Raw genomic sequence first — 144,179 nt, 5'->3', positions numbered from 1 at the left:
GCTCCAGTACTAGCACAAAGAAAAAGAAAGTGCTCCCCTATGACCCAGCAATTCCACTACTTGGCATCTACCCAATGGTCCAGAAACAAGGACATACCAAATCCACTAGAACAATGATGTTCATTGCAGCAGTATTTACCAGAGCAAAGATACAGAAACAACCCAGATGCCCCTCAGTAAATGATTGGATCAACAAGATGTGGTATTTATACACAATGGAATTCTATGCTTCCATCAGAAAAAATGACATTGCCCCATTTGTCAGGAAATGGAAAGGCTTGGAAAAAATCATAGTAAGTGAAGTAAGCCAGACCCAAAAGACTATTGGCTCAATGGTTTCCCTCATTCATAATAATTAGTACAAACCTTGGACTCTCCTAACAGAGGATTATAATAGCTCAAAACCTAGATACATAAGGCCATACAGGATGAGGCTAAATAAAAGGGCCTCCGGGATATGGAAACAAGAGCTGTATAATGTGTGATTGTTGTTCTTAATGTACTATGTTATTTCTCATCTCTTTTATTGTCCCTTAGTTATTCTCATATTGTTATAGTATCTTACCTTGTAATCTTGGGGATATATACATTTATTTGTTTACTTGAAATAGGAAAGGAAAGGGGAGAAAACAAGAGGAGGGGAGGAGGTGGGGGAAAGGAAATGGGAACAAAATTATGAGAAGAGGTATCAATTTTTGTGAAGTAATGTCCCTTCTATCTGGTGAATATAACTGTAACCCTTCTATTAATTACAATAAAAATACTTTTACAAAAAAAGAAAGAAAAGAAAAGGTTATAAATTCACAATCTAATGCTTTTAATTATTAATGATCAATTTGGCAAGGATTATATTTCTCTATTCAATTTATTATTTTTTTATTACTTTAATATAAATGTGTAATATAATGGTATTTTGCTGTGATATATGCACAAATGCTCACAGCTGAACAAATTGATGCCATCTACTTTATTCTATTCCTCCTCTTATTCCTGCTCTTCTTTTCAAGTAGTGTTTGGCAAGTTCCATTATATGTCTGTAATATCACTCCTACGTACCTCTTTTCTCTCTTGTCTTCACACTTGACATTTTCCTGACAAGAGGTGTCCATGGTCCCCTCAGCCTCAGTCACAATCACCTGTACTAACCAAGCAACCTGATGGAGTTAACTTGTACAGATTCTCCCAGTACCACATCCATCAAGCATATGACTTAATTTGATTACAAACTCCTTTCTACTAATCTGTATCCCTCTTTGATCTGGGCCAATCTCCAGTCAAATGTAGGCTGAAATTACTAAGCTATAATGTTGTAATGACATCTTGTCATTTAAGATTAGGCAAGGGTCAAAGCTGGCTGAGAAGAGAACAAAAGGAAAAGAATGCCGTTGAAGGCTGTTTCGAAACTTTCAGGCCATTGATTTTTATTTGGAAATACCATTTATCCTAATTTTTTTTATAGAAGTGAATGCATTGTCCCAAGAAACATGCACAGTTGTGGTTAAAATTGGCTTGGAGAATCCAATTATTTCTGTATTTATAGTACTAGCCGTTGTATAATAACACTACTGCAAACGATTACAAGTCATATGCCTGGATGGTGTTCAATATCTGTATACCTAAGAACATATCATGAGAGTCCTATGATGGAAATAACTGCTCATGTACTCCCTTAACTTCTGCATGTAATAAAGAAGTGTTTCTTTTTTTCATTCTTTTTGGTGTAATTGTGCTTACTGCTTTGTGCTAAACAAAAGGAGAACCTATTTTGTTGGTTGCATTTCTAAAATTGAGCGTAATATCCTATGTTCACTCGGACCCAAGTCCTTCAGCACTCCAATAGAACATGGCAGTGACCACTTCTCAGTTAACTCATCTAAGAACAAGTGGCTGCAGTAGTGCTACAGACACTACAGAACCGAAATGCTGGACAAATTATCCTCAGGATAATGACAAAGTAGATCTTGTAGATGAAGCAGGATATTGCAATATAATACTCAAGAAAATATTCAGATTTTATTCCAGAATTAAAGAAACCATTTCTCTGAGTTCCTTGAGATGCATTACCTAAATGCATATAAATGCAGGTAGAATTCCAAAAAGAAAGAAAAAATAGGAAATTGGTGCAAAATCTGATATGATAGTATATATCTGTGACAAGCACAATTGAAAGATAGTAACAGTCACAGCAAAGCCACGCTTGGCTTTCCTTAGCAAATAGAGTGCTCTTATCAGACATATTTATACTTTTTTTATCTGCCCTGTGGATTGAACAGGGTCTGAGTACTGTCCCTGGGCCTCTTTGTACTTAAGGTGAGCACTCTTACCACTTCAGCCACAAAGCCACATCTAGGTTTTTCTAAATACTTCATTGGAGATAAGAGTCTCATAGACTTTCTTCCCTGGCTGACTCTGAAACACCATCTTCAGACCTTACCTTCCTGAGTAGCTAGGATTATAAGCATGAGCTACTTGTGCAAGCTACTTTTATTCATTTTATAGGTCTTAACACTCTCTCCTCTTTCTTCATCTATTTGTGTCATTCCTTTCAATATAGTAATTTGACACTTTAAAATAAAGCATCAACGTATTCATGAACAAATATTAAATCAACATTAATATCAGAGGCTGAGAGTTGGTTATTGCCAAAGGAAATTCTGGTCCATCTATCCCAACTATCAGCTTAAGTCTTTGTAAGGTTTATAAACATAGTTTCATAAAGACCTTATGACAGTGAAACACTTCATATGTTAGTTTTAGGGACTTGGTTTTGCCCCTTAGGGTTTAAAATATATAATATTATGATCTGTTTTCAATGTTTTGGATTTTTCTTAAACATGACTATTTAAAATCAAATAAAATGTTGTATTTCTTCCAGGATTTATTTCCTTATCATGAAAGTCTGCCCTATTAAATTCACTCCCATATAGGTAATGTGGATTTCTAAGAACTATTAAATGGGCAAGAAGGCTTTGTGCCTAATAATAGTTCTTTCTTAGAAACAGGAAGCAAAACTTGCCAAGATTAAACAAGTCCAAACACCAAAGGTTCGAGGTCAGGTGGAAAGAGAAACCACAGATCATGACTGGATCTAAACTTGGCAGGTTAAGCCTTTCCATGTACTATTGTATAAAGGAGGTCAACATGCACAGACCAACAAAGGAAGATAATGAGACAAGTTTAAACGGGCAGAACATTCAGGAAAGGATTAAAGGATGTGTTTTAGTGAGCATGGGTCTGTAGCCAGAATCTTCTTTCCTGTTCCTGCCACACTTAGTGTAAGTTAACATTTTCAAAGAAGTCATACCCATTCTTCTGAGGAATGAGTAGAATGCACACAGAAGTTTACTAAGATCAGATCAGAATGAATGACCAACACTGAGAAATGAGAGAAAAAGGCGTCGTTTAAATAGGAAAAAAGTCAATATTGGAAATTGTTAATTTTACAGGATTGGTTTGACTAGGCCAAAATTCTTTTGCCTGCATATCAGAAATGTAAGAAAAGCAGTGTATTTATTATTTTGGTTTTTTTTACCTTTTTGTTATTTTTCATTTGTTGTAGTTACTAAAATTATAGTATTCCCAGGTGCCCATGGCTGGTCCCTGCCATCCTTCCACTTCAGGAAGCGGGGATCTGAGGATCTCAGTGGGAAGCCAGAGCAGGCAGGAAAGTCCACAGGACTCTTATCTCCAATTATCCACCACAAAGCCAGAAGTGTTGGGGATGGGAGGGAAAAACTGGAAGAGAAGGAAGCAAGAGGTGACATTGTCTGAAAAGAAATGTACACTACCTGACTTCCATAACTGTAACCCCGCTACACATCACCTTTATAACAATAATAAAATAGAAAAAAAAAAACAAGGCCAGAAGTTCAGCTGTGTGGCTCAAGTGGTAGAGTGTCAGGTTGAGCAACAACAACAACAAAGCTAATTGACAATGTCAAGGCCCTGAGTTCAAGCTCCACTATAAATAGACAGACAGACAGACAGACAGACACAGACACACACACACACACACACACACACACACACACACACACATGTGCATGTGCATGCAACAGTGGACATGTATATTAGTATCTTTATTTTATGAATTTGCTCCTACAAAGGAAATCACTTAGCTGGAAACTGATTTCCCATTGTGAATGGGTTTCCTTGAACCATAGTGTCTCATTTATTGTCACTTTGATATGTTTCTTTGAAAAGCCTCAAAACTCAAAAACATAGACCATGGTATTGTTTTGGGAGAAAATCTGAGTAGAAATATTTACAACCTAAATACAATGGGTTATTACAAAAGAAAACATTATAAAACCATCACACAGCTCAAGAAATACAACAATTGCAAAAACACACAAACTCGCACAAATTCACAAGATACTGAGTTGTTCATGGAGATAAGCTCAATGTTTCAAGAAAATGAAAAGAAATTTTCTCTTTAAAAACTAATATCCAAAGAAACTAGCATCTCGAACCTCATTTGAATTGTTCTGGTAAGTTAAAAACCCATCATAAGCTAATATTTACATTTAGCCAGAGTAAAACATTTCAAGATAGTAGTCAGAGATAATAAATATGGTCAGATTTGGAAAGTAAGTGTGTGGTAAGTTAGCCTGATCTAGCATTTACTTTCTAAAATAAAGAAATAACATTTTCCTTACAATTTACTTTATGATTTTTCTTCAAGTGTTTTTTCTATCTGATGCTTTTTCTCCATTGGAAGCCATTCCTGGCAGCTCATATGTGATAGGTCACACATCATACAAGATTTTCCACAAATGCCTTACAAGATAGTTCCATTTTTAAAAGAGCCTTCTATCTACCATGACCTCTCTACCAAAATTTTGCATGGAGAACTTGTTAAATATCTGCTAAGGACAACATTATAGCGAGGTAAATTGTCAGGTAAGTAAACTTGACATCTGTCTATATTTACCAAGAATGAATGACTAAATGAAGTCCAACATGTGTGTTTTTATTTACAGACTCTGAAGTGCCCATAGTTTGGAACAACTTCTCTCCCTGGCAGGGAGTATATTAGAAGCTCTAATACTGGAGCAAAATTTATTGTTAATGAAATAATTTTTTTTCTTCTTTGCCTAGCCCTTTTGCTGTCTGGCTTGGGTTTGGGCTTTGTTAGTTTGGCCTCAATAGGAGTCCTGGAGCAAGCCTAGTTCTCACACCGTCTCTCTCTTTACTGATGTGTTTTGTTCAACCCAGTGGCTCATCAGACCTCCTACCTTTTGGTTTTTATGATTCCTTGGCCAACTTCTGTATTCACCTCCTCTCATGAACATTCAGACTTGCCTCATTTTTCCCATGGCTGGTCGCTGCCTTGTCTCATGAAACCATCTGCTCTAGGCAGCAAGTAGACAATTCACTGGTCATCTTTTAATCTTTTAATTGCCTGTTCGTTTGTTTGGCTCTCCAACTATACCATTTCTGATTCTAGAATGGTTCTAGTTCTTCATCCTCAGCAGAAGATACTGAGACACCACTTGAAATGAAAAGCTAGACATGATGCAGTTTTTTTTTCATGATGCAGTTTTATTGGACGGAAATGTTTAATCTAGATTAAGATAATTAAGGTGATATGGCATTCTACTAAGGCTCCATTGCTATCTATAATTATAGTCTTAGACTAGGGCTATGACATGCTTTGTTCTTAGAGGGTTTTCGACATGCAAAAACAAAGAAAATGAGTGAAAGTGAAACGATGTCTATGGTTGTTTCAGCTCCCAGATTTTCCAGCGTTGCTTAATATCCAGACTCTTGACCATGACATCTTCCAAAATGATAGGGCTTAACTTTTCATGGGGAAAAAGGAAATTCTGATCATTCTCCCTATCACTGAAAATTTCCATTTTCAGACAAAAATTATTTTTAGGCAAACGAATCCTATTAACCTTACCCCATGATCACCAAAAGGCTTAGCAGATTAATGCTGCAATTACAAAACCAATTTAAGAGATGAAACGCCACCTAGTGGACACATTCCTAGGCTGTGTCTCCCCACTCAGAGCAAGAGAGAGCTTTGTTCTCTATGGCTATTACCCTAGGTTCTCCTTTCTGCACTTGACAATCACATCTTAATCTCGTAATTGTTTTTGCTTTTTTACAAAACACACAGAAAAGAAATTTCTTTTGGTGAATGGTAGCATGTTTATTTGCCCTCTTTGCTTTAATTGTTTTCTTTATTTAATTACATATTTGCTTCATATTTACAAGGTAGTAAGCATTTTAAAGGGACAGGGGCAGTGATAAGGTTCAGCAATGTCAGACTACTGAGTCTTGTGAGTCTCTTATCAATGTGGTTTGAAAACAGTCCTTGAACATTCAGAGACGCGTTGGCTAGACAGACAGAAAAGGGATAGTAGAGTTCACGAGTCTCCCAAGCAGAAAATACAGTAGAGCACAATCTTTTATCCAGTTTCTCACCAAAGGGTTAGCATTTTTCCTTTTTCTTTCTTTGTTTTAAAAAGAAATCATTTAGAGACTAATGAAGGGGGTGGGCTTGGTAGAGTAATTTCCATATGACTTTGAATCTTTGCCTATATAATATTTTCACTTAATTTAAGGAAATATAAATATGCTCTGCTTAAAATGGATGAAAAGACAGGATTATTATATTAAGTTTGGCTTTCCCACGTCAGAGAAGAATATCCAGAAATGACACCCACTGAAGAGGAAAGAAGCTTAGAGAAAAGTGGTCCTGGCTAATTAATGAAACATCAAGAGGATCACTGTAACCTCAACCCCAGTTGGGCTGCCTCTGAGGTACTTCATTTAATTTTCACAGTAGAACCTCGTTCTTTAAAGTGGAGGTGAGTATTCCTTCCACCATCTCCATGTCAGCTAGCAATTACTAATGTAATAGTATTGTCAAACTTCTGTATTTTTCCACTGTTTCACAAATATATTTCCCCTCATCCCAATAGTTTCTTTTTCTGCCACAAAGTGTTTCCAAACAGGTTAGGATATCATGATATTTTCATTTCTTTTCTACAATGACTAACTTTTCTGAAGTTTCATTTTGTTCCATGTCTCTTAGCTTTTTTACTAGCTCAAAATATGAGAATATTTGGAAGCTAAACATATTTAATTTATCAGTTGTGGTAACTATTCAAATTAGAATTGTCTACATCCATCTTTTTCTCCCTTCCCCTCTCTTTTTCTCTTATTCCCTCTCTCCCTCCCTATATTCTTCCTTCTTTCCCTCCCTCCCTCCCTCCCTTCCTTCCTCCCTTCCTTCTTTCCTTCCTTCCTGTTCTAAAAAATCATTCAAAGCAGTTATAGCTGTTTGAATACAATCTCTAGGACTTTTCACAGGCAATTCAGTGCAACCTCATTCCTAACTAAACCACCCAAAGGACTTCTCAAAGTTTGTCTATTGTCTCACTGTTTTCAAACATGCTTTTCTTACTTGCATTTTCTAGAATAGAATCTGTAGGTCAAGCCAAAACACCAAATAAGAAAAACTCAGACAGAAAAAGTGAAGAAACTGAAATCCTAGGGTTGACATTTGTCATATTCTCCCTAGCCATAACCCCCAAGGTTCCTGGAACAAGTATGTTTATAGAGATTGGAGAGAGGAGGCATAGATACACAGGTGAAAACTGAATAAAGAAATATATATTCAAGTCAGGCAGCTACAAGTCAAAGAACTCCTATAACTCTTGCGACATCTTCATTTCAGGACACGTGTCCATTAATGAGAGAAAATAAATTTTCTCTTGTTTTAAGCCACAACATTTGTAATAATGTGTTATGACAACTATAGAACAAATATAGAACAATGCCTCAGTCGTTATTGCTGTAACAAACTGGGTGATTTGTAAACGATAGGAACTTATTTTTCATAGTTGTACAGGCTGGGAAGTCTTTGTACATTGTTTTTTCCTCTAGAGAGACTCAACACCTCATGCTACAGAAGGACAGAATGGAATGGTTGTTTCCCTCAACTTTTTAAAAAGATCACAAATCTCATTCATGAGTCAGAGCCCAAATGTCCCAAATGGACTAAGAGCTGTCTAGTTTTGTACCTTCACCTTGCAGGCAAAGGTCCAAAGTAATTTTTTTTTGAAAAATACATGCACATTGTAGTTCATTGTAACCGATCGAATGACACCTTTTCTCTAGGTCCTATTTTCCTTTCCACAAATCTTGTTTAACCTTTACTGAAGTCGAGGTTAGAAATGCAACCATGTAGGACTAATGAAAGTCAGTAGTTTCTAGGTAACAAGAAGCATCATGATGATATTTGGGTCATCTGCAGCCTTGAATCCAAAGACTGTCTTTTCAGGCAAACCTACTTGAAATTTTTATTGTTTTGCTTATATGTAACACAGCTGAAAAAACATGATGACAAATCTTTAAAATATTCAAACCAATCTTTTTGAGCTCTTTGATCTACTATACTATTTCTTCAACATTTTGGAATCTTTCAAGTTGTACGTGGGTTTGATGACCAAAGCCAAAGTCAGACATTGTTGACATTTGAGCTTAGATATGCATAATTAAAATCATTTGTATTCTACGCATAACATGCTGACTCTTTTTTAAATATCATTATTTACTCTTATGTAATAATCTTAGGGGGGAAATTTGAGACATAAGTCTAAACTAATTAGATTGCTTCTTACAAAATGCCAGGTGCAAAATAAGCACTCATTAAATATTCAATGAATTTATTCAGCTAAAAGTTTGAGTTTAGGTAGCCCCACACTTTAGATTTGCACTGTTAAATATCAACTAAAATTTAAAGTACATGTAGAAAGTCTGAGACAGACATAAAAGAAAGTCCATCTTATTTGTGCAGAAAAGACATCCATAAATCCCTAAAGCTCTTGGGAGAGTGAAGCTAGCTTGAAATTGGAGAGAAGGTAGGGATTTGGGTTTACTCTCTAGTGAATCCCATCCTATATTAAGTCATTGCTCAGTTGCCACCGGTTGCTGTCATGTAGAAATTAAGTCTAATGTTGCTACTCATCTTATAATTTAAAGAAAAGTTGGAAACATAAGCTAGGTATAGTGGTGCAAACCTGAAAACCAAGATATACAGGAGGCAGAGGAAGATGCTCAAAAGAGTTTGAGTTCAGCCTATTTCAAAACTAAAAGCAAAAGGCCGATGGCAACTGGAGTGTCAGAGTGCTTGTCTAGCATGTGCAGCGTCCTGGGATCAAACCTTAGTACTTAGTGACTCACAAACTAATGAATAAATAAAAGCCACAAATATATATGAACAGTTGCCATTTCGAGAAGTGGTAACAGATGGAAATCCAGAAGGAAGGAAGAAAGGGAGAGAGGGAGGGAGGGAGGGAGGAAGGGAGGGAGGGAGGAAAGAAGGAAGGAAGGACGGAAGGATGGAAGGAAGGACAGAAGGATGGAAGGAAGGAAGGAAGTGCTTTGTGAATCCAAAATCAAACACACCTTCTGGGAAAATTGGCCTACTTAGGGCCCAGAGGTCTGGGTGTTTACTTCCTTTCATCTTCCCCTTTCATTACCTTTCTTGGATTCCTCTCTCATTCATCTTCTTATCTCTACTCAGGACAACAAATATCCTAATATAATCACGTGATTATACAACAAATGATTGGTATATACTAAATATCATATTCTATTTACTATTTATTGAATTAATCAATAAACCTCTGGGAGAAATGAGAAGTGTATGCACCTTTCCTATTCTGTTACCAGGATATTATTTTTCTGTCATTATATCTTTCATTTGGTAGAGAGCCAGTTTTTGGTGCAGTTCTTTAACATATCCAGTCAGTTCTTTAACATATCCAGTCTTTCTATAATGGGGGTACTTAAACTATGAACTACATCTCTAACCAAGAGATCTATATAAATGGGGGTATTTAAACTATTATCCACATCTCTAACCAAGAGATGACTGCTAAATCCCAGCTCAACACTTTTTCTATGGAACATGTTCGTGTACTGTTATGGATTCTATCATGGGCTTATCCTGAATAGTAATTCACTTGTGCTTATACGAGTTATAAACTTTAGGATAAAACCCATTTGCTTAATTTAATTAATTTAAACTTGATAATAAACCATCTTCATTAGGAAAAGATTGGGGAATTCCATCTTGTGTATGTAAAGGAGATACTTTTTTCATCTATACATACATACATACATACATACATAACACATACATAACACATACATACATACATCTGCCAATCCATCCATCCATCCATCCATCCATCCATCCATCCATCCACCCATCCACTCATCACTATAACTTGACTAAGAGAGTTAAGAAATTGCTAATTACCTAGTGTTATTTCAACCTAGACTACCAGATAAACTAATGAAATCCTTTGATTCATGTATCTTTATGTTCTGTGAATTTACTTTTATGTTCAAGTTATTTCTGCATCCAAAGATATTTTGGTATAAAAATTGGTTTTTCAATAATGTATGATAAAAAATTTATCCCATATATTCTTAAAACTTCAGGCCTTTACCAGTTGAGTTGTATTTTTTCTTTCTCAGCTTTTACTATTACTGCTCTTTGCTTGCTTTAAGACCTTTGGCATTGAGAAAGTTAATGTTAGAAGCTCTAGGAACCGAGTGCATTTATTTTTAGGCCCTCTATACTCAAGGAGGGGATTTCACTTCCACAGTTCCACTCCCAGTCTGAATCTGCATCAGAGGGATTTTTTACAAATGAGCACCTTGTAGTTCTGGCCTCTTCTTTGCCTCAGGACACCCACTGCCTGCGAAGGGCTGGCTAAGACATTGCTCAAGTTTCTGGGAACCCTCTCACTTCCCTGAAGATATGCTGCCTTCCACCCCCATTCTCTCAGATGTGTGGCCTGCCAATTATTTCACCAAAGGCTAAAGTCATTTCTCTTCTGAATCAGCTTTCATTTGAAGCAGTGTGGAGATGGAAGGATAATCCTGGAGGGGATGGATAATGAAATGTACATTAATGAGAATATTCATAGCCACAAACACTTAGCTATCTCCTCTGACTTCAGAGAAAATGATAGCCAATGCTTCAGAGAAAGCTGTCTCAAAGGATGGGCCTTCTTTTGAGTTTCTGGAGGGCTAGAGTTTCTTTACTGAGTCCTTGAACCCAGGAAACGCACACTTAACTACTGAGGCACCCTGTTCACATCAGAAAAGATGCACAGTACAGTGTGGTATCTGTTAATCGGCCACCAGCATGTGTAAGGCAAGCAGGTTCTTGAAGGGAAAAAATAAAACTATTTAATGAGAGTTGTTTGATGAACTACATCAGAGGTAAAGGAGAATAAAGTGCAAATTCCTTACAATTATCTCTCACAGTTCAGCTGGTGTGTAACTGGGTTTCTAACAAGCTACTTATCCTGAATTTATTTCATTTATTAAATTCTTAATTTAGTGGGTTCACCAAATTGAACTCCTATTCATTTGTTTTATGGTCAATCTATTCTTAATAGAAACCCAATATTCGAGTGCAACAGTTTTACTTGAAAAAACAGAGTAATTATTTGGTGTCTGTTGTAATATGGTACATACAAACCATGATATATGGTTGTTATTCCCATTCATGATCACATTTATTTACTTGATGAGATCTTCACACCATAAAAGTGATTGAGGTAGAAGAAAAGGGCAGGATCTAATCTTCTGCCAGAAACAACTTAAAATAACTATATAGCATGGTTCAGAAAGAATAAAACAATAGTTGTCAAACTAAGCATCTACTGTAAGTGAGTGTCTGGTTTTCCAAGCATTATCTATTGTAATTATTTTCACTATTAAATTACTTTGGAACCCTTGTTGAATACCAATTGACCATGAATTTGTGGGCCTATTTCTAGACTCTCAATTATGCTCCATGGATCTGTGTGTCTTTCTTCATGCTCTCAATTGACTACTGCAGCTTAACATTCAGTTTTGAAGCCAGAAAGGAAAAGATTCAGCTATTCTGCTCTTAGATATTTACATATTTATGTCCATAGTATCTTTATATGTAATAGACAAAAATGTGAAAATAACCCAAATATGAATCAATGAAAAATCATGTTATGCCATACTCCATACAATGGAATAATACTCAGTAGTAAAACTGTTGCTGGTAACCATGAATAAGTCTGAAAGAAAATGAGAGAGACAAAGAGTTGTCTTTTAAAACTTCATGTGATCTGTTCACTGTAGTCTGCTGGATGGATGCAGCAATAGCTTCTTCCAAGCAGCAACAGCAGGAAAGACTGCCATGTATGTTTGTGGATGGGGTAGAATTGGATAGGGAAGGGAGGAAAACCAAGATGGGGGGTGGGGGGAGGGTAATGGGGACCAAGACATGTGAAAGGGTATCAATGTATGTGAATTAATGCACCTTCTATCTGGCAAATATCATGTAACCCTTTTATTAATTACAATAAAAATATTAAAAAAACTTCTAGTAATAGAACAATTACCTGGAAAATTGAAAAGCTGGAGGGCTTGAATTCAATCCCCAGTGCTGCTGGAAGGAAGGAAGGAAGGAAGGAAGGAAGGAAGGAAGGAAGGAAGGAAGGAAGGAAGGAAGGAAGGGGAGGAGGGAGGGAGGGAAGGAGAGTAGGAGGAAGAGAGGAAGGGAGGGAGGGAGAATGGAAGATTTATTGATTTTTGAGGACTAAATTATTCTTTTCTTTAAAAAGCTGAATAGATAAAGGTAGGAAGCAAAGGAAGATGTTTATAGGATAAAGAAATAGGACAGATCAAGGCAGTTCAAAAGAATCAAAATATTTTCAGACAGGAATCACTGGAAAATGACCTTTTAAGACAATCGGTTAAAGAAAGAATCATAAATATGTAGGCTGGAATTTTTTGAAAAGTAAAACATGCTCATCCACAGTTCTTTGGGCTAATATAATTTACAGGAATATTTAGCCACACAATTCATTGTGCTTCATGATCATGAGATAACAAAAATAGATGTATTTGAGAACTCTGAAAGCTTAGATTTCTGAGCTGTATATCAGAAAAATAAAACTAATGTGTGCTAAAACTTACACAATAACAAGACCACCTGAGAACTATTTTCATGAATGAGTGGTGCTTTTGAAACATGTTTTTTTTTATAAACTTTACACTTGGGGGAAATGTTATAAAATTAGTTTTCTATATCTCCTTACCCTTTAAGAAAATGTACATCTTCAAATACAAGGTATTTAAGATTTATCTTCCCCTCAGAGTTCCATTCTTACCAAATCATTGCTTTACTTTTGTTAGGAAATTGTCTATGGGGTCTAGCAGCATGTAACACATTTCTCACTTACCTTCTTAAGAAATCCCAAGTTCTACATCAATAGATGATTGAATCAATTTACTAAATCATTGAATTAATTTCAGAGAGAGTACCAAAGACAGCTTTTTTGTTTTTACAGACTAGAGTTTCCTGAAGATTTGGGAACTTTAGTTCATGTTTATTATGGCTACCTCAGGGACTGATAGGAGTCTGAGAACATGGTAATGTTCTTATAAAAAGTCCTTCTTAACTTATTTCAAGAACATTTCTATCTTTGAGGACGAACACCAAGGCTGAAACTACTTGTGCTACTTAAAAGCGCAATGGAGGGGGTGGGGAAAAGAATGAGGGTGGGAAGAGGAGGAAGAGGAGGAGGAGGAGGAGGAGGAGGAGGAGGAGGAGGAGGAGGAGGAGGAGGAGGAGGAGGAGGAGGAGGGAATAAAATGGAACAGCAATTGACTTTTCCCTAAGTTCTCACATAACACCAAATGGTGTAAGAAGTCAAATTATCACAATGAAAATAAAATATCCTCATACCAGTGTTTATTAGAATGTCCAGAGTGATAGGGATTTACAGAGCATTAGCCAAGGCTGAGGCCGCTTAAATATGATAAGTAATTTGGCCACACATCTCCTGCTCCCTTCCCTTTTCTAAAGAAGGGGGAGCAAACCAATCTGCACTATTTCAGTTAGAAAAAAAATAAGGGGCACCCTGTGGAAAAAGTACAAACCCCATAAGGCCACAGAAATATAGCCGGCCTTTTCCTGAAAAACACTTTGAACTAGGGGACATCTCAGATCTGATATCAACAATATATATCACATTAATTCCGTGCTTTTCTGTTTCGGCAATATAGATTAGTTGTTGTAATCTTATTCCTGCTCTTCATGCACCCAACCCCTTTTTCTTCTCCAAAAATAATGAAAATGCTTGACTATTTATGGACATACATTGTATGATACATAAAATAGCAGTGGCTATTTGAGGACATTTCTCCTTTGAACTTTAGGTTTCCCTCCATGAAGCTATAGTAATGTTATATACTTTTCCACAGGAATTATGCTCTGTCAATATTAGGTGGTAAACAACTAATTTTATTATTGTTTTTATTACTATCATAACCATGCTTGGAGAATCCATGGAGTTGGAGTTTATGAGATTTATAGTATACTTAGGGCAAATGCAAGTCAGTCTTTTAAATATTTTGGTCTTGAAAGAGATTATGTGATGATTTGGTAAGATCAAATAAAAGCTAGAAACCAATGGTGGTCATTTGTATTTGGTTTAATAAATAAACACACGACAAGACAAAGGGGATTATGTCTAAAAAAAAAAAAAGAAAGAATATATAAATTAAAAAACTAATTGCAGTTTCTGTATTCAATTTAAAATTTACTCCTGGCTACAAACTTTTTGAATGCAATGTACCCAGAAATGGATGTTATAATTGATCACAAATCATTATTTAAATATGGTTATAGCAGTCAAGAGTCAATATGAGAGTAATTGAAAGTGCCTCTGCTAATTTCACCATATATAGTTATGTTTTCCAATAGCATTCCACATATTATGCATGAGAAGAAAAATTGAATCAGTAAAGATTGCTTCCCTCTAAGATTATTACAATTCCTGTGGACCATACTTGAACAAAGGAAAAGAATTTGACTTCCATGCAATAAGCAATTTTTGTGAATTAGGTTCTGAACCCAAACTATGTTTAAGAATGTGTCATAGGTCTGTGGAGACAAGAATCCAACTCACAATCTCTATTATTAGGCATATGTGTTTTAGGAAAGCTAGGCAACAAATTCATGGCATTGTTATGCTTCCTCTAAATACAAAAATGTGCCACTTCTTAAGGCTTCCAGGTTGATATGATGGAATTCATGGGTAAAATCTATATACAGTGCACTTGCTTACTCAAGCAATAAATTATTTCAGGCCTAACTTAACTCTGTCTACTAGTTGAAGTGCAATTTCAGCATAGAAAATAAAATTGAACCATTTAAATGATTACCTCCCCACACAGCAAATACTTTCTGTAAGCTAAATTTGAATTCTGTACTTGATCTTTTTTTTTTAAGTCTTCAGGTATGTCTGTAAAAATATTAAGCCTTGCCTCTATGCATGTATTTCCAACCTCAAACCACACATGTTTTTCAAAATGTCAAGTAATTATGGGTACAAAGGGATCTTGAGAACTGTAATATTTGCAGGCACATGAAAGTAGAATATGGGCTATGGGTACTTACTTTCATTTTTAATAGATGAAAGTGAGAGACATATACATGGTTTTTTCCATATATTTTTTAAAGAATTTATTAATGATTTTTACATCATATTTTAAATGAAAAGTTTAACAAACAAGTGTTCAGGAAGTGAATCTATTTACAATCACTGGGACTTAGTATTTAGAACTTAATCAAAATGAGGCTAAGGGTTTGTATGTCAAAGAAACATATTAATTTAAGAAATAAAACATTATGTCTATAGAGTCATAGGTTTTTATGTCTATATAGTAAGGTTTATATTTCCATTACTATGTCCATAGCTTTGGGTATGCAGTTATGGAGTCCTTGCTCTTGTACTCTTTGGATTTAATAGCTCTATATTAAGGATACCATGCGCCTTTTGTTCCTTAGGTCTTGACTTGTCTCACTCAACATGATTCGCTCTAGATTCATATATTTTTATTGTAATTAATAGAAGGGTTACATTATATTTGCCAGATAGAAGGTGCATTAATTCACAAACATTGATACCCTTTCACATGTCTTGGTACCCACTTCCCTCCCCCCGCACACCCCCCACCCGTCTTGGTTTTCCCCCCTTCCCTATCAAATTTCAAATATCCAAATACAAATAAATTCAATATATCAGATAACAAAGTGAGATGCTATAACAATGTAAGATAACCAAAGGACAGCAAAAGAGATGAGAGATAACATAGTACATTAAGGACAACAATCACTCATTATATGGCTTTTGTTTCTATATCCTAGAGGTCCTTTCATTTAGCGTCATACTGCATGGCCTTATATATCTAGGTTTTGCTCTATTGCAAATCTCTGCTAGGAGAGCCCAAGGTTTCTACTGATTATGACAAATGAGGGAAACCATTGAGCCTATGTTCCTTTGAGTCTGGCTTACTTCACTTAATATGATTTTTTCTAAGTCTTTCCATTTCCTAACTAATGGGGCGATGTCATTCTTTCTGACAGCAGCATAGAATTCCATTGTGTACAAATACCACATCTTGTTGATCCACTCATCAACTGAGGGACATCTGGGTTGGTTCCATATCTTTGCTACATAGGGTTTTATAACTGCTCTCCACATAGATTTTTACTTTGACTCTCTCTGAGATTGCTCAAAAACAATCAATATAAGAATCACCTCTAGTTTTATTTTTGTTTACACTTTTTCATGTCCAATAATAACCATCCTAACAATGTAGTTCCATCTTTTCTTCCTAAGAATATCTGAGCCTTATATTTCACTTTACAATGGAAGCTGCTCATTTTCTTTCTTTCTTTTTCTTTTTTTTTGTTGTAATGTCTAGAGACATTACAGCTACATTCACCAGATAGCAAGTGCATTACTTCTCACACATTGATACCCCTTCTCATGTTTTTGTCCTCATTTCCTTCCCCTACCTCCTCCCAATCATCTTGTTTTTCCCCTTTTCCTTTCCTATTTCAAATAAACAAATCCCTTAGAATTTACCATCTTTGTAGGATGTTGGAATCCAGGTTTTATGAGCATGTAGCCTCATATCTTGGACATGAGAAATGGGGCTATGTTTTGAGATGCCATGTCCACACATTCCCTATACAACATGGAAACTTTTTCAAAAAATGTAAAGTAATATTACTATATGAACCAGTAATTCCACTTAGGGGTATATACCCTTGAAAAATAACATTGTGTAAGAGATCATTGTAATCCCACTACAACATTAGTCTCAATAACCAAGATTTAGAAACAACCTAAGCATTCATTGATGGAATGGATATACATATACATATGCATTTACATATACATATACATATACATAGTGTGTGTGCGTGTGTGTGTGTGTGTGTGTGTGAGAGAGAGAGAGAGGGGGGGGGAGGGGAGCGAGAGACAGATTGGGACCAAGGGAGAGAGGGAAAGAGAGCAGAAGGAAGAGAGAGAGACAGCATTACAAAGGTAAAAAATCATGTCCCTTTGACATGGAAGATAAACCTAGCAGACATAAATGATTGAAAAAGATCAGATAACAGAAGACAAACATGGCATGTTCTCACTTACATGTGGAATCTAAAGAAGCTGAACTCATCAAAGTAGAGTTGAAGGAGTCAGCAAGCCAGAAAAACAAGGATCTGTTGGCCAGGGTTGGAGGAGTCTCAGTTATCTGATGAACTTGCTGGGATTGGAGTCCTAATCTACAGCATGGTGACTATAGTTTATAATAAAAAAATAAAACCCTAACTATATGGATAAGTTAACTACCATGAGCATAGAAATCATAGGACATACTAAAACGTGACATAAGTTGTGAATATACATAGTTTTATATTTAGCCATGAATGTAAAATACTTTTAATCCATCAATTATAGTTTAATAGAGATGAAAAAGAGAGGGGTAGGGAGTTGAGGGTTGAAGCTTAGAAAAGAGAAAAGAGTAAGGTATAGGGGTAACTTTGACCTGACAGAGCCATCGCCCTCCCAGCTATGTCCTTAGAGCCACAGGTCTGGAAGGGAAAACCTTATGTGATTAACACTTCGGCCTGTGTAAAAAATAAGGCATTTATTACTTAAAAGTGCATAGATGCTTATGAAATCTAAGATTAATGAAGCACAATGAGAAGGGTGAATTCGTTGCATTGATTTGGTCAGAGATAAGATAGACAGTAAATAATTTTCAAGCTTTTGTTTCTAATCTCACTGAAGAGAATTTGTCAGATTCTGGTTCAAACAACCCAAACTTGTACCCACCTTTGTTCAGTTGATTTTCTTTCTTCCGTACCTCTCATTGTTTTCCCTTTCTGTCTTCAAGTTAGTTCTATTCTCTCTCAGATCCTTCCATTTTTCCATATATATTTTTAGTCAGTCTTTTAATTTTATCATTGTTGCTGGTGGTGGTGGTAGGTGGTAGTGGTAGTACCTGGGTTTGAACTCTGGGTCTCATTCTTGCTGACTTCTTAAACTATGCCCCTTGCTGGCTGTGCTTTAGTCATTTTTTCAGGTTAACTCTTCTGTTTTGCTTAAGTTATCCAGGACTCTGATCGTCCACCTGTGCTAGCTAGGTACTAAGGTGCCACTGCCATGCCCTGATTCTTCTTTGAGATAAGATCTTTCTCACATTTTTCCAATAGTGTCTTTGAATCACTATCACCCTATCTCTGCCTCCCAAGTAGCTGGAATTACAGGCATGAGCCACTGTGCCTGGCGTACAACTTGTCTCAATACAGCATCTCTGGGTATTTTAGGAAACAGTTCCTAATTATAATTAAGTTCCTGGCATAGTCCCCAGTTCATGCATTCTTGAAACCTGCTTTCCTACTTCTTCTTTTCCTTCCAAAATGTAATTATCTTCAGCACAGTGTACATTTTATTTCTATTTTATTTACAGTTTAACATGCCAGTCTGTATTTACAGCTAGTAGAAAAATGTTCATTTCAGTCTCAGAATGCAGACTCCAAGACATAAAAATCACAGGAGATATACTGGTTTGAAATATATGGAAAGAGGACAGAATTGGCAATATTATTCCTTAGGATCTCCTTAGGAATATACAGTCTTTATCATCTCTTGGGTTGCTAGGAACTTTGTTTCCTGAACTCTAAGGGGAAAGGTCTTAGCCTTCCTCACTTCTTTTAAAAAGAAACACTTACACATGGGTCTCTTTGCTTCCTTAAATTTTTTCTCTCATTGCTAATCTACTTCCTAAGTGTCTCCACAATACACTGTTCTCTTTGGATTCAAAAGAAATGGGAAGGGCAGAGGGGAAGAAAGCACAAAAGAAAATAAATGCACACATTTAACAAAGTGTGCGTATGTGTGCATGTATCTGTCTGTCTGTCTGTCTGTCTATCTATCTATCTCATCACTTAGCTCAATACCTATCCACTTTCCATACCTCTCTCGCTATCTATATTGTGTAGGAAGGAGCAAAAATAGGTAAAAGGCACTTTTCTAATTTTCAACAACCTAAAGGGAGGTAGAGGGGGAGAAAGTATGATTGTATCTACTAAGTCTCATGGAATGATGATGTGTGTAATGTGAATATATCCATAAAGGTCTTCATCTGGAGACTTGGCTGCTCCTCTGGCTTCCACTTCGCTGATAATTCCTAGGGTGAGAATTCCGGGAGCTGTGACTAGGGGTCAAATTAAGTCTTATGGAGGGAGTAGAGGCAGAGGCTTGGGCTGGAGATTTTCCTGATTATGCTGTTTGGTGAGTGGGAGTGATGGCAGGAGAGATAATCCTTGTGTTGGGGAAAGATGACCCTAGCTGAGACAAAGCAACTGATAGAAGGGTTTACATTCTCTCCCCATCACCTAGCACCACATTTTAACAAAACCAAGGTAGAAAACTCATAAGTGCTGGTCCTGCACTCCTATGTAGACTTGGAAGTGATGAAACATTGGGATTGATGGAAAATGTAACTCATACCTGGTCATAGTCCCTCAGTCATATAATTTCTAGGCATGAGAACTTCCAATGGTAGCCTCTCTATCTTCGAGCCTAGAGCTTTACCTAATTCCTTGATGTGTTTGTCTCTGTGTGTGTGTATCTGTCCATATATGAATTACCTAGATCTGTTCCTATGTGCCCGTCTACCTATTTATACTGTGTAGGAAAGAACAAAGGTGTGTAAAAACCAATTTGCTAATTTTTAATCACCAAAAGGGGAGGTGGAGGAAGGGAGAGAGGAAGGAGGTGAGGGAAGGAGCACAACTGTATCCATTGAACACATATAAACCATCATCCCATCTGCTTACACATCTGGACAAAGTGGAAGAGGATCAGCACCTTCAGGAAAGCCTTCAACCAACACATGTGTAAGTGCTTCATCTTTCTTGTCCTTCAAGTGCTGTTCCTGTGGGTTTATAGTCTGTGTGTTATTCCCCATAGGGAATGAATGAGGTTTTATCACCTGCTTGAAATGTCTGTTGGCGTCTTTCCTCCCTTCCCAGTGGCCTCATAACATACATCCCTATGAATATTTGGTGACCACCCCAAACTACTTGCATTCCAAGAACGTGCTGCCGTGGGAAAGCGCATGGTGGCAGGCCACTTTAAATGGTGTGGGAAGGAAGTGGCAGCCATAGGCAGTTGCTGCCAGAGAGAAAAGAAAACACCATTTCCCTACCTGGCATATTGTAAATACATTTATTCAGTTATTTGAAATAGGAAAGGGAAGGGAGAAAAATGAAATGATTGGGAGGGGGTGGGAGAGGGAAATGGAGACAAAAACATGAGAAAGTGTATCAATGTGTGAGAAGCAATGTACCTACTATCTGGCAAATGTAACAGTAACCCTTCTATATGTAACAATAAAAAAAGAACTGTAGAAATAGGCAGGAGAAAGGACCATTGCATCTTTTCAACTATGTTTCGTTTTTTACATTGGATATTCTATTTTAAATCACATTGTTTTAGCTTCAAGTTGTTCTTTTCTTTTGTTTTTAAATTTCTACAATTTAACCTACTGGTCTAGTAGTTGAGACACTCAGAGTGACTGATTTCCTTGACTTTTTTTTTAACTAGGGTGATATTTAATGCCTTCATTCTTCCATTCACTTTTTCCTTTCTTCCTTCCTTCCTTTCTTCCTTCCTTCCTTCCTTTCTTCCTTCCTTTCTTCTTTCCCCCTCACACTCTCTCTCTTTTTCTTTTTTTATAGTTTGATGATTTGATGTATCAACTCTGGAAGACTTTCAGAAACTAAAAAGCCCAAGTATGTGTTATTTAAGTAATTGTTAGTAATATAAAGAAACCAATTTCTTTCTATACAAATATCAATAAGGCCTTGGATACAATGCCAGTAGAATATGGTCATAGAGAATATTTTTCCAGTGCAGGACACACGTTTGTTGAGTTATCATTCTTTCTTTATCCATTTGTACTCACTGGTGTATTTTTCTAGAACGGTTTCTGATTAAGCCAGCTAAGGTACACAGGAAAAAAACACATTTTGCTTTAAACTCATTGGATGTCATGAAGAAAAACTATAACCTTGATCATATTTAATGCATTAATATTTTCTCAAGAGAGTATAAACTCATAGAGAGCGAGAAGCAATTCTTGCCATTCTGAGGAATTCCTGGACACTATATATATGTATATATATATATATATGTGTGTGTGTGTGTGTGTAACAATGCACATAAATTGAGCTTTTATTTAAAAAATAAAAGCTATATTAAAATCAGTCTGTGATATATTTACTGAGTCTTATGTTCTTCTTATACTCTTCTAATCACTTCCATCATTATAATAGATATTTGAGTTATATTGATTTGCTGGATTGAATTATGATTGCACATATTTGGGGCAAATATCCTCAAGACCCTTGGTATTCAACTAGCATTACATTTTTTCAACTGACAGAATACAAATAGGAAGCCTGAGTGTTACTTCCTAATCATTTTAATTCCCAATCTGGTTTTGTTAGTATTCTCACTCTGTAGTAATGTCATTATTTACTGTCTTATGTCTTTCCTCTCCCAAGTACTGAGGAACTAATGGTGTCTTTATGTACTAGCAGTGCAGAAGATTTCTTCTAGTTCCTTGTCTATGGTATCATTGTACTCTAAGTAAATAAATGGAAATAGGCAGCAACTCTATAAGTTTTGCCTCTCCAGAAAACTTCTGTGTTGGTCCCTGCCTTACCTTCTGTATTCTAAGATTCCCACTGAATCCTTGTGTTCAGAAACTTGACGCTTCAATTTTTGGTTCAGTCAGATAATTGCTTTGTGGAGAAAAAAAGTACCATATTTTTCATACTGTAGAGATTAGATTGCTTTCTTTATGCCTTGGTCGTTTCCTCTGGAAAAAAAAAATAGGATTTTGGATGCTCTGCCCTAGGCAGTCTCCCTGGTTGAGTGCAGATGTGCTAAGCCACTTGGCTGTGGTGTTGACCGACTCAGTGTCTCTCTTCTCCCTAATGAAGTCATCTCCTTTCTGGGCAGCCCAGCCTCTCCTCTGACTCCATGTTGAAACTTGGCTTTAGCCTGCATAGTTCCATCATGATGCAGATGATCTTCTATCCAACCATCTACAAGAAAGAAAACTATTCTATTGAAAAGAATATTTGACTGTAACATTTTGGTTTAGGGATTAGACAGAGACAGACACAGTTTTTGATTTCTGGGAAAACTAAATTTTATGGTTTTCTAGGTATATTTTGTTTGTGTTTAATTTTATTTGTGTTTATTTTATCTCACGTTAAAATGCAATGAGATTTTCATCATCATTTGGCCTTTTGTAGGATTCCTTTTTAGTTTTTAAAGGAGACAACGAACACTTTGTATTATTACTGCATTTTCTAGCAATCCCAAATCTTTGGTGATGGATAGAAATAATAGCTGTTCCTAATAAGTAGTGTTTTATTATTTATAATTTATGACACTCTCTCACAGGTTTTGGCTTTTTTCCCTAGGATCTGTGAAAGCCAGTAATAGTACAGTTATAACTAGTAGCATTCTTTCACAATTCAGAAAGCATACTCCACTTGCTTGTGCCTAGCATCACTCAGATCAGGGAACTGAAACATGAACTCTTAGTTTCCTGAATTTGAATAGGACTGGAATCTTGTCATCCCTAGCCCAGCAACAGATACGGCCATGTCTAATACCATTTCACCTTATCAACAAAAAAAGAAGACTGAAATCCAATCCTAAAGGCCACTGGAAGGAGGTTTAGATGAAGATAATGACACTCCCTGGAGACCCACCTGCCATCTACACCTTTCTTCTCCTAATTCATTGGCTGACTGCCCTTGACCTCAGCCAAGTTCTTAAAGACAAGATCAAGGAGAGCAAGCAAGGTGTGTTGCTTCTGGCTTATGATTTCTTGTAGACACCAGTACCATGACTGAAGAGCTTGCTTTATCTTTACCTAGAAGCTTAGAGTTTACATACACAACATTCCCTGTACAAGCACATGTCAAGAAGGACTCCCACAAAAAGTTTTTAATTACTGTTTGATTTAGTCCTAAGTGTAATGTAGTATCTATAAGAAGTATTGTTACAGCAAGAAAAACTGCAAAAGTATTTAGTACTCAAAAAATTTACTAGCATTTTCAGATATTGCAGAATCAAAAATAGCTGCGTTCTTATACTTTCTGAAAAGATAAGCCCTAAGAATACTTAAGTATATAGAGCTACGCACTCTATTCTGGATATACATTGCATTTTTTCATTATAATAGATAGCTAAAGAGAGAAATATGCCTTAGAGAAAGAAAGAAAATATTAAGGTATCATTTTCTAACTATTTGATAACCCAAAGAAGTGTATAATTTTTCTAAACAATAGTGTTGCATACCAAAGAGGCTGGGAATACAGTGTAAAGTTTTTAACTCTATATTCTGACTAGTTGAGACTGACTAAGGAAACACTTTCGCTCTGTAAAACTACTTGGTTCAAGGTTTTAATGCCTAGAGATGTTTGAGGAACTATAAATAGTAAAGATTTAAAGAAATATACTTGGAAAGATAAAGTAAAAAAAAATCTAAGGATGTAAGGAGTAACAAACTCAAAACTTTCTACTATGATCTGTTATATGTAGATGATGTTACTTATAGTAAATGCTGCTTTTAAAAGCACATTTATCCATTATTAATTGTTTGTTTGGACTCTATCTCTCCTTTATAGAATTGTTTAACTTGTTTATATTAGGAAGCTAGAGTAGGGTAATGGAGAAGCGATAAGCTTTCAGATGGGCAGGTCAGTCATAAAGTAGCCTTGCACAAGTCACATTAACTCTGTGATACTCAAATTAGATTTACTCACATTTAAACATAACAATAATAATGCATGGCTTAAAGTTTCTAAGAAAGGTCTACTTTAATACCTGGATTATATATTTCAGTAAAAAGCCATTTTTTTTGGCCAGACTATCCTTCCTTCTGTAGAGAATTATCTTGGGTTAAGACTGTGTTCAGGTCAAAAGTGTTGTTCAGAGTGTTCAGTCACGTCTGTGCCTTGGTTTGTACATGACACAGAAGGGTTGAAATCTGACTCTGCTATGAGTCTGTTGCTCTAACCATTAGATAGGATACAATTTCAATTTTATGAATGGCAGTAGACTCATTAGTAGAGTCATTGTGCCAAGAACAAAAAATTCACAGCCAAAAAACCACCTACTGATCTCCAGATAAATGCATAGGACAGTTATATCCCGCTAGTGAGATAATAATACTGCAGTGAGCTGATGAATTATTTTAAAAAGAAAGGAAAAAAATACACATCTTGAGGATGATATTGTCCTGGCCAACCTTCCACCTGTTTGTCATTTACAAACCAGTGGTCATGCTGAGTGCATACAACTTAGAAATGTCTAGGAGACTATGAAGAAACACAAGCTTTATATGTACTTATATGAAGCCATGCCAAAACCTTGACACTTCCGTATGCATATAAACTAAAGTTTGCAATCCCAGTGCTCTACTAACAAGTCACTTGGACATACTTAGTTCCCATTGTATAAAATAATACTTGACTTCAAAGAAAAGGAAAGGGGGGGGGGAAAGTCCCTCTTTTCTGAGGGGCTGAAATCCTTTGTGTCAACTGGTTGACCCTTTGCCCTGTAAGGGTCCTATAGGAAATCTTTTGTAGCACAGGGCAGGGGTGTTCTTCCATGTGGTGATGTTTACATAGCGAGATGAGCCTAAGTGAAAGAAAAAAAAAATCTCAGAAACACATGAAAGAGTGTGGTTCCATTTCCTGACAACAGGAAAGCTGACTGACACACAGTAACGGACTACCTCAGAAAAATAAGTAAATGGTCTCCAATCAGGGACACTTTGTAAAAGACCAGAGGGGAAGGCCGAAAGGAAGTAAGCCGAGTGGAGAGGGAAGGGGAAAGATTGTCTTTGAATCCTGCATGGGTTTTGCCTGGGGGAGTTTCCTGTCTCGTCCTTTATTACCAGGCTCTTTGTGCGTTTCGGGGTACCGTTGGGGTCCCCTGGGAGGGCAGCGGCCACATCACACCTCCCTTGTGCTCAGACGGTTCTCTTTCCCCACACCCCACCCCCCAGACCCCCCAAGGTCCCCTTTGGGGTGGCGGGAGCCTGGAGTCTGACACTTCAGATGGGACCCCGCTAGCTCCGTGCGCGCCTAGAAACACGCGATGGCTAACTCCTGTGCGGGTTTCCCCGAGTTTCGCGTGCCCCCAAAGAACTATTCCTACTCGATTGTTCCGTGGCTCGCCTGCCCCACGGGAGCCCGGGGATCTCTCCTACACCCCCTAATTCACAACTGGCAGCGTGGGGGCGGGGGATTGGGGGTGGGGACGCTGTGGGGAGGAGGGGGCGTCCGCCCGCCCTGGGCGGTGGAATGGAGAGAATGGCTGAATGGGGAGCCTAGCTGTCCCCCTAGCCGATTGGTACTTCTGGTCGGGAAGAAACTCTAAGAGGTGGGAGTGCCTGGGGAAGGAGGGAAAGAGGGAGGGAAGGGGGGAGGCCAGAGAAGTCCCCGCCGAGGGTTTTCCGCCCCTCCGCCCCGCTCGCCAAGCCTGGGCTCTGAGGAGTGGCTGGAGCTTGCAGGGAGCGCTTTCTGGAGCCTGTGAATGAACCCTCCTCCTCTCCCTCCTCCTCCTCCTCCTCCGCCTGCTCCGCCGAGTCTCCTCCTCGGCGCTGACGGCACGGTGATATAACGATGGTGGGTGTCACAACCCGCATTTGAACTTGCAGGCGAGTGGCCCCGAGCCTTTTCTGGGGAAGAGCTCCTGGCGCGAGGGTGCTGCTGCCGCCAGCCTCAGTTCCTGAGGAAGCCACCGGGACCCAGATCGGAGACCAGCTCCGCATCCTTCTAGCCCGGCACCCTCGGTCACCCCGCCCCAGGCCACCCGGGCTTCCTATGTGACCCGCCCGGGGGAGACGCGCTGCAGACGACCCGCCCCGCTACTACAACCAGCTTGCCTTTCAAGGTAATCGCGTTTCTTTTGTTCCCCCCCTCCTAAAAAATAAAAGAGGAAGAAAGAAAACTTATAGGAGGAAAAAAAAAAAACCCGCGAGCTTAGAGGGGGGAAAGAGAGAGAGGTGCATTGCAATGGGCAAAGAGAAGTGGAAGGGGAAGTTAAGAAATTCTGTGCGCTTAATAATAATAATAACCACAAAACCCAAAGGCAGGTAACTTTCCGGGAGGCTTTGGCAGAAGGGACGACTGGTGAGGTTCTTTGGTGCTGAAAAAGATCCAGACAAAAGAAGTCCGGGGTGGGGTGAGGGGAGCGGGGACACCGCGAAGGAGAGGAGGAGGCGTGTGTAGGGCAATCCTAGGAAAGTCGTGGCACCTGGAGCGGGGGGCGGGCGGGACGCCAGACACCTGGGCTTTTTGTTGTTGGTTAACCGGCTGGAGGTGAAAGTTTGAATGGGATTCCGCCGGCCTCGGCTCCCCGAAGCCCCCTTGGGGTGGGGGCTACCTGGTTTCCTGGTGTGTGGCCAGTGCTCGGCGTTCCCGAGAAGCCTCTCCTGCGCAGCTCTGGCCCCGGGGAAGGGACCCCCCCCCCCATCTGCAGGCAGAGTGGGAGAAGGTGTGGCGGTGGAGGGGTGCGGGGAGTCGGCTTCGGTTCCTTCACGACTTGGGGGGTGATCACAGCCCTCCCCGGGAGCTCCCTTCCCCTCCGTGTTCTTTTGTCCTGTGCGCGCGGGGCGCCCGGGCCAGCGGGGAAGGAGCGGGGCTGGGGGTGGGGTCGCCGGAGCCCCGCGGGGGGCGAGGAGGCGCCGGGGCGGGAAAGCAGCGCCCTGCCGAACGAAAGGTGCCACACCGTTTTGTTGTTTGGTTTATATTTTAAGTCCTCGCCGGGAAGCTGGGGGACGAGATGGGACTGTCGCCCCCGTCTCGGCCAGCACCGCCGGCGGCAGGACGCGCTCCAGACAAAGGTGGCTCCGGAGACCCGAGCTAGGGGTCACGGTGGTACAGTCTTCATGCCCCGCAGGACCGCGCCCCGCGGCTCCCTCGCCTATTCTGGCCGAATCCCGGTCCCCGGCTCTAGTTGAGCAACTTTCGCCGCGGGTTCGGCGGCGGCGGAACGCGTGCGGTGCGGTGCGTCCCGGGCACGCCCTCTGCCCAGCGCCCCACCGCCTCGCGGGGTGCCGGGGTATCCCGGCTGGGTCTCGGAGTCACTGGGCGTGGGGCGGTCACCGCGAGTGAGCGGACGGAGGGGGCGTGGGGAAACCGTGTCATCACCCCAACGCTCCACGCTGGGATCCAGCTGCGCCCGGCGAGCGCGGCCGGTCCCCCGGAGCTGGCGCGGGGTGAGGGGGTTCGTCTCCGGGGCGCGTGGTACCAAGTCGGTCAGCGTCCTGCTTCTCATCTTTGTGTCCCCCCCAGACACCGCTGCTCCACCTCCGTCTCCATTTTCTCTACACGTCCCCCCCCACTTCTGCTCCCCCCCCCTTCTCCATGGTCTCCGCTCCATCTGCGTCGGCGTCCCCTCCCCCACGGCTGACAAATGAATGGCGAGTTGTGCGTTCCCCGGCCCTGGCCCTCCCCGTCGGTGGAGGCCGGCGGCGAGGGAGGGGCGGGGGAGGCGGCGCGCGGCCGGGTCTCGGTCTCCAGCTCCGCTTCCCTCTCCGAGAATCCTGATGTCTAGGAATAGAGTTTTGCGGCGGGAGTGGGCTCCCCCTGATGGAGAAATCCAGCACGAGTGGAGAGAGAATAAAAGAGGGAGACCCTCCCACCCAAAGCCGAGGGTTCACTTGCACGATCTAACCTTCCAGGAGGTGAACGCCTCTTTTCCCCCATCTAGTCCTGATTTTCCACGGCGGGATCTGGGATTTGGAGGAGTGACCACAAAAAGGGGTTGGGGGAGGAAGCTGGGGGAAGACTTGAAGACTTGGGTGTCCAAGTGCCTGGGTGGTACTTTCTGACAGTCGTCTGCGGGCCGCAGACCTTCTGGGTGGATCCAGCTCCGCCACCTGGGACGTTCAGCTTTGGGAACCTTACTCCAGCAATGTGTGCATCTATTGAAACCAGGTGGTTTACCATGTCTACTTTTATTTTACATGCCTTCTCTAGGTAGATGCCCTTGCAAAACAAAGGCTCCTAAACCCCAGCCTGATACTTTCTCAACTTTACAGCAGGCGTCCCTTGGGGGAATTGGGAAGCAGGATGATGCCTGGAGGCAAAGGCAAAGGCAAGGAAGGGCTAGGGAAAGCGGTACAGGGTGGGAGGGTGGGGGGGTGGGGGAAAACAAAGGAGAGAATGGGCCGAGGTGGGCGGCTGCACGCAGCAGGGCCTGAGTGGGCAGCTGGCACCAGAAGGATTCGTTGAGAGGTTTTTGTTGTGAATGTCGGGCGTCGTTTTCAGATGCGTCTCCGTGCGCCCAGCGTTAAGCGCTGCCGCGGCGCGCACGGCTGGAAGGGTGGGAAGGGACTGGTGGCAACCGAGGCGGTTCAGCTCCGCCTGCTGGAACTGGGCAGAGGGCAGCCCTGCCTGGCTCAGTCCTCCTGGAGGAACTGAGCCCAGCACTCCCTTCAGCACCCGGAGAGGGAGCGGGGGGAGTTCGCCAGCCGCCACGTGGACTGGAGCTTCGAGTCCAGGCGGTAGACGGGTGTGACTTCCTGGGCTCCGATTCAGCTGCACAGCTGCACGGGCTGGCGGTCAGCGCAGCCTGGATCCAGAGGCGCGGTGGCCAGCGGGGAGGGGCGGGGCCGGCGTGGGACGGGGCGGAGGCGGGCGGGGTCCTGGCTCCTCCCCCCCAATCCCCAGCTCCAGCGGCTGGAGTCCATCCCGCTCCTATCCACACAGCGAGACACGCTCTTATTCAAAGCCTTTAGGGTTTTCTTTTCTTTCTTTCTTTTTTCCCTTTTGTTCTTTGGGAGTGATAGAGCTAGAGGAAGCTCCAAGTAAACTTTAGGGTTTTTTTAATGGCGTAAAAACGAGACGAATTTGTCCTGTAAGCCATGTATTAGTTTAAAAACACATTCAAGTAGGTCTGAAGATTAGTTAAGTTCAAGAAGAGTCACTTTGGTAGAATGGGTACAAGGAAGAGAGAGGCTCAGTCTGACTTTCCTGGCTTCTAAGTACCAGGGACATTCTGGAATTGGATGTGTCTGTCTCTTGTGGAGCTACCTAGGGTTCCAATAGCTTTCAAAGCAATTGAGCAATGACTTCCTCCAGCAGGAAGTCCCGGTTCTTAATCTTCTTGTGGGTAGTGGAGAGAAGGATGCGATTTATGTAAGAGTTCTAAGTTTTGTTACTCTTGGTAGACAGAAACATGACAGTTCTCCCTAAATCCGTTTGGAAGAAATACCCTTAAGTTGATGCACTTTTATGTATGTAAACTTCCTCTTTCTGTGGTGTTGAAAATGGAAGGGAGATGCCTCAGATATAGTCCTTCAAATCCTTTTATCAGATGATGCCAAATTCTGCTTGGAAAGTAACTAAAAAGCTAACTAAAAGCTCATTTTGATTAATGAGAAAGGTATATCTATTGTTCCATGCTTTCTTACACTGCTTTGCTTAAACACTTTCTGGTTAATGATTGGTCAGTCACTGACATACAAATCTTTGAGAGCACAAAGATCAACTAACTCTGTCTTCTCCAAACAAAGAACTAAGCCTTTCTTTCCTGGGGACTTGTAAGCATGCTTTGTTGATTTTCTTCACAGGCATCACTTGACACTGCTTTTAAAATGGAATATTATTCTGTGAAAGAGACTAACTTTTTAAAACACCAGGTTCCTTTAAGGGGGAGAATGAATGACAACATAGTAGGTTATAGCTTCACCATCTAACCAGAGAAATCATTTAGGATATTTATTGTTGGAGATTACCTACTCTGGTCCCCCCTCCCCCCCCAAAAAAATCAACTTTTGCGTAGGTTTGTTTGCGATGTACCAGAAAACACAAAGCCTGTACTCTCCCTGATTTGGAATCAGAACCAGGAGTTAGAGACAAATGTCTTGGCCAACCTCTATATGAATTTGAGAATTATGGACAATTTCCTCTTTTATCTTCCCACCATGTATGTGTAGAAAGGTACAGATATACATATATGTATCTATATCTATTTTGTCCATATATATTCATCTGGCTAGATGTATCATCTACAGAATGTCACAGATGTAACATTTGTTACATTTGATTCCTTAATACCACATAAGCATAAAAAGCCAGAAGTGGTGCTGTGCTCAAGTGCCTAGCCTTGAGCAAAAAAAGCTCAGGGACAGCGCCTAGACCCTGACATCAAGCCCCCAAACTGGGGAGGGGGGGAAGAATGATAAATGTCCCTGAAGAATTTCCCTTGCATTTTTTTTCCTTTTTGCATGTCCTGGAGCTTGAACTCAGAACCTGGGAGCTGTCCCTGACCTTCTTTTGCTCAAGGCTAGGGCTCTAGCATGCGAGCTACAGTACCACGTCCAACATTTTTCTGAGTAGGTTATTGGAGAAAAGTGTTTGTTTCAAGGCCTTTCCTTCCTGAACTGAGTTCAAACAGGAGTAGCTGAATAGCTAAGATTGCAGGTATGCCCCACCAAGGCTTGACTCTCCTTTACAATATTTTGCTTTACAATACCCTAAAGACTTGACATAGGTAACTGGGTAAATTATGAAAAGCTTTGCTGCTGCTAGAAATAACAGTATTTTCTTATTGGGAATATGCATTTTAAATAACAAAATCAACAGACAAAACTAGATAAAATATGTACTTAATTACGAAAAAAAAACAACAACCCCAAAACAAAAGAGGTTTTTATTCCAATCCTCAGCATTGTGGACTGAGGAGTGAGGTCCAGGATATTCTCCAGGACTTTCTATTATGGTAGATAGAGAGAGGTAAAACTTAGACACATGCACAATAACAATGTATGCTATAATGAAATGACTGCATGTGTGAGTGAAGCAGAAACAAAGACAGAAATAGAAAGGGATACAGATTCAGAGACAGAGAGAGGCAGAGACAAAGGAGAGAGGAAAGGAAATAATTCAACAGGCAGAGATTAAAGAAGCAGTGCTAAGGGACAGCAACCCTGGAAAATTTAGCTAAGCCCAGATTCAAGAATCCAGTTGCAAGGCACTAAACAATTTCACATGGGATTATTACTGCTGTCTAATAAATGTATGAAATCTCATGTCAAAGCATGAGCTATTTCTTTTGTATTACAGTAATTCTTCCTGTGAGAAACTATGATATGCAATGCCCATTGCGTTTGTTTACCTTGTAACTAAAGTGTCTTAGACAGTTGTCCAGGGGAACTGGTAGGCAAACAGTAGACAAAACCGCCATATCTGAGTCCTTAAGTCACCCCTCGATGAGTAGGGCTTCCCTAAGATTGAGAGAGAACTTTGGCTCTTTCTCTGAGGCAGCCCAGCCTGCTCTCTTCAGTCAGTTCTCAGGGACAGGAGACCTGTTGACCTTGTCTTTTGTGTCTCTCCAGCAACCAAACTGTTTCTGTCAGCTGTTTCTTGATTGTTTGATGACTTTTTCCTTTCCTCATTGACTTTCCTGAAGTCTGAGTTTAAATATAGGCACAGGCTCTCCTATCACCCTGGTCTTTCCAGGCACATAGGCCTGTTATCACTCACAGAGGGTGCATATAAGATAGACCCTGAAGAGCAGAGGTGTGGAAATGGGGGTTGGAGTGGTGCTACAAACAAAGAAAGAATCTTGAATATGCTAAAAAAAATGAATAAAGCTCCATTAAAGATACAAGCATAGCTTTTGGAAAATGCAAGAAGGGGATGCTGAGGAACATAAAATTCAAATAAAGAGTTCAGATGGACATTACTTCCTTCTGATATTTTTACTAGAGAGATAATGAACTTTCTTCAAGTTTTGCAACTCAGTTGCCCACAGGACACTTGGCATGGAGTGGAAATTACGAGGCTACGTGAGGGCACTGATAGGACCTACAGCCAGCAGACTGAAGGGCAGGGCAGGTGGCGTTTGATTATTGCTGATTATTAGCCATTTGGAATGTGAATCTAGTGTTGCCAGATCTTCTGTCTTAGCAACATAGAGAAATGGGACTTGGCATGAACCTGGCACTTTCTAAGTTGGAGTGACTTATTCAAACATATGCAACGTTTAGCACTGTACTCAAAACTTGTCTAGTCTCTTTCAAATATTTTCAGTATACTGGCTTCCTTCCCTCATTTAGTTTTACATATAGTTTTAGGGCAAATTCATCTGTAGATGAATTCCCACTCATTCAAAATATTAAAGGGATTTTTATATGGAGGAAATATGACTTTTGATTATCTATCTTCTTTAAGTAATTAAGATACAGAAGGCCCATTCCTGGGGGCATCTCTTTCCTCTGGTCTTGGTTATTATGAGTTTTGAAACTTTGGATATTGACAGGAATCAGATCTTATTTTTGAGTCATAATGTTAAACTGCACCTATTCAAATGTATTGTCACTATTTATTAGTCCTACATACTCTTATTCATGAGGGGCCATTGATATTTCCAAGACTAGAAAAGAAGTGCTAGTGATGTATTTGGTTTACTAATGTTCTTTAAGCGATTTTTCTGAAGGTGGGACTATATAAATGTAAGAATATTAAGTTGAATAAGATATAGTTCTGCCATCTAGAAGCCTAATATTCTACAGAGAGATAAAGCACACCTAAAAATATTTATCCAAAGTACACCACAGTAAGTTTAGTGGCTTATTCAGAACCATGGTTGCATTATTGTTAATAGAATTTTGTGACACAACCTAAATTTTCATCTTGGCTGTGAAGTTATATCATCAGTTTTGTAAAATATTGTAAGGTAAAATAAAAATTATTGTTAGGTAACTGAGACATAGGTAAAATATACCCATAAGATTTACCTGCTTGCTATAATATCTTATAAGACATTCAGAAATTTTAAAACATGCATCCTAATTAGTATTCATTGATATGTTACATATCATACTCATTTACTACAAATAACAAACTCAGTCTGTCAAGGTGCATTAAGGATTACACACTAGATCCTTGTCATTTGGAATTACCAGTTGATCTATAGAAAACAAATATCCCTAGGAATTATAGCACAGAATTATAATACTTTGTAATTTTATTTTAAAGGGGTTCTAATATTTAGTTTAAGAAATATGAAGTAAAGCCAAGGTATAAGTATTAAGGAAAAAATAATCACTTATAAATCATGAAATTGAATGTAAGGACAAATTGGGCAAGGATTCTTCCAGCATTTACTTCTTTTTAGTTCAGGTTTCCTAGGTAATACAGAACTTAATTGTTTTGAAAAAGACAAAAGAGTACCAAATCAAATATTTAAACAGTAAAAACCAGCTTTCTAGTACTGTGACAAAAAATTGAAGTACTCAATTTACAAAGAGAAAAGATCGATTTGTACACACAATACTGGAAGTTTCAGTCTATAAATATGTGGACTTCTTGATTTTGTGGCTTGTGGTAAGGTAATATGTTTTTGTTTCTGGAGCAGTATAGTGGAGGAATCCCCTCATGTCAAGGCAGTGTAGAAACAAAAGAAAGAAGAGTGGCCAACATTCTATAATCCATTTTAATGGCATTTCCCCAAAGATCTAAGACCTCCCATTAGGCCTCATCTCTTAAATCCTCCCTTGCTTTCCAGAAGTGCCAACTCCAAGCTGAGTATCCATCTTTTAGACATCGGTATTGGAAGACCATTTAAATCTAAACTATAGAAGTCCCCAACATGTATTATCTTTGTGATGATAACTTCTGAAAACTAAAACTGGAAGGGACCATTCTAGGGCTCAGATTATTAAATATTTTTTCCTAAAGTCACACAAATTAATGGTAAAGCCCAGCATAGGATTCCTTGATTTTCCTCTGCAGAATATTTTCTCTCATTATTTATGCTTGAGACCTTAGAACTGTTTGAAGTGTTTTAAAATCCTGACAAGTATCGGTCACTTTTGTCATTAATGGTTCTTCATTACTTTTATTTTGTTTGTTCAGCCAGCTAGAAACACACCAGAGTCTGTTTGTGTTTTAAAAAGCCTGTATGAGGTCTTTATTTTGTTTTGATGTCACGTGCCTGAGCCACCAATGGGTTCCTTCTCACTTTAAGTCTTACTTTCCCCACCTTTATTTTTTTGTTCTTGGTCATTCTTGCCATCTTCTCTTGCTCTATTCTTGACCAGCTCACTGTTTCTAAATATAGTTTTGGTCACTTATTCATCTTTGTGCCGACGTCTAACCTTTAGTTTCTTGGCTCTGGTCTCTATTGTTCTTATGGGCTACTCAGCTGTGGCTGTTACACAAATCCATATAGTTATATGACCTCAAATTAAGTTATGAAATTATTTTGGTAACTATGGCCTTGAGTAAGATTCAGGGTAATAATTAGAGTGATGAGATAACTTCTCCTATTACAAGTCTCCTCTTGTTTTTACAATCTAAGAGGAACTATTTCTTTTACCACACACAATGTACAAGTAACATGTGATTTATGACCTGCCACCAGCCTGAATGCTTGTGATTTACTTTGCTACTTTGTTTTTTTTCTTCTTCTAGGACAAGATGTTGATAAATATAAAAAGCATCTTCTGGATGTACTCAACCTTAGTAGTAACCCATGTGCTACATAAAGGTGAGTATGGTAACAGTTACTTTATTACAAGCAGAAATGAAAATTTTATGACAGTATTAAAACATCAGAATGAAGAATTGTCTTCTTTTCCTTTTGTTTCTTTATTGTAAAGGTGATAAGATTTATCCTCCTAAATATTGAATGCTTAAAACATTTTTTGTTAAAATAATATGTTATACTGAAAGCAGTAGATTTAAATAAAGCAGTTAGAAAAAAAAACAACATACTTGGGGCTAACATTGCAAGTAGTCTTTTATTAACTTCTCACATTATTATTATTATTATTATTATTACTATTACTACTACCATTATTATTACTACTCTTTATTACTCTTCTCAGTTATGGGACCTGAACTCAGGGCCTGCATGCTATCATTGAGGGCTCTCTCTCTCTGGCTCTCTCTCTGTCTCTCTCTGTCTCTCTGTCTGTCTCTCTGTCTGTCTCTCTCTCTCTGTCTCTCTCTCTCTCTCTCTCTCTCTCCCTCGTTTTGCCAATCCTGGTGCTAGAACTTAGGGCCTGGGCACTGTCCTTGGCTTTCTCAAGGCTAGCATTCTACCACTTGAGCCACAGCACCTGTTCCAGCTTTTTCTGTGTCTGTGGTACCAAGGAATGGAATCCAGGGCTTCATGCATGCTAGGCAGGTATTCTACCACTAGGCCACACTCGTGTCACTCATTGAGCTCTTTAGCTCAAGGGTAGAGCTCTACCAGTTTGAACCACATCCCTATTTCCAGTTTTCTGATGGTTAATTAGAGATAAGAGTCTTATGGACTTTCCTGCCCAGGATGACTTTGAATCATGAATCTGAGACCTCAGCCTCCTCAGTAGCTAGAATTATAGACATGAGCCCCAGTGCCTAACTGTTATTATTTTCTGATAGTGCTGCTCTATATAACTCAGCCTGGCCTCAAACTTATCCTCCCATCTAAGCCTCCTCCTAAGTGCTGAGATTACAGTTGAGAAGCATCACATTTGGTTGCCATACTTACTTTTGAACTGTGTGTAAGTGTCATAGATGGTATTGACATGTGGTTAAAATTTGTAATTTTTCAATTGTTCTCAAAGATTTTACTATACCAGAAAGAATTTTTTTGTTACTGTTTTTAGTGGATTTGAATTCAGGGCCTCACAGTTGTTAGATAATAGATCAAATCTATCACCTCCTCATCCACAGTCATTTTTGCTTTAATTATTTTTCAAAGTAAGAAATCACATATATGTCTACAATGGCCTAGAAAAACAATAGTCTTTTTATTCATGCTTCCTGTGTACCTAAGATGACAGATACATAATATCATCGACAGCTTTTGGGTCGAAATGGGTTGTCATGGGATTTTTTTCCCCCACTGTTGGCTTCAAACTGTTGTCTGCCTATGTCCATTTCTGAATAGGGAGGATTACAGGTGTGAGCCACTGCTTCTGACAGAAAGAAAGACTGTGAAGTGCTCAGGAGAATAGAATTTGAAAAGAATAGAGTTTGAAAGAAGGTTGACAACAGATGTTTGTATCCACCACCCTTTGTCTTGTTTATAGATCAAGACAAGTGCACATGCATTGTTCATTTTCAGCTTTAAAATATAGGGCCACTTAACAAGAGTTCTATAATGCCAAGTCCACTATTTAGTATATATAAAGAGACAGGCAAAGCATTTGAAGAGACTTCAGATTTGCTGATCTGCTTCTGTCTTGTTCTTCCCATTCATCTCATACTTGAGACCATTTGAAGTAATTTCCATTTGAGTAGATTAATTTATATTTCCTGGTTTCCACATGCCACTTCTCTTCCTTAGAACTCTTCTTGCTCGTGACAGTTTTCTACTTTAATTCATTCAAGACACTCAAGGTTTATGGGTAACTTCATCTATTCACTTTCCATCCATCCTTTCTTCTGTTCATCTGTGCTCTCCACATATCCTCACTACTATTTGACAGTCAAATCTTGAGTGCTTTCTTTGCATCACCTATCCAACGAAATATCAGTTGATGAAATGTACATGTTCCAGGCTTTCATTTTATTGAATTCTTACATGAGATGCAGAATAAATAAGTAAAATTTAGGTGTTTTCTGATGAATGAAAATAACAGAATGATGTCACAGGGGTTAACTGTTTTGTGGGGGGAAGCAGATGAGTAAGGTCTTTTTGAAAAAGTAACATTTACGTATGAGTGTGATGCACAATAGTCAACCAGCCAAGAGATGGCAAGACAACAGAGATGGCAAGACAACAGAAAGGTTACAGTTATTGTATTTGGAGACTAGTGAGCAAGAGGAAGTTAAGAGATATAGACACAGAGATAAGCAGAGGCCAGCTCATCCAAATAACAAATGACAGTTAAGATTGGGATAGGATAGGATGGAAGGAGCTAAATGAAAGCTATTTAAGTCTTTAGGTTTTCTTTTACTGATTTTAGTCTCTAATTCATTTATATCTGATCTAATTTTTAAAATTTTGTATTTTGTGTTGTTATTATAAAGGTGATATACAGGAGGGATTACAGTTGCACAAGTCAAGTAATAAATGTATTTCTTTTTTTCAATGTCACCACTTCCCTCACACTGTCCCAGTTTTTTCCTCCCGTCCTCACCCGTAAGTTGTGTAGTTCATTTTCAACAGTGTCTAGCAAGTACCACTGCTGCATTTGTTCACCATTTGTCCCTTTGTCCCTATGTGTTTAATTGTAACTGATGGAAACATTTATTGATTATGTGTGATAAAGAGGAAACTGAGGCACTGAAAGAAGCAGTTTGTTCAGAATACTACATGTAAGAAGTAATGAAGTGAGGAGAGGTTCCAGGACATCCATCATTGTGTAGGTTATAGAAATTCTTAGAATTTATTTCAAGTTGTAGTAGAAAACACTGCAGAGCTTCAGCCCGAGAAAGATATGAATTTTCAGATTCATTTCTTTAATCCTGCAAAAATTTGATTATATAAGCAAAAGGTGCAACATGATAGAAAAGGCTCTGGTGACCTTCCTAGGTCATGTCATAGGTTACTTGTGTCAGGTAGTGGCCATGAAGACAGAGAAGTCTGAATTGCATGTGTGGAAGTAGAGGATTCACAGCTACTAGTGCACTATATGGGGTGTGGTAAGGGAGTGAGAGGCATTAAGAATAAGTTGATGACTCAGATATTCACTCTTTTGCCTTTCCTAACCATCCACTATTTATTCTATCCAATGAAAGAACACTCTGCCCATGTTTCTATTGTTCCCTGTGCTGTTATAAGTATTACAGTGCGTACTGCTCCTGTGACAGGTTATTTTCTTCTACTTCTCCTGAGGAGCAGCTGGGAAAGAGCAGACATTGATATTATTACAGAGGTCTTGCCACACTTCCAGCACTTAAACATTTTATGTGTTGACTGACTGGCTGAATGAATGCCTCAGTGAGTGACCCAGGAGGCTATCAAAGTCTAGCATCTACCAGCAGTTAATAGTCCCAAGAATTGTCTTCTTTAACATTTTCAGGAAGGAAAGATGAAATGCTCAACCAGGAAAGGGCAATAATTGCCCATGAAGAGAGCAAAGAGAGAGGGCTGGGAAAGGAATCTATCCGGAAAGGGGAATTGGTTTGGGTGGCTAGTAAGGGAAGAGTAATTAGAGAAAGAAGTGAGCAAACATGACTACCATCAGGTTTATTTTTCTACTTGAAAGTCTCTACACAATGAAACACACAGCAAAACAACTTGTCATTTATTTGAATGATAACAATGTGTTTATTTGAATGATAGTAATGACCAACAACTTTTTGAGTAATTTCTAGATTCCAGACTTTCTTTTTGTAAATATAGGACCACCCAAGACATGTAATTAAATTAGGATTAATTTGAGGAGAGTTAAATATTCTTTGTAAAAAGCAAAAGTGGAAAAAAATTTAAGAACAGGAGTAGGTTATTTTATGAGAAGGAAAATTTGATTCTCAGAGTAGGAAACTTAAAAGTATTCTACTATTGAATGATAGTAGTGTGAACCATTATCTGGCATCCTTAGGTCTCCAGAGTTTAAAGATTGATTGAGGAACAGTTTGTCTACTGGTTAATTAGCTTTATTTTAACACAAGCAGTTCTTTTGAAATACTATCCATCTGATTATAAACATTCTTATTCCTTAATTACCTAGTTTTTCACTTGAATATTTTATTTTCATTAGCATATATTAATTGCACAAAGTAGCAGATTTTATTTTGCTATTTCTACACATGTGTGAAGTGTACTATGATCATTTTCACTTAATCTAGTATTCTTCCTTCTCTTCCCAGATTGCTATTGTCATCTCCCTAGAAGTTCCCTTTAACTTTTCAGGACCTTGATCTTATTCTTCTGTATGTTTCCCTAACAACAAACAAACAAACAAACAGAAAAAACAGTTATGAGCTAATGAATTAATTAGGTAATGATATTTATCAAGAAAGTCATAAAATCCTTGACCAGCCTCTGTTTCTCCTGTCCACTTCTTGCTTCCCTTCTTCCCCTCTGTCTATACAGATGGAATGTGCATCATCTTTACTGTGTAGAATCTAGGGGGAATAATTGATCATTCAGCACTTGGAGCTTTCTTCCTTCTTGTACTCATTTAGACCACAAAACATCTGGCAGAACATTGAACTTTTTTGTTGTTGTTGTTGTTAGGATGCATTTTTATTACTTTACAGAGTTTCAGGCAAGTTCCTGTAGGTAGAAGAATGTTTCTAAAACACATTCCTGGTCTATATACATTATAGTTTCAACTACTAAAATTTTGCTTAAAATATTTAGATTGAGTTAACTTGGTTTTTGTGCTTCAATGATTTAAGACTCAAGATTTAGTGCACAAAAGGTATGGCTACATTACTTTTTGTTAATTTTATTTTACTGATTGGATTCTACGGGTACATATATTTATGTCAGGCCAAATCCTTTAATTTTATATATCCTAAATATCGAAAGCAATGTAGTCATTATGAAAAAGTTATTAAAACAGTTTATTAATAAGTTATTAAGCAATGTTCTGAATTTCAGAAACTGCCTACTGGAATATATTAGGCTTTTTTTTTGTCAGCCAGTCCTGGGTCTTGAATTCCAATCTTGGGCACTGACCTTGAGCTTCCTCCAGGCTAGCACTTGAGCCCTCAGCATTACTTCTGGCTTTGTATATGAAGTACAGAGGAAACAAACCCAGTGCTTCATGCATCTGAGGCAAGCACTCTACCACTAGGCCACACTCCCTGCCCTAGATTAGCCTTTATTTCATGTTTGTACATTCAAACCTAAGCCTTAGAGAGTTTATTTTCTAAGCCAATCAAGTCATTAAAAATGGAATTTTCTTGGCCTATAAGGGGGAGTAATCTAAGTAACTAGCCCAGATTAAAAAACACATCATTTTGGTAATGGGTGAGTAGGGCTGGGATGGATAAAATGTTAAAAGGGGTGATGTTAATCAAGATATATTGTATTAATGAATTGCTTTGTTAAGTGGCAACTCCTATGCACAACTACTTACATCTAATAATTTAAAAAGAAAGAAAGAAAGAGAGAAAGAAAGAAAGAAAGGAAGGAAGAAAGAGACATTACTTTGGCTGAAGGCATGCTTCAAAAGATAGAATACCCGCCTTGGCAACCTGAGTTCAAATTTCAGAACTTCTATAAACAAACCAACAAACCCCAAACAACCTCCCCCTCAAAAAACCAAGACCAAATGAAAACAATAACAAGAAAACCACTTCCTTTAGAAGTTTCTATTAACTTGTTGGTCATATTTTCATGAAGTGGGAATTGTTTTTACATCAACAATAATTCCATTTTCTATTGTTATTGAACACATTTTCTAGTTTAATTAAGTGTTTGGAAGGTGAAGTTGAACTGGGGAGAGGGAAGTAATTAAGAGTGAAAGGACATTTCCTTTTGTAGGCAGAGGTGTTATATTACCACCATCCTAGTCTTTGCCATTAACAGTTTAAGGGCTTAAACGGAAAAGAGGTCTTTTTTTTTTTTAGAGAAAAGTGAACAGAAGCAGGCTTCCCCCCTCTCCCCAGGATATGATGAGAGGTAATGTTTCTTTGCAAAGTGATTACAGCTGGATTTGCCATTATAATGAAGCCATTGGTTGAATGGGGCCCAAAGAAAGTCCTTCAAATATTAGACTCCTTCATTCTTATGAAGCACTTTTTAAAAAGAAAACTCTTACTTCCCTTTTTAATTTGATGTCCATTTCCTTCAAGTTAATGGTGCAGTTATCCTTATCCTATGTTTTTTTATTTTCCATCTTTCACTTGCAAGTAGTAATTTCCATTTTTCAACAACTTTTCCTATTACTGGTCTAGTCTTTTTTTTTTTTTTTTTTTTTTTACCAGACCCAGGCTTGAGCTCAGGGCCTGAGCACTGTCTTTGGTTTTTTTTCTCAAGGCTAGAACTCTACCACCTGAGACTCAGCACCATTTCTGGCTTTTTTCTATGTATGTGGTACCCAGGATTCGAACCCGGTCTTCGTGCATGCTAGGCAAGCACTCTACCACTAGGCCAAATTCCCGGCCTGGTCTAGTCTTTTTAAACCTGCACTATGGATTCTAGGCTGCTCCTCCTTCAGTCTTTTATTGCTTGCTATTAAATATGTCTTATTTTATTACTCATTGTTTAAATGTTAAACACTAAGGAATAAAGTTAATGTGAACTCCCTATCTCCATATAAAGATGAGCATTATCAATCTCTATCTTGGTTAGAATTTGTATATGCTGTTCTTTATGCCAAATGATTCTAATTACTGTACATGTTAAAATAGGTAATGAAACCACTGCAAGGGTTTCCTGTCCGATCAAGTTTGGTTTTTCCAGGAATGTTCAATCTGTTATTTTTTCTCTTTCTTTTAGTCAAAACGGAAAAAACCCCACCGGTGAAGGGCTCCCTCGCTGGAAAAGTCAGCCTTCCTTGTCATTTTTCAACCCTGCCAACCTTACCACCCAACTATAACACCAGCGAATCTCTCAGAATCAAGTGGTCTAAGATCGAAGCAGACAAAAATGGAAAGGATCTAAAGGAGACTACTGTTCTTGTGGCCCAACACGGAAACATCAAGGTCGGTCCAGACTACAAAGGCAGAGTGTCAGTGCCTACCCATCCCGAGGACGTGGGCGACGCCTCCCTCACAGTGGTGAAGCTGCGGGCCAGTGATGCAGGTGTCTATCGGTGCGACGTCATGTACGGGATTGAAGACACTCAGGATACCGTGTCGCTGGCCGTGGCTGGTAAGATCTTTCTGAGTCCATAGGCAAGTAGTCAGCGCAGCACCTGGTTCAGAAGTGGGAACTTCTACTCTGAAATAAAGACTGTTGCTGGGCCATTAGACAGGGGAGAAACACAATCCTTCACTTAATCGTCCATGCTTGTCACCAGATCTGAGCCGTTTAATTTTAGAGGCCAAGGCAGATGGCCTGGCCTTGCAGTCGTTGCATTGGTTCCGGTAGAGTAATAATACTGGAAATAATAAATACTTTGAAACACAGTACACTGTTTAATAAATTTTGCTCCAGTGCTGAAATCTGTCACTGATCACTTTGCAAGACTGTAAAGGCTGATCTACATCATATATTACTTTTTACAAAAGTGGGTGCATATGTATATACACACATATAAACAAATACACACAAAACAGTATTTCTTTCTCACTTTCTGATATATTTTTTTACTGTTAGTTTGTTTTCATGTTGCTTGGAATCAAACTCAGGGCCTTGTGCTACTGGGGCAAGTGTTCTATCATTGAATTATATCCCTTAGTGTGCTCTTACTGTGATTAGTAAAATTTTATAGTTTACTTTCAGGAATTTTAAACTATAACTTGCACATTGAATAAATAAGATCCTTAATAAATACCATGATATATATCACAGAGTCTTGAAAAGGCTATGGTTCAATAAATATTTGAACTGGAACAAAATAATAATAATAAAAAAGTGAAAAAAATTTTAAGGTTAACCTACCAGTTGTTAATCACAAAGTTTTGCAGCAAGACATTCATTTTTATTCTTTTCTTAGGGGTGCTTTATGTGTCACTTGAGTTTAAGGTGGGAGACCAAGCAAAGAAAAATCACTTTAATTGGGCACACACATAATGTAGCAGCTCTTGGAAGCAGAAGGTTTTGGCAAGTCATTAAGAAAAAGTCCAGACATGATGAAACTGATTTTCTTCCAAACCTCCCTTTCCTATAAAATATTTACCCTTTAAGGCTATATAAAGGGAGTATTTCTTATTCAAACTCTTTATTGTTTCATCCAAAGAAAATATTTGGGATTTCAGACACAACAAATTAACCTATGGATCATCCTGGGACATTCTAATTTTAGTGTGAATTTCTACAAACGGGTTTTATGTTGTCCATGTATCCACTAAATGTCCTGACATTTTCTAATGTTCTCAGCATTTAATTAGTCAAATTTGTACCACCCTTATTTCTTTAAAATCCCAAAGAAGTTAACTTCTACAGTTTTTTATCGTTAAAGAATGAGAAATCGATTTGTCTCTTGCTCCTTTGGAACAATGAAAATCCTTCTCTTAATCTCCTTAGCCCCATGAGGTCTTCAAATCATTCCAACAATTTGCAGATACCCAAATTGATCTTCCCTGCCTTCAAGAAGGCCCCCTTGTCCTTACTGTAGATCTTTAGTACCTGTGAAAGGTTTTTAATTACTGAAAAGATTATTTGAAGCACTGATCAAGCAAAACTTACAACCATTCAAGTTCTATCTTAATTTTTATCAATCATTAAAACTATTTCTAGTTACCAGATAGCGGCAGATATATTTCCTGACAACTTTAGAGAAGTGTTAGAAAGGTACAAACAGGCACTTCCTGATGGCGTGAGTAATGAAAGGCAAGAAACTAGAAAAACATAGTTGTCAGGAAGTGTACTTTAGCTCCTGTGGTGCTTAGCTATGAGATGGCTAGTATTTCTGCCATTGCTTCATTGACATACATGTCTTGGATTTGAGAGATGGGTGTGTGGGAGGCCTAATATGAGAACCAGAAGTTAGACCTCCTGCTAACCCTAGGAAAATTACTAGGCATCAGAGAAGAGTAGCAAAAAAATTGAAAATTTATTCCACTTAACAACAACAAAAATTGTCTTAAGTGATATGAATTAATATCACTTAATTTTATCACTAGGTTTTAGTAATCTGAATCTCTTTCTTACACGTTACCAATAAGTTCATGGCTAGGAAATGTTCTAAGGGACCAAGGTAGGACTGTTAAATAAGTGATACTTTTGAAGCTTTTTTGTATGAACATGATTTTTTTTAACATAGAATAAAGATGATACCTTTATTACCGTTACTAATTAACTGACTATATTGCTCTCATGAGAATTTTGCACAGTAATATGGGAGATTTGGAACTGCCTGAAAATGTTTGTTATTGTCGTTGCAGGGGTTGTGTTTCACTACAGGGCTTCAACCAGTAGGTATACTCTAAATTTTGAGTCTGCTAAGAAGGCTTGCTTGGACGTTGGGGCAGTCATCGCATCCCCGGACCAGCTTTTTGCTGCCTATGAAGATGGATTTGAGCAGTGTGATGCAGGCTGGCTGTCTGATCGAAGTGTTAGGTGAGAGATTGGAGGGGCTTCCACGTTTGCATTTCTTTGTGAAAAGAAAATATGCCACTTACAAGTTTTTATCTTCCCCAGATATCCCATCCGGACTCCTCGAGAAGGCTGCTATGGAGACATGATGGGAAAGGAAGGGGTCAGAACTTACGGATTCCGTTATCCTCAAGAAACCTATGATGTGTACTGTTATGTGGATCAGCTGGATGGTAAGAAGTTTGACTGTCGTTACAGACACTTCTACTGGCGTAAATTAACTGTGTAAAGTGATTTTACCTTGAGAGTTCATGCATGCCTATGTCGTGCTACATTGGTCAAATTCGCCCCCTTTATTACTCTTTCGTGGTTCCCTGCATTCGTTTAATAGATGCTAGTGAATTTCATTATGTTATGTACACACAAATTATATATGGTATATATATTATTCATCATCATATTCTATCCCATTATTGTGCCCTTTCTTCTTTCTTTACCCACTGATTTTTCTGTAGTTCTATTTTATACTGAGAAAACCAAGGAAGGACTAGAAGAACACTTCAGTAGAGCAAGTCCTCAGGCTTGTTTGAACTCTACAGCAGCTCCTTATTTAAGTGACTATGATTTTGTGGTAAAAGCAAGCTTAAGTTAAAGTGGAAAGGGAAGGAGTGTGTAAAGGATTATGCAGGTTAGAAATGTCTTTCCCTATGGTGGCTCCTTATGGTGGCTTTCTTACAGAACTATTACTTTTGGATTGCTTTTATTTTAACAATAGAAGACTGTACGGCATATTTATTCTAGTAAAAACTTCATGTAACACCTTTTGATGACAGATTGCTGTGGATCTAGGTATTGCTAAACTCCGCAAAGCTCAAATGTAAACTCTGAACTGGTCCAGAAGTAGGTAGGGCTCATGTTTCTTCTCTGATCTATTTTCACATGTTGGTACTCAGAGCAATCATTAATTCATTCCAGCAATGAGCTCAGTTAAGAATACTGTAATACATACTTTCTGTTTATTAGGAATGTGTGACCCTCCGGATATAGCCTTTCATTAGGATGCTTGAAGTCTCACTGACTTGGGATGGATCAGTTTTCCTATGACTTGGAGGTTCTTAAAACCAAGTTTGAGTTCAACAGTGTTGGTATTATCCAAGGAGCACTATGCAGTATAACAGTTACACAGATAGCTGGGCACTGAGACTCACGCCTGTAATCCTCGTGACTCAGGATGCTGAGATCTGAGGATCATGGTTCAAAGTCAGCCTGATAAGGAAAATTCATGGGACTTTTATCTCCAATAAATTAACAAAAACACTGGAAGTTAACTGTGGCTCAAGTAGTAGCAAAAGAAGCTCAGGGGCAGTGTCTAAGCTCTGAGTTCAAGCTCTAGAACTGGCAAAAATGTAAAAAAAATTTAAAGGTTCATGGAATGGAAGTTTCTATGCCTTTTGAAGTAAATTTTTATGTGTCATAATAGGTATTTTAATAGCTTAGTTATATGATAGTGACATTATAGTAAACTATACTTTTAATTTTGATTGGATCCACAGAAAAGAATAATCTTAATATTTTTCAGCATAAAGTGAGAAGATTGGATTATATAATGTCTTGATGCCTTACAAAATCATACTGGGTTCTATTTTGACTGTTGTTGGTGGTTTTGAGATGTAATTTGGTCTTGTTGGGCCATGTGACCACCTCCTAGTGAGACTTTCAATATTCATGTGTCCTTAAAAATGTTCTAAAACTTAATCATAGTTTATTAGATATTATTTAATTATAAAACCCTGTTATTAAGAAAATAATGGAACTAAGATCCTTAAATAAGAGCATAAAAGGGGCTGGGAGTTTGGCCTAGTGGTAGAGTGCTTGCCTAGCATGCACGAAGACCTGGGTTCAATTCCTCAGTACCACATACATAGAAAAAAGCCAGAAATGGTGCTGAGGCTCAAGTAGTAGAGCTCTAACCTTGAGAAAGTCCAAGGACAGTGCTCAGGCCCTGAGCTCAAACCCATGATTGGCAAAAAAAACCCCAAAAAACAAAAAAAAATAAGAGCATAAACGTTAAAATCTATAAAATAATCTTTAGTAGGAAGTTTCATTGATGTTTCCCATGAAGTGGATGTGAACATGTTGAAATGGTTTTGAAGTCAAGTTAAAATGATTAAATGGTTCAAAAAGCTGGAAAAGGGATTGAGTCTACAGATGCTCCTTGACTTGCAATGGAGCATAGCTCCCCAAATACCTTGGTAAACTGAAGATGTGTTTACTATGCCTAACCTACTCAACATCGTAGCGTAGCAACACAGTAACTTAACCTACTCTTGTGAGTCTTCTCTTATTAGAATCTGTGGCTTGATGCCCATATCCATATTTGAGCAGAGTATAAATGCATGTTGCTGGCAGTAAAATTTGAAGTATAGTTTCTACTCAGTGCATATTGTTTTTATGTGCAACATCATCAAAACTGGTTCTTGTAACTCAAGCTATGTGATTTAGAGACCATCATTGTTTAGGAATAGAAATGATAATGCTGAAAGAAAATTCCTATGGCAGCTAAATTAGGAATGGCAAAGAGCACATTTCGCCTTCCAGCTTTGCCATTTCTTACTTGAGAGATGGTGAGCAAAGCTGATATCTCAAGGTTCAATTTTTTCTTCAGTGAAATGAGAACAATAAGAATATATGCTTTTTACTTGTTGTATGAAGATTGAATGAGATAATGGGCAAAGCTTTCATCACTGCGCCAAGTAAGTGCTTAATGTGTAATAGATACTATTAAGGTTTATGGGAGTCAAGAGGCTCTTTATTTCCACTGAATTTATAAGGAAAAAGGGTCCCCAAAATCGCAACTCTTTGAATCAGGTTCAATACAAGATTTTTTTTCTGACAATGAATATTTTTATAAGTAAAAAGAATCATGAGAAGTGGTAAATTCATTTCTCTAGAAATACCTTAAAATAGAATGGGTCTTAGTGTTAGGAGCTGTGAATACCTGTATGTACCATGGTTTTTGGAAAGATACTATGTGGTCAACTAGAAATGGTACATTTTATGAAACGGGGTTCAATTCAGATATGACAGCTAATGCTTGACCCTTATGGAATTACTATAATTGCCCCATGGCAAATAATAGCTCATGTAATAGATTTCATAAGATATTTGGAAATATATCTACTAAGGTTAAAAATATTCAGTTCTCTTTAATGAAATTAAGATATTAACTTCTAATGAAATTAAGCCATTACTCACTTGGTTTTCTTATGATGTCAAATGCAAAAGACACATTTTCTTTTCTGTGGGTATTTTATTCTGATGATAGCAGATGAGAACAGACTAATTTCCTTCACAGCTGAGCCACTTAGTTCCTCACAAAACATCAATAATTTCAGTTTTTGTGCCCAGACTTGACAAATATCCATATTCTATCTTTTCCTAGCCTGCATTATTTGCTTTCTAATTCTTTTTTTGCCATTCCTGGCTTGAACTCAGGACCTGAGCACTGTCATTGGGTTTTCTCAAGGCAAGAGCTCTTCCACTTGAGCCACAGCACCGCTTCTGACTTTTTCTATGTGCGTGGTACCGGGTCTTTATGCATGCTAGGCAAACACTCTACCACGAGGCCAAACTCCTGGCCCCATTTCAAAACATTTCATTGCTTTAATTCCCTTCTTAAGTTGTTTATGTTGTTTTTGTCCTCTTGTATGTGAATAATAATTCTTGCTATGCTGAATGAATGGACACATAGTATACTGAAAGAGACAAATGAAAATTGGAATGTTAATTTCTAATTTTGCATGTCTAATCCAAGATTATTCTGAATCAAACATATTTCTATGAATTATTTATTGTATTTTATTGTCAGGGTAATGCATAGAGGGGATACAATTGCATTCATCAAGTAGTGGGCACATTACTTCTTGAACACTGATACTCTTTGCCATGTTTTTCTGTCAGTTTCCCTCCTTAACCCCTGGCAGTCATCTTGTTTTTCCCCTTCTCTTCCATATTTCAAGTAAGCAAATTAACTTATCTACAATATACTAGGACCAAAGTCACATACAGTAACAACATGAGATAACCCATAAGGTGAAAAAAAGAGAAAAGAAATCACTTCACATAGTATTTAAGAACAAAGATCACAAAAATAAACCTCTTTTTTATTCTTACAAATAGTGTCTATGCTTTTTTCATTTTTTATTAAAGAATTTATTAACATCAATATTTACATCATATTTCAAATTACATGTTTAACAAACAAGTATTCAAGAAGGGAATGTCTATATACAATCACTGGCACTTAGATTTTAGAACATAGTTGAAATTAGGCTGAGGGTTTGTATGTCATGGATACATATTAATCTCTGAATGCTTTTTAAAAGTATTATCTTTAAGTAGTAGTCCAAAGGAGTTGTCATTTAACATATATTGTATTGTGAAAACAATATATCTTCATCAGTCACCCCTTTCAAATATTCTCATGGATCCTTTCCTTATCGATCCATTCCCTCACTCTTCTTAATTTTTTAGGATCTATATTGGATTCTTAACTGTAATACCCATTCTCCTCCTCTTCATTTATCTATCCCCTTTGCCCTTGACCCCACCACACTCCTTTTGAATACCCACATCCTGGAGTGTCTGTTCTTTTAACAGTCCATCATGAAACTGTTAATGAGCATCAAGGCATTCAGACATTTTTACCACATCATCCCTACTCAACAGTGTACTTTATACTTTAGTTTTTCTATCACATGCTTCCCCAAGCACGAGCTGCCTGCTCTTCAAAGCCCTTTAAAGCCTCCTCTACTGTAACTTATTTCACCTCTTGTTCCTTTCTCTCTGGCATGATTTTCCACACGTGCATCCATCTGACCTTTCACAGACCTTGTGTTCAGTCTCTCTATAAATTCTGCTTTGGTTCTCTCAGAAAGCACCCCTATCCCAGTCTTTCTGACATGCTGCTCTTACCTTATTTGGAAATCTACTGCTTCCAAGATTTGTTCTTTGGCTATTCCATTCAAGTGAGAACTCTTTATTTTAAGTTCTCTTTATTTTGGTTATTTTTTTGTTCAACAAATATAAATGTTATTAGTTCTAATTCGGCAAAGCTATCGTAAAGTTTCTAGTACAGATGACACTATTAGTTTATGTAGTTTATGGAACCAAAATGAAAAACCTGTTCCAGACATGCACACATCATAACTCCAAATACTGCAGAATTTTCCCAAACTTTATCTCTTGGTGAAATTGGCTGCCACCACTACCTTTCTATTTTAGTAACTTTTAAAAAAAGTACTGTGCTTTGTTTTCCAGTTTTACTAAGGATCAACATTTTAAATCATCATTGGATCCCCATAACACTACTATTTCTCTATGAGTTTCTCCTCGTTTTTAATGGTGTGTCTCTTCCAGAGATTCTCCTTGCTGGACTCCCACAGAAATTTCTCATTTTTGTCTCTCTAATCCATCTTGGAAGCAATTTATTCTCTCTGGGATTGATTCCAGTGAGAAAAATAAACATGTTCAACAAAATACTGTTGTAGTTTTGGAAATCTACTATTTTTTGCTATTAAAAGAAGTGCTTTTATGATTTGGCTAGTGCCATCATGTTAGCTCATGTCAGGCCTAGACTCAAAATACAAAAGTTGTTTTGTGAGCCCTTTACATATAAAAAACTAAAAATTAAGGTAAAGGGCCTAGATGCCATTAAACAAATCTTACATCATAGATTGTTTTTGCTTTTTAGAGACTTTGATTAAACTGATATCAGACACTGAATCTAGAAATTAAATGATTTTTTTCTGGCTTTAGATTGCCTTTTAATTTTAACAGAATTTACAGTTTGTAATCTACAGACCACTTCACTGATAGAGATTTCAGTAACTAGGATTCGTGTCCTTGTTGTGTTTATTCACTTAAAACACTCCATATCCTAGAGAACTTGCACACTTTGGATCAGTCAACCAAGAGACTGAGACCAGGTTTCAGAGCCCCTCTGCATTCATTGCTAGAAGATGTTGCAAATGTTTTAGTCCTTCTCTGTAAGATCACACCAAATTACAGATTGTATTTGTGACTGTGGTCTTAGGTAGTTTCTACAGATCAAGAGTCTTGGGGTTTGGAAGTAAACTAGTAGTTACTCACGTTTGCAGTGTTCGGAAAGTCTTATCTAGGAGTCACTGAGGAAAGGGGCCAGGCGTGGCATGATGGAGGTACCTCTGGAAGATGGTGTGCTCATTCTGCAAGTGATTTCTACTGTGCTGAATTAAAACCTGTTGCCCAGTTGGAAGATGAGTGCAATTGTCATATGACTATTGTTATTTCATGTAATCTTCAAGATTCCTCAGTAAAGAAACTGTCTTATAAGGAAGATGATACAAAGTGCTCAGATCTCCAAATATCAAGGTTCTTGCAGAAAAAAAATCATTCTATTGTATTATTAATTGGATTACAGTGATTGGAGATATGGGTCAAATGAGAACTTTCTGAGAAACCATCAGAGATTTTTCTATATTGCTGCCCCATCTTACATCTTTACTAGTCTTATATTATGATTCCCTTTTCTCCATATTATAACAATATTCATTATCATGTGAGATTTTTGCTTAGCCATCCAACTGGGCATCAACCACAATGTGTTTGCCTTGTATTCCCCTGAGTGGCAAAGATTTTTATGTGTTATAGGCTAGTCATTTTATATATCTTCCTTGGAAAAATGTCTGCTTGGAAACCTCCCATTTGAGTTTGCATTATTGACTTGTGAGAGTTCTTTATTCTGGATTCAAGTGTCTTCTGAGGCATAGGAGTTGAAAATATTTTCTCCCATTCTATCATGTGTTGTTTTGCTTTTCTGATAGGGTTCTATGAAACAAAAATTTAGTTTTAATGAAGTTCAATTTATCTACATTTTATTCCTTTTTTGTCATTCAAGATGTTATTACCAAATCCTTAGTTGTAAAGATTTACTGTCAGTATTTTCTCCTAGTAGATTTGCAGGTTTTAATTCTCTGACTTTGATCTATTTTCAGTAATATTTTTGTAAATGATGTAACATACAGTTCTGAAATAATTCTTTTGCATATAGATTTTTGTTGGAACTAGAATCATTTCTTGAAAAGATTAGTCTTTCTCCATTTAATGGCCTTAACACCCTGTTGGAAGACAATTGACCTTACATACCTCATTTATTTCTAGACTCTTAAGTCTTATTTTATTGGCCTATGGTATATGCCTATCTGATGCCAGTTTCACATTGTCTTTAGTACTATGGTTTGTAATGTAATTTGCCAATGTAACATAAAGAACACAATTTAGTCTGGATCCCTCAAATTTCTTGTTTTTTGTTTGTTTGTTTTATTTTTGTTTTGTTTTCTTTTTTTTTTTCCCATTCCTTGGGCTGTTTCTGTATTCCTTTTGCTGAAGTCTAGTACGCTACCATTTTGAGCCACAGCACCACTTCTGGCCTTTTCTGTTTCATTGGGGATAACAGCCTCATGGACTTTTCCTGCCCAGGCTGGCTTTAAACATTGATCCTCAGACCTCAGCCTTCTGAATAGCTAGGATTACAGGCACGAGCCACCAGGCGACTGTCTGAATTTCTGTAAGAATGTTATAATCATGAGTTTCTACAAAGAAATCAGAAAGGATTTTTATAGAGATTTCATGGAATCTCTATATCAATTTGGAGGATATTGCTTTCTTAAAAGTATTCAGCTTTCTGATCCATGAATATGGGATATCTCTGGATTTTAAGCTCTTTTATTTGCTTTAGCGATGTCTTATAGTTTTCCAAGTATAAGTTTTATAGATCTGTCATTATATTTAATCTTAAATATTTTATTATTACTATTAGTTATACTGTACTAGAGGTATAGATCAAGTGGTATTGTGCCTGTCTCCTAAGGTTTAGATTTCAAACCTCAGTACTACATAAGTGTATTTGCAATTTTTCCTTCTAAGTGTGTCTTTCAACTCCGTAGAAATGCAAGTAATTCTAAATTCCCTAGTAGCAATTTTAGATGTATATTGAAAAAACCTGATATAGTTACTTTGGCTATGAGTATTATACACTCATTATTCTTCATTTTAAATAATTATATTTTAGGTCTGGCTTAAGTATGGTGAAGAGCCAAATCTGGAGAATTTTTTTTTTGCCAGTCCTGGGCTTGAGCTCCAGGCCTGAGCACTGTCCTTGGACTTTTTCAAGGCTAGAGCTCTACCACTTGGGCCTCAGCACCACTTCCAGCTTTTTTCTATGTATGTGGTTGCGAGGAATCGAACCCGGGTCTTCATGCATGCTAGGCAAGCACTCTACCACTAGGCCAAACTCCGGACCCTCAGGAGAATTTTTTTGTGTGTCCCTTTATTCTACTGTATCACAGAACCAGAGATTGGCTTCTGTGAGATGGAAACAGGACCCACAAAGGCTACAAAAATAGTCAATATTTTGGCCTCTCTGCTTATTTCACTTTATTTTTCTGGTGTCTTCCATATTTATTTATTTATTTTCTGTAATTAATAGAAGGTGCATTACTTAACAATCATTGCTACCCCTTCTCATGTTTTTGTCCCCATTACCCTCCCCCAACCCCTCCACTCATCTTTTCCCCCCTTCCCTATCCTATTTCTTTTTTTTTCATATATTTTTTATTGTAATTAATAGAAGGGTTACATGATATTTGCCAGATAGATGGTGCATTAATTCCCATACATGGATACCCTTTCACATGTCTTGGTCCCCATTTCCCTACCCCCACCCCCACCCCTCATCATATTAAGTGAAGTAAGCCAGACTCAAAGGAACTTAGGCTCAATGGCTTCCCTCATTTGTCATAATCAGTAGAAGCCTTGGGCTCTCCTAGCAGAGATTTGCAATAGAGCAAAACCTTGATACAAAAGGCCATATAGTAGGATGCTAAATGAAAGGATCTCTAGGATATAGAAACATAAGCCATATAATGAATGATTGTAGTTCTTAAGGTACTATGTTATCTCTCATCTCTTTTGCTGTCCCTTGGTTATCTCATATTGTTACAGTATCCCTATCCTATTTCAAATAAACGTATATACAATACATCGGATAACAAGGTAAGATACTGTAACAATAAGAGATAACCAAGAGGCAACAAAAGAGATGAGAAATAATATAGTACATTAAGAACAACAGATACACATTATATGGCTCTTGTTTCCATATCCTGAAGGTCCTTTCATTTAGTCTCATCCTATATGGTCTTAAGTATCTAGGTTTTGCCCTATTGTAAATCTCTGCTAGGAGAGTCCAAGGTTTATACTAATTATTACAAATGAGGGAAACCATTGAGCCTATGTTCCTTTGAGCCTGGCTTACTTAATTTAATATGATTTTTTTCTATGTCTTTCCATTTGATGTCGTTCTTTCTGATGGCAGCATAGAGTTCCATTGTGCATAAACACCACATCTTGTTGATCCATTCATCCACTGAGGGGCATCTGTTTTGGTTCCATATCTTTGCTATGGTAAATAGTGCTGCAATGAACATCGTTGTGCTAGTGGATTTAGTATGTCCTTGTTTCTGGACAAGTGGGTAAATGCCAAGTAGTGGAATTGCTGGGTCATAGGGGAGCTCTATGTTTAGTCTTTTGAGGAACTGCCATACTGCTTTCCATAGTGGTTGAATGAGTTTGCACTCCCACCAACAGTATAGTAGTGATCCCTCCTGGCCACATCCCCTCCAACATCTGTTGTTATGAGATTTCTTGATCCTGGCCATTCTAACTGGAGTGAGGTGGAGTCTTAGAGTTGTTTTGATTTACATTTCTTTTATTCCTGCCATATTTATTTAGGTGTCATCTAATTATTCCCAGTCTTTCAACCACTTGTGCTCATATGAGAAAAACAATCATTTAATTGGACTTGAATTTATTTAAAGAATGGTTATCATAGTTACCCAACTAATATGGCAAGTTCCCAGTCTTTGAAGTTTGCAGAATATTCTATTGTAACATGTTAACTAATAATGAAGACTTCCCCCAGCTAACTGGATCCTGCTATTTTAAAAGTAAATGTCTAGACATTTACTTATCTTGTTATTCAACAGTCTCACAGACCTAGCTAGAGCCCCTTGATAGACTGACAGTGTCTGTGAAAAATAGGAAAGCACCCTTTCTGGACAGACAGATTCCAAAATGAATTCTCTATGGGCATAGCAAGTGGAAAGTTTCCTCTTCATGGGTTTTGGCTTTCTTGAGCTAGCTGAGTAGGAAGCTTTGTTAGCCCTTGCTGCCTCCTCCTCCACCACTAGACCTTGTGCTCTTTTGCCCTTTTGTGGCACCAGTTACATAGCCATCATGTGGCCTGAACCAGGGACAGGAAGGAAAGGAACAACAGCATTCCATATGGGTTCTGGCCTTCCTTCTTGAATCACAGTCTTGCAAGTTTTCTTACTTAATCATTTATTCGGATCCATCTTAATACCAGAGATGCATGAGGAAGAGGGTCAGAGAATTAGATATTAAGATAGACAACGTGAAGCAAGGTTGATGTCCGTTCAATATAGGTTTTTCTGATACAGCATAAAATTATAGATTCTTTCACTGAAAAGGAAAATTCACTCCCTAGACAAAAGCTGAGCAAAAGATGTGTTCATTTTAAAGACTTGATTGGATTTTTATTATTAAATGACAACTTTCAGGGCATATATACACACATACACATGTATGTGTGACTACATACCTTCCAAGACACACATATATAGAATGAAATCTATCTGATATGTTATTTTATTTTACTTATGGAAAGTAACCATAATATTTTCAACTTTAAAATATCACAAACTGCTACCAAAAGAGCAGGTACATATCAAAAAAGGAAAGGAATGAATTGTAAAACTGAAGGCTTTCCTCTGTTCTCATTCCAGGTGATGTGTTCCATATCACTGCTCCTGATAAATTCACCTTTGAGGAGGCCGCAGAAGGGTGTGAAAATCAGGATGCTCGTCTGGCGACGGTTGGGGAACTGCAGGCAGCTTGGAGAAACGGCTATGACCAGTGCGATTATGGTTGGCTTTTGGATGCCAGCGTGCGTCACCCTGTCACTGTGGCCAGGGCCCAGTGTGGAGGTGGTCTTCTGGGGGTGAGAACCCTGTATCGTTTTGAGAACCAGACAGGCTTTCCTTCCCCTGATAGCAGATTCGATGCCTACTGCTTTAAACGTAAGTGTTTGGTACCGTTTTTAAACATTACAGATTGTAAAAGTACTTCAAAGGCATGTGTGGATGGTCGAGTACACACGGGTATGGATCCCCAATCTTGTAGTATTGTGCGCAGACAGTGAATAGCAGTTCTCTGACTTTCAAAAAGCAAGCAAATTGAATGGCAATAAAGTGCAAACAACAAGGGCGACAAATGCCTTTCTAGGGGGAATGAGGAAATACCAGGATAAAATCTTAACTGTGCCCTGCTTCACCCAGAATGACTGAACATATTTCTGAGGAATCATTTTGTATTATTATAGTCCTTAAGAGCAAATTGATATTTGGTATGATTATGCTAAGGTCTGCTGCATTTAATCCTTGAAATTTCTTTATTTAGTCATTGTTCGGTGTTTTTTCTCCCTTTGAGCAAGCAGAAAGCTTAACTTTTAATCATTGCAGGTAAGTACTTGGAGCTGATATGCTTCAATATCTACCTAGGTGTTCAATACTTACCTAAAATAATCAAGCTATTAGTAAGAATATCCACATACTTTATTTGATGTAATGGTTAATTCTGTATTGAACTAATGGGAGTATAATATATTGTCTCTGAAACAGGTAACATAAATAGACTTTCTTTTTTTCTTTCTTTCTTTTTTTTTTTTTTTGCCAGTCCTGGGGTTGAATGCACAGCCTTACTACTGTCTCTGAGTTTCTTTTGCTCAAGGAGAGCTAGCCATATACAGTTCCACTTCTGAATTTTTCTGTGTATGTAGTACCAAGAATTGAACCCAGGGCTTTGTGCATGCTAAGCAAGCACTCTACCACCAGGCCAAACTCCTGGCCAATAAGCTTTCTTTAATTTGAGTTTATTGCTTAAGATTAGTCTTAACATTTTTCATCATTTATAGTAAACCCTTTTTGTAGGAATTTTATAAAAGTCTATGTTAACCATGAAAAAGCTTAAAAGTTTGGTTGTATTTCTAAAATCAATTTAAATGTATAGACTTTGGAAATCATAGATGATGATGTTGATGATGATGTTAATGATGATGATGATTTGCCCATTCTGGGGCTTGAACTTGGGACCTTGACAATATCCCTGAGCTATTTTACTCAAGGCAAGGAATCTACGACTTGAGAAACAGCTCCACTTCTTGCTTTTTCTTATAACTGGAGAAAAAAATGTCTCTTAGACTTTTTCTGCCCCTGAGGGCTTCTAATTATTATCCTCAAATCCCAAATCTCAGACTCCACTGCACCACTGGAACTTGGCATGGAGTCATATTTCAAGTTTTAACTACTTAAGATGGAGTCTAGATTTTTATCTTTTCCCTAATGATAGCCAGTGTTACCTTTACAATGCATTACCATTGAAGGGGTTAAAATATTTACCTATAACATTTAGTTTTCCTTAAACAATGCACAGTGCCAATAGCGTCTTCAAATTTTAAATTCATTTTTTCATGGATTTTCTAATGAATTTTAAAATTTTTACAAGTAAAGACCAAATGTGTAGAGTTCTTGTTGTGATATCATACATGTGTACAATGATAAGTGATCAAATTTATCACTGTATTATTCTTCTTATTCCTGTCCTATGATTTTTAAAGTTTTAATAGATTATCATTATTCTATTTTCATACATATATATGAAGCACTTTGATCATTTAATATACTTTGAAGATTTTGGAAATTCTCAAAATGCTTTGGCTAGTATCAACCTAATAGTGACTGAATGCTGTACCATAAAGTTTATAAGAATTGTGGCTTCAACCATGGTTCCAAAAGTAGTTTTAGTGATGTAAGCTACCTGGTTAAGGTAGAAATAGATTCTTGACTTTACCAAATACAGATAATATTTTAAAGCCATTTGGTAAATGAAAAATGGGTAAGTGAATGTGAAATCTGGTTTTCCTGTTTATTTTAACCTAATGAAAGTTGTGTATTTTAAATTTTTCTTTGACCTGAGAATTAGGCACATTCTTTGAAAGTTATATGTACAGGATTTTCCACAGCTCATCTCAAATGTCTCCAAGTGTAAATGAACCAAACCAATTCAAGACTCACCCTCACATTGCTTTCTTATTCATGTTCTCCATGAGAGAAAGAAATGATACCTAGAAAACCCATTCTAATATTTGATGACCATTACCCATAAATATATTTTCTAATTATCTTAGAGACTGAGTATTAGAGTATAAGCCCATTTTTTCAAGTTAGTGACAAGAGTCTATTTTTTCTTTTCTTTTTTCTTTTTTTTTTTTTTTTGCCAGTCAGGACCTGTGTACTGTCCTTTGGCTTTCTCAAGGCTAGCACTCTACCCTTGAGTCAGAGCACCATTTCTAGCCTTTTCAGTGATCAGAATTTAAAGAAACATTTGTGTTAAACACAATTATTCAGTTGTCCCATAGCATTTTCTTATTGAAATAATTTCCTTATATTAAAATTAAAATTTCTAAATTTCTAATCAGCAAAAAACTGATCTTAAGGTTTTTATATCCCTTTGTTACATTATGTTTTGAACTAAAATTGGTGGTTTAGTTTTCATCATTTTGTATGCTAAACTACACATTTAAAACTGGTCTGACCTTCTAACCTATGATAACATATTTAGCTTTTTTCCCCTAAATCATAGTATGTATTAGAGGTCAAACTAATTCTTCCCTAATTCAATTTTTTTTGACAGTCCTGGGGCTTTCTCAAGTCTAGCACTCAGGGCCCTGCCCTTGGGCTTTCTCAAGGCTAGCACTCTACCATTTGAGTCATAGCACGACTTCTGGATTTTTCTATGTATGTGGTACTGAGGAATCTCGAATTGTTATAATGTAGACTCTTTCTTTCAGCTGTGAACCTATTGAATATCACTTCATTTGTGCTTTCTTCCCATCTCACCCTTACATATCAAATTTAGTATCAAAGAACCATTTTAGAATTCATCCCTTCTTTCCATAATGTAGAGTGTATGTAGAAGGAGTTCAATCAAATATGCTGTTAGTAGGAGTGTTATATTTTATTACAAAAATCTGCCTCATGTCTCACAACTGAAGCGTGGAGAAGATGGCTCATAGAACATAAAATGCCATAAGTAAAGTGATGTAAAACATCTGTGGGCTGGACAGCTGCAAAGGTTGGAAGGGAGATTTTTGTGGGAAAAAAAGCATACTAATTTTTGTTGGCTTCCTCAATAACGAAGTTGAAGGCACACTGGTAGTTTTCCAAGACCCAAATTTCTCCATGTGAATGTGTTCTCTGAAAGGAGATGCAAATAAGAGAATCGTATTTTCATCTTTATAATAGTAACTCAATGGTATGTATTCTCATACCTCTTCGTGGATATTGGTGCTTTCCAAATATTTCCTTTGGGGGAGTGGCAGAATCAAATGGCACAGATGATCAGATTTACTGAGTTATGATAGAAATCAGCTGTTAGTTGACAAAAAGCCACCCAACCCCAAAAGGAAGTCTGAGGTTTTTCCATTCCAAGTCATTGAATTAATTAACTTAATTGTAAGCAGACCCTTAAACAGTGCCTCTAAAATGATTGAAAGTCTCTATTTTTTGTTCCTTTACTGAAAACAAAGTCACATAAATCTGCCTTTGTAAAGCAGATGCTCTGAGACATGTTTCTATCACTTTACTATGTAATAAAGCTCAAGGAAAGAAACAGCAAGCTGAGCAGTAATAATTGACAATGGCATATGGTTAGTTTTAAAATCTGAGTTGATTTTAAAAACACTATAAAATATTTTCCTAGCATTTTAAAGGCTTGCTTTTAGAAAGCTTGTGTTAAAACATGTGGATTCTAGATTTGTAGAATCTTGGTTTGGTTGCACTGCATATCACCTTCTTTAAAGTTAATTTTATCAGCCAAGGAAATATGCAGAGAGAAAAGGTAAAGTTAGATTTTGATTAACCTTTCTCTAATGTACAGTTTTATGAGTTTATATTATGTTTCCATGGGAACTTTCTCTGTACATGCTTTATACTATTTCCCCAAAGAAACATAAGAGAAACATGAAATTTGGCAGTTAAATGAGGTAATGGTTATGGAATCTCAGAGGATTGAGAATAGAATTAAGAGGAAAATAGTCATATACATCTTGGCTCTTTAAGTTGTTCATGTCAATCAAAGTAGATCAATGCTTCTTTCAGGAAATAAAGGCAGAAAAGTTTTCTTTCTTTCTTGAATAGGAAAAGTTATTTAACATATTAAAGACTCCAGTTCTTTTTCTGGGTAAAATTGTTTTAGAAAAAAAGATGGATAAATAGTATGCTTAAAGTAGTTTTTAAGGTAATATAAATAACCATCAAGTTTTCATTGTAAAATTGATGAGTTTAGGCTCTGAAAACTAGTCTGAGAACTGCTGACAGCTATTCGCAATACATGCCAGAGGCCCAGCCTCCACGAAAAAAATAAAAACAACCAAGAAACTCTTTCTGCTTGTTCTAATTTTCAATGAAATCACATCATTTTATCAGTAATTTTTTTTTTGCCAGTCCTGGGCTTGGGCTCAGGGCCTGAGCACTGTCCTTGGACTTTCTCAAGGCTAGCACTCTACCACTTGAGCCTCAGCACCACTTCCGGCTTTTTGCTATGTATGTGGTACCGAGGAATCGAACCCGGGTCTTCGTGCATGCTAGGTAAACACTCTACCAGTAGGCCAAACTCCTGGCCCCAGTTTTTTATTTTTTGACAGAGCAGATGGAGCCAACTGATACCCAGTTTTGTATTCTTGGGGATTATTAAAATAAAGAAACAAAACAATATAGACTCTGTAATTACTCATCAAGATCCAGCATTAAGATCCAGCATCAAGATTCAGTTGTTAATACAACTAGTTTTAAGCTGCAAAACAATGACTATGGGGTTCCCTAAACAATTCCTTTGGAGTTCAGTGGCAACTCATTTTTAGTTTTTCTCTAATATTTCATTTAAACCGTTTCATTTGAAAAACCCAATCTTTATCACCTAGTGTTTACAGCACTGTTACTTTTAAATACAGTTTGAATTCTTATAAACAGACTAGTCATTATCTACAAATCTGGAGTCATTGTAATGCAGCATTTTATAATGATAGCTTACATTAGATTGCCTGAATCCATTCTTTCTGATGATGCTCTGGGTTGCCCAAGTGGTTTGTAATTATAAACCTAAAATACCTTATGTGGTCACTCAGCTTCCTGTACATTTGTATAGTAAAGTAAGACTAGAACCAAGACCCTGTACAGATATGAACATGGTGTGCATAACAGAAACATTGTAGAACCACAACAAACTGCTAGCCATCCTCTGCCAGATACCTTTTATAACTTTAATTAGAAACTAGCCTACAGAGTTAAAAGGAACATGAAGACAAATGTCTAACACCTGGAATCAAGTGAAGAATGGAATTACAAAGTTTAATGTCCTGTTTTGATGAAAGTCCCCACCTTATGGATAACACGGTGGTTTATATGTAACTCATTTCCATTTAATGTGACTTGTTTTTGGTGTTTTGCATTCTAAATCACTTCCTTTCCCCTGAGACACTGTGGAGTTTGAGAAGGAGGAGCTATGCAGAGAAAAGTAGCAGCATGGCATGGTACGGAGAATAATAGTAGCCTAGTTGCTGCTGTAGTTTCTGATAAAATATCTAGTGTATCCTATTTCCACATGAATAATTTAAATTTTCCTTTTTCCTTAACTGAGTCATTCATACCTATGCCTAAAAAGCAATCATGTTCCCTGCCAGACAAAACAACTTACGAATTTGTGACTAGTGAATTTGTGACTAGTGAACAATCAATTAACTGGTTCATTCAAATATTGATTTTTAGACTCTTTTCCACTGCCAATCAATTTTTGTTCACCTGACTATACACAACACATACAGCAATACTAAACAAATTCTGGGCAAACAGCTTTTTATCAATGACTTGTCTAACTGACTCTTTGAAATTATTTTTCTAGCTAAACAGAATATAACAGAGGCTACAACCACCGAAATGAATATCCTCTTAGAAACAGCAGCAGCCAGTTTATCTAAAGAACCACAAATAGTACTGGACAGAACCACACCAATCATCCCTTTCACTACCAAATTACCTATCATTACTGCCACGTTCCCTCCCTCAGGAAATATAGTAAATTTTGAACAGAAATCCACAGTTCAATCGCAAGCTTTCACAGACAGATTAATCACTAAATCACCCATACCTGCATGGGATATGAAGAAGCCTTGGAATATGGACAACTCCTCACCTACTTCAGGGCCACCTGAACAGCCAGACATAGCTGACATCAAGGATGATGTGTTCAGAAGCACCACTGTGATCTCCCAGCATGCTACTGACACATGGGATGCTGTCACGGGAGACACACAAACACGAGAGTCAGTTACTCTGGTTGAACAAATAGAAGTGGGTCCCTTAGTAACATCGATAGAGAATTCAAAGCACACACTTCCCAAGGAATTGTCCATAAGCGAAACACCATTTGTAATGGAAAAGAAAGCCATAAGCACAATTCCTGAATTGGTGACCACAAGTGATTATGGATTCACCTTGGGAGAAGATGATAGTGAAGACAGAAGACTTACAAGTAGCTCTGGTCAGAGCACCTTGGTCTTTAGTCAAATATCAGAAGTCATTACTGTGTCAAAGACCTCAGAAGACACCACACGTTCTCAGCTGGAAGACCTGGAGTCCAAGGCAGTATCCACAAATGTTTCACCTGTATTGGCGCCTGACAAAGATGGATCATCCACAGACAATGGGGAAGAAAAACAAACAAATGGTAGGACAACTGAAGAGTTTTTTGACCACTTGGTACCTACTACGCCTTTTGTACCACAGCATCTTACAGAAGTAGAATTGTTGCCTTATTCTGGTGATACAATGTTAGGAGAAGAAAAACCCACCGATATTCATCCCTCACCACAAACAGAAATCACACAAGGAAAAAAAATAACAGTAACAGCAAGACCTGAGGAGAGAACAGATACTCATACAGATGATGGGATGGAAGAAAATGTGATCAAAGATTCACTGACACATAAACCAGAAGAAGAAGATTTCTCTGGAATGAAGCTCTCTACACCTTTTTCTGAGCAAGTTGACTTTACAGAGCCTTCCGTGGAAATGACAAAATCTTTTATTTCTCCCGCATCGACAACAGTGAAATTAAGAGCGCTGCCAACAGAAGCAAGAGATGTGGAAGAAGTCACCACAGTGGAAGAACTCACCACATCTCATCGATTAGTAATAGATGACTTTCAAGACACTACAAAATATGATGAAGATATTACAACATCCCATTTGACCCACAGTACTTTTCTGGAGGTGGTCACTGTCTCAAAATGGCCACAGGAAGAAACCAATGCAACGTCTACACCCTTAGGTGCCACAGAACATGCAGGTGCCCCCAAATTCCCCCCTATCTCACTCACCACTATTGGAGTGAATGAAAAAGATGAAGAAACCCTAAGTTTCACTGAAGAAGGAAGAGATCCATTTGCTTTTATTCCAGATAGTACTCAATTGCCATTGGAAAAGTTTACTGAGAAAGATTTGACTTTGGAGAAATCCACAGTTCAAGATCAGCCAACTCCATCAGTTGGCATTGAAGAGAGATCAACTGGGAGAGAGTCTACAACTCAAGGGAGAGTTCTACCTGCCACAGGTACTGAAGGTCAAGTTGTTCATGAAACCCTAGAAGGAAGTGCTTTGGGCAAAGAAGAAGAAGAAGACATAGATGTCACCAAACCATTATTTACTCTGCCTCCCTTTACACACACCTCACAGGCAGACAAATCGGCATTTGTGAGTTACTCTAGCACTCAGGAGCTTACTCCTTTTGGAGATACTTCCCATACCAGTCATTTTTCTGTCATTCCCAAGACAGAATGGGGAATATTAGTGCCTTCCATTACATCAGAAGGTGAAGTTCTAGGTGAACCCTCCCAAGACATACATGTCATTGATCAGACTCACCTAGAAGCAACTGTGTCTCCTGAAACATTGAGAACAACCCCAGAAATCACACAGGCAACAGCTCATGATGAGTTTGTTTGGAAAGAACAAACCACCAGGGAACCAGTGCCTCCTCACAGTTTTATCACACCCATGCCAGAAGAGGCAACACCATTCCATGAAGAAGAGGATAATGGGTCAGCATATACAGTCTTTGAAGACAGATTGGTGACAGGTTCTGAGAGAGGCTTGGTTTTCGAACCAACTCTGGCTGGGAAAATCGAAGATGGTCTGCCACACTCACCAGTTGCAATCACTGAGCACAAAGCAGAGACAGATGAGACGATAACACTAACAGCAAGCAGTAAGCCTAAAGTAGTTGTAAGTGCAGAACCTGAAGAAAAATATGAAGCAGAAGGGAGTAGTTCAACAGAGTTTGTGCCACCCTCGAGTCCTTTCAGCACTCATGTCACTGAACTGGTCAGGGAAACCACCACCGAGGAAAGAGAGAAAACATCCATGAGTGATTCTGATGAAGGCTCTGGATTATTTGAAAAACCCAGAGCCACAGAACTTTCAGAGTTCTCAACTAGTAAAACCACTGTTCCAAGTGATATCATGACTATCTTCAGTTCAGTGGATAGGCTTTATCCGACTTCAGCATTTAAACTGTCTCCAGTGCCCACTGAGAAACCACCTCTCATTGACAAGGAGCCTGGTGAAAAGAGTACTCTCCACCCAGTTTTCATCACAGAGGAAGCACCTCAGACCCCTCTCCCTACCTTCACTGATACTACAACCAAGGGATTAGAAACCAGCACCGATAAAGAGTATTATTCAACTTCAAGGACTTCTACCCAGCCAACAAGAATACCCATTTTGAAAAGCAAAGAGGCCTTCAGACCTCAAGCATTTTCCACTCCACAGCCCCCAGAAGGGACAAAATTCCATCATGACATAAATGTTTATATTATAGAGGTCAGAGAAAACAAGACAGGTAAGTTTTTGCCTTCAAGGCAATAAACATTTTATCTTGAAAGTTACTTTTGGAAAAAAATAATCAACATACCAAATCATGTTGTTAAAAGATAACTGGAGTGTTGAAAATGTATGTTTCATAGATTTATACAAGAATTTGAAGAATATGTTAAAAAATTTGAAAATTTTTAGGTATGCTTTTATGTTAAAAGCCATCAGAAGCCCTGCTTTGTCATCTAATATAACCAAATCATCACTGTTACATCACCTCAGAACATCGAGAACAAAGTGTTTTAATATCAGTGTCTTTCCATACATTACTACTCAAATGTAGCACTAGACTGTGTTAACATTCCATTGGTCTGTAACTATTAACCTTTAGTTTCTTACAATGTGAACAGCTAAACTCATTTCCCGGTATCCCTAGGTCTGACAGAAAAACATCTAAAGGTTTGCTTTGTTTTGTTTTCCTTGCAGTATTTTCCTGGCTGATTAAATACACTTGGGGGAGAGTAATAGGTCTCTAGTTTGAATGCTATCCTAAATCAAGTTCAGCATATTTTAAACTTATTATGTTTTTTTCTCATATTTTAATAGACCTATAACCCTTTAAAATAAATACCATCAAGCTTACCTTTAGACATTGGTATAATTGTATTGGATAGACTTTCAGAAGGTAGACATGTCAACAGTCCCATTATTTAAAAAAATACAAACATCAGGCTGTAGAGTTGTGTTGTGATTTAGCTGTTTTATCTCTAGGAATGTTTATGGTTTCTATAATTCCTTTCACATATCATAAGTCTTTGGCAGAGTCCGTGAAAGTTCTTCCTTTGTATTGTTCTACTTTCAATTGTCATTATTCAACATGACTTCTTGTCCAAAGGATAAGACCACAACACCTTTCAATTTGGTAGGGTGAGTTGGGAATATAAAGCACATACAGTTCAGTGGATTTGTTCAAGTTTGTCTCTTTTAACTTTAAGATCACTGATTTCTGTACCATGTCTTATTCTCATTTTAATATAAGAAGCATAGAAATCTTTATTTTCCCTTGGCATGGCTCTGAGTAGACAGACTGGAAAGATGACTTTTAGCAAGATTACATTTACATATGGAATATGTATACCCTGCAGGGAGGGAATCATTTTCTGAAGAATGATACTATCCATAACTAGAATGATCAGGCGTGCGTGTATTAAAACAATTAGTCAGCTTCATTGTCAAGTCAGGTGGCATTCAGTGATGTTGATGGACAATTCATGGCTTTTCTAAGCTCTCGTTATCCAGAATTTTTTTAGTGTAAAAGTGAATGTGTGGCAGTTAATAGCCTATCTGTGAGTACCAAAGCTAATCTTTATTCTTGGTGTAGTTTAAAGTAAGATTGGAGCATGATTTTTCTTAGTAAGCTCTTTCGTGGAAATGTTGGAATTCTTCTCTTCTATATTTCTTTCCATCTCCCACAACTCTGGAAAGAAAGTGGACACGTGCCAAGAAATAGGAGGAAGTGTTGTTATCAGCATTTATTTTAAAAATGACAGATAAAATAACAGTGGGAGAGAAAACGAATTAATAGGTAGAGAAGTAAATTACTAACACCACTTCGTTTGATAAATTTGAAAGTACTCCAACAAACAAATGCATAATGTTTTTAGTATATGTACCATTGGTGTGTGTGTGTGTGCACTCTTATATACATACATACTAAGGGGAGTCTAATAACCTAAAATAATAAAATCTTCTGAATTTAACAACTTTTATAATTGGGAAATGGGGTAAATGTTAGGATAATCAATATGTAATATAGAAAAAGTAAAACTTCATCTTCCTAGAAGGGATAGAAGTCATCAGGAGATACGCCCCCCAAAACCAACTTATAACTGGTTGCACAAAGGGAATATCTGAGCAATCCATTGTTGAAACAATTGATACAAAAGTAGATATGTATATGCGAGTTGTGAGGGTAATTCATCTAAAATTGAGGAAATTGGTGTTTTCATTATTCAACACCTAACACATGGATCTGTGCTTTAAATCCAAGCTAGTTTTGTTCTGGGTTGGTAATAACTACGCAGAAAACGATGTGGAATATTTAGTAACTCCATCAGTGGGTAAGACATGCAAATATTGAGACTTCTCATTACCATCTTAGGTTTTCTCTTTCCTTATCTCCTAAAGACTAGCAATATGATACATTGGCTTCATAAGACAATGGGGTTTACTCAAGCCAGATGCTCACTTACTCTGCTTTAATTTGTTTTCCAAGAGAAATTTAATCTTCCATCATTTTAAACTTTAGCAAGAAAAAAAAGTCCTTCGAGCAGATGTTCAGTTAATGATTTTTAAGTCAGGTGTATATATGAATAAGGAAAAGTATATATATATATATACATGTATATATATATATATGCCTGGAAAAACTGACGTTTTTATGCTTTCAGAGTACAAAATCCTTGGTGCATGTGTGACATTGTGTGAATCTATTCACAACACTACAATTGATCTTTTTTATTTAGATTGTTTATTTAAATAAGCAAATACGCCACCTCATGCTATACTGAACCAAGGCATTCCTAGTTTTTGCTATGTTCAGCAAGCCTTATAACTCTTGATTTCCTTTCGATATTTTTTCTCTTTAAGATACTGTTGAACAAAACATGCTACCCACGACATATTTACATTATATTTGCTCAAACAAATCTTAATAGCAATTTAAAGTTCTGTTGCTAGAGGGCAACTGTAGTTAGCAGTTTAAAAATCTGAAGGAATTTTTCAGCTCATAAAAATTTTATGAGCTGAAAAATGCTACAGGGTGTGATTAACAATAGTTTAGGGGATACTGAAAACTTGACTCCTGTCTATTTCAAGAGTAATTTGCACACCTGCATTTCAAAAAAAATGATTGAAAGGTTTTCTTTGTGAAAATGTATAAAGGAATATGAAGATTTTCTCAAGTTTTAGATATTTTTTAAAAAGCACTTCAATTAATCATCACAAATGGTCTAAGTTAATACATAGAACTCGTTTCAAGACTGGATATATTAATTTCTCTAAGTCAAAGAAGAATTTGAAAATAGATGGTTATCTAATAACACCATCATACAACTGAACATAGTACTAATCTTTAGCTAGGTCACTTCTTAACTTTAACATTTAAAAGTTCATATGAGCTGCTGGATCAGGCTCTTTGATGACCTTTTAGATTTTTTCTTTAGCTATTTTTAGAAATAAATCTTAGAATCAAGACCAGGAGTTTATCCTGATGGTAGAGTGCTTGCCTAGCATGCACGAAGACCCAGGTTCAATTCCTTGGTACCACATATGTAGAAAAAGTCGGAAGTGGTGCTGTGAATCAAGAGGTAGAGCTCTAGCCTTGAGAAAGCCCAAGGACAGTGCTCAGGCCCTGTGTGCAGCCTCAGGACTGGCCAAAAAAATTAGAATCTATCTACCCAAGTGTAAAACAGGTATAAATAAAGGCAATATTAAACTAAATGATATATAGATTAATCTAATGATAAAATGATGAAATTATTGCTATAATAGTATAATACGATTTCAGAAAACATTATATTTGATCCTTTAAATTAGAATTCATTTTGCTCTGTTTTCTTATGGAAAATTATTTTATCTACTTGTTCACATAATTCAGAAATAACTTTCATCTCAACCCTCTATCTTTTTTATACTTTTGAGAAATAAATATGTATTTATTTATTAGTATCATAGTGATGGGGGAAGGTAAAGAGTAAGAGACATTGTTTCTGAAAGAGACAAATATCTGTGAAATTCTAGTGGGTTTTCCTTTGATTGTTTCTGGTGTCCCGGTATGGGGTTTGAACTTTGGGCCTGAGCTCTATCCCTGAGCTGTTTTACTCAAGGCTAGAGCTTAAACTACAGCTCCACTTTTGTCTCTTTGGTTGTTGGTTTGAGCTAAGAATCTCATGGGTTTTCCAATTGGGGTTGGCTTTAGACCTTGATCCTCAGATCTAAGCTTCCAGAGAAGTTTGGATTATAGGCATGAACAACTAGTGCCTAGCTGACAATAGCAGTTTCCATATTATTAATCACAGTTATTGTAGGACTAACTAATGTTTATAATCTAATTTTTAAAATAACATTTTATGGAATTTTGGAGAATTTTATAATTAAATAGGAACCTTATTTGAGATTTAAAAAATCATTGGATCAGATTCTGTTTTTTTTGTTGTTGTTCTTGTTTGTTTGTTTTTTTCTTATGGGTGATGGGACTGGAACTCGGCCTGGGCCCTGTCCCTGAGCTCTTCAGCTCAAGGCTACTGCTCTACCCTTGAGCTAAGCCCAATTCCAGTTTTCTAGAGGTTAATTGGAGATAAGAGTCTCAGATCCTTTTGTGCCCAGGCTGGCTTTGAACCTTGATCCTCAGATCTCAGCCTGCTGAGTAGCTAGGTTTACAAGCATGAACTACTGTGCCTGGCCAGGTTCTGTTCTTTGGACAGCATCATACTGAAAGCATCTGTGCCCTGATAAAAGAGAAGTTATGTTTGACAATACAGAGGGGATTGCTTACAAACCCCACTTTCTTAGAATATCACTCTCACCTCCCTATGGTAGTTTCTAGAATAATGCATAATGATGTAATTTCAGACCCACAACTGAAAATAAAATTGTATCATCCAGGTAATTCAAAACACACCAGAAATCATTATTCATTCCTGAATATATTGAGATTTTTTTAAAGAAAACTTTTAAAATTGGGTTATTATCAGTATTTTAATTTCATGGTAATGTTATATGTTTATTTTTAGATAGCTGTCTCTATGATATTAAACAAATCCAACTTAGCAAATGCAATGCCAGTATTATCGATGGATACATAGTACTAAATTAGCCTCAAGTTCATATTTCTAAATCTGTAAGGTCATACTACTTTTTTTCTGTGTTTTCACCAAACCTCAGAGATAAATTGTGAGGCAACTAGTGAGTGCAGATTGACAAACACAGGTGCTATGGATCTGATACTATTAGTCATGTAATCAGTAGCCTTGTCCTTCTGAATCATTTTGGCAGTAAAATCATTATCCATGAAAATAGGAACAATAATCCCTTCCTTTTTGGCCTGTGCCCTGGCCTTTAAATTCTGAGTGTCCCTACACTCTGAAAAAAAAATTGGTTCCTCACTAGCTATTCTACTGGCTTGTTAAAAGTATATAATTTAGATTTTCTGACTATGCAGTCTATTTAGCTGCCTACCAGTGCAAGAGAATAGCATGGTAAAAAATGCACTATCATTCTAAGTGAAATATCTTGTGTTTATAACACAATAAAACATATAGAAGGTTCAATTTATTGAGCATGAAATATATAGAAATCAATTTTAATATTTTCTGTGAATAGTTTTTTTAGCCCATTGACTTTGATGAAGTAATCAAACAATTTGGAGTGTTTCCTTCAGCAGTAAAGATTTAACAATAAAAGAGGTGTTGCATGGATAGCTAAAGGAAACTTCTTATTTCCTTCCTAAATTACACCAATATGTTCTAAAATTGGCACTTAAACTACAATTTTAGTCATTACCAACACTGCCACAGACTTAAGAATATTATCCAAAGACTAATACCACTTAATAATTATTTACAGCTATCTTGGGAGAGACGCACTCATCGTCTCTAATCAAAGTATAGTTGATCAACAATTAGCTTCAGGCAAAGCTATAACATGCCCAGTGCTTTGATTTAAGGAGGGAGGGAAAAAAAATAAACCACAGGCTCTGTTCTGAAGCTTTGAAATGCACATTGTAGAGCTAATCAAATATAATTGTCACACAAAAACATATAATTACACATTAGGTAATGTGACATGACAGAATGAATTATAGACCATGTCAGCAAAGGAAGGAACCCATGAAAGCAGGAAATCAAACAATATTTCACAAGAAGGAAGAAACTTAAACCCATCCTGTTGGAGGAGTAGATTAGAAACAAAACCACCGAGAGCCAGTTAGTTGCCATTTGCTTCCTAAGGTAAGCCCAATGCGGCTAATAACCCTAAGGATAACTACTTTTGTGAATGAGGCTGTGGTAGCAGAGAAGACATGGCCTGCCTCATAAGCTACATTCTGAGAACTTACTCAGATGCTACTTGCAGAAACAGGAATACAATCAAGTTCCTTGGGAAGGAATAGTCTCCCTTGTGTTTTTAATACTGCAAAGATTCTTACTTTCTTAAAATGGTGGCATCTTTTTCAGAAGTGTCTTTGACTTTGCAAAAGATATTGCTAAGTGTTACTGAAGTTCAGAATTATATATGTTCAATGTTACGAGTGCTTACATATTATAACATCTTAATTGAACTGGAGTCACGAAAAGGATAGAGCGTAAATTCTAACCTGGCAAATCTGGAGTTTGGCTTTCTTTTTTGCCTATCTGCATTGGGAACCCAGGAGCTTCTTAATTTCTTTGTCAGGATTTAAAAAAAAATTAAACTGAAAGATGGTTATTCTTATATAGAATATCCTGTTGACTTTTAGCTATACTCTTTCTTCAAATCACAGTAGAAACAAAACAGAGAAGATGTATACATGTAGATTCATATGTACATAAATACAAGAGTAGATGTATAGATTTTTTTGCTGTCCTGAGCCTTGAACTCAAGGCCTGGGTGCTGACCATGAGACTCTTTGTGCTCAAGGCTAGTGCTCTAACACTTGAACCACAGCAGCACTTCCAGCTTTTTTGAGTAGTTTATTGGAGATAAGAGTCTCAAAGGGACTTATCTTCTGGGGCTGGCTTTGAATCATGATCTCAGAACTCAGCCTCCTGAATAGTTTGTATTGCAGGCATGAGCCACCAGCATCCAGTTTGTACAAATATGTCTTCTCATATATTGAAGTCATTGTCAGCGTCATTACTTTTTATTTCTATAGCGTTGAATAAATTACTGAATCTCTGTTGTTACAACATTAAGACTATGTAATGATATTGTAACCCCATAAGATTCTGTGAAAAAGGGCTCTGTCTGAGTGCTTCCCATATGTCAATTGCTGTGCTAAGCATTTCCTACATTTAACATAGTCTATGTGATTCACGTATCAGATCCAGCCCTTGGCATATGGGAACATCTTAGTACTTGTCAATCTCCTTTCAATGATAAGAATTATTTTTCACAAACTTCTACATACAAGAAATTTGTTTTATGCTTAAATAGGTAAAAAATCAAAAAATTCATCTTACAGGGGCCAACTATGGCTGCATGATAAATGAACATATCACATCTCTGCATGAACGTATTAAAATTATTCCTTTCTGGTTCACGTTAATTTAGAGTGATGCCACTTTGCTCATCTAAGAGCGCACAACTCTCACTCGAAAGTTAAGTATTGTATTGAGTCTATTATAGGGTCTGAGAATGGAGCCCATTAGCTTTCCTCTTTTTATATAGAAAATTGGGTTTATGATTGTGACAACTGCCAATTAAATTCTTTTCACGAAACTAATCGTTTCCCCCCAAATTCGTTATAAATGTCTACAGCTATAAGGCCTAGCCTCATCAAGCATATTCATAGACTGTATGGGCTTTCCCTGCTGTGTTTTGGTTGTCAAGGAAACCTCCATCTCTCTACACAGGATTTCAATTTCCTTTCTTTGGGTAGCTCTTAGATGTTTCATTTATGAAATGAATAAAAAGCCATATGCACAAGTTACATAATATTCCGAGCATTTTGATGAAAGTGATAAGCTAAGGGGAGGGTCAACATGGGTGCAAAGAGCAATAGGTTCAGAGGAAGAGGAAAAAATGCTTCCAGAGTTTCCATTTTAATAAAGTAAAGCTGTAAGTTTTATGTTTAAAAAAGACATGGCCTTTTTTTTGGTTAGGTTAGCAAATTTATGGCATCATTTTTCAATGAGGCCAGTTATACAAAACAAAAAAGAAGTTGTTATGACATGATTTCATTTGGAGAACAGTTCCAAGATTTCTTGGTGGGGTATGGTAATAATTTGCTTTGGTGAAAACTAGTGTGTTTTTTCATTTGCATAAAAATATTTGTAATTCTTCACAATGTCATTGATGTTACAGAAAACTATAATATTCTTTTGCACCAGGGCATTATTTTTGAATATTTTTATATTTAAGTAGTTGTACAAGGGGGTTGCCATTCATCAAACAGTTTATGATTACAGTACATCTTGATCAATATCACTCCTTTTAACATTCTCACCCACCACTCCAAATTCACCTTTTCTTCTTTTCATATCTTAATTTTAGGTTATATATTGATTTTTTTTGCCTTTTTTTTTAACCAGTCCTGGTGCTTGGTCAGTGTCTGAGCCCTGTCCTTGGGCATTCAACAAGGCTATTGCTCTACCACTTGAGCCACAGCACCACTTCTGGCTTTTTTCTGTGTATGTGGGTATGTAGTACTGAGGAATAGAACCCAGGTCTTTGTGCATGCTAGGCAAGCACTCTGTCACAATGCCACACTGCCCACCCTTGCCTTTTAACAAAGTAGATTATGTTATCATGCATCATGACCCGAGAGGGATTTCCAGTATATTTTAAAGTGTGAATCAAGAGGGAAACATGTCTATTGGCAGGAAGAGTATATAATTATTCTTGGTGAAAGATTTAATCTTTTGAAAAACAGTATAGTGAATCTTCTAATTACTTGCAAACGAACAGGGTACTATATACAATATTTTCCTATAAATTATTTAAAATTTAAACAGGAGATTAAACCAGGAAGGCTCTTCAGAGTGAGAAAAAAACGGAAATTGTACTTCAGAACCCCTATCTATGAAAATTTGAAACATTGTAATATACCCAGACTTTTTACACATACATGTAAACAGTATATACTTTGCCATGTTTTGCGTGACTTCATAGTCACTTTAAACTACTGCATTCCTCATATCTCAGGAACTCATTTAGTTACTTTAGCATGATGCTTTGGAGGTTTTGGTTTTTCTAAGATGAGAAGGAGGAAAGACTATGTGATAATGTATATTTCTAAGAATATACTGGGTTATTTCCTAAGTACCACTTTTATTATTGAGAGCTTAATTTGGTTATCTGCAAATGCAGTTTCTCTGCTCATGTTTTTATGCTTTCGCTCCACATGTTTTAGAATTTTGCTGAAAGAAAATCACTGGATCAAGTCATTATGAACTTTCTACTACTATCATTTAAACAAAGAACTCGTGAAACAAAAAGAAACTAGGTTTGTTAAGTTTAGCTTAGTAGAGCTAATACTAGGAACTAAGAGCAATTAACTGTATTTACTTGTTTATGAGAAACCTTTGTGTTACTTTAAAAGATTATACTTATTCTGCATTTTTCTGACATTAAAATAGTAATCTCTGTGTGTGTGTGTGTGTGTGTGTGTGTGTGTGTGTGTGTGTATCAGGGCGGGGGCGGGGAGGATCTTGTTTTGTTGCCCAAGTTGGCCTGAGCAATCAATCCTCTTGCCTCTGCCTGTTAGCATTGGGTTTAGAGTGCCTGTACTATCACATTTTATTAGTAGGCCCCAGATTAGAAAACACTAAAAATGCAACATTTTGAATCTGGTTAAAATTCATGTAAGTTGGTTTTCTTTGTTTCTTAATATGCTAGCTAGTTCTCAAGAACATGAAAAGTGAGTGAAAGGGAAACATTTATTTCTATCAGGTTATTCGGACTTCAAAAAGAATTCCATGCTTTCTCTCTTTAAATTCTGCAAGTATTTCTCAAGCACTTGGGTACGACTATCTCTTATAGTTTCGAAATAACCATGTAAGATCTATTTTTTTGGTCACACACTAAAAGAAAATCCATTTAAACAAAAATATGATCTTGATATATATATATATATATGTATATTTATCTTCTGAGTAGATTGGTATAACACATTTAATTAAAAGCTCTTAAATTCAAATGGTAAAATTCTCCAAGGAGAATATGAATTTTAGCTAGTGGCCTATGCATCACAGCAACTGTATTTTGTGTCTGGTAAGACTATGACTGGGAGACTTGTACTGTGTCTACAAAACTCAGCCATGAAGTACTTAAACATAGTTGTGAATAGTTTGAGGTCAGCAAGCAATAAAGCTTTGTGTGAAATGCCATTAAAAAAACCCTATTAACTATAGCAGTAGTATATTCAAGTCAAGCTGTTATATAAACAGAAAAGATTATACATGTACTCTATAGAGTTCTGTGGTTTGGCTTTTGAAACCAAATAAAAGTTATATTATCCTTAGAGTAAAATTTTAAAATAGAGCAGTCTTTTATAAGGACTTGTTCATCTAAGAGCTTAGAATGTCCATAGGTCCACTCACTTGCTCTGTTACTCTGAAATAGAGCAGATTGCCATTTTGGAATAAGACTTAACTTTCGCAATAAATAGCACAAGTGTCTGCCTGACCATATTTCACAAAGAAGCTTTTTTGGTTTACAATAATTACAGCTATTACAATTCTCTAATAATATATGTGGTGGGTGAGGGTGGGTAGAGGAAAGGAGGATGGAAAGGTAATTCCAGAGGATGAACAAACAAAGAGGACCAACCAGGATCTGGTGAGCTGATGGGAATTTGAGAAAGAATATACCTACCTATAAATAAATGGATAGATTTTATACCTTGCCTCCTGCCATAACAGGTTAGCTGTTCAGGAACAAAGTAAATATGCTAGCAGAATAAGATAGAGATTGAGATGTAGAGAGTCTGTTGGTATGAAAAAAAGTAACTTAAAATCCTAAGTAATTACCATTTGTCTCACCTTCAAACCAACATTGAGAAACCCTATGGGAGCATTTGAAAACTGAGACAATATAAACAATGAGGTTTACTGGACTTATTGTGCAAATTCTCCTTTTAAAAGAAAGGAGTGAAACATTTTTTAAACTCTTATTTTGCATTGTTCTTATGTCCCTTACAGTAAAGCATTTTTCTAGAGATCTGCCAGATTACATCAGGATGATGGTTGGCCTATTTGCATTAGGGATATATTTTGTTAAATAGACTTTAGCTTCTCTTGTCTCAGAAATCTAATCACATGCATATATGATCATAGATATCTGTTTGCTTCCCTGTAGTAACCACCTTACCATCCTGTTAGAAATCTCAAATAAACAATAAAATTTGCCAAAACTAATATTTGATATGCAAATGTGCATTGTTATTTATAGATTTTATTCTCAGTCACTTTTTATTACTAACAGTGATGACTGTTTTTGGATCATTATGACAAAAATGAAAAACAGGTTGATTTTGTGATATATTCTGTTTTCTACTATTCAGAAGGCAAGCAGATTAAATACTTGGCAGTGAGGTGAAGAAGTGATAGAAATCCAAAAATGTATAGTTTATTTGCAATACACACACTCAGCAAGTTTCTCCTTGAAAGAGTGAGAAAATAATGTAATCAGTCCATTTCTCTAACTTACTACCAAAAATTTTGTTTTGTGAAAAGAGGTAATTAGAAGACGCACTTAGGTTACTGTAAGGCTGATAAACCATCGCCATCCATAGTATTTGATACCTGATTACATTCTTTTACTTCTGGAGTGATAAAGCTGATAACAAGGCATATATACTTGTAGTATTGAGTTTAGTTTTTCAGACAAACTCCAATGGAGTCAGTATTGAGTCTGTAAGATTTAGATGAAGTTTATGTATCTAACATTTTTATATTGTGATTAGAAAATTAAACATACTGCATGTTAGGTTTTTGTTGTAAAACTTCATACTGAACATTAGTTTTACTTATGTTAAGTGACACAACATAAAAAGGTTGCATGTAAAATGAGAATGTGTACTTTTAAGTTAAGCTCATTAGTGAAACTCCACTCCCATGAAGTAGTGCAAAATAGTTATAACTGCGTCTGTCTTTATTCAACTATACTTAAATAGTATTAATAAGGATAAAACTATTTGATATAGTACTTAAATTGCTCATTCATGTTTCAAGAGAATAAACCATGGAAAAGGCATTTAGACTGATTCCTGCAAACATGTAAGCATTTTCTTCATAGAGCGAAGCTTACCCAAACTGTATATTGATTTAATTATCTGTAGACGTTGTTTGTGTCCTTTTCAAAATATATGCATGGCAGACACTAAAGTATCAGAGTAACAAGTTCAAAGTGTGAAATTTAAGATAGTAGGAATTAAAGTTGGGCTACGAATAAATTATACCTATACAAGTAGAATAGTATTTTAGTGAGATGAATTAGTGAAGATGTGATGTACTACAAGCAAGAGTTATTCTTTGTCTTTATGAATTGTACTTTATTTTTTAATTAGAATTGGAGATAAAATGGAATTATGTGTGTGTGCTGAGATGGTACTGGAAATTTAACTCAGGGTCTTGTGGTGCTCCTTTTTAGTATTTTGCTTATTTTTTTTCCAGATAGAATATTGTGCTTTATCCTAGGCTAATCTTGAATCGTGATCTTTTCTCTTCTTCTATAGGAGCTGTGATTATAGGCATGCGCCTCTATGCCTATCTCTTTGTGTTTTTCTGGTTACATAAATGTCTGTGGTCTTTGGCTAGTCTTTCATAGGATATGCATTCTTAGTTCATATAGTACATATGCATTTATTTTGATCTCTAGTAGATGAGAAGACAAACATGTATTACTACACCATTCTCAGATTCTCTTTTCTTATTCAACAACAGACATTAATATGGCTGGGAGAAGTGTCTTTGGGAGCAATTCAAGGAACATAATTGTCTTCTCCTTTATTGATGCTGGGAGAGGGGCAGAGTAGATGCTATCATTATTTGTTCTTCCAGTGTACACCTCGTGTTCAGCCTCAGCATGTATCAGGGACTGGGGTTAAACTGGAAATGACTTCTGCAGTTGTGTTCTGGATAGTTCTGCCTTTATAGTGGATCATTGCATCTGCAATCACCTTTCTCATTAAAGTTTCACTAGCTCTAGAACAGCTTTAGTAGGAGGACACTCTTCTACTTGAAAGGCTCTGTGATGAGGGAAAATGACTGAGTTGGTTTTTTTTTTTCTATCAGTTGTGGGACTTGACCTCTGGGCCTGGTTATCGTCTCTAAGCTCTTCAACTCAAGGCTATAGCCCTACCCCTTTGAGCCACAGCACCGCTTCCGGTTTTCTGGTGGTCAATTGGAGATGAGTCTCATGGACTTTAGTGCCCAGGCTAGCTATGAACTGCAATCCTCAAATCTCAGCCTCCTGAGTAGCTAGCCACTGTGCCCAGCTAAAAGGCCTGAGTTCTTTTCTTCCTAGAACCAGAGGCAAGGAGCTTGCTGGCACATTGCTTGTGACAGAAAAGTCAAAGACGTGACAATGTATAAGACAGAGAATATTTTTATATGTATTATTTGAGGTATGCTACCCACAGTACATAGATATGACTTCTGAACTTTCTTTGGGAGAAAATCATCATAACAAGAACTAAACTCAGTCTGATCCAGATTGTATCATACAGAGGATGAAGGAGTGAGTGTGGAAGACCCCACGGTTTCAGTATTCTTTGACCTTGTGTATGGGGTTTATCTGAGCTCTAGCTTTATCCTCACTGGCTAGACATGGCTACTGTCTGGTGAATGGGCTGTAAATAATTTTCTCTTTTGCTTTTTTACAAATAGTCTTTCAAGCAGATTTTGAAGATGTCAGAAGGAATCTCTTCTCATTTCCTTGTTGAACAGAGAGAATCTATGCAACCCTTAGAACAGCTTTATGTCTGCGGTCAGATGAAATGTTTTCTTATGCTTAATGATTTTCACAGTTCTCAGAAAAATGAATTGCTATATTGCATGACAACAATGCCTGTATAATTGTTTCCTTTTTACGGACATTATTGTTTTGTTTAACGCGATGAAGAGTTTGGGCGACTTGCCTCTGTACACTGAAAATCGGGTTTATTTTTCTTGTAAATATAGCACAGCAGATTTGAAGCTGGACACCCACATGGAGAAGGGTGATTTTACACAACAATCTGAATCATTTTCTATGTGTGTGTGAGAGTGTGGACAGCCTTGCTAGCGATTTCTTCTGTCACGCATTGCCAAATCTTCCTTTTTAAGTATTGTGAAAACTCTTTGTTTTTTTCAGGTCGAATGAGTGATTTGAGTGTAATGGGTCATCCAATAGATTCAGAGTCTAAAGAAGATGAGCCTTGTAGTGAAGAAACAGATCCGATGCACGATCTAATTGCTGAAATTCTAACCGAATTACCCAGTGTCATAGACATAGATATCTATCACAGTGAAGAAAATGAAGAAGAAGATGATGACTGTGCAAACGGCACTGATGTGACCACCACCCCGTCTGTGCAGTACATAAACGGCAAGCAACTGGTCACCACAATGCCCAAGGATCCAGAAGCCGCAGAAGCCAGGCGCGGCCAGTTTGAAAGTGTCGCACCTTCTCAAAATTTCTCAGACAGCTCTGAAAGTAACAGCCATCATTATGAAGTGACAGAAACAGAACTGTCTGATAGAGTCCAACTGAATGAGTCTAAAGAAACTACGGATTTTCTGGAAATGACATGGAAACCCGAGACTTACCCTGAATTAACAGAGCAAGTTTCAAGTGGTGAGTCAGATATTTTCCCCACAGTCCCATTCCTTGAGGGAAAAGACACAGTGAGGGCTGAGTACTCCATGGGGAGTGGTTTCACACTTGACAGCGTGACACATGAACCTGATGAGCCCGCACTTCTGCTTCCTGAGGAGTCTTCAGGAGAGGCAGCCATTGACCAAAAGTCTCAGCAAATGGTCCTTTCTAAGGCTACAGAGGCAACACTAGGCAAAGAGGCAGAAGATAATCCTGTTACGTTTCCTCCCGGAATGCTTGCAAGCTCTGTACCAGCATATGTTTCAGCAGAAGGATCAGTTACCCAAACAGGAAACCTACAGCCTGATGATTCCTTGTCTACTGTAGAAAGCTGGGTGGGACTGACACATAGACAAGTTGTAGAGTTCTCTGGGAGTTCTTCAGCCCCAATTCTAGAAGGCTCTGGGGAGGTAGAAGAATATAAAGATAAAATGTTTCCAACGGTATCTGATTTGTCACAGGTGAACAGTACAGATGCACTCATTACTTTAGATTCAAGCAACAACATGATCACAGAGAGTGTTGCAGAAGTTCCTCCTGAAACTGCCCTGTATACAGTTTCAGAACAACCTTTGGCTGAAGTGGTGACTACTCAATTTTTAAGTGAAGTAGACACTTCTGACTGGGGTTTGAGTACATACCTTGAAGGAAAGCAAAAAGAGGAAACTACAACTACAGATTCTAGCACTGAGATACATTCAACAATACATGAAACCAAAGAACTCGCCTTACCCTTTGGATCAGAAAGTGCCAGTGTATCCCCATCTAATGATTCAGCTATGGCCAGTAAAACTATTCTGGCCCTAGTGAGCCCCACAGAGTCTGGGAAGGAAGTGAGAAATTCTACTCCTCTCTTCAGAGAAACAGATGTGGTGAGCAATTTGGGGGAGCAGCCCTTTCAACAAAGCAGTAGCAGCCAGTGGAGAGTCCTGGAAGAGCTGTCCACTCTTCAAAGTAGCCCCATCTCTCATTTTATAGAGCAGGGCTCAGGAGAAGCTGCTACCACCCCAGAATCTATAACAGTGTCCTCATCTCCATTAAATTTAGACTCTGAGATTAAAACCCCAAAGGAAGCAGCTGGCACTCTATTTCCTCACGTGGACACCTCATTCTCATCTGATCCAATAGGACTCGCTTTGACTACGGTTGTAGACAGAGATGCCACTGAAATCATAAACCAAATGCCCAAAGAAAGACTGATTGCAGAAGTGACAGGCATGTCCACTCCCGGGGCAGAAGTGAGGGACTTTTCCACAGGAAAGCCTGTGGAAGAAGGTTTCAGCGGTGACTTTGGAGACTACCCGACAGTGTCTCATCCTATTCCAAGTGACAGAATAGTGATGGAAGGCTCTGGGTATGCATCAATTGTGACCAATCCAATTTCACCTTCTATAATACCTACTTCAGACCACAGCCATCTGTTGCTTAACTCAGAAGGACCCAGCAGCACCAAGGTCAGCATTTCAGCCTTCCCATGGGAAGAGTTTGTGACTTCAGCCGAGGGCTCAGGTGAGCACCTGGTCACAGCCTCAAGCTCTGTTAAGCAAGTGAGTCCCACTGATGCAGAAAAGTTTCTTAATACAGAGTCTTCATTGATTGATCTTGAATTGGGACAAGTGAGTGTCATGAATGAAACAGATAAAATAGTCACCATTTTACCAACAGTAGAAGCTGAAAGTACTGTAGATTCAACAGAAAAGGGAGAAGTAAATGTCAATGGCAAAATTTCAGTGGACTTTCTCCAAACCATAGAGCCAGCTACATTATGGTCTAGGCCAGAAATCGATTCTGTAAGCCAGACAGTTACAACTATAGCAGTATCAGACAGAATGATTCAAGTGCAGAAGCCTTTTGAGTTCTTCCAAAGTTCTCTTGTATCAGAACCTACAACTTTTGATTCACAAATATATCCTGAACTCCAAACCACAGATTCTATAATAACAATGAAGGCTTTCAGCAAAGATGAGAAAATGGAGGAGGAGACCTCATTTCATATGTCTACTCCATATCCAGATGCAAAAGGCTTGGAGTCATATACTCCATTCCCTGAAGCTACTGAAAGGCCAAACTCTTCCTTAGCTCCCATCGTAGTGACTGACCTTCTACCCACTGAAAATGTGAGAATGGAGACACCAGTTACCGAGGATGGAAGAATAGAATTCTTCCCAAAAGGAATGCGACCAACAATCACAGAGTCAGATGCTGATCTTCTATTCTCTGGATTAGGATCAGGAGAAGAAGTTCTGTCTCCTCTACCTACAAACCCAGTGAATTTTACTGAACTGGAAAAAATCATAAGCACATCATATCCCATCACAGCAAGTTTAGCAACAAACATTCCAAGCGATAATGTGGAAGACTCTGAGAGAATGACAGACGCAACAAATGAAATCAGAACTTTCATTTTCAAAACAGACATATCTGAAGGTCCAGAGGCAGTATCAGATGCAACTTTAATGGGAATACTAACTGACGTTGTATCAGAACAACCTACTACAGTTCCTCTTCCACCCCTTGGAGACATTGATCACCTTCAAAATCAGACTCTTGGATGGGAGGAAGAAATTCAGGGTAGTGAGCCTCAACCCATAACTGAACAAACTTCTAATGGGAATTCTTCAGCCTCTGAAACATCAACTTCATCAGCTGACTTTCTGCCTAGAACGTATGGTCTCGAAATGGTCAAAGAATTTGTTATGTCAAAACCAGTGCCGTCTGATTTGTCTCATGAAAATTCTGGAGAAGGATCTGGAGAAATGAATGGTTCTGATTTATTTCACACTTCTAAAACAACTCAGGCCACTAAGCCAGGAAGCACTCCCTCTGGTTCTGATGAACTTGTAGAAAAGCATCCTGAGTCACCAAGTGTGGAAGCTGAGAATGCGGATGTGTCTCCAACCATCTCAGCAATGCTGCCTCTTCATCCAGAAGCAAATGAAACCTCACCTGATCCAGTTAGCATATCGCCAACTACAATGCCACATGAGAGGCCCACAGAAGGTACAGCAGGTAGTTTCCAAGATCATCTTGGGGCACTAAAGGATTCTACTTCAAAACCAAATAGTAGAAAAACCACTGAAAATATTCTAATAGATCTAGACAAAGAGGATATGGATTTAATACTGACAGTGACTGAAAGTAGTATCCTTGAAATTCTGCCTGAGCTAACATCAGACAAAAATACTATCATAGACATCGATCACACTAAACCTATATATACAGATATCCTTGGAATGCAAACAGACATAGAGCCAGATGTATTATCGGGACCACATGGAAGTAATGAAGACCACACTCAAGTTCAAGAGAAGGTGACAGCTGATAAACTTTCTTTCATTGAGAAATCATCTGAGGGTTCTGGTGATACTCTTGTCACTAGCAATACTCAGCCAACATACAGTGAATCCATGATGCTGGAAGACAGAAGCCTGTTAGATCATAGGAGCTTAAACTCCTCGGCTGGTATTCCTGTTTCGACCACAGAAACAGATGTAGGTAGCGTACTTCCCACAGCAGCATCCCTGCCCATTCCTAGCAAGTCCACCACAACACCTCCTGAGATCAAAGAATTAGAAATTAAAGCATTACCTCTGGAGGACATATTTGAATCAAGCACATTGTCTGACAGTCAAGCGATTGCTGACCAAAGTGAGATAGTATCAACCATAGGGCACTCAGAAAGGACACAAGAGGACTTTGAAGAAAAGAAATATGTAGAATCTTCTTTTCAGCCAGAATACTCTTCAGGAGCTGAGGAGGCATCGATAGACCCCACTTCCTATGTAAGTATCACTAGTATCCAGCACACAACTCAGAGTTTAACAGAAGCTCCTCGTGGGCTGGGAGTGTCCAGTCCCTTCTATGATAGAGATGTACCATCGGCCATGTCAGCATCTGTGCAGCAGGTCTCTCACATACCATCCTCACCATTCCCTGACTACTTAGGCACCAGAGCCTTGCAACACCCAGGGGTTCTAGAGCCAAGTTCTCCATCAGCCACAGAAGCTGGCTCATCTCAGAGGCCTCCAGAGGATTCTTTTAAAGAAGCTCATACAAAGAGCGAAGCAATTGTCCAGCCAGCAAGTGAAGACGTTGGTAGAACCGAGGCTCCGTTCCTATCTCCTGTCACAGAGCTATCAGAAGATAAACCTCTGTTGTCAGAAGACATAGAATTAACTGCTGAGGAAGAAACAGCGTCCTCCCATGACTCAGGAAACAAAGGCAAGTATCTACTTTCTGGGGAAAGAATTGAGGCATTTCTCAGTACCAGAATACCTGAGGCTGAAACCATTACAACAGCTACCAGAGAAACTAAGTTAGAAGGTGCTACACAACGGCCATACTTTACATCTGCATCTGTGACTTTCAGGCTTGAGGTTATGCCTTCGGCCAGCCCCCAGATATCTGAGAGGCCCACCATCCCTCCTTCTTTGGACAGACACCCTGAAACTCACACAACTTTAATGAGAGGGCAGGGTTCCATACTGGCAACATCAGTAAAGCAAATGGAATCAAGAATTTTTGATTCCAATAATCAGGCAACAGTAAGCACAGTGGATTTAAATACTGAGCTTGCAACACGACCATTTTCCCTTCTGGAAAGTAATGAAACTGATTTCCTGATTGGCATTAATGAAGAGTCGGTGGAAGGCACAGCAGTCTATTTACCAGGTAAGACCACCACATTGACAAGTCTGTTTCCAAACGAGGAATCCGTCCTTTGGTTCTGACATATATATGTGTGGATCTCTGTGTCATTTTTATTGTGATATGAAATCAGTGGAGATTTGAATATATTGTCTGTGTGAAAGCTTCCAGACCACTGTATTGAACTCACAATGAGGTACAATGAAAGTAAGTATAGCATATTTCTGGGCTTTACAAATATATGTTGTATTTTTCTTCCTTTTTATGAAAGATTCTTTTTTTATTATTTTTAAACAGTAGTTAGTATTATGAAGAAGTTGCCATCCCACGATATTTTTTCTGTGCTTTAGAACAATATACAGTTGCAACATGAATAAAATGAAATAGTGGTAAGAGATGTGTTTTCACACACAATTAGAGTAGTGCTTCCTATGTGTTCTATAGTTTTGTACTTAGTTCTTATGTTATTTCATTTTATTTAAGTTGTGCTGGTACTGGGGCTTGAACTCAGGTTCTTGAGCTCTTGCTCAGCTTGCTTGCTCACAGCTGATGATCTATTATTTGAGCCATGTCTTTAGTTAAGTACTTTTTGGTCAATAGAAAATAAGATTATCTTAGACTTTTCTGACTGGTCTAGATTTGAACCCTGAATCCTTAAGGTCTCAAACTCCTGAGTCGCTAGGCAGAGCCATGGGTAGCCAGTTTTATACACACTTTTAAAAACAGAAGATATGTCCTGTTTGCCTGAACAACAACAAAAGAAAAAACAAAAAAATCTCTCCTATTAATGGATGCTATTAGTCAAAATCTGTTAGGCCTTTAAAATATGAGAGTAGCAACTAACATTAATAAATGTTCCATAGCAAGTGCAATGTCAATTATATTTCATACATTAATGTAATTTTCTTACCTGAGATTGTATATATAATGCTTTCAAACATACCACCTATCCATAATGGGTATTTAGTATTTATTTGTGTTTGTTGAGAGATTTTTGCTTATTTACTTAATATACTGCAAGTATAAATTTGCTATTGTTGTTTGAGTTTCACCAAATGGTTATAAATAGTATTTATTAGCTATATTCCAAAGTTGTATAGCCACATCTTAGCCAAAGTGGAATATGAACTCAGAGCAGTTCTACTCCGAAGTCCCTGGTGTCTTGAATGTCCTTTTCTGCTTTTCAATATAACATAAAATTTGACAACTGATACTTAATAATATGCAACCCAGGAGCCTTAGAATATTGTCATAGTAGAATTTATTTTCTTTTAAATCCAGTCTGGACATGTGGAGAAGTTAGCTTTTCTGGTCTTTTTGTGGAATTTTACTACTTGTATAAATGACAGTAAGTTGCACAAGTAGATATTATCAGGTAGTTTCATCTTAGAAAAAGAAAAGAAATGTCAGTACTTTTAAGGGCTCAAAATTGGTTCAAAGTATATGTTTTTTTAAGTCATGGCTTTTTTACCAATCATTTTTGTGGTACTATTAATTAATCTGACACTTCAAGAAGAGTAAAATAGTCAGAAAGTATGTTTTTAAATAAATGTGCTAGAGCTTTCCCTGGAATAATAGATCAAAGATAGTTGAAAAAGGACTTTTAATGTTTTTGTTGTCATTATACTGAATACGTAACTGATAACCTAGTAAACTGGCCAGTATTTATTATTTTGCAACTAAATTGAAATAAATTTCAGGTTGTTGAAAATATGATATAGAAAGAACTTGCAATTTTTTTCATCTATGTATTATGAGTTAACTTTGACACATCCGTTATCCAGGTCATAGTGTTTTACCAAGAACTGTAAATTGTATCTTCACTACAAAATGAACTGTCACTTAAGTTAAATTCATTAAATGGCATCTCACATAGGATTTCCTGGTATATATTGAGATTCACATTCTAGAAGCTAATACAACTGGAAAGAAAGAAAGAAGGGAAGAGAAAGAGGGGAAGGGAAGAGACAGGAGGGAGAAAGAGGGGGCAGAGAGGGGGGAGGGAGGGAGAGAGGGAGGGAGGGGGGAGAGAGAGAGAGAGAGAGAGAGAGAGAGAGAGAGACAGAAACAGAGAGAGAGACAGAGAGAGACAGAGAGAGACAGAGAGAGAGACAGAGAGAGAGAGAGAGGAGAGAGAGAGAGAGAGAGAGAGAGAGAGAGAGAGAGAGAGAGAGAGAGAGAGAGAGAGAGAGAGAGAGAGAGAAAACTAAAACTTTTCTCCCCAATAAGAATAGCTTCAGGTTCCTGGAAAAGCCAAGTACTCCCTTTTGTCTCTGTGGTGGCTTGTGTCTGCCTTCTGAATAGCATGGAGTCACTTTGACATTCACAGATGGCATTGATTTCAACCTCATCACCAAAGCAGTATACCACCAAATATAGTTAGCTAAAATTGTTTAGAGAGGCTTAAATATTTGTGGAACTCTAAGAGAAAGTGCCTTAACAAATAGAAGAAATGGTTTTACTCAGCTGAATTTACCTAATTTTAAAGTCAATTCCAAACTGGAATGTGTCCTGTTTCCCTGATGTCCAGAAGCAACTTAACACTAAGAAAGTTTGAGTGAATTTTCAGTGTGGATATAGCTTAGCCTTCTTGTATAGCCAACATTTCATCAGAAGTTAGATATCTTCTTCTTCATGTCTAATGATTTCAGGATTTGGGGACTAAGAATTCTTGAAAATATGGTTGGATTCCATACATAATCTCTTTTATCTCCATTGTTTTATTAAGCATGCAACTTTCATTTGGATTGTAGATTGCTGTGAAAAAATGGGATATTTCTGAAAAAATATTCAAAGAATAAATACCATTTCTTTATGAAATACCCAAGCAACATTACAAAATAAAACATGTGCTTAAAATGATGTTTTTTAAAAATGCATTGTACACAACTTGTTTTCACAAGTTTATGTTTTTGGCTTTTACACTGATCTTTTGAGAGGGATGATTTTATTTATGTTTGAACAAGAAAAGGATCAGGAGATTGGGGGACTTTGATTTTAAGCGAGACTTTGTATTGGATTTGCTTTTATGAGTAGAGTTTAATCCATGTGTTGCTTTTCTTCAAGAATAGTTTAAAGGAGTACATTTGGAACGTGTTTTTGGAAAAGGCATGTTAATGTAGCAGAAGAGACATCAGTGCACACTTTGGAAGACAGTTTCTGAGCATTAAGTGGTAAAAGGCAAATAATAATTCAAATGGTGGTAACAAGCCAGTCTTCTAAAAGAATGCATGTTCTGTGTATCCAGCCATTTCACATGAACTAACCTTGTTTAAAAGAAAACATTTTCCATTCACTGTGCACATATGTCTAATCATTTTTTGACTAAAATCAGTACCATTATCATGCCAACTAAATCTGCGGTAGAATATATTCATTGCCAGATATGGTATAAACTATTGCTTAAAAGTAGCAATGATTGAGTCTTAGAACTGAATAGATGTAAATTATAACAATTAGTTATAATGACAAGAAACACTCCAGAGTAAAGTTAATGTTAAATTTGTAGATGTAAACCGCTATGATAATGCTTCTGTTGTGGTAGCAATAAGTTCCATTCTATGCTAAAAATACATCAAAACCTTTGTTATGAGCCTAATCGTTTGTTCTCGCTTTCACGGATATGATAGGACCTGATCGGTGCAAAACAAACCCGTGCCTTAATGGGGGCACCTGCTATCCTACTGAAACTTCCTATGTGTGCACTTGTGTGCCAGGATTCAGCGGAGACCAGTGTGAACTTGGTAAGATGCTATTGGTGGAAACACTGCAATTCTTTTCCAGAAACTTTCTGGGGGGAAGTTTTATATTGTCAGGTCAATCAGATTTGAGAGGAACCCCTGTGTACCTCAAGTGCAGGTTAAATGCAGTAAAGGTTTCAGTGTAATTTCTTTTGGTCAGGAAATGGAAATAGGTACTGAATTCTGTTAATATAACCAATATTTTTGTGAGGTTACTGAAGTCAGAGATGTATTTCGGGGATTATTGAAAATAAGACTTATAAAAGTAAAAATGTTGTAGATGTTAGCATAAACAATTCCGATCTGTCCCTCAGTTCTACATATTAACTACATGATCAATTTAAGTAGAATTTTCTAAACAAAATTCTATTCAAAAATTTAGGAATAAATTAATGAATTTAAAGCTGATGAGGTGAGATAATTTTCTGTTCTTATGTAGGATGGGAAAGGCTCTTCTCTGACTCTTAGCCTCTATCTAACCTGCCTCTATCTATTCAAAAAGTTATGGCGCTCCTGTCCTCTGTTTCTTTTTAGGTTTCATGGAATATAACTGATATATTTTTATTCAAATAGCCTTATTATTCTTACAGTTATTTATGTTTTCTATCCTTTAAAAACTAAAAAGTTAGCAGTTTTAACTTGGCTAAATAGTTTGCCTCATATTCTACTCAAATGGGTCTAAGACACTAGCATAGATAAGAATCATTCAGGGGTTTCCATCCAAAAATATTTGATTCAGTATTTTGAAGGACACTTAGGGAAATACATTTTTAAAGTCCTCAGATGATTTTGAGGACATTGAAGGACTACCTTCTGAGGAACTGGGAGTCATGGAAGTTTGGAAACAAATAAACTTATCCTACCTACTCAGGAGACTGAGATCTGAGGATTGCGGTTCAAAGCTAGTTGGGCAGAAAAGTCAATAAGACTCTTTTCTGCAATAAAAACTACTCAGGAAAAAACCCCCAGAAAACAAAACAAAACAAAAACCCCAGAAATGGTACTGTAGAGCACTAGCAATAGCACAAAGAGGTTTAGAGGCAGCACCCAGGCCCTGAGTTCAAGCTCCAGGGCCAGAAACATATAAGAATGAACTTACCATGAGTGGGTCTAAAAACGATGATGGTTTGACAAGAAATATACTCATTACCTTACTTATGTAACTGTGACACCTCTGTAGATCACCTTCACAATAAAATAAAAGAGTATAAAAAATGATAGCAAGATGAAGGATATATTGAATAGGAAGTGGCTGAGGGGTTGTGAAGTCGGTTAGGAACTTTGAATACTTGAATATTTACCATCAAAGTAATCAGAGTGTGAACTGAGATTGGAGGTAGGAAGGGTATGATTTCTTATCTATTTCAGGGCTGATTGGATTTATCCAATAGCAATAGTAGTATATTTTTGAATGCATTTGAAATTGTTCAGTGACTATATTTGAAATTATTTTTGCGTTTTCAGGTTCAGCAAATAAAAATAGTTTGTCAGTTAAATTTGAATTTCAGATAAAATAGTAGTATACATATATATTCATATGTACATACATATACACATACACTATAAATTGCATTTAGTCTTATAAAGTCTGAAATTCAAATTTAATTAGTTAATGGTATATTACTTGCCAAACTCACATTAACCAGAATTCTTTCATCCTTTATTAAATTGTTTTCATAGGCCTTTATAATTTTATTTCAGATTTTGATGAATGCCACTCTAACCCTTGCCGTAATGGAGCCACATGTGTTGATGGCTTCAATACATTCAGATGCCTCTGCCTTCCAAGCTATGTCGGTGCACTTTGTGAACAAGGTAGGAATCATTACAATAGCTGCTTGATGAACATTAATGATACTTTTCAAAACGTTCACCTTTCTGCATCTTCTTTTATATAGAAGAAATTGACAACTTTCCTTTTGTATGAATAGCTATGTTGTTTGATTATTTATTTGATTATGACTAATGAGATATTGGAATTGTAGACTGAGCTAAATTTCAGGACATCTCAACCAACAGATGTTTATCCTTACATAATTTTTCTTGGGACAACCTAGGACAACCTAGGCATTGACCTTAACGTAGATTGTGTTCCAAGGAATACTGAATGCAATAGTTGAAATTCATGAGGTTAAGTTTTATAGTCAATCTGGATATTAAGTTGATATAATTGCTAGATTACATTAACCTTAACCTAGTGTAGCCTATTTAAGTGGTAATATAACCTGATTGCCAGGAATTTTTTTCTTTTCTTTTGCCAGTCCTGAGACTTGAACTCCTGGCCAGGGCACTTTCCTTGAGCTTTCTCAAGGCTCACGTGCTATCACTTGAGCCACAGCACCACTTCCAGCTATTTCTTTGTATGTGGTATAGAGGAAGTGAACCCAGGGCTTTGTGCATGCAAGACAAGCACTCTACCACTAGGCCATACTCCCAGTCCTAGGATTTTTTTTTTTTTGCTTTAGTAAAATATCTATTGATACCAAAAGGTTTTACTTTTTATAAATAAATGCAATACTGGAATCTCATAGTCACTATAATTTCCATTGTATAGCCTAGGAGTAGACATCAGGTGGTTAATAGTACTATTTCTCAGTCTACCCATCAGAACCAGATTGCATTCTCAGCACATTCAACTTCAGAATGTTGATTTCCTCTCCTAAAGCCAAGTGGTGGTTTGGCTTTGATGAAACTGCCCAGCGCCAAAGTTCCATTCCCCTAGACAAAATAAAAATGTATTAGACACTTAGACACATTGGTTTGGCCCCACATTCTGCTTTGTGGTGTTAATCCAAATGTCACTACAATTAAAGCAAGGCTAAAATCAGCATGGACTGAATTACTGCTACAATGATTGGGTGATGGATATTTTGTTTTATTTGTTGCTTTGGGTGAATTTGTTTTAGAATTTTAAATATGCAAATAGACCAGGAAAGATCCTTTTCTTCGAGTAGAAAAGTAAAAATAAAAGATATTACTTCTTGAAGAATAGAGAAGGTTGAACTACTTACAACATATTCAGTTATATTAAAATTTTTCTGTTTTCCATTAGTTTTTAATATAAAGGGCAATTAAAAACATCAGTTGTTCACCACATATTTATTAAGCTTCTACTGTTTACCAGACATTGCTGCACTGGTGATAGAACTCTGAACAAATCGAAGGCCCTGATCTTCCTGACTTAATGTCATCATTCTGGACAGAGAATTAAGAGAGATCATAGTTTGATATTTTATGGTCTTTTATATTTTTATGGTTTGATATTTTTTGGTTTCTTGATATTTTGTGGTTTTCCAAAGGCATTATTTAATTTGGTTGCCAAGGTATTTCTAAGAATTAAGTATATTAGAAAGTGAAGCTCAGAAAGGAGAATGGATATATGCCCATAGTCATGTGTCTTCAAGTTATTGAGGGAAAAATGTCAACTTAGGCAACATCACAGGTTTTTTTTGTCTATGTCTTCCCACTTGTAAAACAGTTTTCCAAGATAAATAATTTCTTCACACATGTATCTGATGGATAGATTGGTAAACAGATTCTTGGAAGGGACTTTCTTTTAGAAAAATTATTGGGGGGAAAAAAACTGTTTATTTGATCAGTGGTGTCACCTAACTTCAGGTACATTCTTTTTTATTTTCAAGCAAGATTAACTTTCATCCACTTCATTTGCTGAGAAATTATCCCATCTAGATCTATTTACCCAGGGCAGCTGTGCTTCTGTGATTTATTGTCAGGATAGTAAGGACTCTTTTCTCATCTTTTCAGATTACCTAAGAACAAATGTTTTCTTCATTAGCAGTAGCATTGTTGTCTAAAGTTTCTTTTCAAAGCAAAGTTGTTTGATGACTGTGTCATTGTTTCTTCAGCTGACTCGTTTTCTTCATTAGGAACACTTACATTCTCAATAAAGCTAAAGTCAGGACAGATTTTGTTGGAGCAACAGAGATTAAATCTATAGAGGGCTCTTGGAACAGTAGAGAAACAGGCCACAAACTCTATGACAAGCATCTTGGCAAGGCAGAGGATCAAAGTATTAACAAATTCTTAGGACTTAAGAACTGTATATCGGGCCGGGAGTTTGGCCTAGTGGTAGAGTGCCTTCCTAGCATGCACATACATAGAAAAAAGCCGGAAGTGGTGCTGAGGCTCAAGTGGTAGAGCTCTAGCCTTGAGAAAGTCCAAGGACAGGGCTCAGGCCCTGAGCTCAAGCCCAGGACAGGTGCATTAAAAAAAAGAACTATATATCATTGGTGTTTAAAGATATTACCTACATATAACAGAAAGAAAAATATTCAGTGGGGTTGTTTAAGAATGATAGAAGTTTCATACACTGTAAGTCTGGGACTTTGAGGAACAATTTTATGCACTATTGGAATTTTGAAGCACAGGATGTTTTTCCAAAATCTTCAAAAATTTTAAAGAAAATGCCATCCAAAGGGGCTAGGTATATAGTAAAAGATTGTTGTTTCCTAGTATGAGCAAGGTCCTGGGTTCAAACTCAGAAATAACAGAAACAAAAAAGAAGCATGGAAGTAACATCCCAAAGAATTTTGTTTAATGAAATGAGGTTATTATATTTAGGTATGATTGAAAAAAGCAAATCAATTCAGATTCCTTCTACACTTTCTTGTCAAGATAGTATCATGGTTGATGGTTCTTAGCATATGACTCTTAGTTGTTGAGTTTATGAATAATACAGATGTGATGCAATGTGGGACACCTGGCTTTTAAACTCCAGCGATCTTTATTCAGTTAAGTGGTTTTTGCATGTATGTCATTCGAAAACTCTGATTAACATAGTAGATTGATAAATTGTTCTGCCTTGGTTTTCATAAAAACTATCCTCCTCATATTAACAGCAAGGTCAAGATAGGAATGTATGTATCTGCTACATGAGAAAATCATTTGTCTTAACATGTGTTTGGGTGGTATTATAACAGAATACCCAATGCTGGGAGCTTTATAAGGAAGCAAAGGTTTAGTTTGTAGTTTTTGGAGACTGAAAAGCCAAACAGAAGTTGTCTCAATGTATTTAGTCTCTGGTGAGGGATTTATTACTTCACCACACAAGAGAGAAGCAGCAAGGGGATTACAGGAGATCACCTGATGGGTTAGCATTCAAGAGATCTTGGAGGGGGTTGGGCTTGTTCTGTTTGTAGCAACCCATTGTAACAAGAAGTTATCCACTCTTACCCGACACTGTAGAAAATCTTCTTTTCTTTCATAAGCCTTATCACCCCTTAGTCACATACTGGACACCAGGCTCCTAACACATGAACCTGTGGGTGGGCAATTCCATATGCAAGCTCTAACAGCATTGTAGCAATGTCTCAGCCACCAACCCAAAAGTTATGGTCATGTTAGGTTTCGTTTTTTTAAGACTTTTTTTACCATTGATTTTTTACATTGTATTTCAAAGGTCAAGGTTAACAAATAAGTATTCAAGAATGGGATCTCTATATGCAATTACTGTCACATAAATTTAAGAACAAAATTACAGTTAAGCTCAAAGTTGGTATGTCATAGATACATATTGATCTATATAATATTATGTCTATAGAATATATATCCCATCATATATTTTTATGTCTATGTAGATAGAAGATCATGTCAATGACCTCGAGTACCCAAATATTGAGTCATCGCTTTTGTACTGTTTGGGTCTAATAAGCTTTGGTCTTGATTTATCTCACTCAACATGATTTGCTCTAGTTTCATTCACTTCCGAGTGAATGCCATTATTTATTTACTTCCTTATTTAGCTAGTTAGATATTTTTATTGTAGTGTATAGAGGGATTACAGTGCATTACTTCTCACACATTGATACCCCTTCTCATGTTTTTGTCCCCATTTCCCTCCGTCCACCCCCTCGCAATCATCTTGTTTTCCCTCCTTCCCGTTCCTATTTTAAGTAAACAAATAGACATATATACCAGGTAACAAAGTCAGATACTGTAACAATGTGAGATTAACCAAAGGGCAACAAAGGAAAAGAGAAATAACATATACATTAAGAACAACAGTCACATAACATAAACGAATGCCATTATTTTTTCTTGTCTGGTAGCTATGTAGACTTCCATTGTATATATGTACCATATTTTTTGTACCCATTCATCTATAGTAGGGCATCTGGGTTGTTTAGTAAAAGAGAAAGACATATGTCATGACAATCTATTTTAATGACAAATACAAAAAAAAGATAAAAATTTAAATTATTTAAGTTGATAGGAGTTCTTTAAATGCATAGTTTTCTGTGATGTATTATTTAAATGATGAAGATCTGCTAGAACTTTAAAATGCATGTCATAAAAGAAACTATAATACTGAAGGTTAAGGAATATGACAGGGTTGCACTATCATAGTATCGGCTTTGGCAACAATGGTTTTCTACATTATTGTCCAATCCTCTCCTCTCTTGAGAACATTTGAATCTGAAGACAAATTTCCTCTCTTCCTTTATCACTACATCTCAAATTCTTGCAAATGAATCTCGAAAGTCAAATGTGGCTTCATTCTTTGGTGCAGAGTGCTACTCTTCAATCAAACCATTTAGGTTTGTCGTAAGTATTTCCCAGGAGACTTGGTGATCTCCAAATTACACTTGAATCACAGTCCAAACTGGCAGTGCAGATTATTCGAAACAATTAGTCATCTGCCTGTCACTAAACAGCAGGCCTGATAGACTGAACTGAAAAGGAATCTGCCTTCAGAGATATGCTCTGTCTGTTGTGTGATCATGGTCTAAATCATGGAAGCAGGGGGAAAAAAAAGATAAATCCCTTAGAACGTATACCCTCTCATGACTATACAAGGAGGACGAACTTGAAGGAAAGTAAAGAGATCATGTGACAGTCAATTTGGCCACCAAGTCTAATGGAAAACAAGCACTTATTTCTTGGAGTTGGATTTGATTTTATTAAATAGTTTAAAAAATACACAGCAATCTGGAAGGCTTGCCTGGTGTCTACAATTTCATGAACTTTTCAGTTGCATCGTATTTTACCTGTAACTGCTTCAATATATTTGTAAGATAGGGTCTGTGAAAGTAAAATTTATTTTTACTAATCATTCTATAATTTGGAGGATAGGTATGTCTGAATGTAGACTGCCAATGAGAATGAAATTGCTATGGTAAGGCTGTTTTCTTGAAAGCACACATAAAATAAAACTGAAGCCTACATAATATTTAGATTTGCTTGAATACATATCCATATAATATTTAGATTTATTTGAACTGATACCAGGGGAAACAGACAGCTAGAGTGACAGGAGGGGAGGGGAAGAATAGGGGAAGGACATTTAAACAGCAGGAACATAGTTATTTCACTTTAAATCAAGTTAAAACCTGATGCACTTACTGTGGAAGTCCCTTTTGGTGTGGAAGACGGACACATAAATCACTAAGACTGCCTACTCATGATGCTTTTTTCCCTTCTGTGTAAATTTTATACAACCAAAGCCTGTACACATGTAAATTTTATACAACCAAAGCCTGTGCACACGCCCCCCGCATATCCTTGTGTACATTAAAAGTAGCTTTTGAAGTTGTTATGCAAAATAGTGTTGTTAATCCTGTTATCCAGAACTCTTATCATTTGTGAATGATTCTTACAAGAGAAATTGTGTAGCTAAGAAATTAGTCCCAACTGCTTCACAAGGGAGTCAGCAGACATGGGAGCTGGTTGCTCTTCTAGTATTTCTCCTGCTTAAAATGTTTTTAATGGAAAAAAATGTTTTTAATGAAGGAAATAGCAATTAGATCCACATTTTTATTCCAAAGATGTACAGCCACCCACTTGGCTAGGATTAGTTGGGCTCATTTTATAACGATTTCTTTGTCATAGTAACCAAATTTATGAATCAGCTACTTTAGGAACATTGCATAGATCTTGGCTTGGCTAACCTGTCAACACTTGGATTGCAAAGCCAAGTTTGAATGACGTAGATGAGTTTAATAAAGTCCAGTCTTTTTTTCTTTTCCCAGACACTGAGACATGTGACTACGGCTGGCACAAATTCCAAGGGCAGTGCTACAAATACTTTGCCCACCGACGCACTTGGGATGCAGCTGAACGGGAATGCCGATTGCAGGGTGCCCACCTCACCAGCATCCTGTCTCATGAAGAGCAAATGTTTGTGAACCGTATGTACAAGACAGACATACATTTCCTGAAACTGGACTCCATGTGTCCCTTTCACTTTTCTCTATATCCAACCGAAAAGAAGTAGCTGTCTTAGTCTTGATTCATTTGATGACATCCTTTGTCTATAACCTATTTAAAATCATCTACCAAGTGACTCTGACTTAGGGAAGCATTCAGTGATAAAATAGAAAAGTGTTACCCACTTTAGCAAATATTACTTACAGATTGAAACCCTAGAAATTAGTAGTTTCTTTGACTTTCAAAAAAGAGGGCCATTCCTTATGATTCAACTATGATATTGTAGTTTCTTTAATTCCATATAATTTCTTATCACCTCTCTTTCGGGTATTTGCATGTGCTATCTGAAATCAAGGAAGAAATTGTCAGTTATTTTTATCTAGTTAACTAAAATTGAGATGTGAATATCATCCTAGTCTTGTCCTCTGCGCACATAAGTTCCTACCCAAGTTTCTAACTGTTTTGGACCATCGAAAATGAGCTGTGAGAAATGACTAGGCAAAGACTGAAAACTGAAGAAAGTTACACTTTGAGCTATTCTGTAGCTTCTTGCTACAGCAAACATCAAGACATGTAGCTATATATATTTATGTAGCAAATATATAGAATTATAGTTCACATAAAACACTGTTTGATGTTCTGTTGAGTATGTGCCCACAATGCTTTGAATCATTTTGGAGCTTAATTGTTCATTTGTAATGTGAATAGCGTTCAGTTAACTTTATTGAATGATACAATTGTCATTTAGTCATTTCACAGTAAAGTAAGAGATTTTTTAGAATAACGATTTTTTAAAAAATCGACTTAGATGTTCATTGTTCAGTTTTTTTTCAGAAGAAATATCTGGTTCTTAAAGTAAGAGAATTATAATCTTATTTAGTTAATAAGTTTTTTTAGCCAATGGAGTTGATTATCAAAAGAGTTAATAGAAAGATGTCAAGCATAAAGAGGGAAAACATTTTAAATATACTAGGGTGCCACAGAAATTATCAGCTATGTGTTGTTTTAATGTTAAATAGTGTTTGAAAATTAGCCTTTTAGTTTAAAGTACATTGTGCAGAAGAACAAAGGATACAATAGGAGAATTTTTTTCATATATTTACATGTATTTTTATTGTAATTAATAGAAGGGTTACATTATATTCACTAGATATAAGGTGCATTACTTCACAAACATTGATACCCTTTCTTATGTCTTGGTCCCCATTTTCCTCCCCCCACCCCCACCCCTCATCTCGTTTTCCCTCCTTCCCTATCCAATTTCAAATAACCAAATACGCATATATCAATATATCAGATAACCAGGTAAAATACTGTAACAATATGAGATAACCAAGGGACAGCAAAAGAGATGAGAGATAACATAGTACATTAGGACAACAATCACTCATTATATGGCTTTTGTTTCTGTATTCTGGAGGTCCTTTCATTTAGCATAAGACTATATGGCCTTATGTCTCTAGGTTTTGTTCTATTGTAAATCTCTGCTAGGAGAGTCCAAGGTTTCTACTGATTATGACAAATGAGGGAAACCATTGAGCCTATGTTCCTTTGAGTCTGGCTTATTTCACTTAATATGATTTTTTCTAAGTATTTCCATTTAATAGGAGAATTTTTTTATGAACAACTAAACAAAATCCAGCCAGGAGAGAAAATGCATGATTCACTCTGAAAATAATTTTTAGCAAAAGCAGTAAATACATCTGTGTTATTTTCCATTCAGGTTTGGGCCATGACTATCAGTGGATAGGCCTCAATGACAAGATGTTTGAGCATGATTTCCGTTGGACTGATGGTAGCACATTGGTAAGACATTGTTCAAAACTGTACCTTGATCTTGGTATTGTGTTGTGTTTCATATTACAGAGAATACATTGAACTGAAGGCACATTAAATGACTGGCTTGCTTCAGTCAGGGAAGGGTTACCATGGGGTTCCAAGCTCTCCCATAACTGTGAATCTGCTTAAAGAAGAGTATGACAGATTTCCTCCAGGAGGAAAAACTAGATTGCCAAAAGAATTGTGTTGATTATATCAATTAAACATCACTGTCTAAGTCTTCGGCAGTAGTTATTATGTTTCCAGGTGTTTCTGAAGTGCAGACAGCATTATGGAACACTAGGCTAGACAGTGAGTAAAAAGTAAAGTTTAAATATTTTTAAGTGAAAATTAAAAATTTTTTAGTCTTAGTTTCCTTAAGCCTTTGTAATTATTTAGGTAGATATGTTTCATTTCATATCTTCCTCTCATCTCAAATTGAGTTTAGCACAAAGGAAAGTTTATTCTGCTATTGAGACTGAATTATTTTATGCATTTGAAAGAGTTTTGTAGATTTTCTTAGTTCAGGAAAGTTTGTCCATGCACTTACAAAATGCCCCGAGCCCATTTGTACTTACGTGGTGGGTGAATTCATCTGTATGTTAACCTGTTTCACAGGTAAATAAAAGGAAGGTCAGATAGGTTGTGGTATTGGTCTGGAGTCACACAATTCTTAAGAGGTAAAGTCAATATCTGAATTTGATTTTAAAAGCAATTTACTATAATTGCAATTTAACAACTTGAAATAAAACCTGTTTTGTTCTCTGTCATCACTATTTACATTAAATCAGCAAGACATGCTATTCAAGTTCATAAGTTGATTTTTTTGGCAAATGGAGAAAACCCAGGAAAAATATATTACCTATAAAATACACTCTTAGTAAGTTCTATAGGTTCTGCCCTTAAGATTAATAGTCTCATTTTCCCCTAATTATCTTAGCTAGTATACCTGTAATCATTATATCTGAATATTTTCATTTTACTTTGCCTAAGGAAATAGTATTTGTCAGATGAATTGTGGGTGTATAGAATATTTTAATTTTAATTGAAAATAGGTATTTTGTTTTTATTGGCTTTCTTTTAGGTAAATGAACACACTTGAGCCTTTTTTCTATATTTGATAAAACTATCATAATTCATATATATTCTTTAGCATAGTTTTTAATCAGTTTCCCCTTATGAATTCCTGTAAACTAGGTCTCTGTGACTCTTATTAGTTTACCTCCCACAGATAATTTCCTGTAAAATTATACTTGTGAATGAAAAATACTTGTGAGCTCCCATCTCTTGCCCAAAAGCTAAAATGCACATGACTCAAGTGGCCAGTTTTATTATGCAATTCCTTATAACCCTCAGATATGGACCACTTATTTTCTATTGGCTAGCTTTCTGCATGTGACCCAAGCCTACAATAATTTCAATTGTTTGGATAAAGCGTGTAAAAAGTCTTTCATGTGCTGCACACTGACCTGACTGAATCAAATTTCAGACTGTTTCTAATGTGTCATTTATTCTGCATAGCTAGATATTCATTCTGTTCTCTCCTTTAGCAGTTCATCACCTTGAAGAAGTGGCTCTTGTTCCTACTTTTTATTTCTCATGATGTCTGCGATAAAGCTTTACCCCCTAGTACTGTGAGCTTTGTTAATGAGAATGAAAGTTAGCTTCTTTCTGGTAGCTTGATGAGAATATTAGAGAATTTGTCTTCCCTCCAGGTTTAGATGGATGAGACTGACTCATCCATTGTCATAATCTATGGTGAAGGAGAAAACTCAGCTAATTTTTATGTTTGTTTTGTAGTGATATTGAAGCTGGAATCAGAGTCTGAACACTGCGGTTAGACTTTTCTCTTAAGGCAGGCATTCTACTACATGAGCCACAGTTCCAATTTCAGGTTTTTTATAGTGAATTGGAACCAGGTTTGAATCCAACCTAGCCAGGTTGATGATTCTCACATCTCAGCCTCTTGAGTAGGTAGTATTGCAGGCATGAGCTACCAACACCAATATTCAATTAATTTTTGTTTGAGTAGCTTAATCTTCATAAATGCTATAAACAGTCTAATTGTCATTTTCATAGACTGGTCTTAACAATGGTAAATTACTAAACACTATACTTTGTCTAGAAAAAAATATTTACTTTCATTAGAATTTTTCAAAAGAACATAGCTTAATGTAATGTAATCATACAGCATAAACATAATTTTTCAATTGAAAACCAGTGTGCCTAGGTTGTAATCTTTGTTTAAAAAAAGGAAGCAAGTGAAACACATAAACAAGTGGCGTTTATGCAAGAAGCAATACAAGTACATCCAGAACACTCTGACAGACCCATGGTTTCTTCTTAGTTCACTCTGTATAAAATAAAAGTGGTCAAAGGAGTATTTCTTAACTTTGAACTCTTGGGAACAAGAAAGAGCATCTGCCTCAGAGCCAGTGTCCCTCCCATTTGACTGATCTCAAGCCCACTTTCCTGCCTTTGAATCCACCCTTTCCTCTGTCCCCTTCCTTTTGGAGATGGTCTAGGTGTCTCTTAAACTCGTTTGTAGTTCTTTCTACAGTCACCCATCTCCTTAACAGGTTCCATATGTGTGCAGGCCTTTGAATCAAATAGCTCTCCTTTGTTTCACTGTTTACTCCAAGTTTCTTGCTTTTGAAAATGTCCTTAATAGATGTTCAGGCCTTCATCAGGGTGAACATTGTGTGCTTACATTTGAAAATGGTGTTGAGTTGGCTCTTTGCAATTTGGGGGACTTTGTTTATATTTCAAGTGATTCCTCTCCTCTTCTGTGTCCTCTCACCCCTCAGTTGTTTTTTTCTCTTGAAAGGTTTATTAGAGCTTATCCATCCTGGGAGGTAGAACTGTATGAAAACAAAAGGCACCTTTGATATTTACCTCACACTGTCTTTGGATATTCCGTTTTACAACCCAGAAATAACAAACAAGTGTATATTAGGCTTCAATTTCAATGATATTTTTATTAAAATAATGAATCTTTGTTTTCAATAAGCTTCCACTAGAATTATATCACATTTAACATGATTGTGTTTTTTTTTTTCAGTGAGACTAATTCATTTGCTTGTGCTAAATTGGTGATACTGCTTGAATAAATCATCCTAAGTTTCCCTAGTTCTTCAGATTTTGATTGATTTCTTTCCACATTTTTGGTCCCTACCATTGTTGATATGATTGGTAAAATGCCAAGTTCTTGTTTCTGTTATATTAAATAATCTTTTTCATTATTTATTTGGGATGTTTGCCTGATAAATGTCACATAGAAGTGTGACATTTCATTCATTTCATGAATGAATGAAAATTGTAGCTAGCCTTACCCTTGTGATTTATGTTTATTTTCTTTCATCACAGCTTTGAGTTGGTCACTGGGCTTTCTCCTAATCAGTTATTCTTTAACTTGACTGCTAGTCTCAAACAACAACCTACACTTAGTGCTTTATTAAACCCCCTGACAAATTTGAGAATTTCTTTCCTTGCCAACCAAGTTATGTCTTCAAATACAATGAGTTAAGCCATTTGAGTTAAATACACATTGAAGCTGAAGAATTTAAACAAACTTTTCTTATCTGGTATCTGTATTAAGTGCTGACTTTTAAGTTGTATCTTTAACCAGTTGTTAAATGAATGACGAGTCTGAAGTGTTTTCCCTGGGACCTCGCGTTCCCCAGCTATGAACTTGTGTTACTCCCTCCTTAGGATTCTTCAGTGTCTCCCTCATGTTTTGTATCTAATGCATGTTATGTGGACAGCACACAAAGCCCACCCTTTCATTTGCCACTGTATTTCCTAAATATAGCACCTCAGTGCTGGAATAAATCCCATACTCCATGTGACTTGCCCAGTGGTTAAAGATGTTCCCTCATCTTTTGCTAATTTCAACTTATGACAGTTAAATGCCTTACAAGTATGCTAAAACTACTTCCAAGAAGGCATCATGAGTTGGCATGGCTAAGACTTTCCTCCAGTGCTCCTGGTCTTCTATGGCACTGTTCTCACTAATCCCTATGGGCTGGGCTTCCTAACAAGGAATGGTCTCAGACGGGAATTAATGCCCATCTTTATTATTCTAGCACCTTGTAGCATAGTTCCCCTAGAACAAACACTGAGCAGCATTAAAAAAATTTTTTTTGGCAGTCTTGGAGCTTGAACTCAAAGGCCTGGGCACTATCCTTGGGTTTTGTCAAGGCTAGCACTACATATGTTCATTACACTCCCTTTCAAAGCTTAAATTGAGTATAGTAAGTCTTTTGGTTAAATTTCCTTATGACATGTATTATTTGTCTAAAGTAAAACTATTTACAGTTGCACTCATATGAACATAACCCCATCAAAACAGAATAGGTTGGTTTTCAAACATAGGAAAAAGGGGAAAAAAATTCCCTAAAAGGGGATCATGTGTGTGCATGGTTCTAAGTTCCATTCCAGCAACACACACACACACACACACACACACACACGTGTGCGCGCGCGCATCACATGACAGTAGCATACAGCAAAGCCCATTACCTCATATGATATACTTCATCAGATGGTCTAAAGTCAAACTGTAGATTCCAGGTATTTAAACCTATCACCATCTTACTCCCTCCTTTTTGGACCTCTGGGAATAAAATTCTCACAACAGGAATTCTCCACTATCTATATTGCTCTTTTCACCGCTTCTGTAGACACCTCACCCCCTCTCTCCCCACCCCAGCTCTGTTGTAGCTATACTCCATCATGAGAATTGGCAGCTTCAGTAGATCCCATATAATTACTTCTAAGAAAAATGTTACCTTAAGTGGTGATGCCAGAAGATTGAGATTGAATAGAAATGGAAAAGTAGTTCCCTTTTAAAACTACTGAGGAGCTTCTAGAGGGTTTGATATTCCCTCCCTCCCTCCCTCCCTCCCTCCCTCCCTCCCTCCCTCCCTCCCTCCCTCCCTTCCTTCCTTCCTTCCTTCCTTCCTTCCTTCCTTCCTTCCTTGCTTCCTTTTGTTTGGCAAAATAGTCCCAACCTAAGTATTTTAGCAAATGTTTCTTACTTGTCCTTCACTTTTTTTTTTTTTTTTTGGTATGGGTCCTGGCATTTGAACTCATCTTTTGAGCGTCCTCCTACGTATTGATCTGAGTCTGGGTGGGAAGTTGTAGGGCAAGTTACTGAATCATAGACAAATATATATCATACTACCCACTACTTCCTAGCAACTCATCCTGTGTACCCTCGTGGCTGGAACATGGATTACAAAAGCCTAAATGATAGGACAGTTTAGTCCAGTTACCTTTTGAATGTAAATCAATTCCACTTAAAAATTTTCTTTGTATATGTGTTTCATTTTGATAAGCTCAGTCTTGCACCAGGAAGTGGGTGAAGCTGGAAGGTTTCTAACCCTCTCCTGCCTGGCTTTCTAACTTACCAGAGACCATGCCCAGGAATGGCCCAACTGGTGTGGGTTTGCCTTTCAATCCAGAGAACTTTTTGGTTTTTTTTTTTTGTAAACACATCCTTCTGTCAAGCAGTATACTGTGAGAAAAGCCAGCTTTGAGAAACGTAGGAACAATAAAGAAATAGCCTATAACCTAGCAAGAGGCACTTAAAAGAGGTGGAGATGGGGAGCAACACATGACAGGCTGTAAACCACTATTCTTCTACAGGAAATGTATCATTATTGCTCTATCAGAACACAAAGGTCTCTCTCCTCCTTTCTCTCCCAGATGTCCTGGACTTTGAAAAGAGAATTTGGAAAATTAACTAATTCTAATGCTCTCTAGTCCTATTTGTAAACATCTGCTTAGTTGAAGGGATTGGTCATGATTTGGCAGAAAACAATGCAAAACAAAACCCTTACAGTTAAAGAAAAGTTCTAAGTACATTAAATGGTAGAGAGAATCTTAGATTGAGAGGATGAATATGCCAGTTATCCTGATACGATCACTAATTGTATATCTGTTATAAAAGGTCACATTGTGCCCATTAACATAGATAACTATTGTGTGGCAATAAAAATATATCTCACCATTTATATCCCTTCTCCCAAAGAAGCCTTAAGTTTTACATTTATAACTTACAAACCTTAAAACAATCTTTCAACAAAATATTTGCAGCTGTTGTTAGCTATAACATGCTTTTAGCTCCAAGCCAAATGCTACTCCTCTGAGATCAAGTCACACTGCATATTAATATTAATTTAATTATGGTAAGCTTCACAGATTTCATTAGATTAACCTAAGAGCCAAGAAAAGCATATGTTCTTGCTTCATCCTTTAACATGTAATTCACAAGTATGAGATTTTAAAGACCGTATGATATTAGTGAAAGTTTTTACTTGTGCAGCCAATGCACTTGGGTTTCAAATCAGTGGCTGGTTCTTTTGTAGCTACATGAGAGATATTGAAAGTCAAAGAGTAGCTAGCTCTACAGCACAAAATCCTGTCTTCCCTCTGGACTTCTGGAGTTTCGATAGCAAGTTGCAGGCCGAATGGCTGCAAGAAACAATTATTTAGCCAATCATTTTATAATTGAAAAGCTTATCCTGGAAGAGGTGGGGAAAAAAATCAAAAGAAAAAAAAAGGAAACACTGATACAGTAGTTCCTTTCTCAAGATGCATTACTGACAGTGCTCTAGCAAACTTTAGAATTGGATGCAGATGTTTCAATTTAACTGCTAATTAGTGTAAGTCAATGCATAACCATGGAAAAAGCAAAAAAAAAAAAAAAACAGGGGGAGGAGGGGCTGTTAAATGGGTTTTGGCACTTTGTCACTGCGTTTGGATCACTGCTATTTCATGATTGAAGACCTGTGCAAAGCAGCTTGAGGTTAAGGAGCCTACTGGCACCATTCATTGCAGGGTTTAAATACAAGTTACTCTGTAGGGCTCTGCCTGGGCCCCCTGTGTCACAGTGGTCTCACAGTGGGAGTAACTCACATCTCTCTGAAGAATGCTGTTGATAATCACGGCTTTGTAGGCCAGTGAGCTCACACTATTACACAAGATTAGCGCTGTTCTCAAGAGTGGCCAGATTGTCTGTCCTGCATAGTGCTTTGGCAGCTAGGAAAATAACGGGCATGTTGCCACTTTAACTATCAGGAGACCCTGAGTTCGTTTTTCTTCCCTTCAGCATATTGGTGTTTGGTAGAATCCAAGTCCAGGCTGCCAGGGTAAGGGTAGTGACACCAAAACAAATGTCTCTTTCTCTTGTGAAACAAAGCTGCTCTTTTATTTCCAGTTGTGGATCAGTGAATTACTCTGTTCAACTTAAAAGACAACAGCAAAACCATAACCTCCTATAAAACATAAATAAATGAGGACCCAGACTAAGGAGCAGCAAGGGGTCCACCTACCTCACAGGGAAGTCCTTTTCCATGAACAAGTTAAATTAAACAAAGTTAAATTTCCCCCCACAGCCTGCAAACAAATGTCTATTGTGTACCTTAGCCACCCAGGAGGAAAAGTCATTTCAAAGTTACCAAAAGTTTTGATTTCTGGAATAGCTTTTTTCAGATAATGATTTGACGCCCATTCTGAAACGCAGGAGCTGATTGGGAGTGGTTATGCTCAGTGCACCTTTTGGTTTCTTATCACTCACTGTGTGTGATTCCAGGCAGATACCAGACATGTTGGCGAAGTGTTTTCTGTTTGGAATTTGCTTTCGTTCTTTGGTGGTAATCTGGTTGTGGTTGGCATGGGCTGTATTTGGATTTAATTTGTAGCTCTGGGAGTTGAGTCGTTGTGCTATGGGTCTCAGGTGATGAAAGGACTAGGCACACTGAAAAGTCAGATATTAGTACAGGTGTCAAGTTTCCTAGATAAGTTTTTTTCCTGAAAGCCAACTAGCTGTCATTCACGTAGCAGACATTTGTGTGCAGAGCTGCTTATTTAAGTTCAGGACTGCTCCAAACTTGGCTTTGCTTCCGATGAAATCTCACCATGACTATCACATTATCATCACATAATAATCAAGTGAAAATGGGAAATTGTAGAGTGTGTTTTAGTCAGAAAATTTATATTACAGTTAACAATGACCACTAAGGATTTTTCTTGTTTTATGAATTATTTTATTATATAACATTTAATACATATATAATATATAGCTTACAATATATATAATTATATGACACGTAGGAATATTTTTATTATCTTTAAATAGTTGTACAAAGGAGTTAAAATTCACCAAATCCATTATAAGTACAAGCGTCCTGATCCATGCCAGCACTTTCAGTAAAGGAATTTAAAGCAGATTGAAAAATACTGGTTATCTAAGGTCTTCTACCAGATTCTTTCTCTCACAAAACTGGGGGGCACACATCCTAGATAATCCTTTAATCATTTTGCCACCTGGATTTAATCATGATTGTCTAGATGTAATCCCCAATTCTATTTTTTCAAGCAAGCATAGTACTATAATGATGGATATACACTGCCACCTAGTGTTCATTTTATATTTTATGTTTCAAAACTGCACATTTCCAACTGCACCAGACCTATGCATCAATTATATTCTCTTTGAACTAATTGCATGGCTATTGTAAACCTACAACTTCATTGTAGAATGAGAAGATTTTTCAAATATACCGTGAAGATAATACAGGTCACATGCTTAGGAAAATCTTCTTAATAAGGTAAATATTAGGACTAATCTTTTCTGACCCTTCACTTTACACACAGTAATAGAATCCAACAGAAAATTTTGCTTGGCTAGTTTCCTTGGCAGTTGAAACTACAGGATTTTTGTGGTTTTGTATGAACCTTTACATTGTGAATTACATTAGCAATGCCTGGAGAGAGATGGTAGATTAAGAGCGATGAGTGCATTGTTCAGGGAGGAGAAAAAAAAATCTAAATTAAAGCTTAAAGTTTAGTAAATTCTCCAACAACTATAATAATGGATGCTGTCACCATAGCATATCCATGGGCAAGTGTCAAAAGTTATTTATATCAATGGAATACATGTAATTGTTTAAGGTATGTTTAGCAAAATTATAATAGTTCTAAAACACATGGTTCAGTTGATGGTTCAATATAATCAAAATTGTAATATATTGTAAGAAGTGAGAAAGAGATGGATGCCTGAGTGCAAGCTGAAAAACCTCGGCTAAACATTTGAATAGAGAGATATCCTAGGCTTTTGGCAGCTACATATTCATTCTTTCAATGCTAGTCATACATGAGAGACCCCAAGTGCAAATTTAAATTGTGCCAATGTCTGGCTAGTATATAGCAATTGTGTGATTAACTTTCAACTATACATAACAAACAGTTCAGTATTCTCATGCCAAGGGCTCCATTGCTCTCTACCCTGGACAACCATTTGGGTTCTCGTCTACTTTTGGCAGGAACTCATCTAATACACGAATCTGTGCCTATGGACGTCCTCAAATGTCTTAAATATATTTGTTTATAATGCCAAAAATAACTAAATAACTATACGTGTACTGTCTAAAAGCGTATGTGTGTATGTGTGTAGGTGGAAGGGGTAGATCTGAAACTCCCAAATCACAAATGAGATTTAATTCTACCTGCTTTTGACAATTTTGCTTTTATTTATTTATTTATTTATTTATTTATTTATTTGTGGGGCTTGAACTCAGGGCCTGAGCACTGAACTTTTTCTCAAGGCTAGCACTTTACCAGTTGAGCCATGGGACCACTTTCAGCTTTTTTCTATGTATGTAGTACTGAGGAATCGAACACGGGTCTTCATGCATGCTAGGCAAGCACTGTGCCACTAGGCCATGCTCCCAGCTCCTTTGCTTTTATTTATATTATGCAATTTAGAATTGAGGAAAAGACAACAACATCTGTAGAGAGCCTGGCACTTTTGAGAAACTATCTCTTCATGATTTTCTTTGTAATTATTTGACTACAATGACAAATTATCTCAGTAGAAAGGTGAAATGGGTGAGAGTTCTGAAGGCTGCTAGTTGTCTCTCACATTTCAACAAAGCAGGTGCTTTAAACTACTCAGACTAAAGATGATGATTTCAGTTTTAAGGTGGTGGTCAATTCTATGGCATTTGTTTTTCTGTTTACTTATTTGTTTTTGCACCAATGGAGTTTGAACTCGGGTCTTTGAACTTACTGTAAGGCACACTATCACTTAAATCATGCCCCAAACCCTTTTTGGTTCCTGAATTAAAGGAGCACTATGTAGAGAATCTCTTCCCAGCCATTCTCAGTGAGAAAAATCAGACTTTAAGATACAAGGTCATTCTTCCAGAGTTCAGGGGCTTTGACACAGTAGGAAGTCATGTGCAGAAAACTCATGGAAGGAGTCTTCTCTTCTATGTGTGAGAGAAATGAGTTATTCACAATAATAGTTCTTTGGAACAAAATAGTCTAAGCAATTATTGTTTGATGTACTTTGATGAATAACTTTGGCCTGCTATGAGATTTTTTTTCTCCCTTCACCATCAGTTGGTTCAGAATCTGTGGTTTGTGAAGACAATTTTCATGTGAGAGAAACATATTTATTATCTATTGGATTTTGTTCAAGGTTTTGGCATCATTTTATTATTTTAGCACCTGCAATGCTTAAATCCATCTGGGGGACAAAAGGGAAAGAATAAAAAAGTGACTGAATTGAAGTTAATTGAAATTCTTTTTCTTTTTGGAACTTTTTCTTTTTAAAGATATAGAGAACTAGTCAATTGGAACTTTACAAAAAATTTAATTACATGACATATAGCATTAAGCAGTTTTATAACAAGTATGAATAATTCTCTCTTAATAAAATGCAAGAACATTTTACATCTGAATTGGCTTTCTTCTGCATCAAGTATTTGAGTTGTTGTCATAATTTTCTTTACTATCAATTAAGAATGGAAGTATGAAATAATCTAGTGCCCTTTCAGGCAATCCAATTTTTGTGTTTCCATTATTATCTCTGAGGAGGCAAGAGGAGCTTCCTCAACCCGTGTCTGCTTTGTAGAATAAGTAGTAGTCTACTCTTTCAATCTTAGAAGTGGGTCAATTCAGAATAGAGAGTATAAAAGCTAGGGTGTAAGTCAGCGGTAAGCATGTGCAAAGTCTTGGGTTCAATTCCTAGCACCAATAGAAAAATGTAATAGCACAGAATGGACCATCTAAGGCCAGACTGAGCTGTGTAGTGAGAACCTGTCTCAAAAACACAATAAACAAATACAAAAACAAAAAGAAGTTGATTACCCAAGAATTCTAAGTAAGGAAAAGAAATATTCAGAGACAAGTGAAAAAAGCTTACACTGCTCAATTCAAAATTCTATATTTGTTTATGTAAATGGTACTTTAGGTGAAAAAAGATCTGTAATAGTCTTATAGAATTCCTAGTTGAGTCTTTTGAGGAACTGCCATACTGCTTTCCATAGTGGTTGAATGAGTTTGCACTCCCACCAACAGTGTAGTAGTGATCCCTCCTGGCACATCCCCTCCAGCATCTGTTGTTATGAGATTTCTTGATCATGGCTATTCTAACTGGAGTGAGGTGGAATCTTAGAGTTGTTTTGATGTGCATTTCTTTTATGACCAGAGATGCTGAGCATTTCTTCATGTGTCTACAGGCCATTCTTATTTCTTCATCAGAGAAGACTCTCTTTAAGGCTTTGGCCCTTCTTTTAATGGGATGTTTATTACTTTGGAGATTAGTTTTGGAGTGATTGGATTTTTTGAGCTGTTGATATATTTTAATATGAGGCCTTTGTCCGTTGTATGGTTAGTGAAGATCTCCCACTCTGTAGGCTTTCTAGTTAATTTGCTAGCTACGTCCTTCCTATGACCCAGCAATTCCACTACTTGGCATTTACCCAATTGTTCAGAAACAAGGACATCTAAAGCTACTAACACAACAACGTTCATTGCAGCTGTATTTACCATAGCAAAGATATGAAACCAACCCAGAGGCCCCTCAGTTGATGAGTAAATCAGCAAGATGTGGTATTTATACACAATGGAATTCTATGCTGCTGTCAGAAAGAATGACATTGCCCCATTTATAACGAAATGGAAAGACTTAGAAAAAATCATATTAAGTGAAGTAAGCCAGACTCAAAGGAACATAGACTCAATGGTTTCCCTCATTTGTCATAATCAGTAGAAACCTTGGGCTCTCCTAGTAGAAATTTACAATAGAACAAAACTAGAGACATAAAGGCATATAGGATGATACTAAATGAAAGGACCTCCAGGATATAGAAACTGAAGCCATATAATGAGTGATTGTTGTCCTTAATGTACTATGTTATCTCTCATCTCTTTTGCTGTCCCTTGGTTATCTCATATTGTTACAGTATTTCACCTGATTATCTGATATATTGTATATATGCGTATTTGGTCATTTGAAATCAGATAGGAAAGGGGGAAACAAGATGAGGGGTGGGTGTGGGGGGAGGGAAATGGGGACCAAGACATGAGAAAGGGTATCAATGTTTGTGAAGTAATGTACCTTCTATCTGGTGAATATAATGTAACCCTTCTATTAATTACAATAGAAAATATATGGGAAAAAAGTTGAAAAGAAAAAAAAAGAATTCCTAGTTGATTCCCGAGAAGGCATTGATTCTCAATCTTTAACTCTCTTCAGAAAATACATTCTTGATCCTAAAGTCAAAGATTTGTTATCATCTCCTTCCCTGTAAGTGGTGTTAAAATTAGGCTGTGAAAAAATTAAGGTGGAAACAAAGAAAGTTATTCAAAAATCAAAGCATGCAGGCCCAGGAAAATATGCACATTTGAATCATCAATTGTGAGCATGAGGTAATTGTGTTTTGTGGGTACCACATTTTCTTATAAAAACCGTGGACTTAAGTTTTGGTTCTGCACCATTAACTCACAGCTCCGTTAAACAACTATAGGAACATGCCTTTTAAATGATTGCTTCAAGCCAAATGTAATTCTCACCAAAGACAATTAAATCTTTTACCAGAGGTCTGGGCAGTAGAGACTTTGGGAATCACTTCAGCAACATAGTGGCTGAGTTTTATTTTGGTTTGAAGATGAGGCAGTGATTGTCTCAATCAGGAGGAGATGTCAGGTGAAATGAATTTGGCATCCATGTGAGTGGGAATTTGAAATGATCCCAATGGAAATCTACTAACTGAGAAAATCTAGGAGTGCTTTCTGATAAATTCACTGATCAGCTTGTAATGGTAACTCTTCCTGATTAGAAAAAATCATGTATGCTCTCCTTGGCAAACTTAGAAGCTATGTAAAAAGATATAGAATTAGATTTTAGCTCACTGTCATTTTCGGTCAGTCAGATATAGACTTTATACGATCTATGGCATTCTTTTTAGGTCTCATAGTTCACATTACATAAAACAAAATGAGGTATTTTATAGTGGGTCTGATAAGATTTACTAGCTGAAATTTCTATTGCACTATGACCCACACTATGTAAGATTCTATGTGCACATGTGGTCTGGAAAATAACATGATACACAAGAATTAAGAACCTAAGTTTTTCACTCCATCGGTGTTAATACAGTTAATGATATAATAACAGTTCTTGAATTGAGGGTGGATTCTATAGTCTGATATTCCTCAACTGCATAGATAGATGAATAGAAATAAAGAAGAAATGTTTGAATCACAGTATTTTCCACTCAGAGTTTGAAAATCTTTTCCATGAAAATAATTTCAGCTATGTGGTATCAAAATGATGGTAGATTTATTCTAAGTAGTTAGCCACTGTTGCTCTTTCTTTGACTGTCAAGTAATTTTTCATCCTTCTCCATTTTTGAAGCAATATGAAAACTGGAGACCTAACCAACCAGACAGCTTCTTTTCTGCTGGAGAAGATTGTGTTGTAATCATTTGGCATGAAAATGGCCAGTGGAATGATGTCCCCTGCAATTATCATCTCACCTACACCTGCAAGAAAGGAACAGGTAAGGACTACTTCATTCATACTGCACGCTTAACCTGTATTTCAATGCCCTGGAGAAGAATGAGCTTCATTTTTTGACATGAACTGGACATGTCATGCCCTTTCATGTTGTTCTGGAATAGCCTACAGTTTTCAGTACAGTTTTCAAAGGTTTGTTTTCAGTACTCACCTGGGATTTCAAGTATCTAAGAGAAAAATGTGGCATTTACATAGATAAACTACCTGTCAGTATTGTCACAAACATTTCCTTGCAAGCTTATTTATGCTTATAAACCGTAAAACAACAGTAATATCCCAATGTCTGTAGGTTCAAGGAATAATATAGACATTTGTAATAGAAGCTCCATGGTGAGAATAATTTGATTAATATTAAACAGCAAAAAAACCTGGGCAGTTTCTTTCTAAGTCTACATTGTGTTTATCATTGGTTAATACATTTAAGCTTCTAAAGGATTCCGTATAAACTTCTTCTGTATAAACAAATAGCTATTACTTTAAAAGTATTAATGCCATTTTTTGCTATTTTAATGGTATTAAAGCATGAATTTCTAGTCTCTGGCTAAGACCTTTAGCTACCTCAAATAAGAAGAAAAAGTACAAATTCCAAACATAAAACCCACTTGATTATTCTGTGATTATGAAAGAGCGCAAAATCGAAAATACAGACTTTGTAAATATTGTAGGACAGATTTAAACAGCAAAAATAAATTCTGATGGGAGAAAGAAAACACTAAGATACACAAAGTCATGGTCTCCGAGGAATCTCAGCTGCTCTCATGACTACTTTGCTTGACTCTCATTAAAGGTAGAACTTTCTCTCAGTACACTGTCTATATAAGATGCTTTCCTGACTGTGTGCTTTTCTTCAGCATTGCTGTCACGGAACTGGTAAAAATAGCAAATCAAGTATTTGCTGTTTTCCTTTTTCCGGTATAAGAACTATTTAATAAACTATTTGTCTTTATCCAAATGTTTTGTTTGCCTTCTTAGATCTCCAAATGGTCCTGGAGTCATGCTTTTCTGTTTTTTGGTCTACACACTTATATTTTCTGTGTTATTTTTTTCCCATAGTAGAGTTTCTCAACAGCAGCTCTATTGACATTTGGAGCCTGATAATTCTTCATTGTGGGAGGCATTGGAGAAGGTTGAGTACCATTCCTGCCTTCTATGAGCTGAATGCCAGTAGCAACCTCCCACTCCTCATATTCCCTCTGCATTGTGGTAACTCAAAATGTCTCTAGATGTGGTCAGATGGCTCTGGGGAGGGATGCAGGGTCGAATAGCTCTAGGTTTAGAGCTCCATCCGTATAGCTGAAAGAGTTTCCCTACCAGAGCATTATGCTCTACGTTTGCCCATGGGAAATGGCTTTATTCTCATTGAAGGAGGATACACTATTTTCTGTCTTCCCATTGGCTTATCTTTAATTTTGTTTTTTGATTAAGGAAGATGATAGTCTTTAACTTTTTTTCCTGCCTTATAGTGAAATATTAAATGCTTAGAAGAAGGATTTATAGACAAGTTTTATTTTTAAAAGATGAATGCCTTAATACAGTTTTTCTTATTTCTTTGAAATAAGTTATATTTTCTTGCTAGTCACTATTCCCATTTTTTTCCTTCTAATTTCCACTGTAGGTAATGCCCTAATTGTCTTACTTTTCCCTTTAATATTATCGTATATGCTTATATCCTTAAATGATCAATGACTTAGTTTTGCAGAGTCTAGAATTTTGTAAGTGGAATTATGTTGTTTACATTCTGTACCTTGTCTTGTTCAGCACTGTATCTGTGATATTTACCTATGTTGATGTATGTAGCTGCATTGTCTTTGCTTTTGTTTTTGTATACATTTATTGTATGATTTTTCTAACATTTTTCATAGTGGACATTTGGGTAATAGTGCTTCTACAAGCATCTTTATACTTATCCATTCATCTTTTGGGCCATTCTGAAGGATACAATTCCAAGAGTAAGATAAAAGAGTATTATCAACTTTACTAGTTACAGTCAAGTTATTTTCCAATGTAGTTGCACCAATTCACATATTCACTGTAGGTCCATGTTTTCTACAACATTATTGAACTTGGAAATTTTTCCCAATATGGTGGGTGAAAATGTTATCTCTGGTGACCTAACTTCAATTCTCCCTGAATATCTTTTCATGTACTTATAAATTATTTATAGCACTACTTTCATAAAGTTTTATCCATGTTCTTTATTATTTTTCTGCTTATGTTTTATATTGATTTGCAGGAACTCTTTTTGTATTTCTGTTACTAGTCACTTGAACATTGCATTGATTATAAATGTCTTTGTTCCTTTTACCTTATAAGATTTTGATGAACATAATTCTTAATTTTGTCTGAATATTCCCTTAAGGTTTAAACTTTGTGTACCTTAAAAATTCTTAATACCCCGAATTCATAAAGATATTTGATATGGTTTTCTGAACATTTTATAATTTTGCCTTTTATATTCACATATTTAAACCGTCTAAAATTCATGCCCCATGTATTTTCTGAGGTAGAGCAACATATATTCTCTGAGGTAGAGAAACAAACAGATCTAGTTTTCTATATGAATACCTAACTCTCCAAGTTTATATGCCCTTGTCCCTGCTCTTCCATGTTGTTGTCAAATATCAAGCATATGCATGTGAATCTATTGCTTATCTATTTTCATCTTATTAACGCCATACTCACTGAATTATTTTAGCCAATTTACAGTCATTATACATGCATACATACTTTAAAAACCTATACAATTCTTGTGTTAGAATTATAAAACAAGCAATTTATTGGCATAGCACTGATTCATATATAGTAAATTCTGTAATTGATTCTTTTGAACCTTATCTTGCTTTGGTCTAATTCATATTAGCATATGATTAGGTTTTCTATAATATAATGAAAACAGTGTATGAGCATCTAGATTGTGGTCAGCAAAAGTAAATTAAACTAATTATTTGAACTAAACTTAAGTTTGTTATTGCAAAATGATATGATTTTAGACAACCTTCTATAAAACCCAATAACTGTATCAATTGTGAGCTTTCAACATTAGGGTTTTGACATCTAAACATACTGGCACTGAGATTTCCAGTAGTCACCATACCTCTGTGTATAATTTCAGGAAACCATATGTCATGTTCTGCTAGTCTTGTGGTACCAAAATCATAAAACTTTTAAATGCTGTAATGGGAGAATTATATTTACATTTTTGACATTCCTATGAGAGATGTAGAGCAAAACACAATAAATATAAATGAAATAATAACAAACTGGAGACATGAATGCTATTCACTTTCCTGTTTCTAGAGAAGATAGAAAAGAATCAGCACAAGTAGAAATAGACAGTATTTTATTTACCTTTAGGCATCTATGTCCATATTTCAAAACTGTGATGTTATAATTCAGAAGTTTTTGTTTTTGTTTACAAGGAAATGTTTTTCTTTACAATAGCTAATTGTCACAAATCGATTGTTACCATAAGCAACACTAGGTAATGCATAAAAAGTGGGGAATCGTGATGAAAACAAGGTCCATATTGGAAGATGGATAACTTTTAATTTGGAAATTTGTCAGAATGGTGGTATTTTTAAATGAATAGATGAATGTATGACCTTTTGTTTTTAGTTTTTAATGAGAACACAATGCAAATGGTATGATCTCATATCCAAACTATACCCAGAGAATCAATTTATCTTGAACAATCTCAAACTTTTTAGTTCTATATTATTGCCTTTTATGAAGGTATAAGGTTTGGTGAAAGAGACAAAGACAGAGCTAGAGAGAGTGTGTGTCAACGAGAGAGAAAGAGACAGACAGACAGAAAGTCAGGTTCATAGCAATTGAAATACCTAGATGATTTGGAAATAACTCAGTTTGCTTTTCTTTAGTTGCTTGTGGCCAGCCCCCAGTTGTAGAAAATGCCAAGACCTTTGGAAAGATGAAACCTCGTTATGAAATCAACTCCTTGATTAGATATCACTGCAAAGATGGTTTCATTCAGCGCCACCTTCCCACTATCCGATGCCTAGGAAATGGAAGATGGGCAATGCCTAAAATAACCTGCATGAACCGTAAGTGGTCCTTTAGAAAGAATGGACAACCGTGCTCTAACAACTCCTAGACACCCTCATTTTCCCGCTACACTGTTGGTAGTTTAGGGTATGGAGCAAGTAATATTGTTGTGTTTTCTTTCTTTTTTTTTTTCTTTCCTTCCATGTAGCATCTGCATACCAAAGGACTTATTCTAAGAAATACATAAAAAATTCCTCATCAGCCCAGGACAATTCAATAAATACAACAAAACATGATCACCGTTGGAGCCGGAGGTGGCAGGAGTCGAGGCGCTGATCCCTTGCGTGGCGAACATGTGTTTTCATCATTACAGCCAAAGTCCTAACTTCTTGTGCCTTTCTTATCACCTCGAGAAGTATTATCAGTTGCTTTGGAATTTTTTGGCTCACCATCCAGTCATTTTGGGTTGGCTGTGCCCCCAAAATGTTTTCAGTGAAAGTACTGACACTCAAAAAGAAAGTGAACACAAAGGAAAGGGAATGCGAGCAGAAAAAGGACCATTTCCAGCCTACTGAATTTCTGTAGCTTTCTGTTAGTCTCCAGTGCAGAGCATTTCATCACATAATATCAGCCTTCTATACTATTTAAAAAGCTTAGTTCCAGCACCGATAGCCATGTAAATAAGATGATTTAATGTTGATTTTTTAATCCTGTATATAAAATTTAAAAAAAAAGATCACACTGAGTTTGGGCATATTTAATGATGATTATGGAGCTTTCGAGGTCTTTAATCATTGGGTTAGCTGCTTTCGTATAGTTGGTTTAGGCTGGAAACGATCTGATTTGCTCGTTTTGTGTGTCAGCAAGACTGAGGATGGCTTTTCTTGGACAACTAGCAAACAAGAGCTTGTAGGTCACTGCACCAGCCACAGGTGTGACATGCATTCCCAAGATGCTGGATTCTGCTAATGAGGTCCCGATGGATGTAGGGACTCCAATGTGGAACTCTTCTGTGCTGCATTTCTTTTCCTTCACCTACAAGAGAGGCCTGAATGGAGGACTTTTCTGTGACCGGGAGCAATTTTTAGGGGTCAAAGTGCTAATTATTAACTCAACCAGGTCTACTTTAAATGGCATTCATAACACTAACTCTGGTAAAATTTCAGCTCAAGGCATTTCAAATGGATAGACTCTTGAGGGTGGGGGATTGTTCAAACAACAACACATTCATTTGAAAACCCTGAAATTTTGTATATATAACCATTTTAATCTTTTATACAGTTTTGAATGTTCATGTGTGAATGCTGCAGCTGTGAAGCATACATAAATAAATGAAGTAAGCCATACGGATTTAATTTATTGGATGTTATTTTCCCCAAGACCTGAAAATTGATATAGTATGCTAGAGTTTTTTTTAATTATAAACTTTCATACCTACCCAGTTTGGAACCATATAATTTAGGCACTCTGTCCCTGATTAAATAATGTGATGGATAGACCATGTCAAGTGTTTAAAATGAAGAGTGAAAAAGTGTATAGCTTTCAGCAAGTGATGTTTGCCCATCGTAAGCAAGACCTTATGTGTAAAAATAGTGTGGACATTTCTTCCTCTTAGGTGGAGTAGGTGTTTTGGAATTTATGCTGACCTCTTCCCACTTAGTTTTCTCCCCTACTATTGGAATAAAATGACTGTTAAAGAAGACTTTGAATTTTAGCCACTTAATTTAATATTTAAAGGACAAAAAAATCATAGAAAAAGTACATTTAGGACTCTCCCTGAGTTTAGCTAGAGCAACATCAAGAATAGCCAGCAAACAAAAATGCAAACAGAAGAGAAAGATTTTGGAGAAGATAGAAAAGATTAGCCTGATTTTAAACATTGCACAAAGCACACAAGTATTGGTTAACCACATGGCACCTCATAAATCTGTACAGCTCTTATGTGTCTCATGTATCTTCTGGAATACATTTAATTTAAGTCTTTAGAAAGACATAAGGGAAATAGAAAAATGAGCTGACTGAGCTTGGTCCAATATTGATTCTTTTTGTGACTCCTCCATTTGCCTAGAAGAAATGACAACAGTTCAGTGTCTTTAAAGCAAATTCTCCTGGTTCCTGCATTAAATATCACCTACCCAAGGGCTTTGAAGCACAAGAAAATACTGTGCTAACTATTAGGTTTTTGATTTTTCTTTTTTCTTATTACCATGAACATAATACTTTCCTGTATTTATATTATAACATGTATAGTGTAAAATGTGAATGACCTTTTCTGTGAATGAGAATCTAAAAAACCTTTGTAACTTTTATATCTGCTTTTGTTTCACCAAAGAAACCTAAATTCTTTCTTTTATGACATTGTGACTTGTCTGGTTATTTACAAGTTTAAATTTTAATGTGTGCTGACACTTTTATATTCTGATTCCATCATAGAGCTTGGGTGACATGATTTTATGGCTAGTAAACAACCCTGCAAAAACTGAGAAAGTGATTCTGGGAGTGTTAGTTTCCAATCGGTAAATGTAAGAGGAAAGAAAGTGACAACCCATTTTAGTGACTTCCTGTGGACCAGATCATGTGTTGAGCGTGCATTAATCTCACAATAGGCCTAAGACAGATGGTATATTGTAGTCTGTGTAGAGAGCCCAAGTTGTTTACCAAAAGCGTGTCATGGAATCTTGAGTGATATTCTCAAGAAAAATATAAAATACTGTTTTTCTGATTGAACTACATTTAGGAGGCTACCTTGCTGGCTAGATTATCATACCTAAATATCAGATGATATCAAAAACAGTAAGCTCTCATCCACACAGCTATCTATCCACTTCTTCATTTACATAAAGGACTGTGTGCCAACACTGTACTTAACAGTGAAAGAACCAGGTAGGTGCTCTCCACAAAAGAAGTTTTGTGCTGAATATATCCTGTAGAAAAGAGATCTGAGGCCTCCATATATCTTTTGACTATCTGGAATAATCATTAATTATAGTCTGTGCAGCTATGTAGAATAAAGCATGAATGTGGGTTAAAAATTACATTGAGCTTCCTTAGAATTATTAAGACTACACAGGGAGTGGATATAGAAGTGGATTCCTTTTTTGCTATTACTTTAAAAAAAACTTCAAATGGAAATGACCCAAGGAAGTATGCAAGAATTGGTTTTACTACTCCAAATATATTCTCATTAGATTTGCACCATCTTATGTTATTGATTGATCCAGTGGGAGAGAAATGGAATCAAGAGATGTTTGATATTGGGACAGTTAGAAATTCCAGATTTTTTTCCTACTTAAAGACAGAAGGTAGTTGTTTGCTTATTTTTTCCCCTTTGGTTATATTTCTAGGTTTAAACTCAAAGCCTCATGCTTATTGCTTGAGTCATTCCCTCAGCCCTTTTTGAGAGGGGCGGGGGAGACAGGGAGACAGAGAGACAAGGAGACAGAGACAAAGGAAGAGTCTAGAATATTGGCTTGTTTGGACTTGGATTATAATTGGAATTATGGACATGAGACACAGGGCCTTGCTAGTTCTCTGGTTTTTATATTTGTTTTGTTTTTCTTGAACTCAGAACCTTTTACTCTCATTTGGCTTGCTTGCTTACAGCCAGCACTTGACCATTGAACTATGCCTATCAGCATAGCTCTTTTGTTGGCTACTTGGGAATTATTTTTTTCTGGACTACCTACAATCAACCAGACTGAGGTCTCCTCTAGAGCTAAGATATCAGGAATGGGCCACTAGTGACAAGAACTAACTTGAATAATTTTCTGCACTTGTGAATGTTAAATGTCACATCAGAAAATGTTTCTGTCCCTAGCATAGGAGGTTATTTAGAAATGGTAGGCTTCTAGGGTAGCTGAAGTGGCAAACAGGCAAAAGAGATAGTATATGGAGAGAATCTATCATTGTTAGTCATAATTGAACTTTCAATATAGAACTGGGATTTAGACACTGAAATATCCATGAGCTATTTGCCAAGAAATCATCTACCATGTGCAATAAATTCACAAAGTTTGGAAATAGATAGAAAACTGAAATAGGATGCAAAGTTTCAGAGTACATTTTGTGAAAGACCTGTGTGCAGCTATTTACAAGGAAAAAAACATTCCTCTGAGCAAATATTTATTCTAGATACATACAAATGTTAGTAAGTATTTGAAGACTCAGTGATGTCTATAATTTTAATGTGTGTCTTCCTAACATTAGAAGGAGAGTATAGTTGTTTCTGAAGAAAAAGGCTCATAGTGGTAATTTGGCTCTGATATTTGTACATCTTTTTAATCTTTATGTGTTGCAACTTGTATTAACTAAACAAACCAGAACAATCCACTCAAATGATTCTTTTCTAAAACAAGTCTAAACAGAAAGTTTATAAAGTCCCTGGAATTAGTCATTCAATGCTGTGTATACTTTCCCATTATTGCTCATTTCTGTATGTTTGGATCCTAGTTGGACAAGAAAGAATAAATTCTAAATAGAAGAGGAATGGTTTTTATTGAGATGTTTACAGAATAAGCAATGTCTGGATTTTAATTAGAATTAAAATCAGAGCTTTGTCTGAGTCTATTGCAAATCCTTGCCAAACATTAAAATTTTCTGCCTTGGGAATAAAATTTAAGAATTATTCACTCCTCAGATTTTAAGCTATCAGTAATTTTTATATCATAAATTTTAATACTTGTAAAGGATTCATTTTTTTACCTTTCAATTACCATTTTAAATTAAACAGATGACACTACTCTTTAGATCTTTGATTTTTTTTCATATCTGGGCGGCTAATTTTTTCAATTTAGAGCTCTCTCCTGGAATCTTATCTAAGTTGAAACATTTAAAACTATTCCAATGATTAGAATTTCAAGATATTTGTCCTTAAAATTTGAAATTAAGATTTTTCTTATTAAGTTATGCAATTTAACAGTTCTGGATTAATTTATCATTGTAATTTATTGATCAAGGCCATTATGAAGTTTGAAAGAAAATATAAATTACAAAATTTCACAAGAAATATTACTCAGTGAGATATTTAGAGTTGTATTCCCAAATCATTGTTCTGTGGCTAAATATTACCTCAAATTAGAATGGATTAGCACATCCTATTCCTTTCAGAGAACACATTTTTATGCAAGTAGGTAGAAATATTAGTTTTATTATATAGTACTCTTCACTTTTTAAAGCTTCCTGACTTATTGCCTAAGGTCACATATGAACTATAAAGATTACTTCAATTATCAGTCACCTAATGTCACACTGAGTTTCCCTTGGTTTTAGAAACATGTAACTGGAAAAGAAATATATCACTGACTGCAAAATCACTCATTTTGGGGGATGAGGTTTTGGTTCATTGATAAAGCACTTGCTAAGCCAATGTAAGAAAGCCAAGGTTTTTAAATCCAACAATGTGAAAAATTAGCATTCATTTTAGTTGTCTAATGTTTAGTTGAGTAATTTATATTCCCAAGTAATGTACCTATGAGTTGAGATAGATAAGAGATTGTTTCTTATGGTGGCTGTTTTTTAAAAAATCTCACTTATTACTTTTGAAGTGACAAAAGAGAAGTTATCTAATCTCTAGTTTACAAAGATTTATTTTCTCCACTGCAAACGCACTATTAGTTTTCCTAAACACCTGTAGGAAGGGAAAGAAAGATGTTCACTACAAGATAAAAGTAAGAAAATAAATGATTTATAAAGTTCATTTTCTGGGCCTGGAGTGTGGCCTAGTGGTAGAGGCTTGCCTAGCATGCACAAAGCTCTGAGTACAACACACAGAAAAAGCCAGAAGTGGTGCTGTGGCTCAAGCGGTAGAGTATTAGCTTTGAGAAAGCTTAAGGCCAGTGCCCAGGCCCTGAGTTCAAGCCCAAGGACTGGCAATCAAACATTTTTAAAATATTTATTTCCTAAAGTTTACAATAAAAGAATTATATGAATTAAAAATTGGGAGAAGTAAAGAACTGTATGTTTGTCTCAAATAACAGTGTACCAGCTATGATCAAGATTTTCACTAGCCATACAACAGACAAGGGCCTCATATCTAAAATATACCTATAGTTCAAAATAGTAAATTTCCCCAAAACAAAACTTAAACGAAACAACCATCTCATTAAAAGATAGGCTAAAGACCTAAAGGGAGACTTCTCTGAAGAAAAGAATAGCTAAAAAACACATGAAGAAATGCTTGCCATCTCTGGTCATAAAAGAAATGCAAATCAAAACAACTTTGAGATTCCACCTCACTCCAGTTAGAATGGTCAAGATCAAGAAATCTAATAACAACAGATGCTGGAGCGGATATGGCCAGGAGGGATCACTGCTACACTGTTGGTGGGAGTGCAAACAAAACCACTATTGAAAGCAGTATGGCGGATCCTCAAAAGACTAAAAATAGAGCTGTGTTATTACCTAGCAATCCCACTCATAGATATTTACCCAAATGTCCAGAAACCAGGCTGTACTAAACTTACCAGCACAACCATGTTCACTGCGGCATTATTTAACTTACCTAATATATGGAACCAACCCAGATGCCCCTCAGCAGACAATTGGAACAAGAGGATGTGGTACTTATACAAAATGAAATTCCAGGCTGCCATCAGAAAGAATGATAGCTCCCTATTCGTAAGCAAATGGAGAGATTTGGAAAAAATCAAATTAAGTGAAATAAGCCAGACCGAAAGGAACATAGGCTCCATGGTTTCCTCATTCTTAATAATTAGCATGCATCTTACATTAGCAGAAGCAATAACCCTTTTTTCCTTTTTAAAAAGTAGTAAATAGAAACAAAAAAATGAAAATTTATGTGAGTTTGATTTTCTGTTAAAGAGTCAGCAGCAGTTATTGAGAAAACAGAATTGGAAGACCAGAAATACTATCTGGACTTAGTGGACATAGTTTGTTCTTCCAGATACACTATGTTCTTCCTTCTATATGCCCAGGGATTTGATTGTACAGACTGACTTTATTGGGTTCAGACCTTGGGAAGCATTATAGTATATGAAGGTAAGACAGTGACATCCATGATTGTGACCCACGAGTTCTCTGAGATTACTGATGGGATTTTGGTGTTGCTGTGGTAACACACTCAAGTCCAATAGGGAAAGTGTTCTCCATGTCACACTTACTGTCACTTGGTTTCACTGTTTTGTCTCATGTTGACCCATCAGGACTGAACAGTAACAGGTCTAGATATTGGTCCAGAGATAATTCACCATAAATTGGGTTTCCTTTCAAGTAGTCACTCGTAAACTTTTTGAAATTATCTAACCCAAATTTTGTTTCCTATTTGATTTCTGGCTGGTATTTTTAAAGTATAAATGTAATCTTCTTCCCATTCAATAAAAGCTTTCAAATACCAATATGCAAAGTAGAGCTTTGGTCAGCTGAAAGGAGTCTTGAAGTCAGCCATGTGCTCAATTTACCTGGCATATGTAATTTTCACATCTTTTCTAAATGTTGTTTACTTTCAACTAAGGCTGAGTAGTGCTTCTCAAAAGTCTTTACAAATAAGTATTTTGTTAAAATGCAGATTTCTATTCAGGAGGTCAGGATGGGGCTTCATGATGCTGTATGGCTAGCAAGGTTCTAAGTTGTGAGAATACTACTGGCATGCAAAATGTATGTTGTACATGAGGTCTTGGAATACCAGTCCTCACACTAATGTGTAGAAGCAATAGCCATACAGATACTAGATTTTCATGATGTAGTCAGCTCCCAGTTTGATTCATTAGGATCTAACTTTTTTTTTGCCAGTCCTGGGCCTTAAATTGAGGGTCTGAGCTTGGGCTTTCTCAGGGCTAGAACTCTACCACTTGAGCCACTTCCGGGTTTTTCTATGTATATGGTACCAAGGAATTGCACCCTACCTCTACTCCAAACTCCCAGCCACAGGATCTGTTTTTTATTTCTAATGTATTTACAGTGATCTAACTACACATGGTCATGTAGACTGATGGTCTCAGACCTGGTTTTACCTAGCAAGCTTACATAATCTTTTTATTGACTTTTTTATTTTCAATTGTTATTTTTATTGTAGATGTAATATACAGAGGTTACAGTTTTGTAAGTTAAATACTGAGTGCATTTCTTTTTGAGAGTGTCATCCCTCCCTCGTTTTCTCCGAGCTTTTTCCCTCCCTCCTCCTTCCCCACCTATTTGTATAGTTCATTTCCAACATAGTGTCTAATGAGTCTGACTGCTGAATTAGTTCACCCCATTACCATTGTTTCTGTGCTTTCCCTCCCCCCCCAATTCAGATAAACTTACATACAAAACAAAAAGGTCCAGAAATTTTCATTCCAGGAACCACCTCTCCTTCACATCCTCTTTACCCCTATCTGCCTTGTATCACACAGTCTGAATTAAAGCCTTCTGGGTCTCCCTAATATGCAATTTGCTTTAAAAATCATTGGCAATAGGCCTCATAGATGCCATTGGGGTGATGTCAAATTTCATTCTAAATATGACCATAAAACACATAATTTTTATCTAGATTGAATATTATTTTAAATCTATACTCATGCAAGGGACAAGAAATATCTGATATAGTTTTTCATAAACATGAGGGAAACACAGGAAATTAGGCAGATAACTCTTTGATTCCCATAGAGAAATATATTAAAAGGTACCTCTTGGGTAATTTTGAAATTACCCACACTGGCTATATAGATTTACTCCTACTTTCTATTAACTTAGGTCTGTTCCATTTTGGCATATATGGCAGAAACTAATTACTGGAAACTATAATTTGAAATGACAGGTAATTGAATCTAGGTTCTCTATGAATATCTGTATAATGCATAGAACATTATTAAGCAGTATTTAAAACACAAATGAAGCCGATTAATTCTCAAGGAGTTTGTGGCTCATACTAAACTTGAAAGTACAGATGATTAATGAGTCCAAAAGAACCTCAATTTAGCCTGTAAAAACTATTTTTGTCATTTGTCATTAATTGTGACAAGGTATTTTCTGTAATTTTATTTTGTCTATGTACATTAGCCTTGTGTGTGTAGTCTGTATATAAAGCAGAATGGAAGTTCTAAATCCAAGAAAGGAATAAAATTATCTGTCTCATAATATTAATATTTAATCTTTACTGATTAATATTCTGAGGTATCAGCAATGTCTCAGTGGAAATAGTGACTTTTGAAAGAATATAAAATAATTTCAAATAGGGCATTATTATTTTATAAGATTTGGCAGTTTTTTTGACAATTGAAAGTATCATTAGAACAATATATGCATATCATCAATAGGTTAGCGCTATACACTACAATTAATGCATTGTAAAGGTGACTGAAATGCGTTGATTTATAAGACTATGTTACATTATAAATAAATTGTAAATACTTTTAGATAGTTTAAAACCTGGACCTCTTTGTTGCACTCTAAACAGACTATTGACTGTGTAACATCTTCTGAAGTCTTGAACACACTCTTTATTCATCCATCCACTGTCTCTTCAGCTATACTACACCTATCCTGGTTAAGCCATCATTGTCTAGTGCTTGAATTAAGTTCTGCTTTGTCATGATTTCTGAAATGAGCCTGTTAAAACTGAATTCAGAGCATATCACTGCATTCCTTAGTATCCTCTGATGTGTGCCCATATTTCTAGGGAAAGTCTTAGTGGCCCGTGCTTAGAAGAACGTTATATACAGCCTGGTTCCTTGGTTCCTCTCTTTTAATACACACAGCCTCATCTCCCATTCCCATTCTGCTCCAGCTGAATTAGCATCTTGGACACTGCTCTAGCATGACAGCCCACCTTCTGCTTCAGTGCTTTTCTTCATGGTGTCTGAGGCATTCATCTTCCCACTGGTTATGTGGCTTGTTCTCTCACCTTTAGATCTTTATAACTTAAATGTCATCTTTCTGTGAACTTTCTAAAATTCCAAACTCCTTGGTTAACCTTCTTGGCCTCTTTCTTTAGTTTATTTTGTATCTTTTAGTATGTCTTACATGGTTGATACTGTTTATTATTCACTTTCTCTCATTCAACTGTTGGCTTGAAGAGATGAGGTGTTTTTCTCTTGTTTGTTGACTAGCATATCTATTCTCAGTGACTTCAAGAACACCTAGCCCTAAGTAGGCATCCAATAAAATTTGTCAACTGAATGTGTGACTGTCTCCTTACACACAATTCTAAAGGAATTGAACAATGAGTGACTTATTTTTTTCAGAATTGTTCAGTTTAAAAGCTAGTTTTCCTTTCATTATTTATTTTCTGCTACAAAAAGCTCTTGATTGGCTGTTGTGAGTTAGACATTATCCTGGGTGATGGAACAAACATGACCTCTCTTATTTTCAAGGACATTAGATGGACAAAACATAAATATATGTAATATTATAAGTTGAAGGTAAAAGCTGTTAAGTCAGAAACAATTATTACAAGGGGTAATAACTGAGAGGGCAGTGGGGGGAGAGTACCTCAGCGTGCACACACATACACACACAAAATAGGATTTAGAGGTTGAGAAGTGGATTTCAGGAAAGGAAAACAAAATTATATGAAAGCCCTGAGTAGAGAAAATAGACATTTGAGAAACTAATGGGAAACCGATAGGCTAAAGATGGGTTATATAGTAAATTTTACAGTATTGTGTAGAATGATAGAGTCCAGGGACACCAATGATAAAGAGTACAGGGGACAAACCGTGGTCTTTTTCTCTTCAGAATTATATAATTTAATGAATTGGTTAGATATTCATTACTCTATTTCCCTCATTTCAGTAAGAATTGTTCAAATAGATTATTGGGTGGTCCTTTCTCCATTTGGATCCTAGTTTCTTAATTCTCAAATCAATAGACTATTGCTTTGGAAACCAGGAAGGATAGTGGGGACATGGGAATGCCAGTTTAGAAATCCACTTCCCAACCTCTAAGTCTAGACAGTATACTAGCTCTTGAGAAAGCCCTAACTCCTGCTGTGGACTCATCTCTGTAATTTTATTCGCAGTTGACTTAAGGCAAATGGTACAATCAGGGCATAATGGAAAAAAATGTACTTTTGGAAATCCAAAAACTAAAATTTAACCCAAACAATTGTACAATCCTTGCTTATCTTCATTGTTTCAGATAGTTGGGTTCAATTCTGAATGCTAGAAGGGAACAGAATTAGCTACTATTTGCAACATTTTAAAATTCTAAAAATCAGCACAGATTTTTTTTGTTGTGAAATAAGGTTCCTTCCCCTTTTCTCCATAATAGATTTCAAAAGTGTTTTAAAATAGTACTAAAATAACTAAACGGGAAACTATTCATTAGATCTGTCCTTGGAAATTTGAATATGATTTGAAACAATAAGAATATATTCTTTAGAAAAACAACCTTCTATTGCATTGATTTTAGGCAGAATGTTTCAATTCAAATATCTCATTATTGCCTTTCTACAAACTGAGAAGTAGATTCATAGATGTGAATTAATCTAACACATATAGTTTCTATTTAAATTTTGGACAAAACCATTTTCTCATCAATTGAAATGTTTAAAATACATAGTTTTATATTTTCATAGAAAACACTTGGCTATTTAGTACTTTATATAATAAAAGGGAAACACAAAATTAAGTTAGTGATTGTTTTGCTGATAATTATTCTTTGGTGTGCTGCCAGTTCTGCATTCAGGTCTATTCTAAAGCCAAGAAGTTAGATATGGATATTTTTAGTGTGTTTTTATTATATTTACAGCAATCAATCAAAGAATATAATTAGTTTTCCCTCTGGAAGGGGGAAAAGTTAATTTATACTGAGCAACCAGTTCTAACACAAAATCAACTAGTAAATTGATTTTAGGAAAACAAGATTTATAGAGAATAGTAAATGTTGTTTTTCCACATTACTGGCTTAACCATCCTTATGCCTTGTCACTTTGGGATACCAATTTGGATTCAAAAGTTTTGCTCATGTGTTTTGTTTAATGACTCACAAGACTTCACTTGTGAAAAATCTTAATTTTTAGAAATCTGTTATTAAACAAGTGGTAAAGAAAGGAAGGAATACCAAAAGGAAGGAAGAGCTAACTGATTTTCTCACTCAAGCATCTATGTATCAATCTCAAAATGGTAGGTTTAATTATCTAAAAATTTTCTGCAACACTGTAACAGGTATGGATGTGTACCCATGTAGTCAACAAGCATATAAACACATCAGAACCAGGAATTATGTCAGGTAATCTAAATACTTTCTCAAAACATCAGAAAGCAAAAACAAAAATATGTTCTGATGAGAGGTAGATTCAATGACAAAAACAAGAGTATATGAAAAAACAGAGGGATGGAAAATGACTCTGGAGTGTGTATTGCTTTTCTAAAGTTTCCATTTTAGTTTTTAAATTCCAATCGTCAACTTAATTCTCCATAGTTTTCTATTGTAGATTAAATTTCTGTGTATAATTTAATAGGCAGTAACTATTTATGAATAATGGGGGAATGTCTGACACACACACACACACACACATACACACACACACACACAGAGAAATCTAAAATGGAGGATCCAAACATCCTTTAAAAACAAAAAGAAAAAGAAGAAAAGAAAAAAAGAAAAGGAAAAGGAGGAGGAGGAAGAGGAGGAGGCAGAGGAGAAGGAGAAGAAGAAGAAGAAGGAAGAAGAAGAAGAAGAAGAAGAAGAAGAAGAAGAAGAAGAAGAAGAACAAGAAGAAGAAGAAGAAGAAGAAGAAGAAGAAGAGATAAGCTCTGAAAACTTCTTGAAAGCAATATCACCTGATATTCAATTCCCAGTGGGCATTTCTGTTTTTCTACTGGTCAGAAAACCCACTTTTATTCTATTGAAGGTTTTGCCTGCCATCTCTGCCTCCATTTTCTGTTTTGCTCTAAGACACAGTCACTTGGCAATTGCCTTGGTTTTCACAAAAGACAGGACTGATCAAGATCTCTTTATGACAAAAGATTAAAATTATCTTAAAGAGCAAGAGCCTTGAAGGACAGATCACCTTAAATGAGGATGATTAATTATAATGTAAAGATGTACTCTGAAGCTAGAGAAATCATTTCGTGAAAACCAAATTGCTCCCCTCAAGTGATGGCAATGATAACTTCTCCAGAATCCCCCAAACCAAGATAATGACCAGCCAAGCTTCATCTATAACTATGTGTATTAAACTGTGCATTTCTTCTTCCCTTAGCCCTATTTCTTCCTCTTTGTGGCTTACCTCTAATGCTTACTCTACTTAAAGCTAATGCTCATGTCTGTACTCTGTAGGTGCCAGAAGTTGATCTCAAGTTCCATCTTCTTGTACTATATACACATAGTAATCTCCTTTTTCCATCATATGTCTTTCCTAATAACGTTTGCTTCATTATTCTTGCTTATTAACTACATTGACTTTGCAGTAACAAAAATCACCACCTTTTGTAGATTTTTCTCTCTGTCCCTCCCTGTTTTCTCCCTCTTCCTCCATTTTTCTTTCTCCCTCTCCCTTTTCTGCCTACCCTGCTATATCTCAGGAAACTAATACATTCTAGGTCTTAGCATTCCCAAGTTTTGATACTGTGGATAAAAGAAGATCTGTAGAGAAAATTTGGAAAATGGCATTAGAAGAGACATTTTCTTCATGTGAGTGGATAGACATTTCTGAGATGTTGTTTTAGGTTGTACTAGAGCTAATCTAGAAATTCTTCATCCTATTTGACCTTACTATATGACAGCTCTTATTTTATTGTGTTTTTTTTCCTACTCTAGTGAATACCTTATCTGAGGTCTACACTGACATTTTGTTACATTTGCAAATGGCACTTTGCTTTCATGGGGGTAGAATTTTGACCTCTGGCTTCTCAGTACTGCCTGCTGCTAAAATTGGTGATTGGCATTTCAACTTTCCAGCTTTTTTGGGTCTTGTAGAATCTTGTTGGACTCTTGTGCCTCCTTAGGAATTGTCCACAATTTGTAGTTTCTCTCATTCTCCATAAAGTTACATCTCAAGTCAAACCCTGAATGGTCTGTCCCTCTTTTCAGTCTTCTTACTTGGGTAATACATAATGCTTCAATATAGAAAACCATTTTAGGGAAAAGTGAGCAGAACTGTATATCTTCTTTCTCCATAATCTCAAGATAATAGCCCCTTTCTTATATTCTCCCTAGCTATTTACCTTATTTTTTTAAACTATTCTCACTAATGCACTAAAAGATGCCTTGTACAGCCAGATGAGGTGGGTCACATCTCTAATCCTAACTACTCAGGAGGTTGAGATCTGAGGATCATGGTGCAAAGCCAGGCTGGGCCCTAAAGACCATGAGACTCTTATCTCCAGTTAATCACTAGAAATGAGAAATAGGGCTGTCTATCCAGGGGTAGGGTGGTAGCCTTGAGCTGAAGAGCTCAGAGACAGTACTCAGGTCCAGAGTTCAAGCTCCATGACCACTAATAACAAAAGTTTTCACTGCCCAGAATAGTTTTTACTCTAGTCTTTAATTTACTGTGATACACCATTCTACAACTCCATAAAAATGCCTTTTATAGGGTCCTCAATGGCTTTCATGGTGCTAATTAATACATTTGGATTCTCATCAGTCTTTATCCTACTCTTTCTGGACAGGGGTTGACCCAGTTGACTATTTCTTGTCTTTAGTTTTTTTGTTTTTTTTTTGAATTGTGCTTGAACACAGCAAGATGCCACTTTAATCCCTCAGTTCAACACTTTGCTATAGGAAGGAACTTGGCTAGCTAACCTCAGGCTGAGCTGCAGTAGGAGCAGGACCTCTGCCCTCCTAGACTGTCACCCAGCGCCCTGTGTGCATCCTTTGCTTCAGCCAGGGAGCGGAAGTCAGGCCTGTGCTTGCACACCTGTTGCCAGGTGAGCCAGGACCCGCCATAAGCACTACTGGAGAAGGATACTGGGAACTCAGAGACCACTATGGCTTCTCTCCTGGCCTTGTTGCTGGGTTGCTCTCTCCGAGTGTTCCACTGGTGGTCATGGGGCTGGAACCGAGGTCTCTGCCGCTCTCCACTGCTGGTGCTGCATTCACGGTGGCAACAGGTATGTGGCCCAGGTCAATGGGTATAAGCACTTGACAGCAAGTGTATTAGAGGGAGTTTCAAGCCTGGAGGTTCCACTGTGCCAGATGTTGGCATTGTCAGCATTGACTCGCCTGGCAGTGTCCACTCAGTGGTATCATCTGGCTCTGGGCAGATCAGCAGCAGAAGTGACAAGTTCTTGGAGTTGGTGGTTGCTCTGGCTGCACTTGTAATGTCCCAGGCTGCTGCAGGCATAGCTGGTGACTCAGGGACATCCTTGTAGCCTGGAGTGGGACACAGGGCTGCCAGCCGGGAGTGGTAGGGCTCACAGGCCCTGCTGAGGCAGAAGGAGAAGCAGCTTCTTCAAGTGATGGCTCTGGTACTGGCAGCCCAGGTCTTCCTGCCAATGTAGGGCTGTGCACTCTGTACCTCAAGCAGTAGCCGGTGCCACCCCAGGGGTTTGGGAAGCAGCTGGTGCCTGTGTTCTGTTAGGTGAGTGCCTCGGTGTGGGTGCCCCTGCCCCTGCTCCCTGGGTCTGGTTTTACATCAAACCCAGAGCCCCTTCTCCCTCCTCTTGCTGTCCTTGTTCTCAGAAGCAGGGCTGGAAGAGTCTGTGCTGCTTCCTCCCCACACCCCTCACCCCATGGAGTAAATTGAGCCCCTAAGGACAGAGGATTGTTCTTTGGATAAAGTCAGATTAGGAAATGTAGTTTAATAATTCTCTTATGTATTAATCTATTGAACGGTGTCTTGGGGAGGGGGCTCCTCATCTCTCCCAGTGTGGATCCCACATCCCAGTTGAGTCCACCATGCAGAGACAATCACATGGGAAAAGGTGAATTTATTTTTTTTCTTTTTTTATTGTAATTAGTAAAAGGGTTACATGATATTTGCCAGATAGAAGGTGCATTAATTCACATACATTGATACCCCTTCACATGTCTTGGTACCCATTACCTTTCCCCCCACACCCCCCACCCATCTTGGTTTTCCCCCCTTCCCTATCAAATTTCAAATAACCAAATACAAATAAATTCAATATATCAGATAACAAAGTGAGATACTGTAACAATATGAGATACCCAAGGGACAGCAAAGGAGATGAGAGATAACATAGTACATTAAGGACAACAATCATTCATTATATGGCTTTTGTTTCAATATCCTGGAGGTCCTTTCAATTAGCTTCATACTATATGGCCTTATGTATCAAGATTTTGCTCTATTGCAAATCTCTGCTAGTAGAGCCCAAGGTTTCTACTGATTATGACGAATGAGGGAAACCATTGAGCCTAAGTTCCTTTGAGTCTGGCTTACTTCACTTAATATGATTTTTTCTAAGTCTTTCCATTTCCTAACAAATGGGTCGATGTCATTCTTTCTGACCTGGAGGTAAAAGCTGACACACTGAAAAATTTACAGGAAGGAATAGGAGATACACTAGGCCTCCTTGGCACAGGTAGAAACTTTCTTAATAAGGACCAAGAATCACAACAAATCAGAGAAAGACTGGATAAGTGGGACTGCATTAAACTGCGGAGCTTTTGTATGGCAAAGGACATAGGTAGTAAATTAATTAGGAAGCCTACAGAGTGGGAGAAGATCTTCACCAACCAAACAACGGACAAAGGCCTCATATCTAAAATATATCAACAACTCAAAAAATTGAATCACTCCAAAACTAACCTCCAAAGTAACAACCATCCCATTAAAAAATGGGCCAAAGACTTAAAGAGAGTCTTCTCTGAAGAAGAAACAAAAGTGGCCTATAGACACATGAAGAAATGCTCAACATCTCTGGTCATAAAAGAAATGCAAATCGAAACAACTCTAAGATTCCACCTCACTCCAATTAGAATGGCCAGGATCAGGAAAACGAATGACAACAGATGCTGGAGGGGATGTGGCCAGGAGGGATCACTACTACACTGTTGGTGGAGTTCGAACTCGTTCAACCACTATGGAAAGCAGTATGGCAGTGCCTCAAAAGGCTAAACATAGAACTCCCCTATGACCCAGCAATTCCACTACTTGGCATTTACCCAACCATCCAGAAACAAGGGCATACTAAATCCACTAGCACAACAATGTTCATTGCAGCACTATTCACCATAGCAAAGATATGGAACCAACCTAGATGTCCCTCAGTTGATGAGTGGATCTTGTCTTTAGTTTTTACACCATTTACTCCTGATTTCTTTGCTGACTTAGTTCATAGGCGTTTTTTTTCTCTGTATTCCATAATGTGCTCCATACATAATCTCATTTCTATAAACCAACAATTTTCAGATTTATATTAAAAATTTATAGTTTCCCTAAACTTTACTCTTTAGATATCATGGTCTATTTGAGTTAGATGGATAACAATGGTTTCCAAACTTAACGTGTCTAACACTAGACTATCTTTGTGCTCTAGGCTAACACTTGTCATCTTCTTTTTCCTAAGTTCCCCATATTGGCAAAAGGCCTCATGCCTCCCAACTCTCCATAACTCTTTCAGCCAAGCAGCTGAAAATAATCTTGATTCATTTTATTCTTCCTCTAAAAACTTTCTTTTAGCCAGTGTGGGCCCTTGTTATTGTTTATCAGATAGGAAAAAACATCTCTGTGGCCTCTGATGTAGTCTATGGCCTGGTCTGCTTCAGAAATTTGGAGGATGAATAAAGGGCTGGCCTTGCTTCATTTCATCCTAGGTATTATTATCTCATCTTTAGATTAGACCATCAATTTTATTAGAGTATATTTTTTCTTGGATGATGATCTTGACTTGCCTTGGGCCAAGTATATAGTTCTAGAGACCACTCAAAACATTTTGTTATGATATCTCAAGACATAGAGATTACAGATGCCTGAATGCACTGGACCATAACATGGGATATGTACAGACCTTCACAGCAAAGCCAAAGCAGCTACATAAAGATTAAGGTATGTTTCAGATACAACTATGTGTTAAAGAATTTCTCGGAATTTTTAGCAATTTGAGAGCTAGAAAGATGAGTTACCAGATACATTTTGAAAGGTTTTATAAAACAGGTAATTGTTAAAAACTTATACAATTACATTCAATCATTTGGAAAGAAATAAGAGGACCTGGAAAATATGTTCAGTAAAGTACCTTAGAGTCAGAGAGACAGAGGTTGCCTATTTTCCTTCATATATGAAAGCTATAATATTTTTCTTTTCTGGTGGGTTGTGGGGCCTGGGCACTGTCCCTGAGCTCTTCCACTCAAGGCTAATGCTTTACCATTTGAGCTGCAGTGCCACTTCCTTTTTTCTGGTGCTTAACTGGAGATAAGAGTTTTGTGCCCACACTGGCTTTGAACCTTGATCCTCAGATACAAGCCTCCTGCATAGCTAGGATTACAGGCTTGAGCCACCAATACCTGGCTTAGAATTTTTTGTTTGTTTACAGGCATATATGTTGGATTGTATGAAAGTGCACATAAATATATTAACTGAAGTACAATATATTTAAGGGAGAACTCAAACAATGCAATTTCTTAGAAAGGTAAAATCATACCTGAACAAAATAAACACTAGGAAACAGGGATGTGAAAAGGATGAAGTGGGGTGTGGTCAAAGGGAGGTGGGGGGCAGTAGATGGATTAAAAGAAGTAGAACAGAATGCAGTAAAATACTCAAAATATATCCCAATAAAATTTAAGATAAGTGAGGGAAAGGGTGGGGTGAGAGATATGGGTGAGACTATTGAAATGGACGCCATTGTTCAAGATGTACACTATCCACAAACTGCTTTGTTGACTGGCAACTTCTCTGTACAGCTACTTAAAGATAATAAACACATTTAAAAAATTTGCATTTGCATTTTTTGAATTAGCTCCCAGTGTATTTGTGTCATATTCCAACAGAAATTTCAGTCATTTTCAAATCATAGCTGACTGGGAGCTTTAGATTTACCATGTCACTTCATTTATGAAATGTCTTAAAGTAAGTCAGACTCAAAGGAACATAAGCTCAATGGTTTCCCTCATTTGTCATAATCAGTAGAAACCTTGGGCTCTCCTAGACTCAAAGGAACATAGGCTCAATGGTTTCCCTCATTTGTCATAATCAGTAGAAACCTTGAGCTCTCCTAGCAGAGATTCACAATAGAACAAAATCTAGATACATAAAGCCATGTAGTATGACGCTAAATATAAGGACCTCCAGGATATAGAAACAAAAGCCATATAACGAGTGATTGTTGTCCTTAATGTACTATGTTACCTCTCATCTCTTTTGCTGTCACTTTTTTATCTCACATTGTTACAAAATTTCACCTAGTTATCTGATGTATTTTATATATGCTTAATTGGTTATTTGAAATAGGAGAGGGAAGGGGGGAAATCAAGATGAGCGAGGGGGGGGAGGGAAATGGGGACCATGACATGAGAAAGGGTATCAAAATTTGTGAAGTAATGCACCTTCTAGCTGGTGAATATAATGTAACCCTTCTATTAATTACAATAAAAATATATGAAAAAAAGAATGAAACACACTGGGCTTGGTGGCTCACACCTGCAATCCTAACTACACAGGAGGCTGAGATCTGAGGATCGTGGTCCAAAAGCCAGCCTGGGCACTAAAGACTGAGTCTCTTACCTCCAATTAACCACTAGGAAACCAGAAGTGGTGTTCTGGCTCAAGGGTAGGGTAGTAGCCTTGAGCTGAAGAGCTCAGAGACAGCTCCCAGGCCTAGAGTTCAAGCCCCACAACTGATGAAATAAATAAATAAATAAATATAATGAAACATTTTAGCTAATGAATTTCTACAGATATTGTATAAATAAAATGATTTTCTAATGCATAAGCTTATTCATAACTCCTAAATGCAAGAATACCCACTTATCCTGGGTGACCTTGAAAAGGCTATTTATATTCTCTATCCCCATCTTTTTCATTTTTGCAATGGTGAGAATTATGGCTGTGCTTTGGTGCCATAAGTAACACTAGACACTTTGCTTGCTCACTTCAAATCATTTAACCTGTATCACCTACTTCCATTTTCACAAGACACCAGGTAAGAGGTTTAAAATCTTTTACTTGGGGCTTAGAGAAAGTCATAACTTGCCTGAAGTCATATCACTAATAAATTGTGAGATCTAGGAAGTGTGTCATCTCTAGAACCCAGTATTTCTAGCCACAATGCTGAATTCCTGAACATTTTTCTCCAGAGCTGGTTGTGTTTTACTTAGAATGTGATACATAATTTTAAGCATCAAATGTATGGGGAGATAGGATTTCTCTGTCTTAATCTGTTGTGTGCTGCTTTTAAAGAGTATTAGAGACTTAGGAATTTATAAAAGAATAGAAATATTTCATAGTTATGGAAACTGACCACTCTATGCTCACAATGTTGAAAACTCTGATGTCTGTTTAGGGTTTGGTTTCCATTTTTATGGTGTTGTCTTTAGTGCTACTTTCTCTGAGAGAAAGGAGGAGTAGTTTAACAATGTTCCCTATGTGGGAAAAGTCAGAAGAGAGGATGGGCTTCCAGAAGTACTTTATAATGCAACAATAATTCATGCATGATCTATTCCCAAGGACAGAGCCCTTGAGATCTAAGCAACTCAAGGGTAAGCTCCAGCTTTCAACACAGTTGCATTTGTGGCAATTAACTTTGGAACACATTGAACTCTGGAGGAGACAAAAATAGAACAGCATGGATGTAAACATCGGATACCCCTTCAGCATGTTCTGGAGAGATCAGCATTTGGATTGGTGGACAAAGTAAAGCAGATGCTCCTTATCAATGTGTATGAGTTTCAATCTACAAGTAAGAGAACAGAGAGATGGAGGGGAGTGAATGCTTTCTCTTCCTACTGGACTGAGCCAAGACTTCCTTCTGATTTCACACTGGAATTTATACCATCAATATTTTTGTTTCTCAGGGCCTTTGGACTGAAATGCATATCACTGTCTTTCCAGAACCTGGAACTTGCTAATAAAAGACTAGAACTTCTTAGCCTTCATAATTGCCTCAGGCAATTCCTTCCGCTTCTTAATTCTGTTACAGTGGGTTCATCCTTACCATCAGAGCTTTTAGGAATAGACCAACACCAAAGATTTCAGCTAATCTTCTTCCTCTGCAGATTGCCTCTAGTGATCATTAGAAGAGCTCTTGTTATTGATTTCCTTAGAGCAAAATTTCACTGCGGCTTTCTGAGGTAGGCTTTGCCTATCCTACTATAGAAACTTACTGTTTGTCTTTAGAGATGAGAAGCCTGGACTAACTTGTGTCCCTTGTCTTTTGGCTCACCTCTGTCATTTCTTTGTTTCTGGAAGGCATTTGCAGTTCTAACAAATAAATCATGCAGAATCTAAACCTTTTTCATATTTTCTCCACTGAATCATGTCTTTGCTTCCTTTGGCAACCATGAAGTTGAATCATTAATTGAGCAGGTCTGCTTTGGGATTTATCAATTCATGACCAAATTTCATCACTAGTATAAGTGCTTGCTGACTCAAATCTAGATTTTTTTCAGTCCCCTCCAAGAGGCAGTATATTAGCATTTACTACCTTTTAGATCTTAAAGGGTGAGGAGAATAGAACAAAAAAGAAAGTAAACATCTACAATGTAGTTGTAGAACAGCAGAATCCTGCGATGCTCATTAAATCATATAGTATGGGTGGAGGTGAGAATGTATGTTCCTATTCACTGAGAGTCTATACAACATTAAATAGTGAAGCCAGAAAGGATTGGAGATAGTCTTCTGGACAAAGAAAAAAAATGAGAACTCATTAACAAATTATCTTACCCAAGGTCATTTAAAGTCATTTAATATTTGCTCCGAACTATGTCTCCTCCTTCCAATGCTCATATATAAGCAAATATAGACTCTCCTTTCCCACACTAAACCCATGTATATACAATCACAGATCCATTTGCATATTGTTGAAAATTAATATTCCACAAGATACATTCAAATCCTAAAAACTAACATCGGTGAACACAATTTTATTTGGAAACCGGGTTATTCTAGATGTATCTAAGTTAAGGTCATACTGGATTTATGTGGACCCTGACTCCAATAACTAGATTTCTTATTAGAAGAGGGAGCACACATAGAAATTTATGCTTGAGTCCATATGAACATGGAGGCAGAAATCAGAAAGATGAAGAGCTCACAGAAGTGTAGGCAACTACAAGAAACTAAGAAAGATTCTGCCCTTGAGTCTTTCAAGAAAGCATGACCCTATTGCCACCTTCATTCTCTATTTCTTCTCCCATCTAATGGGGACAACCTATTTCTGTGGTTTCAAGCCACCCAAATTTGGAATTATTTTCTATAGCAGTCCTAGAAAAATAATGCAATGTGGCAATATAATTTTACTTTTATCTAATCCAATGTAATGTTAAATTTCATCATTTAGTTCTTTCAGGGAGGCAGATACTTAAGCTCATTTTTTATTCACTCTTCACACATTTTTCCAGAAATAACAAAGTATTTACAATTGTCTAACACATTTGCCTGGAAACAATCTTATTTTTGTCTGAGTAGTTATTATAGATTTGGCTACTCCTGCAGGTTTTCACCTTCTGTAAGCCAGAATATTCTCAGAGAAGCAGTATACCCTCTTCTATACCTGTTTGAATACTGGGATGTATTTGTCATAACAGCTTTACCCCACAGAAAGTATCAGAATCTATTTACCAAGACCCAGCCTGTGTCTGTTCTTTCCTCTTTACCTCTGAAGTCATTGAGGAAGTAGTTAACCCAATTTCCTTAAGTTCTATTTCCTGACATGTGCATGCACTTTTCTAAGCTCTAAATTACCAGTTTCTTTTCTCTTCTTCCCTTCCCCTTCCTTCCTTCCTTCCTTCCTTCCTTCCTTCCTTCCTCTCTTATTACCTCTCTTATTCTCTCTCTCTCTCTTATTCTTTCTCTTATTCCTCCCCTCTCTCTTTCCTTTTTTGCTAATCCTGGGGCTTGAACTCTGGGCCTGGGCACTGTCTCTAAGCCTCTTTGTTCTCAAGGCTAGAGCGCTGCCCCTTGATCCACAGGGTCACTTCCATCTTTTTCTGAGGAGTTTATTGTAGGTAAAAGTCACACGGACTTTCCTGCTTGTGCTGGCTTCTAGCCACAGTCCTCAGATCTCAGCCTCCTGAGTAGCTAGAATTACAGGCATGAGCCACCAGTGCCTGGCTAAATCTCTTAATTCTTACCTCATACTTTTAGAATAGAAAGGCCCCAATATTTATAGATCTTTTTCAATCACTATGGTAATGTATCCAGAATATTTTCTGTAAGGGAAAAAGATAGGTAAAGAGAAAAATATTAGTAGGAAAACAAAAAAAAGTTTAATCAATGAAAGCTAGTATGCAAATACTAGGATGTAAAAGAAATATCTACTAGCACAAAACAAATGTAATGATGACAACATGGCTTTCTGGCTGCAAACACTAGGACAAGTTATATTAAATCTCACGGAGACTTTGTACTTTCATTTACCAAATAAAAGGGGTGGCGGGAGAAGGAATTAGAAGATTTAAATAGAGATGTTGTGAGGACTAAATTTAATAATGTAATTTTTGCAGAGTTAAAGTTTTTCCTTCCAGCAAAAAATAATTCACATACTAACTATTCAAGGCAGCCTAGTTGCAGAAATTATTTAAGACTGAGTTTGTTTCTAGAAAACCAGCATTCATAAAAATCACCAGAGATTTATTGTACAGGCTCATTTTGAATGTGGTCTCTCATTGATGCCTCAAATACTATTTTAGAGGATGGTTGCTGTCCATTTTCTTTCTTTTGGGAGGAAAGAATAATTTGGTGAGAAAGATAACACTTTTAGTTCTTTCTTAGTGTTGTTTAGCTTGTGTGTACTTTGACTTTTGTGATTTCCTGTATGCAGGGGGACATCATGCTAATTGGCCTGGCTTTTAAACTGAAATGCTGCTCATCTTCTTTCGAGAATAAAGTGTGTTCTATTGTGTTTTTAGGACTTGATGAAACCTGTGCAGCGATACTGTTTGCCAGATTGTCCTCTGCTATCTAAAGGGTTGTCATGTAAATGAGAGGCCACTAGATGTCACAAGTGAGCAAGTGTTCGGCCACTTGCCCACAGTTTGTCCTCAAGAGTGATGTGACCCAATCCTTAAAGGGAGTGACCCCTGCTAGTCACATGTCTGCATTCTATCAGAGCAAGGGCTCAAAACAGCTATACATTTTCTTTATATTTATTTATAAGAAGTGCTCCAGAACAGAAATTGTTTAAGGAGACTTAATCTTTGGAATGCTACAGTGTAGGACAACGGGGAGAGGGAATTTCATTAGTGGAACCTCTACCCTAGAGGTTATGTGGCTAATCTTCATTAGTGTTCCCAGTATCTCCTCTATGACATTGGCAGCTTTTGGCAGTGTTTCTGGGGACTGTTCAGAAAGTATTTACTGCCAGCAAGGACATCTGTGATACTCACTAGTTCCTAGGAAAATAGTTGCAAACAAATTCAGTGGTCCTTATCATCCTACAGTGATCATCCGAGATGGCTGAAGACACCCAATTTTCAGTGAAACCAGAAACATAAACATCTATGGCAGACTTCCCTGTAGTTAAAGATATTTACCTCAAAAAGTGGACTTTTAAAAGAGTTTCAGATTTGAGATAATGTTTAACATCTCCTCTATTTCATGGAATAACATTGTAACATCTTTATTGGGGAGAATTAAATGTTAACAGCTTTAAGATTGATTTAATGATCCAAAATATTTACGATTAGAATCTAAAGTTGCTTTTCAGGTAAGATTACCACCTGTGCCATGTCCTTCTCAGTGAATACTGTTGGAAAAACTGCCAAAGCATGGAAAGGAAAACACCCTTCAGATAAACTGAAGCTGAAAATAAGCAGACTCATGAATTAGGTAGCGAATACCATGAAAGATCTCTGAAGAGGATCAATTTCTGTAAAGTACCTGTTTGGGCCAGAAAATTGTATAAATACTGGGTTTCTACTTCATGCAATTTATCTGTATTTTATATAGGGTCCGCTGTGGCATTTAACTCATTCTTATCCACATGAAGTACTCTATGACAATATTTAGTCATGTTCATGACTGTCTAAGAGGATTATTTTTCAGTAATAAGACGTTTAAATGTAAAACAGATCATTTCAGGTGGTTTTGTGATGATATTCACAAAATTATAATAAACAAGAGGGCAGATATATTTTTTTTTGGCTGTGGGTCTTGAACTCAGGGGGCTATCCCTTAGCTCTTTTGCTTATGGATAGTGCTCTACCACTTACAGCCACAGCTCCACTTCCTGTTTTTGAGTGGTTAATTGTAGCTAAGAGTGTCATGGGGACTTTTCTGCACAGACGCACATTGAATGCTGATCCTCAGATCTCAGCCTCCTGAGTAGCTAGGATTAAATACATAAGCCACCAATGACTAGCTAGGCAGATATTTTTTAAAAACAACAATCACAGCAGTGATGACGGGTTTCATACATTAGAAGGATGGTGGGGTGAAAAAATTTGAACAAACTTGTTGAAACTCTATGTCCCTTGAAAGCCACAGTGATAATAGGTAGGAAAGCATATTCTTGCCCCCACGAATGATCTACTGTTTGGATGCCTGAGGGGAAGTAGCTGTGCTGGGACATGGCCAGGTGAACAGTCTTAGCTAAACAATTTACTGTTTCAGGAGAAATCATGCACACATGTATTTGAGCAGTGTGTGTGTGTGTGTGTGTGTGTGTGTGTGTGTGTATGCATGTGTGCACACACATGCACATACATGCTCACATGCATGCATATAAATATAACATTTACTTTGGTCATAAATGTACTCCACTGTCAAAAAGTTTGTAAATTATGGGAGATAAGAAGACAGTATCTAACATCATTATCCACTTGTCATGAGAAAAGACTTGAATTTGACAGAGTGGAAATAAGCCAACTTTGCTACACACACTGCTCAACTCTATAAGCATTATACAAACCAACAGTATATTGACCCGTAAACACGTTAGGCTGTTGATTGAAGCTGGGCTTTGCAGTTTATTTTATCAAGATTCTTGGGGATCGTGGAGAGCTTTGCATAGCACGTCACATAATGTTGCAAGTGAATGTCTGGTTTTCACTGGCAATTGTCAAATTCAAAAATGACTTATTTCTTTTGCATCAGTGTTCCTCCTAACTCTGAGCACTTGTTTTTAGTGCCGTAGTTAATAGGGCTTGGTGATGTTTTCACTGATGTACAAGACTAGCAGGAGAGCCTTCAGGCCAAAGAGACTAAACACTGTGAAGTTGTTTGCATGCTATAACTCTTTGAATGATTGGGACATTTGTATCCTTTGCCTTTGGCTTGTTTAGATGCAGTTTAACTGTCAAATTAAGTCAGTGAATTGGATTTATTGTATATAATCAGAACACAAACATAATGTTGAAAATTGGCTTAATGGAGCAAGCTAAATATGGTTTCTATCACTACTAAAGTTGCCACATTTGAGCCATTGTCTTATTGTGCAGAAATATGTTTAAAATGTACAGAGATAATAAAACTGAATTAAAGGTAATGAGTAGAGTAACTATGGACAGATTTTTTTGCTTTGTGAATGAGTTTTACCTAGTCACTTTTCAGGAAAAATATCAATTGTAGACTCATGTTTTATTTGAATAGTTTTAGTTTCCATACCAAATAATATCCACTTGCTATGTTTTATGTGACAAGCACTGTTTCTTCCATTGTTATCCTGATGATTTTGTTCTAGTGTGTTGCTGACATACAGGATTCAATTAAACAATTCCTGGGTCTTGCAGGCAAGAGGAAGTTGTTCTGGATATCACAGATATCAGGATTTATCAGGCACCAAGGTATTTCCCACCTACAGAGGATCAAAGCAAACTCCTAATGCTTTCTATGTCAGTGTCTTACTACTTGGGGACATGTCCTCAGCCATTTTTCTTTTAACTTCATTTTCATGTATCTTGGCTTATCTTGAAGTTACTTTGGAACAACAGCCCTCCTATATCAGCCTAAATGGTTGGGAATACAGGTTTGTGCCACTACACCTGGCTTAGAGTGAGATTTTCCAGGAAACATCTACTAGAGATAGTATTCTTCCTACCAAAGTTCACAGAAGTATTAGGTAATGATGCCACAAGAGCTCAGAAAGAAAAGTCCTTGCTGAGGTCCTTCTATTAATCCCCAGGAAATGGATTTGCAGATGCGAATTAAAGGAGACTGTGCCCTTCAAAGTAGTTTTTGCTGAGCTCTGGGTATAGGAGGTACAGCCTTATGTCAGAGAAACTCAATTGTGTTAGTGCTGGCTAAACAATATTTACCCATAATTGTTATATTTGCCTTAAGACAATGACACGATATTGTTGGTGCTGATTGATGTGGGACATAGAAAAGGATATGCATACTACATCGAATTTAAAATCACTGAGTAGAAAAACCTAGGTAGAAGCTTTCTCTGAACTCACCTGGAGAAAGAAGCATTTCCTTAAAGTACCAATGTTGAGAACTGGAATAGATTTTGTTAAATCCATCTACATGTTGCAAAGTTTTTCTTCGGTAGTATATGGAAGAAATTATTTTAATTATAAGGGATGGACTTTCTGGGAAAGAGGAAATTTTTGTTTAGACAAATAATTTGTAGAGTAAGGACTGGTGCCACACACCTGTAATCTCAGCGAGTGATACTCCAGTTGGAGTCCAGATGCTGTCTCAAACTGAAGAAATAAAGAATAGCCAACCAAAACTAAACAAAATATCTTATATCTTAAGTGTCTTGATACACTTACAGTCAGTCAACAAAATGCATGTGGTTAGCTGTGTGCCTTATCAAAGACGTGGGGGGAAGTGAGCCAAAGTAGAGAATCAGGGATATAAAAGACCAGCTCACGTCTTGAAGATCTTTTAGAACAGTCATACTTTTGGTTAAGGATTTGTTGAATGATTCATATTTCTTTCTAGCACTCAAAACCAATGCAGCTTGCTGTGTTATGGCAAGGTACCAAGTAATTTGCAACGACAACACGTTTCTTTGTTTTTTTTTGGCAACCACAGCCATATACACTAAAAGTAAATATCTTTATTCTATTATTTACCCTTTTAAGTACATGTTAAAATGTCAAAATGTTAACCAGCAATTACAAATGTATGGAAACTTTAAATAAATCACTAAATCCTTAATGTGGAAGCTGCGTGTCTGATGATATCGATGAGGCAGACAGTCTCTGGATGCTTTTGCACCAATGGTATAGACCTCACTGTAACAGAAATGAAAACCCAGGACTGGCTGCTTCTCAATGTTCTGTTGAGCTACATAGAGAACATTTTTTTTGGGATTCAAAGCATGGTCAGTAGGCCAAGATTATCTTCTAATATTCTTTTTTCTTTCCTTCTTTTTTTATTGTGATTAATAGAAGAGTTACATTATATTCACCAGATAGAAGGTGCATAACTTCACAAACATTGACACCCTTTCTCATGACATGGTCCCCATTTCCCTCCCACCCTTCCCCCGCTCATCTTGATTTCCCCCTTAACCTTTGAAAATGACATGTCTGTTACATTAACATCCAGAAAACTGGGAAAAGGAAAGGTAGATTATCTCCCCAAACTGGAACATGAGTTCTAGTAAATGACATAGGATTAGGATATACAAGCAAATTTTGGGGAATTGATCCGGCACTCTGCTTTCTCCTAACACTCCATTGCCTGGTGATCATCAGGGAAATGGTGGCATTAATGAATGGTTACGTGAGCTCAACAGTAAGGACCTTCCCCTTTCAATTGTAGTCTGAGATTTGCTTT

At 37.2% G+C, this 144,179-nt stretch overlaps 1 protein-coding gene across 2 annotated transcripts; it reads left to right on the top strand.

Moving 5' to 3' along the window:
* The first annotated feature begins 34,915 nt into the window (after positions 1–34,915).
* Vcan (versican) lies at positions 34,916–116,622 on the top strand. 2 transcript variants are annotated; one of them, XM_090331672.1, is made up of 14 exons: positions 34,916–34,985; positions 41,832–42,206; positions 44,384–44,558; positions 44,640–44,767; positions 55,439–55,732; positions 61,668–64,664; positions 78,689–83,863; positions 87,469–87,582; positions 89,281–89,394; positions 95,568–95,726; positions 97,469–97,551; positions 111,275–111,419; positions 115,315–115,497; positions 115,647–116,622. In XM_090331672.1, the coding sequence occupies exons 1-14, from the start codon at positions 34,916–34,918 to the stop codon at positions 115,772–115,774; spliced, it is 10,140 nt and encodes a 3,379-aa protein (XP_090187798.1). In that variant the 3' UTR covers positions 115,775–116,622. The 2 variants fall into 2 exon arrangements, with proteins under 2 accessions (XP_090187798.1, XP_090187799.1); XM_090331673.1 differs by lacking the exon at positions 78,689–83,863.
* Positions 116,623–144,179: the final 27,557 nt, after the last annotated feature.

This window comes from Megascapheus bottae, chromosome 4, assembly GCF_031878675.1.
Source record: "Megascapheus bottae isolate mThoBot1 chromosome 4, mThoBot2.hap1, whole genome shotgun sequence".
NCBI classification, from domain to species: Eukaryota; Metazoa; Chordata; class Mammalia; order Rodentia; family Geomyidae; genus Megascapheus; species Megascapheus bottae.
This window is presented reverse-complemented; position numbering and strand designations above follow the sequence as displayed.

Bases quoted from the DNA above. Each gene is read 5' to 3' on its own strand.
- Vcan (XM_090331672.1), top strand. From the start codon at position 34,916: ATGTTGATAAATATAAAAAGCATCTTCTGGATGTACTCAACCTTAGTA. The intron at 42,207-44,383 runs GTAAGATCTTTC...TTGTCGTTGCAG, and splicing joins CGTGTCGCTGGCCGTGGCTG to GGGTTGTGTTTCACTACAGG. The intron at 97,552-111,274 runs GTAAGACATTGT...CCATTTTTGAAG, and splicing joins GGACTGATGGTAGCACATTG to CAATATGAAAACTGGAGACC.